This window comes from Macadamia integrifolia, chromosome 9 (genome assembly GCF_013358625.1).
Source record: "Macadamia integrifolia cultivar HAES 741 chromosome 9, SCU_Mint_v3, whole genome shotgun sequence".
NCBI classification, from domain to species: Eukaryota; Viridiplantae; Streptophyta; class Magnoliopsida; order Proteales; family Proteaceae; genus Macadamia; species Macadamia integrifolia.
Window position 1 is genome coordinate 23,308,339 of NC_056565.1, and position 122,274 is coordinate 23,430,612.

Here is a 122,274-nt window from a genome sequence, read left to right on the forward strand (position 1 = left end):
TAATTTGAGTTCTGGAAACTCAGGTGGGCCAAAACTCAAAGACAGGTGGGCCTGAAACACCCCCCAGTCTTAAAACAAAATTTTCCCATCTTCTTCCCCATCTTCTCTTCGGCTTGGGGAACTTGTTTGGGGTCGATCCGATGACTTAAATCACTCATCTAAGGTCCAATCATGTATCATCAACTTAGATCTAAGATCAAATCAAAGAAAAGAATGAGATTCTTACCTCTTTCTTAAGAACACAAATGAAACCCCAAATTTCACTTCTGTTGCTCAAGAACTTCCAAATACTCTAGATTTTCACCAACACTCCTTCCAAATCCTTCAAAATCATTGTACACACCTTCCATTCGTCCTAAGATTTGATTATCCATGTAAGATTAGCAAGATCCAAGTGGGTTCTTTCCCAAAAATCAAAAAGAGGGTGTAAGAAAGGGGATTTGCCTAAGAATCCTTGGAATGTGTACAATACCTACCTCAAATCGAAGATCCTGGCGAGCTAATCACTAATCTAGGCTCAAAATACCAAGACCCAGCTCCGGTGAAGCTCTACGGTCGATTCCCCTTCTTCTTTCTTCTTCTTTTTTCTCTTTTTCCTTTCTTCTTCTTTCTCTCTCTTCTTTACTCTCCCACCGACCAATTACCATTAATGAGGGAAAAGATAATAAATGTCTCCTCTTTTATACCTGGGCCCTCAAAAATATTTTCTAGTCATAGGTGGGTACATCTCAGGTGGGCATTCTCAGGTGGGTATTCTCAGGTGGGTATATCTTAGGTGGGTATTCTTAGGTGGGTATTCTCAGGTGGGTATATCTCAGGTGAGTATATCTCAGCTGGGTATATCTCAGGTGAGTATATTTCAGGTGGGTATATCTCAGGTGAGTGTACCATTCTAGTCAGCCCATTGCTAGTGTTCCACTCGGACTTCAATGGGGACAAACCCATACTTATAATTAAATTGCATAGGTACCCAAAATTACTAGCATGTACCCTTACTTCTTATACATGACCTCATGGTGCGTGCAAGTGCAAGGCTTGGGTGTCACACTTGGTACCCGCTCGATCTTATCGGGCCAACCCAAATTCAAGTTCACTCTTGCTACCATGTTCCATATGGTACTTACGTCAGTTTGCTCTGGTTCAGCCCCTATATGATCAACCAAGTCAATACGGGTAATTAGACCGGGTTTAGAAAGTAGGGTATCATAGGCTACTTCAGGGTTTTAGCTGAGGCGGCACTCAGACAGAGCTTTCGTTAGGGATAAGTTATAGGAGGGCTAGGCTGAGGTGGCATAAGGACAGAGCTTCCACTGGGGATATACCATGGGAGGGCTAGGAGGAAACTTTTCCTAAAAATCTCACTCAAAGAAAGCAAAGGATTGAAGAGTCCCGAAGGCCCGAAGAACACTTCAGATCTTATGAAGATCTCTCCGAAGACATAGAAAACTTCAAGGGGGGAAAGGGGAGGAGAAAGGGTAGAGCTTCACTACTATGGGATGCTAACTTGGAGGCTTGGGTTGTGTGGTTGTGTTGGTGTGTAAAATCCAAGGGAGGGGGTATTTATAGAATTTTTGAACCAATAGGAAGGAAAGAGAAAATTTCTTAACCAATGGTAGTAAAAAGTAATTTTTCTAAACCAATGGGGTGAAAGTAAGAAATTTTGGACCAATGGGGTGGAGGGTAATTTTCTATAACCATTGAGGTGACAGATAAATTTTTTAGACCAATCATGTGAAAAGATTCCTTTTTGGACCAATGGAAGGCCGCAGTATAGGGTATGTTAGCAGGACAATGTTGGGTACACAGGCTGGTGAAGAGGAAATTCCTTCTCTAAATCGATTGTTGGAAGGGGGATTTCGATCATCGACAGGAGCGGTGGAGGTTTCGATAGGGGTGCAGCAGCTTCAGCAGAGGTGTTGGAGGTCTAGCAGGGGTACTGGAACTCTAGCATGGGTGTTGGAGCTCCAGCAGGGGTGTTGGGGCTCCAGTAGGGGCGCTGGAGCTCAAGCAGTGGTGCTGGGCTCCGATAGTGGTGTTGGGGCTCCTTCATGGGTGCTGGGGTTTTGGATGGGTGCTAGGACTTTAGCATAGGTGCTAGGGCTTTGACATGGGTGCGGGAACTCAAACATGGGTGCTCGAAATCAACAGGGAATGCGTGGGGCTTCATCGGGTACATACAAGGCTTGGTCGTGTACATGCGGGTCTCGGTCGAGTGCACGCGGGGCTTGGTCGAGTGCACGTGGGGCTTGGCCGTGTGCATGCGGGGCTTAGTTGGGTGCATGCGGGGCTTGGCCATGTGCATACGGGGCTTGGCAGTGTGCATGCGGGGCTTAGTTGGGTGCATGCGGGGCTCGCATGGGAAGGGTTTGGGCACTCAAGGCAAGGCATGGATGCTCACATGGGTAGGGTTTGGGCACTCAAGGTGTGATTTTTGAGAGTGATTGCGGGAGATCTGATGGCCCGATTTTGACGTACCATATATCATTGGATCATAATTCTGAGTACTATACATCTGTACGGTCACTTTGACCGGATTCCTTCGTATATGAAATGTCATAATTGGACCCTTCTTTTCTCTCGTACGGGTTTTCTGGGGATTTTGGGTGAGTATGGAATGCTCCTGGGAATAGTTACCTCAGTCAGTTATCATCTCTATTGATCGAAGGTGAAAGGTCACGTCCAAGATCTGTAAGTCATCATAGCCAGGGGAGGGTGACAAAATTGGGTGTCTACACCATCGGCCATGTCGGGCCTATCCGCCTCCAGTTACAATCACCTTATACCGAAAACGTGGTATTCTAGAATTGAATCTTCGGACCTACCACAAGTGGGATAATCCAATACATTTCCCTTTAATGGCAAGGGGTTGTAGCACCCGGGTATGTTAGCGTAGCTCAACACAATCTAGTATATAAGTATATCATATCACAATGTAATGTGGTCATGGTTGGAATGTAAGATTATTATCACATAAGCCTAAAATCAAAACTAACTCCAAATGGGGTCTTAGTGCTATTGTAACATAGGTGGTATTGCTAGTCTAGAAATGTGCCATCGGTCACCCAACGATATAAGCTTCTTGCGAGTCAAGATCATACCGGTCCTTACATGTACACTTCGGACCCAGTAAGCCCTTGTTAATAGCCCTTATAAACTAAAATACCGTAATTAACATCAGCTACGAAGGATTTGTCTCGACACCTAAAACAACCTCGGCTACGTCAGATGGGTGATTAGCCAATACCTTTCCCCTACTGGCAAGGGGTTGTAGTACCCGGTTCTATTATACTAACCATAGGCATACTACATGGGGTGATCAATTATCAATCATCCATAATCCTTACACGAGAACACGGTATCAAAAACCACCCTCGACCACACCGTGCCCCACAACAACATTCACATACATCCTTTCTCAATGAGATAACAATGTCGAACCATTAACCCACACACACACTTGCAAAACATATAATCTAACTTAAAGAATTTATGTAAGGTAGATTTAAGCAAACAACATGATCATGCATAAATAAATTAAAACTAAACACTCTGTAAAATAAAACATAACATCCACTCACCTCTTGTCTCTACAAGCCATATAATATTGACGACCTCACGTCACGTGGCCTCAACTCTTGATGGTTTTTTTCCTTGTAAACAAAAGGTGGCTTTAGGTCAATGCTATGTATGCTTCTAATTCCCTTTTATGGTGTTGATTACACCTACACCACATGGTTTGCCCATGCTAGGTAGGTTGTACATGTTAGGGTTAGTATTCTAGGGTTAGATTTTATGCATGCAACACATGCACATATTAATTATCTTAGGAATGATGTAATTAGTCACATAGGTTACATAGACTTTAGAGTTTTGGCCATTTTCCCAATTTAGGATTTTGGGTTTACTCAATTTGAGGAAAGTTGGTTAGGGTTTGCATAAATTAGGTCTCTAAACCCAATTATAGTCACCTCATTCCGCTGATCTAGGTATCTTACATCAATTCCCTAAATTTATAGTTGAATCAGGGTGGTAGATCATAGGGGTTTTGATTAATTTCCCCAACTTAGGGTTTAGGTTACCCAATTTGGGAAATTCGGTTGAGGGTTCTATGGGCTTGGTCCCTAAACCCAACTGTGATCACCTAAATCCCTTAGTCTTGGTCTCCTTCACCAATTCCCCAACCTATAGTTGAGTTAGAGTGGTAAATCATAGAGGATTTGGTCAAATTAGCAAATCTATGGTTCAAATAGCTAAATCTAGGTTTTAAATTGGGGCTTTTCTATATTGGATCTACACACTCAAATGTGAGTGGTTCAATTAGTTATATTTGGTCTCCTACACAAAATCCCCACTTTAGTTTCTAAATCAAGTAGGTAAGAGATGGAGATTTCTATAAGGTTTCCTAATTAGCTTGGGTGGAGAAATGGGGTGAGAGAGAGAGAAAGAGAGAGAGAGAGAGAGAGAGAGAGAGAGAGAGAGAGAGAGAGATTCTTCTTCTTCTTCTCGGTTCTCACTTCTCTCCTTCACTTGTCTTAATTTTGGTAGGAAAAGAAATGAATGAGCTAATAGCTCCTTAGATAAGAACTTACGTTCACAAGGACTTGTTTGGGGAATTAAATGGGTTTTACTAATAACTTTTTATATGGTAACTTAAGTTTATTGAGGCTTGTTTGGGAATTTAATGGGTTTTGCAAATTACTCTTTATATGGTAACTTAAGTTTACATATGCTTGTTTGGGAAATAAATGAGTTTTCCCCCATTACTGGGTTAATTCCCTAATCAGCACTAGTGGGCCCACCTTTGAGCAATCTAACATATTAATCCATTCATTGGTAGGTGGTACCAACTATTGGAGGTGGTCTGAGGTGCACAAATGCGCGGGCTCAAGCCTACGGCCAAATAACCTATTTTCTTACAATACTCCTAGCGGTGTGGGTCAATTGTGCCCAAAATAGTTAGGACAACTTCACCTTGTTGCACTAGTGGTTTCTAGGGCCTGTACAAGGGTGTGGACCCGACCTCAATGTAATTCATTACTTGGATTCAAGTGAATCCCTTGATGGAAGAAGATTTACATTGACTTCCTTCGAGAATTGTAACCCTTCCTAATTGTCCTGGCATGAGTAACACTTGCAAGTAGGGTCATTCCTTCTCTCATGATAGAAAACTAATGCTAACTAGTAGTCCTAGACACTATCCTCCTCTTGTGGTTCATCTATAGTCAAGCACACAAGGTAGGTTTAGGGCTTGGGTATAACACAGAGGGTGGAGATAACACATTTGCAGACAGAGGTAAGTGGATTTTAGTGATTGTACACCACAAGTGTGTAGCATGTTTAATTTGTGCTTGGGTGAGATATTGTCATTGCCTATTTATGTTGTAACTTTATGATTGATGTTATATTTACTAATGTGTAGAGATTGAGTTGTGATTATATGTGGCATGTGTTACATAGTACATGATGAAAGTGACGTCGAGTAAATGTGGAGTTGATTTTCAAATATTCTTATAGAGATTTTATCGGTGTTTTCATATTGTGATTAGAATGTAATTCTCTGAGAACGTGAAATTGAGGAAGTGTTTGAGAGCGAGTGGACTGTTCCCAACTTGACCAGAGAGGTGTGTTTAGTTGAGCCATAGGACTTTTACCCATTGTACAAAATGATGCATCTTTAGTCATAGTGTGGTGACATTTGTGTTATTGTGTGATTGTTGGGGTTGAGTTTTCCTCTCTTATTCAGGAACAATAGCAGCTTACCCTCAGTGTCGGGTAAGTGTGACAATGAGATATTTTACAAATGATTGTGTTATATTAAAAGGATGACTTTGAAAATTAAAATGTACCTATTCTAATCTATGTATTTTATTTGGTTTTTACTGTGTCATATCCTTGTTATTTTCTGTTTTATTGGCCCATGAGCTCTCTCCATTAATTTGACATTATAGAGGACTAGAATGGTGATATAAGATGTAGCGGAGTTTGGGAGTGACCCGGAGTTTTTAGTTTACTATTGCTTTAGTAGTTGATTGTAGTAGGATGTTGCTTTAAGTAAACTTTGATAGAGTGACTTTAAATTTATATTTTGGGAACACACCTTAGATTGCCACCAGTAGGAATTATTAAGATTTCTTATTTATGATTTTAGTTATTCTTTGTTGAGAATTTTGGACGAGTTTATTTATATTTGATTTTGTGAATGTTATCGATCCTTCGATCGATGCCTGTGAGGGTTGTGCCCTTACCTATATATGGGTTTCGATCATGACAGGTGAAATATGAAGGAATCTTGTCAAATCATCTAGGAATAAGTACAGGATTTACCTCACTACATCCAAATCCATCAATGCTTTGATATTTGCTTCATCACAGAGGCTAGGTATCCTTGACACCCTTAGTCCAATAGTTTCTTCATCTAAAGAGCTGAGATAATCTTCTTGGCCTTCTTTATTTTGTCTCCCATAAAGACAATCCCATCATCATCTTGTGGTCTGAATACAATCATCTTCTCTACATACAACACACTGCTCTGTAGGCAGGCAACCAGTCCATACCCAAGATAGCATCAAAGTCAGTCATATCAAACTTAATTAGGTGTGTGTTATCATGTCTCAACCACTGATTTGTACCAGAAAAGGTTTATAAACTACATCCACCCCACAACATTCCTTGTGGGAGTACTAACGGTAAGGCTTTGTGTCAAACTCTTTGGGGAAATCCCCATCTTGTTAGAAAATATTGGCGACACAAAAGAATGAGATGCTTCAAAGTCAAATAATACATAAACAGGTAATAATGAAATATACAATGTAACTGTCACCACACCTGGAGTTACCTCTACATACTCCGCAGTCGTGGCAAAAACACGTTCCTGGGTCCTGTTGCCCTATTTTGACTGCATGGGACGGCTAACAGATTGAGACTGTTGTGGTCTAGGAGGTAAAGTATATTATGCATCGTTGGGCTTACACTGTGGGCAACTCCTGGGTATGTGCCTCAGCTGGTTGTGAATGTAGCCATGAATGGTTGGCCCAAGTGGCTAAGATGAAATGGAAGATAGGGATGACTGTGAACCCTAGCTTGCCTCTAGCCTCCTAAACTATACCGGAGTTGGTCTAAGATACGGTCCCCTGAAAACCTTGTTGGGTCCTCTAAACTCCTGTGATACTGTCAGTCTCTTCTCAGTACCTTGCTGAGATGTGTAGTTGTTTCGCTGTCTATCCTCCACTAACTTGGTCACCTATACAACCAGTACATCAGTCTATAGCCGACGAGCCACTAATACAACTCTTATCTCGGGATTTAGCCCATTCTCAAACTTCTTCGCCTTCAATTAGTCCACCTTTATGTGCTCAGGCACAAAATAATAAAGATCTTCAAACCTTTGCTGATATTCCAGCATAGACCTCTCCATCAACTCTGCCTCCTTTTAATCCCTGAAGCTTTAAGGAAACTAGTTCCCGAAGAATGCTTTTGTGAAGTTCTCCCTGGTGGGGTTGGGATGATTAATAAAGATCTTCAAACCTTTGCTGATATTCCAGCATAGACCTCTCCATAAACACTGCCTCCTTTTAATCCCTGAAGCTTTAAGGAAACTAGTTCCCGAAGAATGCTTTTGTGAAGTTCTCCCTGGTGGGGTTGGGATGATTAATAAAGATCTTCAAACCTTTGCTGATATTCCAGCATAGACCTCTCCATAACCTGCCTCCTTTTAATCCCTGAAGCTTTAAGGAAACTAGTTCCCGAAGAATGCTTTTGTGAAGTTCTCCCTGGTGGGGTTGGGATGATTAGCAATTAGGATGGTTATGTGGCTCTCCACCACACGTCTACTTCATTTTGAAGCTGATATCCCACACCAATGATTTTCTACACATCTATACTACCAAGAACTGTAAAGGCCTTATACATACCTTGGATCCACTTTAATGGCTACAACAAGTCTTGGCCAATCCCAGAGAAGTACGACATCTAAGATTCTAGAACCTTTCTATAAGCTTGGACATATTATTCCATACTGGCACCACCAACTGACCTTGTGGTGTAGGGGATCCATGAGATGTTGGGGGTGTAACTTTTGCCTAAACTACAGCTTGAAGTTGTGCATTCATATTTGTCATAAACTGCTGTTGCTGCTATTATGTACCCTGCATCAGCCCATTATAGAGGCAGCGTCCTATGCTGTGATGATAGGCCGGGTAGCAGGGGCAGTAGGGACAGCAACCGTGGGTAAGTCCACCATTTCCAAATCCGGAAGAGGTTGACTCGCACTTGCACGGGTAACTCAACGCAATATAATTAGTTCTTGAAATAGGAATTGAATAATTAACACCACAACGAAAATAATGAAATAAAAAGGTATTTAAAATAGTTGAGGTATGCATTGTATCTACGAAAGCAAGGGAAGTGGTGTACAACACAATTAAAAAACAGTAAAAACTTCTTCCAACTGTTGATCTCACTGGTAGGTCAAGCTTCACTGGTTGATCTCACCAATGGATCAATCAGTAGCCTTAAAACATCAATCTCTTCCACTATAGATCTCACGGTGGATCTCACCAATTGATTTCCAGGAGCTTCAGTAGGTTTCACTGGTTAATAAAATTGACTTGAACCGATCAATTGGTTAGGGTAATTTTGTTGTACAATGACCATCCGAAGGTATATCATCTTTATTACAAAAACCCATTTGGCTTTGAGAACCCTAGAACAACCAAAGAGTTCCTCCCAAGGTGTTTTGCCATCAATCCAGTGCTCCAGGCCTCTACTCTTCACACTGCAGTTGATCTAGGTCAATTTCTCAAAGATTTCAATAGTAGAATTCCCATTTTCCTTTTTTTTTTCTAACTCTAGGTTGTCAAATCTCAAACATAGGTTTCCAACCCCTTTTATTCTTCAAAACCCTAACTTCCTACAACCATACATCCCCATTTTAACAGCAATATTCGTTAGTCCACTAACTCGAAAGAGCTATATGATAGGGTTATGTTCTATTCCAAATAAGAGGAACAAAATTGGCCGCTCTATGTGGGCAAGAAAGTGGATAATGAGAAACATGTGGTTTGGTAAGACTTCTCATTCAAGGTCCATAAGAGATTTAATGCCCTAGGTTTGGTATCTATGATTACAAGTGCTTCCCAAAGTTGGTGAAGTACTTCTGCATTTTACGATCTAAAGACTCCGAAGGTTAGGGTTTTCGCCTCTCAATTAGGGTGGAGGGTGTGGACATCTCCAATGAAGAGAAGTGGTTCTATTGTGCTCCTAAAATTGACGTAGTCCAATTCCTCCACTTCAATGAGGTCTTGGAATTATTCCTCACATTGACGGGGTAATCAGAGAGGTGGCCAAAGTCATATGATCTGAGGCCCTCACCTTAAGCATTTTGCAGGGCCGTTCAGTTCAACATCCTGCCAACGAGAGACCACTACGATGAGGTCTCAATCCTACAGGTTTACGTAACCTACTATCTCTGCGAGAGTATCAGCTTAGCCTACCCTACATCCTTATGTGGAACATGGCATATAGGGCTCAGTATCCTAGTGAAGGGAACCTATTCTTCTGGAGGTTGCTCACTACTCTCTTCACCCACTTCAGAGTGGATTTTGTAGGTGAGAAATCAGGAAGGTAGGGGTCATAGCCATTTGACTACGTGTCCCTAAAGAAGATGAAACTAAGGCGCGAAGATGCAAATGGTGACGAGGAGTAAGATGATTAGGCTGGAAACCGAGAGAGAAGGACAGAGGAGGAGATGATCTTCCTCCACTAGTTATGTACACCACAAGAACCTCCTCATCTACAGTGCCACCTGAGCAGTATGACTGGGCTAATGTGATGGGTCATCTAGATTCCTAAGCAGAGGAAGTCGGCGAGGATTCACTAGGATGAACAAGAGGTTTGACACCTTGGATGGGCAGGTAACGTCGATTGAGAAGCAGATGAGGGAGTGGGCCTCATTCTTTTTACCACTTTTAAAGCAACCAACACCACCTCCAATGGAATGATCTAATTAGCTCTAAGTTATGTTTTAGGTTTTAATTCCTTTGTTAGTTATGCTATCTTTTATTTCAGTTGCATTTTCTTCTTTTATTTCTTTTTCGCAACTATGCAAGAAATTATGTATTCTTTGAATTATCGATGAAAGGGATTTTGGTTCTATCTAAAGTAGTTTCTTACTTTTGTTTACTATTAGACTTGTTGGTTTTTAAGAATTTTATTGTGGGCCCTAATCCACCGGTAACCCTAGAAATTCGTCTTATTGTGAGTTAAGGCAGAACATCACGCTCTGGTACCACATTGTTATACCCCACCCCTTAGGATACCGAAGGTGTAACTAGGATGCTTAGCATCGTCCTAATCGACCTTCTAGGATCTTAAATGCAATATCTTAGCCTCACAATCACTACAAGAATTACTAAAATTAGAAGCAAACAAAAATAGTAAAAGTATAACTGTGATTCTTATACTGATGAACTAATTAGTGATAATTTTGTAATAAAAAAGATTAGTAGGTCTAATCAACATCTCAAGACAAAAATAATAATTACCTCAAATACAATCATCTAAAAAAAAAAGTAAATGATAATAGAACAATGCATCCTCAGTCACTGCACGCTGTAACACAATCGTCACAAGCACAATCTACACCGTGCTCGTCGGCCTCTAGATTCCACCAGTCTCCATCGTACTCCGCCATGAAGAAGGAAGTGTCATTACTCATTGGTACCACCAAACTTGCATCATCATAAAAATATAAACATGCATGTGGTGTGTGAGCTTCACTAAGCTTAGTAGGGGATGGGGAACATGCAAGCAAGCACAAATAGTCCATTATACGGTGCATGAATTCATTTACTATCAATTTAGACAATAAAAAATTAAGTCATTGGGGGTAATAGTGCTACTGTAACATAATAGGTAGTATCCATGGTCCCGGAATCATCCATTGTTCATCTAGTATTACAAACTTTAGTTGCAAAAAGAAGCTTGCCAGTCTTGGAATGAGATGTTTGTCACCCGACAAACCCCGATAGGGGTGTCAATCCCAAGCCCGCACTGATTTGACCGATCGGTCCCGAACTGCATCAATTATTAAACTTGTTGGGCTCAGGTTGACCCGTTTATAAACAGGTAGTACACTATGCAAGGGGTAAGCCCGATGGGTGCCCGACCGACCCGGCCCGTTTATAAGCTAGACTCGGCCCGACATGTTTAGCACGACTATTTATATGTATATTTTGATTTCTTTTGATAGAATAGAGTATATATTTATATTTTTATCAATTATTCTAAAGCATTGATGATTTAATAAAATATATTAAAGTATCTTAAATCTTAGAAAATTAAAGATTGTTTAAGGTTTTATTGGTACATTACCCCACTTAAGGCCTAATTGCAGCCCGATTAGGAGAAAACCGGTTAAAGCCCATAACCCAACTAATCCCGACATGAGACCGATCGAGACCGACTCATTCTTTAAATAGGTAGGTCACAATCCAAGGGTATAGGCCCGCTAGCCCGATCGATTGACACCCCTAGACTCTGATAACCCTGTCCTGGACTGAACTCACTTCATACTACAAAAGTGGTATTTCAGAAAATCTCATCAAACATACTATTATGGGTTATCTAACACATGTCCTCCTGTAGGTAAGGGGTCATAGCACAGGGTCAATTATTCTAACCCCATATATATTCATGTCCTCGCATAATCACAAATATATATATATATATAGTTCAGTATGGTGGTTCAGTATGGTGAATATGGAACCATAATCATCCATCGGCCACACTACAACCTATATCTAAGTCTAGCTCTAATGCATACGAGCTAACTAAATGCATGTTATAGAGATCCCGATAACTAGAATCCTCCATTGGCCACACCATACCCCATTTCCCACATTCATCAGGCAGACCAAGAGAACACAATCCAAAGCCGGACATTTTATATACAAAACTTCAAATATAATTTAAAACATGTGAGCATATACAACATACAATAGTTAACATATTTGAGGCACTCCTCAAAAGAAATCACCCTCTCACCTTGTCAGCTGAGTTGGTGAATTTAACCCACAATCAACACCTGAATACACCACGATAGGCCTCATCGAGATAGTTGTCTCTGATCCATAAATATGTGTAATTTGTTTGTTAATGAAAGTACAAAAGACCACCAAAAGATTCCCTAAATAGCTCTGAGAAAAGTTCAATGTGGACCCATCGATTGATCTCATCAGAAGGTTAATGATCAGCTTCTGGTGGTGATCAATTGGAAGATCATTCACCTCACAGAAACTGAAGTCCAAAAGTATTTCAATAGTGGATGTCCCCGGTAGATCAAGTACCATATGTAGGTCTCACCAGTGGATAAATCAGTAGCTTCAGACTATGGAATCTATCCACTAGTAGATTAATAATCGAGCAGTGATAGTCCGAGAACTGTTCTTCAGCTCATATCTCAACCACCACTAATAGGGTCATTTTGGGTCCATTTAAGCCTATTGGACTTAATTTCTAATGATTGAATTAGGAGATTCGATCGAATATCCATTCAAAACCCTAAAAATTAGGTTCTCCATCAATGACATACACACAAGGGAGCTCCCAATCCAAACCCTAAGCCCCAATACTAGGTTTCAATAGAAGCCCAATCATAGCTCTAACGCTAGGTCATTTTAGACCATTGATATGAAGAAGGAGAGATGGTGAATGGACCACAAACCTTAGGTTTAGAGTGCAAACAACAGCCTTTTTGCAAGTCCCCAAGCTCAAGTCCAAACTCCAATCCTTCTTTCCCTTCTTCTTCTCCCTTTCTCCTCTTTCTCTCCTTTCTTTCTTTTCTTATCGAGTAAATAATGAGCCTTGGAGGCCCATTTCTATATATAAGACCACTGAGGTTTGTTTGCCTGATTAGCCCATTTTCACCAAAACACCTCAATCCCCATGTTTGACCATGCGGGCCCTCTACCTTGACCTCAGAAGGTGTTAATGGATCTCATGAAATGATGAGCCCCACGTAGGGAGACATATTGTGAAGTATAATCACGATGCACAAGCCCCACATACAATAACTTAATCTATTATAGTACAGATCCATCGGTTGATGTCACCAATAGATCAATGATCAACCGGTTTGATCATTTCTGTTTTGTCTTAACTAGATTTCTCTAGTACTCTTGCCTACTTGGGAGGTTCGCATAGGGACTTGTGCACAACAATGAGGCATATGTATCATGCATAAGAAGGTTAAAGCAATATTGTTAGGTTAGTTACCACCAAACCTCTGGAAGCATGCTTGGGTATCTCTTCCTACTCCTCACAAAAGGTGTAAGTACATGGAGGGTCAGTCTCTATAACCAGCCAATCTAATATTGTTGTCCACAAGTCATTGGTATTGGCGATTTCTCATGCAATATCTATTATGAAAAGTTCAAATTAAAACTGATTTTGGGCACAGGTGTCCACAAGAGATGCTCTTAGGTATGGCATGTTATTATGATAGGTTAGGATTTGCTTTTGGAGGCCTTCGGAGAAGGGTGGGGAATTTTTGTTCTATGTTTTGATATATATATATATATATATATATATAGAGAGAGAGAGAGAGAGAGTTTGGGTCTCTTCTCTTCCCAACTTCCCAATGGAAGAATTTTAGGGTTTAGGGTTCAGGGAAAGGGTAAGTAAGGTAGGTGATTTAATATACCATGATCTCTATGAATTGGAATAAAATCTCTAATTTCTTGAAAAAATTTCCCAACCACCCTATTAAGTTGGGATAAGACTGAGTTTGTTGTATTGATGGTCATTATTGGAAGAAAAAAATGGTTGTTCTTGGATGTCTAATAGCTTTATTGGTGTCCTAAGTCTCATTATTGGAGATTATTGAGGTCGGTTTGTGGTTGCAAAGTGCAAGCAATGTCTTGGGATATCAACTACTTTTATGGAGACTGAGGCTCTGACAAAGATGCTTTATTATTTGGGGTGTAGTTTAAATTTAGAGGATTTGATTGTATTTTCTTACTCTTAATCTTCATTGCTTTCTTAAACTCTTCCTCTTCTTTTCTAGATTGGGTTGCTTGGTTATAGCAAAAGGCATTTTACTTCTTAATCTTTTCCTTATTCATGTTCAATTTTTGTTTCTACTCGTTCTCTTAGTAGGGAATTGCACTTAGCTCCTTTCTTGTTTAAAGTTTGGTGTTTGATTTCACCCCCTTTCATTGTAAAACCCTACTCTCTTCAGACATGACTTCTTATACTTTCTCTCAATAATATAGATTTCATTGTTGTTTTTGCCCCTCACCACCCACAAAAAAAAAAAAAAAAAAAAAAAAAAACCTGTGTTTTTTGGATATATTAGACCGAGTTTCCTTAAGCCACAATGAAGGGAAAGATTTGCAGGAGAGGGTATTGCACCATAGGAAGAGGGCATTATTAAATTCATCCAATAGGAAGATGTTTTAGGATCCTAGATTGTGGCTTAAACCTACACTACAGATGTAGGAAAACCTTCTCAAATAAAGATAAAGATTGGGTGATTAATTTGTAAAGTGAAATTCATTTTTTTAAGTGATTTTGTAATTTTTCTTAAAAAAAATCCAATTGCTCTCCCCACCCCTGTACCTGCCTTAATATTACTCTCCCCTATATATTTTGAAAAATACTCATCTCCCCTGAGATTTAATGTCACATCCCACTCCCTGTCAGACCCAACTTACCATTAGGAATACCGGCGGTGTGAGTAAGACACGTACCTGTCTTACAAACCTACCAGGATCTCTGATAGCAGTACCTTAACATTTTCAATATCTCACATCACAAACCAGTATAAGCAGCAGAATCAAAGTAAAGTAGCGGAGTTTATAAATAAAATGGGGAAACATCTAATGGTAATATAATAGCAATAACCGAGTTATTCTGTTACATTCATCCATAACATATACTATAATCTAAAGAAAATATACAATCCACAACTATATCCAAAAGTATCACAATATGATGTACAATCTCATGGTGCGGCGTAAGCACAGTGGTCGCAAGCACAGTCCTGATCATGCTCCTCCGCTTCTGGTAGCCACCAGTCGCTCACATCGTACTCTGACCTAGAAGATATTGGATCACCCACCATCGGCACCACGACACCTGCATCATCATCTAAAAATGTGTGTATACGTGGGGTGAGCTTTCCAACTCTCTCAGTGAGGGGTGGGGTCAAGCACATCCAAGCAAGTCAATAGTAGTAATATTTATGATGCATGATTGTGAAAATTAAATACATAGTCCATTATGCTCGTGATGCAGTTCATTTATTTATTATCCACCTAACAATATAAACTAAGTCTGGTAAATGCTACTATGACGCATTAGGTTGTATCCCCTCCTGGCAGTCACGGCACTGGTAACACATCGGCCATGCCGAACAGGTTCCCGCCTCTGGCAAAAATACATCGTACCACGGGAGTGGCATTTCAGGAAGGATCATCAAACATACCACAATAGGTTATCCAACACCTCAACCCCTATTGGCAAGGGTGCATACATAGGGAGTGATACCTAACCACATATATACTACATGCCTTCATAATGATACAGTTAGTATGGATTACACGATATCGGAGAGACCTCAGCCACAAAGTGTAACCCATCTCCAAATACAATCCCGGGTACACGATACCAGAGAGACCTTGGCCACAAAGTGAAACCCCAGACCGTTTACCTAATCTAGCATGCATTAACAATTGAGTACGGATTACACAACACCGGCAAGACCTCGGCCACAAAGCGTATCCATTTCTAAATGTAGCCAGGGGTACACGATACCAACGAGACCTTGGTCATAAAGTGTAACTAGCGACTACAACTAACTCTAATGCACATAATTAATACATGAATGCAACATTCATACGGTAATCACGACACCGGCTCCACCTCGGCCACATCGAATTTCGTCTCACACACACACCCATCCAAGCACACTGAGATCACGGTACCGATACCACCTCGGCCACACCGGATCCCGTCATACATTTCCATATAATTCATATCATGATCGTAAAATGATAATTTCAATTAAACATATTATTTTAAGCATGTCAGCAATAAAAATTTTAAAAAAATAAACACAGTCCATCCCTCACCTATTTTACAATCGATCGTGTTCGGGTTCAAGTACAGCCACCAATCGATCAATTCAATTCTGGATTTGGGGTACGTGCACATCATTATCCTAGACAAAAGGGGATCATACATCAATAAGCATCGAAAACATTGAGAGGGACCCACACTGGTCACCACCCCCAAAATGTATAGACACTGTCCCTAAGTGACTGTACTGTCACTGGAAACAACCACCGGAAACAAGGCATTTCCACTAGAAATATCAAACCTATTTTCGGTGGAGGTGATAGAGAGCACATAAGCCTCCAAGTCCACTGGAAATATGCCACCAGAAACAGACCCAGTGGATCCAGTGGACTATTTTTTGATGGAGGTACAGGGCAATCCAACAATTTGGGGCTTTCTGGCTCAGGCCCGATTGCCGGGATTTGTTCCATGGAGTTTATAGGGGATGTTCCTAGCATCATTCTAAGCCAAGAAAATCCCAATTCCACCAAGCCTTTTGGGAGATATGTTGATCGAACAATCAAAACCCTAGTTGATCTTTTGGCATTACATATTTTTGGAGCTCACCGGGCTAGGTTCGAGCTCGACAACAACACCGGGAGGGTAGAACACCCATCCTACAACCTTAACATGGTGTGTACACCAAGATTCTATTTATACATAGCTTTGTCTAGGTCAAAATGAAGAGAGAGAGTGGCATGGGAGGTTGTACTTACCTCCGACAACGATTCCAGCAATAAGGTGACAGCCGCCACCACGGTAGGCCTCCAACCCTCTTCTTCTTCCTCTTCTTCTTACTTTCTCTCCTCCTTATCTCCTCTCCTATGTTGGGAATAAGAGAAATGAGGAAATGAATCCTCATGTCCCAACTTATAACTTAAGTTGGGCCTTAGGGTCCGTTTGGTTTGGACCCCTTTTGAACCAATCATGTTAAAATGAGTTTCGGGGCACGAGGACCCGCACATTTAGGTCCATAAAGGTGTTCACATCAAGAGGAAGGTGTGGAGGATGATTTGGGATAATTCAAAACCATTTACGATGCGAGTGGTGGGACCTACGGGTATCAGAACCTTGACAGCAACCTATGGACCCACTGGAAACATGCACCGGATTCATGCCCAAGCTACTTCCATTGGCTTGTTTTCGGTGGTCAAGACAGCTTGCTATCCCATGGTTGGTCTCGCACTGGTGGTTGCCCTCGGACATGCCCAAAACTTTTCAACGATTATGGTGCGAGCCAAAAATCTAGTGTGGGGAGTTGGGTCACTTACTATCTGGGATCAAAAGGTATGAATCCCCTCCAGTTAGATAGGCATGCAATACACGAACATATGTGGTCATCTCTACCCCTTCGGTAATGTGTAGCCGCAAGCCAAAACCCAATCATACTTTTGATCTCCGATCTGAGGCCTGTCACAACAGTTTCAAATTAGATCGGATTAGGGCACTAGTGTAACATTCCCCCCACCTTACAAGAATTTCGTCCTCGAAATTGAACATGGCAAATCAAAAATCCAGGATACTGCTCCAACATTTCATCTTCTCGCTTCCAGGATGCTTCCTATTCGGGGTAGTTCATCCATTTCACCTTGACGAAGGAAATGGTGCGGTTACAAAGAACATGATCCTTCCTATCAACAATCTTCTCTAGATACTCCACATAGGTAAAGTCCTCATCCAACTCACAGGGTATGTAAGTCAAGACGTGAGTCGGGTCAAAAATATACTTTCTCAACATAGATACATGGAAGACATCATGTGTACCTTCCAACTCTGGTGGCAAGGCTATCCGGTAAGCTATCAGTCCGATCCTTTCCAGTACATCATACGGTCCCATAAACCTTGGACTAAGCTTTCCCTTCTTGCCGAACCGCATCACCCCTTTTACTGGGGAGATCCATAAGAACACCTTGTCTCCAACACCGATCTCTAGATGCTTCCTCCTAACATCCACGTAGCTTTTCTAGCTGGACTGAGCTGCCTTGATCCTTTCTCTGATCACATTCACATCCTCACTAGTAGCCTATATCAAGTCCAGACCCAAAATATGCTGCTCACCAACCTCATCCCAATAGAGTGGAGTCCGGCATTTCCTGCTATAGTGTGCCTCGAATGGGGACATCCCGATGGTGGCATGATAACTGTTGTTGTAGGAGAACTCAATAAGAAAAATGTGTTCATCCCAACTACAACTCATATCCAAGGCACATGCTCGGAGTGTGCCCATAGCCTTCTGCACACATGTCCAGAACTTGGAAGTGAACCTGGGATCTCGATCAGAGATGATACTAACTAGTACACCATGCAACCTGATGATGTTATTGACATACAATTTGGCCAACTTGTCCATAAAAAATGTAACCTTGATTGGGATAAAGTGAGCTGCTTTGGTCAAGCGGTCCACAACTACCTAAATGGCATCCATACCCTTCTGTGTACGGGGTAGGCCTGTGACGAAGTCCATAGTAATATTCTCCCATTTTCACTTCGAAATAGGTATGGACTGTAATAACCCATGGGGCCTCTGCCTCTTAGCCTTCACTTGCTAGCATGTGAGGCATTTGGACACATATGTGGCCACATCATTCTTCATTCCTTTCCATCAGTAGGAGCCTTTGAGGTCCTTGCACATTTTAGTGCTGCCGGGGTGAATGGAGTATGAAGAGCTATGTGCCTCTCTCAAAACTATCTCTCAAATCACCATCACTGGGCACAGACAACCTTCCTTTGAACTTGAGAATCCCACTTTTAGTCACAGAGAAATCTGGGTCCTTTTGGATTCCTTCCTAGCATTCTGCTATCAACTTCTACAACTCTGCATTAGTTACCTAAGCTACAGTGATCCTATTCGCCAAACTAGGTTGTAACACCAATGCCGATAGTGATACGGTGACACCATCTACTAATAGCTCCAAGTCTAGTTTCTTGGCCTCCTCTAGGAGATACTCATTGGTGGTCACTGATGCAAGAGTCAGTGATTGAAATTTTTGACTAAGTGCATCAGCTACCACATTGGCCTTTCCAAGGTGATAGTGGATAGTACAACCATAATCCTTCATCAGCTCTAACCAATGCCTCTGCCTCATGTTGAACTCTTTCTGGGTGAAGAAGTACTTGAGGCTCTTACGGTCACTGAAGATCTCACCATACAGGTAGTGTCTCTAGATTTTCAGTGCAAAAATCACAGCTACAAACTCTAAATCATGGGTGGGGTAGTTCTTCTCATAATCCTTCAACTGACGGGATGGATAGGCAATAAATTTCCCGTGCTGCATCAATATGCAACCCAATCCCAGCTTGGAGGCATCACTATACACAACCATACCACCTGTACCAGTCAGAATAGTCAGAACTGGAACTGATACCAACCTTTGCCTTAGCTATTTGAAAATTTTCTCACAAGCATCAAACCACTCAAATTTTACACCCGTCTATGTGAGTCAGGTCATCGGAGTAGCAATGTGGGAGAAGTTCTCGATAAACCTCCTATAGTATCCAGCCAATCCCAGAAAACTATATATGTCTGCCACACTCTTGGGAGTCTCCCTTCACCTTTCCTGGGTCAACCTCTATACCCTTGGCTGAAACAATGTGGCCTAGGAATGCCACTTGTGACAACCGAAACTTGCACTTGCTGAATTTGACATAGAGTTGCTTCTCTCTTAGCCGTTACAATACTAGTCTCAGGTGAACAGCATGTTCCTCTGCTCTCTTGGAGTAGACCAAAATGTCATCAATGAATACTATCACAAACTTATCTAAGACATCCTGGAATACTCGGTTCATCAAATCCATAAATGCAGCCGGTGCATTGGTCAACCTGAATGACATCATCAAGAATTCATAATGTCCATACCTTGATCTAAAGGCTGTCTTACTGACATCACTATCCTTGATCCTGAGCTGGTGGTAGTTAGATCTAAGGTTGATCTTGGTGAACACCTTGGCACCCTGCAACTGATCAAATAAATTATCTATCCTTGGCAAAAGATATCGGTTCTTGATCGTTAGCTTATTAAGCTCCCGGTAATCAATGCACAATCTCATACATCTATCTTTCTTCTTGACGGACAACACCGGTACTCCCTATAGAGACACACTAGGTCTATTAAATCCCTTCTTCAGAAGGTTTTGAAGTTGCACCTGCAATTCCTTTAACACTGTGGGGGCCATGCGGTAAGGGGCCTTTGACACTGGTGCCAAACCGGGGAGTAAGTCTATAGCAAATTTTATCTCTCGGTCTAGGGGCAAACCTATCAAGTCATCTGGGAATACATCAGGAAATTCTCTCACCCCATCTAGCTCAGTTAATGGCCTAATCTCTATCTCAGTATCCATCACAGATGCTAAGTAACCTTGACATCCCTTATCTAGTAGCTTCTTCATCTGGAGTGCGGATATGATAACTTTCTAGGGTTTCTTGGGCTTATCCCCTTGGAACACAAACTCATCATCATCACGAGGTCTGAAAATGATTGCCTTCTCTACACATAGCACACTAGCTCTATATGCGGATAACCAGTCCATTCCTAAAATCACGTCAAAGTTAGTCATATCCAACTCGATCAAGTGAGCATTCAACTCATGATCACTTATGGTCACTAGACAAGGCTCATAAACATAGTTCAAACCCACTACGCTTCCTGTAGGGGTGCTCACAGCCAAACATTAAGTCACTCCCTTAGGTGGAATTCTCATCTTCTTTGCAAATTCCGGTGACACAAACGAATGCGAGGCTCCTGAGTCAAATAATACATGTGCAGGCAATAATGATATCAACAACATACCTGTCACCACACTGGGGGTAGCCTCAGCATTTTCCGCAGTCATAGAAAAGACTCTGCCCTGTGGTCTCTGGCCTTGTAGGGGCTGTGCTGGCCTAGGGGCTGAATATGTTTGCTAGGGCCTAGGTGGCATAGTGTAGGGTGCATCGCCTGGCCTTCGATGGGGGCATGTCCTCGCCATGTGGCCCGGCTGATCACAATGAAAACATCTCAGGCCCGATCCCGAAGACTGAGATACAGAACTAGATCAAGAGGACTGGGAAGTCTAACTAGCATCGGGCCTCCTAAACTGCACTGGATTTGGGTTGGCGTAGGGCACTCGAAAAGGTTTGTTGCCTCCCCTAGAATCAGTAGACCCCATTGGCCTATTTCCCGTTCCTTGCTGAGCCGTGTAGTTATCCCTATACCAGTCTTGAATAAACTTGGCCACTTAGACCACCTCAGCATAGGTTTGCAGTTTCAACCCCACAATGGTTAACCCAATACCTGGACTCAACCCTTTCTCAAACTTCTTCACCTTGGCTCTATCACCTCTAAGATGCTCAGGAGCAAAATGTAATAGCTCCTTGAAGCGACGCTGATACTCCAACATAGACTGGGACCTTGAACCAATTGAGAGAACTCACTCTCTCTCCTATCTCGGAAGCTTTCTGGAAAATAGTTCTCAAAAAAGGACCCTTTGAAGTCTGCCCAAGTAGGGTTCGGGTTACTAGCTCTTAGAATAAGTTCAGTGGCACCCCACCAATCATCTACTTTATTCTGTAACTGATAGCTCACATAAAAAATTTTTTGCTCATCGGTCCAACCCATCAGTCTAAAAACCTTTTCCATCCCACCAATCCATATTGATGGATACAACGGGGTCTTGCCCCACCTTGGAGAAACATGGGGGCCTAAGCCGTTGAAACTTCTCCATCATTTTTTTCAAGTCTGTCCAGCCGTCTACATGGGCTTGAGCTTATTTCGGCATCGGGTCTTGCACATGCCCATGCACTTATGCCTCACTAGATGTTTGAAGGGTAGCCGATCCAGTAGGTATTGAAATGGGTGTCGGTGGAGTGGGAGGTGTGGATGGTGCATTGCGGGCTTCCATTGCCGCTTGGATTCTATTATCGATCCCGGCCATAAATTGGTTTTGCCTTTCTTCCACTTCCCGCATCATGTTATTTATGATGGATGCCACATCCTGGGTCGTAAGTATAGGCATAGCCGGAGGTATATTATGGGGTCTACCCCGATTCCATGAAGGGGAGCGAAAGGCGACAGGGGTGATTGGGATCAGGATCGGGTGTTTCGGTGTGACATGATTCCTGCGAAGGAATCCGATTAGTGCACATGCATAAACAAGGTTGCATGTAATTGGAATACATGCATGCATAGTGGGTCTCATATGTATATGACAGTCAAAATTAGGGTTAGGGCATGCATAAGTGGGGTTCGCACATACTAGGATCCGATCATGCACACATCCCAAAGAGGCACACCATCAAAGGAACCAAATAAAAACTTAGGTTTGAAAAATAGCATGATTTATTTTTTCAAATGAGTCCACCAGAAATAGGGAGTCAAACCACCGGAAATATGGTTTAACCCACTGAAAATATCAGTGGTATTTCTGGTGGACAAAACAGAGGCCAAAATCTGACTTTTCTCTTCACCGGAAACAGACATCGGAAGCATGCACAGTGTTTCCGGAGGGCTATTTCCGGTGGTACTAAATCATCCATAAATAGGCTCAGGTCTTGGCTTATTCACACAAAACCCTATTTACTCTTGTGAGAAAGGTGTGAAAACAACCAAGGAGTCTTTTGCTACCCATTCCCTACCTTCCCCATGCTATTTCATGATCAATCGGCGCCGCATTCGCATCCAAGGTATGTTTTCTCTCTCTGTAACCTAGTTTTTATGATTTTCTTCACTGTGAGTTTGGCATCTAGCCATTTAAATAGGTTTTCCATTCCAAATCCTTTGGAATCATCTTGCAACAATGTTTGGACATCGTGTACGTACCCGATGTGTTCTTATACAAGAGGAGCAAGATGCCGCTGAGCAGTTCAACCCAATCCTGTTCCTCTCTGTGGTTGAGCGAGACCATTGGGAGTTATTTGAGCACTGTAACATCGACCCAGGAGTCTATGTGAGGACCAACGACTTCCGTGTGTTCCATCTTTGTCAATACTTTGAGGAGATCGGGTGGTACAGCATTCCAATAGATACTACTACCCCATATTGGTCAGGCTATTCTACTCCAATATGGAATGCATGAACCAGGGCACCGAAAAGATACGGATCACCTCCTATGTGAAGGGGGTGGAGATCCCCTTCGACATGGGACAGTTGGCCAACATTTTGATGGTTAGCAATGCCGGTGACCTAGTCTACTGCCACCTCAGACTCCTACATATGAGTTTCAGAGTCTCGATACCTTTCAGGAGATCAATGACATGCTAACTAAGGAAGCCGAGGGATGGAACCGTTCAGTCAACTATTTTGCTACTTCAAAGGTTGTCTACCATGCGATTCAGCTGAATGTCCTCCCCACTTGCGAACATTATAACTAGGTATCCACCCTTCAAGCCTATGTGACATACTGGGTGTACATGGGGGTGCAGATACGTCTGCCTTACCTCCTAATGTGGACCATGGTAATTCGGTCTAAGGGGCAAGATCGTCAAGTAGGGAACCTATGCTACGGGAGGATATCGACTGACATCTTCCGCCGCTTTAGGTGGACTTGGAGGGTGAGGCACGCTTGGGTGAAGAGGTCACAGACTTCAACCAAGACTCACTGAGGAAGATCACTATAGATCTGATGGAGGCGACACCTATCCCAGGAGAGGGTCAGCAGCCTATAGAGGTAGAGGGTGGCGGTGCCGGTGATGTTAGTGCAGGAGGCGAAGCTACTGGGGTTGGTGGGGCTCCACCACCTGATCCCCAGGCTATGGATTCTATGGCAGCTTCTACATCTCATAGCACTAAGGGTGTGAGGCCTTATGGTCTCAATGATGTTATGGCCCATCTGGACACCACTATGTCACTGATGAGGAGCATAAATGGCCGCCTCGAGAGCATGGACAGGACTTATTGTCTTATGGACAATAGAGTGGCCTCCCTAGAGGCACAGATGCAAGCGATGGTCTTCCATCTGGTTATCCCGATCTTCCATCTGGGTATCTCGGTCTTCTATCTAGGTATCCCGGTGCCTCCTCCAAGAACGCATGGTCCTAACCAGGCTCAGGGCTAAGGATAGAACCAGCTACAGCAGCAGTAAGAGTAGTGGCATGTTCGCCACTGTAGTTTTTAGGATTTCCCTTTTTATGTCTTTATTTGAGTTTGATGTTTTTAGGTTTAGTTGAACTTTTACATTATGTCATTTGCTTCAATTGTTTAATTTTCTAGACTTAGGCTAGTTAGGATTTCCTGCTTTCAGTACTTTATGTTTCTTATAAAGGTGTAAGCTGTGTATTCAAATTCTCTATTATAATGAAATGGCTTTAACACCTATACTTGTCTCCTAATTGTACAAATTTCTATTATTATTGTCTTGAGATTTTTATTTAATCCTAATTTCTCCAAAATCATGGTTTGGCTGAGATTATGAGTTAAGGTAAAGCATCGCGCTCTGATACCATAGCTGTCACACCCCACTCTCGGCAGATTGAACTTACCATTAGAAATACTGGCGGTGTAAGTAAGACACGTACCTATCTTACAAACCTACTAGGATCTCTGATAGCAGTACCTTGAAATTTTCACAATCTCACATCACAAACCAGTATAAGCAGCGGAATCAGAGTATAGTAGTGGAATTTATAAATAAAATGGAGAAACATCTAAGGGTAATATAATAGGAATAACCGAGTTATTTTGTTACATTCATCCATGACATATACTATAATCTGAAGAAAATATACAATCCACAACTATATCCAAAAGTATCATAATATGATGTATAATCGCACGGTGCGGCGTAAGCACAGTCCAGATCGTGCTCCTCCACTTCTAGTATCCATCAGTTGCTCACACCATACTCGGACCCAGAAGATACTGGATCACCCACCATCGGCACCACGGTACCTACATCATCATCTAAAAATGGGTGATATGTGGGGTGAGCTTTTCAACACGCTCAATGAGGGGTGGGGTCAAGCACATCCACGCAAGTCAATAGGAGCAATATTTATGATGCATGACTACAAAAATTAAACACATAGTCCATAATGCTCGTGATGCATTTCATTTATTTATTATCCACCTAACAATACGAACTAAGTCAGGTAAATGCTACTACGGCGCATTAGGCTGTATCCCTCATCTTGGAAACGACATCGATTGTACAGCTATACAAACCCTAGCCATGATTAGAAGCCTGTCGGTCCCCGTATGCGTCCATGGGTCACCCAGAAAACCCTTGATAACCCCCTTCTGGCAGTCACGGCACTGGTAACACATCGGCCACGCCGGACAAGTTCCCGCCTCTGGCATCAATCACATCATACCGCGGGAGTGGCACTTCAAGAAGGCTCATCAAACATACCACAATGGGTTATCCAACACCTCAGCCCTGTTGGCAAGGGTGCATAGCATAGGGAGTGATACCTAACCATATATATACTACATGCCTTCATAATGATACAGTTAGTATGGATTACACGATACCGGAAAGACCTCGGCCACAAAGCGTAACCCATCTCCAAATACAGTCTCGAGTACACGATACCAGAGAGACCTTGGCCACAAAGTGAAACCCAAGACCATTTACCTAATTTAACATGCAATAACAATTGAGTATGGACTATGCAACACCAGCAAGACCTCGACCACAAAGCATATCCATTTCCAAATGTAGTCCCAGGGTACACGATACCAACGAGACCTTGGCCACAAAGTGTAATGCACATAATCGATGCATAAATGCAACATACATATGGCAATCACAGCATCGGTACCACCTCGGCCACGCTAGATTCCATCTCACACACACCCATCCAAACACATGGAAATCACAGTACCAGTACCACCTCGGCCACACCGGATCCTATCATACATTTGTATACAATTCAGATCATGATCGTAAAATGAAAATTTCAATTAAACATATAATTCTAAGTATGAGAGCAATAAAAAAATTAATAAACATTTAAAAAAAATAAACACAGTCCTTCCTCACCTGTTTTATGATCAGACGTGTTTGGGTTCAAGTACGGCCACTGATCGATCAATTCAATTCTAGTTTGGGGCATGTGTGTGTCACTATCCTAGACACAAGAGGATCGTACATCAGTATGCATCGAAAACATCATGAGGGACCCACACAGGTCACCCCCCAAAAATGTACAAACATTGTCCCTAAGTGACAATACTGTCACTGGAAACAACCACCAAAAATATCAAACCTATTTTTGGTGGAGGTGACAAAGAGCACATAAGGTTCCAAGTCCACCGAAAATATGCCACTGAAAATAGACCCAATGGATCCGGTGGACTACTTTTGGTTGAGGCACAGGGCAGTCCAACAATTTGGGGCTTTTCGGCTTGAGCCCGATTGCTAGGATTTGTTCTGTGGAGTTTGTAGAGGATGTTCCTAGCATCATTCTAAGCCAAGAAATCCCAATTCCACCGAGCTGTTTGGGAGATACGTTGATCGAACAATCAAAACCCTAGTTGGTCTTTTGGCATTATATGTTGCCGGAGCTCACTGGGCTGGGTTCGAGCACAACAACAACAGGGGGAGGGTAGAACACCCATCCAATAACCTTAACATGGTGTGTACACCAAGATTCTATCCATACCTGGATTTGTCTAGGTGAAAATGAAGAGAGAGAGTGGCATGGGAGGTTGTACTTACCTCCGACAATGATTATGGTAACAAGGTGGCAGCCTGCACCAAGGTAGGCCTCCAACCCTCTTCTTCTTCCTTCCTCTCCTCTTTCTCTCCTCTCCTACATTGGGCACAAGGGAAATGAGGAAATGAATCCTCATTTTCCAATTTGTAACTTAAGTTGGGCCTTAGGGTCCGTTTGGTTTGGACCCCCTTTGAACCAATCGGGTTAAAATGAGTTTCGGGGCATGAGGACCTACACATTTAGGTCCATAAGGTGTTCACATGAAGAGGAAGGTGTGGAGGATGATTTGGGATCATCCGGAACCATTTACAATGCGAGTGGCAGGACCCACGAGCATCGAAACCTCGACTGCAGCCTGTGGACCCACCGGAAATAGGCATCGGATTTATGCCCAGGCTGCTTTCGGTGGCTTGTTTCTAGTGGTCAAGACCATTGTTAGTTAAAATAGGAATGGAAAAAAAATAGAGACATACGATATGGGTTTTAAACAGAAAAAAACGATGAACGGTACAGTCAAAAAAACAGGAAACGTCAAACGGACGAAAATGAACGGTACAAGTATTAAACGTGTAGTTTTCAAAAAAATGAAACCAAAAAAAGGGCAATATACTCATGTAATTTGAGAGATTATTACCTGTATACCTACATCTAATGTTCTAAACTACATCAACATCAAACATTCATGCATATATCATCCAAAATATAGCATCCAATGTAAATTCCAAATTAAAACTTAATACACCATATTAAAAAAGACATGTCCAGAATAAAAAAAATAAAAATAAAAATTCATCCTTCCATATCATCCAAGATGTCTAAATAACTCAGTATCATTATAACAGGTCCAAAGATTAATGATAAAAAAAAAAAAAGATCAATGATGAGGCATTAAACTATATGAAGTAGATCCTCCATCAGCTCCAGTGTCAAATGGTTCAGGTTCCTCGTACGTCTGCTCAAACCTCTCCATTTCAAGCTCAAAGTCTACTCTAGGTAAGTCACCAAGATTGTCTAAATCAATAGGCCTTGAATCTTTATGTAGTTGGCTTTCATAGTTCTCCCTCATTATAGAGTTCATCCTGATGTACACCAAATCTTCTAGCATCTCTGGGGCTAATCTATTTTTTTTCTTTGTTTGTGCTGCATCCCAAGCACTCCAATTATACTCACAAGGAGAGGAACTACAAGGCTGACTCAAGATTCTACAAGCAATATTTTGAAGCACAGGAAATGCACTACCAACAAATTGCCACCAAATCCCTACAAATCAACATAAGTAAACAAATATAAGAATGCTATATTTAATTAAAAAAATACAATAATAAACTAATTAACTAAGTCACTTACTTGGATGGTTAGTTTTCATCATTGCTTGCCCTGTCATATTGAACAACAATGGACTTTTCATGCGATAATCAATGACTTCTTGCATGAATTTCTCACGATCTTCTAAAGGAACCATGATGTCCATAATAAATTCTTGTGCATTCATAAATTTAGTTCCATCAATATCAAGTTGACCACCAAACATAATAGAAGGATTCAAAAGTGCACCAAAGACATGAACATGATGAATAATGTTCTTCTCTAACCTAAATTGAAACAAGTCCATTATGGCTAAATACTTCCCTCCATCCTTCTCCACAAATTTCCTCAATGTTTCTTTTGCCCTTTCTATTGCTTCATATAAGTAACCTGCAGTAGAACCATCTGAATCAACAAGGCGAAGAATACGAATAAGTGGCTCCATGAAAGCAACAACTTCCTTTGGCCCCCTCCCAAAATGTATCTGATTGAATTATCCCAACAGTTCTCACTGCCATTTCAACTCTATTGAATTGAAAGGCTCTCCACTCAGATGATGCAACAAAAAGCCTCAACTCATTCTCAATAACAATAAGAGACTGCAGCATAAAAAAATAAGTACCAAACCTTGTCTTGTAAGGTTGCTTGATATCCCTATTGTTGGTGAATTTCCTCATCAATGCTACAATACCTGTGTGTCTGTGAATATAATCCACTACAAGTTTTCCATCTTCTATAACTTCCCTCACCCATTTAACTTTTTTGTAAATATCTTTCAAAAGCAGATTAATCCCATGAGCAGCACAATTTGTTCTATATATAAGACGTCATTTTTTAGCCAACATATCACCACAAGAACAAAAGTTAGAACCATCATCTGAAATAAATTGCACAACATTGTTTGGTCCAACTTTTTCAATGACATCTTTCATTGAAAAGAAATGTTGAAGTTAATTTATTTATACCGCACTCAATACATTTCAAAAACACAGCACCCCCAGGAAAGTAAGCAATCACATTAACCCATGACCTCTTTTTTATGTCAGTCCAAGAATTGAACATAATTGTGCAACCTGTGATACCCCATGTCGCCTTTATGTTGCTAACAAATTGCATGATTTCTCTTTTTTTCCAGGAATCAAACTGGTCCAAAGATTGCTATAACTAGGTACAACATACCTTGTACCATATGCACATGCACCCCTTAGCATCTCAATAAAAGAATTTGTCTGAATAACATTGAAGGAAATGTTATTCTTGACAAAAAAAAAAAAGCAGTTACTAACATGTCCAATGACTTCTTGTCTTGCTTAGCAGCCATCTCTACTGTGGGTTGATGTGTACTCCTAACCTGAGGCATAAAAGGTGTGCTTCTTGTGGAGCCCATTCCACTTTCAAGAGAATCACTCATTTTCTTAGCAGATCTACTCAAATTAAATTCTTCCAGGGCATCAGCTTGAATGTGCTCAGGAACTTGGGTGCAAATTTGAACATCATGTCTAGATTGACAAGCTAAATGAGCCTTCACTCGTGAAACACTCCCAGAATAATTGAGTCCACAATAGTTACATGTGCAACAACCCAAACCACGTTGCTCTACATGTTCCCAAAATTTATCCTTAGGTCTCACCATTTTGCTTAAGCTCAAGTAGCTCAACTTTGAAATACCTACATAATATAATCAAACAACCTTTCCAATCTTAACAAATAGAATAATTAATGTATTATGAATGAACGATGGGTAAATTCCTTTCGGAAAAAATTAAATCATAGATTAGTAAATGAAAAGAAAAAGGGATGTAAAATGCCAACATTTCAATCTGTTGGGTTCAAAACTATAGTACCTTGAAAGTACGTCAGAAGCATAAAAAATTATACCAAAGATATACAAATAGAATAAATGTGTCGTGTTCATATCGACTGTCGATAGTCTTGAAACATTAATCAAAATCATGGTGCAAGGAATGCAGCTATTTCAATGCCCAATGTTGAGCAACAGCTAAGGCATAAGAAGCATTACAGGTATGTAAGTACCCATGATGTGGCTTATTGAGCACGAAGCTTCTTGTAAGATATGGAGAGAAGTTGTAAAGATCATTTCAGGAGAAGATGTTGGGGAATTGGGCTGAGTTTCTGTTTCAGGGTTGCGACCCTTGATCCTAATTTCAAAAAGCTTTCCATAGATTCCATTGTTTCAGCATACTCAATGGCTAAGAGCAGAGCCATACTACTAGACTATGACGGCACCGTCATGCCTCAAACTTCCATAAACAAGACTCCGAGTCACCAGGTTATCTCCATTCTAAACACACTTTGTGGGGATGATAAGAATACAGTCTTCATTGTTAGTGGAAGAGGTAGAGAGAGTTTGGGAACATGGTTTTCTCCATATGAGAAGCTTGGGATTGCTGCCGAACATGGCTACTTCTTGAGGTATGTCTTGTTATTAATTCCTTTTTGTTTCTATTATTCGAGCTCTGTTGCTTGTCTGGAAGTTGAAATCCTACTATTCTTATGATGTAATTTATCAGGTGGTCATCTGATGACGAATGGAAAATCTGTGGCCAGAGTGACGATTTTGGGTGGATGGAGATAGCTGAGCCAGTAATCAAATTTACTCATTTCTAACCCTATTTGGTTAGAAATGAGTAAATTTAAAAAAAAAAATGAGGGAATGTTCAACTAAATTTTAAGGGCAGAAGTTCCTTCTGCAACTCAGAATAGATAAAATAGAAAACCAACCACAAGGCAGTAAACATAAAAACCTACATAACATCAAGTGAGTTATACTAGCAATGATAGACAGGAAGTAAACACAAAAGCATCCTGGGTTTGTGATCCGTATCACACTATACCTATGTGAAGGAAGAAGAAGAAGAATAAGAAGAAGACTGCTCACTGTTGTCGACTGAGTAAGGACTAAGGATTGAGGAAGAGGTAGAAGAAGAGGGTATCCTTCGATCGGCTACTGTCAATGCCCGAGATCCGATGACTTGCTACTGCTACTGTCGATGACTCGATGCCTGAGTTCCGATGACCTGCTATTACTGCTATCGACGCCTGAGTTTCCTTCGATCAGCTGTTGTCGACGCCCGAGATCTGATGACGTGCTACTGCTACTGTCGACAACTCGACGGTAGAGTTCTGACGACCTGCTACTGTTGTTGTTGACGCTAACGGCCCGAGTTCTGACTTCCGACGACCTGCTACTATGGTTGTCTACTTCTCCTCTTCTTTTTCCAGAGTTTTCTTCGATTAACCAATGGAGAAGAAGGGTTCAGAGGAAACTCGAATCCGGGTGACCGTGAGATCGTGATTCGTGAGACCGTGACTCCGTGAGACCGTGAGATCGTGATTCATGAGAGCAACACAGACTCACAAAGATGTGGAATTGTGGATTTGGGGAAGAAAACTTATCGAATGGTTTTTACGTTTTCTTTAGTTTTGGGTTTTTTTTCTAATTAGTAGGACAAATTCCTATTTTACCCTTAAAAAACACATACGTGTTTTAAACGTGCGTTTAAAATGCGTTTTAAACGTTTTATTTGGCTGTTTCTGGTTTTTTCCGTATTGTATACAGGTATACGGCAAAACGCATTCTAAACGGAAAAAAAATGTAACATCGTTTTAAACGCGTTTTAACTAACAGTGGTCAAGACAGATTGTTGTCCCATGGTTGGTCTCGCATGGGTGGTTGCCCTCGGACATGCCCAAGGCTTTTCGACGATTATGATGCATGCTGGAAATCAAGTGTGGGGAGTTGGGTCACTTATCGTCTGGGATCGAAAGGTATGAATCCCCTCCAATTAGGTATGCATGTAATGCACGAACATGTGGGGTCATCTCTACCCCTTCGGCAATGTGCAACCACGAGCCAAAATCCGATCGTACTTTCGATCTCCTATCCGAGGCCTGTCACAACAGTTTCAAATTAGACCGGATTAGGGCACGGGTGTAACATTGAAAGATTTTGACAATTGTCCCAATCCGTGAGAAAGAGCTATTAAGTGATGACATCAACCTTACCTTATTTTTTATAATCCCCAAACTACCCTTATATGATGCGAGATTCATGGATTGTCCTCCTTTAAGATATTCTTAGTTCGAGCATTCTTTGGTGGCCACCTACAATTCGATAGCGATGCATCTCTGACCACTCCAACCCTTCTTCTTCTTTCTTCTTCCTTCACCATCAACCACCATAATCACTCTCATCTTCTTCTCTCCTCTTCTGTCACACCCTGCCTTAATTTTGGCTAAGGTATGTGACAATAGATTCTCAACCCAGTCAGCCTAACCCTCCAGGATCACAGATGCATTATCTTAATTTCACAAATGCCATCAAGATCACAACTAAAATCAAAGTACACTAATAAAATCATACAATTACTACTGGTGATGTGCTAAAGTGATAAATTACATTATACAAATTCTATGTTTGAAAACAACCACAGGTACAATATTACTTACTACACATCTCAGAAATACATACATCAAAATGAATATCTGAAATAATAGAAGTGAATTCCATCAGCATCCTGGTGTCACGCAGACACAACCTCACAACCACCACTGAAATCCAATCCTGCCTCAACACAGGGTCCACCATCTAAAAAGAGTAATCAATGAGGGGTGAGCTTCACAAGCCCAGTGAGGGGTGTACATGCAAGCACACGCAAACTTAAGATGCAATGCATGCTCAAACAGATTAGATAATGCTCATGATCCGGTTTTAGCACACAATACCTAACAAATAATTACTAAGTCCAAGATAAGGTCTCAATGCTACTGCAACATAGGTGGTATCCCTGGTCCGGGAAAACCCATCGATCACCTAGTGATACAAGCTAGTTGTGAGTTAGGAGCCTGTAGGTCCCAAAAAACCCCTCGGTCACCCATGCTGTGGGGCAGCAACAGTCTTGTAAAACCCATCGGTCACCCGTGTTGCATCACAAACTTACTATCCCCTAGGATTAGCCAGTACCTAACCCCTACTGGCAAGGGGTGTAGCACCAGGGTCTGTGAATCCTAACCAGATGCAATCTACATGAAGGTGTATACCATCACCATACATCACACACCATACATACGCACATCCTCTGACCTCTAGGCCCACGTACTAGAACGCACCTTGGCCACACCGTGCCTTAGACCGTCAGAACCACAGTCATAACTATACTACTGACTCGAGGCCCACGGTTCTGGATTCCCCCCTCGGCCACACCGTGCTCCAGACCGTTAATACCATAGTTACAACTGTAGATCTCATCCACAAAATCACAATCTATATTACAATAACTTACCTCACTTACCTCTGTATTCCAAAAACCATTCCACAGCCTCATCATTCCATATTCACGGATTATTAATAATAACAGAAGATCACAATCACAAAATAACAACATGCATAGCATAAATGTCACAATTCACATACATGTATGATTTATGGAAAATAAAAAAGAATTCAGAAACACTCCGTAAAATAAGGTCAAACACCCACTCACCTCAAAACCAAATCACAAGTGCGATAGGATCCCCCCACAATCAATCGTGTATCCTCTCCCAATAAGTTTAGGTTCCTAACCAATGTGAATCATTAGGTTAAATATTTATAACACCTCATATGACTATGTACAGGGTCACTGCTGAACCCAAAATGACTCTTAGCAGCCAGTGCACAAACCTAATTTAAAGTCTTGAAAATGCCCCCGAACTACCCCTGCCCATAGGGTTAATTTGGGTAAAAAGTGAGGAAACATGACCCACAAGGGGCAAGGCATAGTTCAGCCAAAACAGGGGTCATTCAGTCTTGAAAACACCCAACCAGTGTGTTAATTGGGCAGCAACCGGCTGGCCGCTTGCCCCAACCGACAAGTTGATTTCTGTAAAAATTTCTGCACTCCCAGAGGCTCTTCTGCCAGTTTCCTTGGCTTAGACTGCTCATGGTCGATGGGTATTGCCCATGGCAACATGGGGAAGGTTCTCTAATGCCTCTAGGGTCATTCTACAATCCCTAAAACCCCCAATTACCATAATAAAAATTCTGCCCTATTGGATTTCCCAAATTTTTTCTTCCCTAGGATGGCAATTTCTGCCCTAGAAGCATGTTCCCTAACTTTCTGAGCTCAAATCCAACTTGCAGGGTGGCTGTAGGGATATGCTACAGGTCTGTCCATCACTGATATTACACGTGCAGAAAAAATTATATATCAATTTAGTTTCTATAACCGTAATCAGCCAAGTTTCCTTGCATGCAGTTCGGATTTCCCAGTTCTACATGGTTGTATGCTTGGGAACCAAGCTGAATGCCCTTTCTAATGTAAGTCCAGCTACTGTACAATAAATTCAGAGATGATATCTAACCTTCATATGTGTGTACAGCAGCAGCTCGACAGTAACAGTCGAATATTTGCTTGGACAGCACCTTGCTCTTCTCTCTTCTTTGCTGCTCCAAGCTTGGATAGTAGCTGCAGCAGCAGCAGCAAGGTTAGTTGCAGCCCAAGTGCAGCAGCCCCATCTTCTTCTTCATCTTCTTCTTCTTCTTCTTCTTCTTCTTCTTCCTTTGTTGTTCACCGAATTTTGCAGCAGCAAAATGGGTGAAATAGCCACACTAAAATGTATATATATCCAGCCAAACTGTTTGGATGAACCACCTAATTTCTAAAATTGATTCTTAAAATTAATTTCTAAAATTGATTCATAAACTAATTTTTTAAATATAAAGCTATTTAAAATTTATTTCCCATAAATGGACCCCACCAAATACTGACCTATTAGATTAGATTTGGTCCACATTAAGACCTCTTCATGTTGGGCAAGTACGAGGCTTAGGGGTATAGGGATGTGGGCCCTGCAAAGAAAACCCAAATCTTCCTGCATTCTGCTAGCCCGTTGGGCTGGCCGGTTGGCAGCAGGGTAACCTACCGGCTTGCCCATTTCTAGTTCTTCAGTTGTCCTATCTCCTAGGTTCTTGAGTCTACCCAATGTAGGACTGGTCTAACCCATTTTCTGACCATTTGTACACCTTCCTGGATATGTGGGTAAGCCTAATTCTCTCTGTTGTTACTGTACATATGGATCCATAGCAAAGCAGCCCACTTTCTTTTGCCAACTAGGCTATTACACTGGGCTCAGCTCTTCCAGTTTTTAGTGTTACAATTTCCCCCCTTACAAATTTTTTTCCTCGAAATTTGTAAGGTTGTTCATCATCATGGATCAATCTCATTCACTTTAACATCATTCTTATCCACCAAGTTATAGCATCGGATTTCCACTCAATGTTTCTAACATGGCCACATATTAGGGTAGTACTGGCTTATTTCAGCAACACACATTAACACACCCATTTGCCATGCTGGTCCCTTATCTATTCATGTCATTAGTTCCTCGAGAACTGCAAAATTAACATACCACACTACTTCTCACTTTCCAATATCAGCCCTGTTATATCTTCACACACACAAATATTATTTCTATCTCGCCTATATATCTTTACCAGGGTACTCATATTTTATCTCTATAAAGATCTACAAAGTCCTTTAATTTTATACTAATTCTGTATTAATTGATCCACAGTTTCACTCTCTTCACTCTATGAGAACTATATCTGTGGATTATATTTTCATATCATTTCTCCCAAGTTAAACTATTAATCATATTGTCATATATCATTTTTCTTTTTATTTTTATTGAAAGCTTCCATCAAATACCCAAGATAATATCTCATCATTTACTTGGCTTCACAGTTTTTGGGTTTCCAACTTCATTTCACCATACATATACACATACTTAGTACAATATTTATTTCTCTTATGATATGAAACATCCTTACCTCTATTCACATTGCTGGACCTTTTCACTACATTCAAGCATACTAAGTATTTCGAATATTCCACCAATGTTCTATTATCCACAGTCTACTCTAATCTAAAATTTAAATCTTCACAATTACAGATATCATATTTTAACTTTCATATTCTTTCCTCACATATTCAGACATATATAAATTAATTTTATTTTCCTTCAATCAGCCATGTAATTTGATCTTAGGTCAACTCAATTGGATTTGTAATCATTCTCATTCTTCCATATTTTTTATGTTGACCTTGTCGTTCTGATCTAGTAGCAATGTCGGATCTATTAAGTGGTACACAACATTTTAGGTATCAGCTTCACGATACCATTCTCACTTCTTTGCAAGGAGAACATTCTTACTACTTCATCTGCCTTTTTGGTACTTACGGCTAAGGTCACCTTTTATTACCACTCTTAATCAACAGTATCTACAGATGAACTCATCCTTATCCTTTTTCACAACTCAAGGATAGTCGGTGAAGCAAAGGGTCATGTTTGAAATCATTGTATGATATTATTTATCCTAGTATTGACACCACTCTATTCTTATTTCCAAAAATTTATACGCATAGTGCAACTTTCATGTTTAGGCCATTGCAAAGTCTAGGTATGCTTCGCAACCCTTGCCTAACATCTCCTTTATCTAAGGTGTTGATATTAGCACCTTTTTAGCTTTCCTCACCTTACTTTCTTCGGTAGTAAGGCCGCACATATTACATGAGCTCTATAGGTAGGTAGCCACTCCATATCCAACACAATTATCAAACTCCTTCAGATCTAACTTGCTTAATTGAATTATCAAGTCCCGTCCAAGTATGTGGATGGACTATGGTAGCTCGTATCCCCACTAGTAGGATACCGACTATCAACTTGTGTGCCATACTCTTTAACTTATAAAGTTTAGCAGTGGGCAATAGTGATAAAACAAAATGATGCCTCAAAGTCCAATAATGCATATGAGAGTATCAATTAAATGAGATGCACTAGGTATTCAACAATGCATATGAAAATTTCATCCATATTAGTAACATACCTATGACTACCTCAAATGTAGTCTTGGTCTCTTCCACTATCATTTATGAATGCCCCTTCTTACATTCTGATACCTTGTTGCATCTGAACCAATGGACTAGTTGTTGATGTTGAGAGTTTCACATATGAGTCTGCCAACTTCCTCTGCGGACACAATCTAGCTATATGCCCAAATTGATCATATATATAACACTGGTTCGTCTGTAAACATGATCTAGCCTTATGTCTAAGTTATTTATATGCAAAGCACTGCTTCTTCTGTGGAACCACTTGCTAAGGTATTGATGTTGCTGGCCTAGGCTATTCAAATGCTTGGCCAACTTTTGGTCTACTAATTTGTGGTACAAATGAAGTAGTGTAGGGTTCTTCAACTGCTCTAGTGTAACCTCTTCCAGTAGATGGTGTGTTTGCTCTCTTTGCTACCTGAGCTTGATAATTTTCTCTTTTCTTCTCTTCTATGGACTTGGTTGTTTGAACCACCTCAGCATATGTCTGAAGGTGATATGCAATCAGCAATGCTCCACTACTAGCCCTCAAATAGTCTTCATGTGTTCTGGTGCAAATTAATATAAAGCTTCAAACTGTTGTTGATACTCGAGGATATATTTTGGCCCTTGTGTCAAAGTCATAAATTATGCCGTCTTCTTGTCTTTAACACCTTTAGGGAAATAGTTCCCAAAGAAAACTTCAACAAACCGATCCCATGTTGGGTTGGGATGAGTGGACAACAATATAGGTCTTGTGGCCTTCCACCAAGCATGTGCTTCATCCTGCAGTTGATAAATGGCACAAAGAATCTTTTGTTCATCTGTGCACCTCCAACACCGTAAAAGCTTTCTCCACACCTTCTATCCATTTAGCTAGTGCCAACGGGTCTTGGGTTACTCCACTAAAGTAAGGGGACCGATACTTCTGAAAATTTTCCATTAACTTGGAGTTATCTATCCACACTGGTGCAACTGGTAGTGTGTCTAATGTATGCTGCCTAGGTGGTGTCACTAGTACTTGCTGAGATGAGTGACCATTGGGTGATTGTACCGTAGTCAGAACTTCTAGTGCAATAGGTGGTGCAAGAGTAGGAGCAAATGGTGTAGGCTACACAACAAAGGGTTGTCCCATAGGTGTCTCTCTGGAACGGATAACTGTGACTATCTCAGTCATCATGTCCCTAAGTTGTTGTTGGACGTTTTGCATCACATTATTGACCATGGAAATCACATCCTGAGTTGTCATCACAGGTGGTGCAAGAGGTGGCACATGTGATGTATCTGTTATCTCATCTTCACCCTCATGTTAAGATTCATGCGAAGGGTAAAGATTTGCCCTCGTGGTGCGATTGTGCCTCCGCAATTGTGGGTCATCTTAGGGATAGGTATGCTTCAATATGTGGAAAAATTCCTATGAAATGAACAGACCGATTAATCTCCCAAATGATTTATACATACCATATAACCACACAATATGTTTTACGGATATAAAAGAATTGAAAGCACATTTGAGAATAGAAAGGTCATTTGCTCAATCCTCTGACAGATGGCACCAACCCAGATCGACCTAACTCTCAACCCTACTTGTAATAAGTTACACTTATTTGATTTCCAATTGTTTTTATCTAGCTGCCTTTTTATTTTTTCAGCTACATTTATGATTTATGCTCTTTGAATTATTATGAGTGATTGGCTTTTGCACCTAGGCTAGTCTCCTATGGTGTTACTAGCACTTATCTTGAAGTTATTAAATCTTAATCCTAATTATCACCAATAAATCCTAAGATCTTGTGCATTTATGATTTAAGGAGAGCATCACGCTCTAATACGATTCTAGCACACCTGCCTCAATTTAGGCCAAGGTATAGGGCATTGGATTCTTAACCCAATCAGCTCAACCCTCAAAGATCACAGATGCAATAACTTACTTTCACAAATGCCATCAAGATCACAACTTGTCACACCCCACTTCCAGTAGACACAACTTATCATGTAGGAATACCAGTGATGTGAGTAAGATGCTTACTCATCTTATAAACCTACCAGGATCACTAATAGCAGTACCTTAATGATTCGCAATCTCACAACACAATCCAACTAATAGTAGCGAAATTAAAGTATAATAGCGGAATCATAAATAAAATGGGGAAAGACATCTAGTGATACTGTAAATACCCATAATAAGTTTATCTATTACAATTATCTAAGACTTATAAATATCAAGTTCAAAAGTATACCATCCACAAATCTGTATCAAAATAACAAAAATATGCCCAACACCTCATGGTGCCACGTATGCACAGACATCACAGGCACAATCCTGGTCATGCTACCCTACTTCCTGCATCCACCAGTCGCTCACTCCATAATCAAGTCTGGAGGAAAGAGAGTCACAAGCCATAGGCACGACTGTACTTGCATCATCATCTAAAAGGGGGCATATACGTGGGGTGAGCTTGCCAACTCACTCAGTGAGGGGTGGGATTCATGCACAACCAAGCAAATGCAATCGCATATATAATTTATGATGCATGATTACAGAAATTAAACACATAGTGTATGTTGCTCGTGATGCAATTTAGTTATTTATTATCCACCTAGCAATACAACTAAGTCTGGCAAATGCTACTATGGCACATTAGGCTATATCCCTTGTCTCGGAACCGCCATCAACTATGCAGTGATACAAGCCCTAGTTGTGATTAGGAGCCTGTCCATCCTGGTATAAGGCCATTGGTCACCCAGAAAACCCTTGATAATTCCCTCCTGGCAGTCACGACACTGGTATGCCATCGGCCACGCCGAACAATTTCCCACCTCTGACAACAATCACATCATACCGCGGGTGTAGCATTCCAGAAAGGTTCATCAAACATACCACCATCAGGTTATCCAGCATCTTACCCCTATTAGCAAGGGGACGTAGCATAGGGAATGATGCCTAACCACAAATATTCTACATGCCTTCATAATGATATAGTTAGTATGAATTACACAATATCGGGAACACATCGACCACAAAGTGTATTCCATCTCCAAGTACAGTCCCAGGGTACACGATACAGTAACACATCGACCATAAAGTGTAATCCATGACTACAACTAACTCTAATGCACATAATCAATGCATGAATGTAATAAACATACGGCAATCATGGTATCGGTACCACCTCAGCCACACCGGATCCTGTCGTACATTTCAATATACATCGCATTTCATTGTTATCATTTCCAAAACAATTAAACCAACATAATTATCAAAATCATGATCGTCAACCTGGACATGTATATAACAAAATGAGAATTTAAATATACGATCGCATGTAAATAATTTTTAATATTGTAAACATTCTATAAAATAAAAAACAACCATCCCTCACCATGATTAGGATCATGCGAATTAGGGTTCAAGTATGGCCACTGGTCGTTCGATTTAATTTTGGCCTCGGGGTACATGCACATCACTGTCCTAGGCACAAAGGTAACCAAATGTCAATACATGTCGGGAATATCAGGAGGGGCTCACATGGGTCACCCCCAAAGGGTAGAGGCAAAGTCCTATAGTGACAGTACTGTCACCAAAAACACTCACTGAAAACAGGTACTGTCCTCCAGAAATATAAGATCTGTTTCCGTTGGATATAACAGAGAGCTCCTAAGGCTTGGGTGGTCACCGAAAACACTCATCGGAAACAGCCCCAATGTTTTCGATGGTATATTTCTGGTGGCAGTACAGAAACTGCCCGTGTGATTTGGGGCTTTCCAGCTCAAGCCCGATCGTCAGGATTTGTTCCGTGGAGTTTGTGGGGGATGTTCCCATCATTATAAACTATTAAAATCCCAATTCTATTGAGATGTTTGGGAGATACATCGATCGAATGATCAAAACCTTAGGTGGTCATTTGGTCAATCTTGTTGTCGGAGCTCATTGGACTCGGTTTGAGCTTGGTAATGGCACCGGGGAGATGAAATACGAATTCCCCGAGCTCTAGAAGGTATGTGGGTAAAGATTCCACCTATACCTAGCTTGACCTAGTTCAAAATGAAGAGAGAGAGATGTATAAGAGGTTGCACTTACCTTCGGTAAGGATTTTGGCAACTAGGTGGGCAGTCGGCACCAAGGTAAGCTTCCCTCCTCCTTCCTCTTCTTCTTCTTCTTCTTCTTCTTCTTCTTCTTCTTCTTCTTCTTCTTCTTCTTCTTCTTCTTCTTCTCCCATGATTCGTACAAGTGAGAAATAAGGAAATGAATCCTTATTTCCACTTATAAGGTAAGTTAGACCTTAGGGCTTGTTTGGTTTGGTCCTAGTCCAGTCCGAATGGGTTATTCTAACTTCCGGGGCATATGGACCCGACTACTTTGGTTCATAAGGTGATCATGTCATGAGGAAGGTGTGGGGGAGGATTTGGAATGACCCAGGGTTATTTACGATGCAGGTGGCAGGACCCACGGGCATCGGAACCCAACCAACAGCCTAAGTGGCCAGCGAAAATAGCCAGTGAAAATAGGCCCAGGCCGTTTTCAGTGGTCAAGACAGCAACCTGTCTTGACTGCTTGCTGTCCCCCAGCTGGTTTCGAACAGGTAGTTGCCCTAGGTTGTATTCATGGTCTTTCGATAATTTTTGTTGAGTGCCGAGATTCAGGTGTGGGGTGTCGGGTCACTTACCATCTGGGATTGGAAGGTATGAATCCCCTCCAATTGGACTAGCAAGCAATACACAAACATGTGGGGTCATCTCTATCTGTGAGCCAAAACTAGGTGGTACTTTCCACCTCCTGTCCGAGACCTATCACAATAGTTCAAATTAGTCCAGGTTAGGACACGGGTGTAACATTCCCCCCACCTTACAAGAATTTTATCCTCAAAATTGAACATACCTGGTGAATCAAAAAATCCGGAGTACTATTTCAATTCCTCTTCCTGCTCCCTTCCTGCTCTGGGTGGTTCATCCATTTCAGCTTGACAAGGATACAATGCAATTGCAGAGAATATGGTCCTTCCGCTCAACAATCTTCTCCGGATACTCCACGTAGTTAAGGTCCTCGTCCAACTCACGGGGTATGTAAGTCAAGACATAAGTGGGGTCAGGAATGTACTTCCTCAGTATGGATATATGGAAGACATCATGTGTACCCTCTAACACTGGTGGTAAGGCTATCCTGTAAGCCGCCAGTCCGATCCTTTCTAGCACATCGTACAGTCCCATAAATCTAGGACTCAGCTTTCCTCTCTTGTCGAGCCGCATTACCCCTTTAACTAGGGAGATCCACAAGAATACCTTATCTCCAACTCCAAATTCCAGATGCTTTCTCTTGACATCTGCATAGATCTTCTGTCTGGACTGAGCTGCTTTAATTCTTTCTCTGATCACATTCACCTTCTCATTGGTAGCCTGTATCAAGTCCAGACCTAGAATATGCTGCTCACCAACCTCATCCCAATGAGTGGAGTCCGGCACTTCCTACCATACTGTGCTTTAAACAGGGACACTCCAATAGTGGCCTGATAACTGCTGTTGTAGGAGAACTCAATAAGAGAGATGTGCTCATCCCAACTGTAACTCATATCCAAGGCATATGCCCGAAGTAGGTCCTCTAATGTCTGGATAGTCCTCTCTGACTGACCATCGGTCTGTGGGTGAAATGTAGTGCTAAAGTTCAATTGTGTGCCCATAGCCTTCTGCACGCATGTCCAATACTTGGAAGTGATATGGGATCTCAATCAGAAATGATGCTAACCGGTACACCATGCAACCGGATGATGTTGTCAATATACAACTTGGCCAACTTGTCCATAGAAAATGTGACCTTGATTGGGATGAAGTGAACTGCCTTAGTCAAGTGGTCCACAACTACCCAAATGGGCCTCCATATCCTTCTGAGTGCGGGGTAGGCCTGTGACGAAGTCCATGGTAATATTTTCTCATTACCACTCCGGAATAGGTAGTGACTGTAATAAACATGGGGCCTTTGTCTTTCAACCTCAACTAGCTGGCATGTGAGGCATCTAGACACATGTGTGGTCACATCATTCTTCATTCTCTTCCACCAGTAGGAGCCCTTGAGGTCCTTATACATTTTGGTGTTGCCGGGGTTAATGGAATATGGAGAGCTGTGTGCCTCTCTCAAATCACCATCACTAGGCACGCATAACCTCCCTTTGAACTTAAGAATCCCTCCGTTAATCACAAAGAAATATGGGTCTTTCTGGGTTCCTTCCTTATAGTCTTCCATTAGCTTCTGCAACCCTGCATAAGTACCCTGAGCTGCAGTGATCCTATCCACTAGACTAGGCTGTACTCCCAATGCCGATAGTGACAAGGTGACACCTTCCACTAGTAGCTCCAAATCTAGTTTCTTGGCCTCCACTATGAGATGCTCATTAGTGGTCAGCAATGCAAGAGTCAGTGACTGGGATTTCTGACTAAGTGCATTAGCTACTATATTGGCCTTTCCTGGGTGATAGTGGATAGTACAATCATAGTCCTTCATTAACTCCAACCAACGCCTCTCTCATATTGAGCTCCTTTTGGGTGGAGAAGTACTTGAGGCTCTTATGGTCACTGAAAATCTCACTCTTCTCACCATACAAATAATGTCTCCAGATTTTCAATGCAAAAATCACTACTGCCAACTCCAAATCATGGGTGGGGTAGTCCTTCTTATAATCCTTCAACTGGCGGGATGCATAAGCAATGACTTTCCCATGCTGCATCAATACATAACCCAATCCCAACTTAGATACATCACTATACAAAACCATACCACCTGTACCAGTGGAATAGTCAAAACTGGAGTTGATAACAACCTTTATCTTAGTTCCTTGAAGCTATTTTCACAAGCATCAGACCACTCAAATTTCACACCCTTTCATGTGTCGGGTCATTGGGGTAGCAATGAAGTTCTCAATAAACCTTCTATAGTATCCAGCCAATTCCAGAAAACTACGTATGTCTGTCACATTCTTGGGAGCCTCCCATTCTAGAATTGCCTTCACCTTGCCTGGGTCAACCTCTATACCCTTATCTGAGACAATATGGCCTAGCAAATGCCACTTGTGAAATCCAGAACTCACACTTGCTGAATTTGGCATAGAGTTGCTTCTCTCTCAGGCATTGCAGTACTAATCTCAGGTGAACATGTTCCTCTACACTCTTGGAGTATACTAAGATGACATCAATGAATACGATCACAAACTTGTCTAAGACATCCTGGAATACACGGTTCATCAAATCCATAAATGCAGCCGGTGCATTGGTCAACCCAAATGACATCACCATAAACTCATAGTGTCCATACCTTGATCTGAAAGTCGTCTTGCTAACATCACTATCCTTGATCCTAAGTTGGTGGTAGCCCGATCTAAGGTCTATCTTAGAAAATACATTGATACCCTATAATTGATCAAACAAATCATCTATTCTTGACAAAGGATACCGGTTCTTGATGGTTAGCTTGTTAAGCTCTTGGTAATCAATGCACAGCCTCATACGTCCGTCCTTTTTCTTAACGAACAGTACCAGTGCTCCCCATGGAGACACACTAGATCTAATGAATCCCTTCTTTAAAAGATCCTGAAGTTGCACCTGCAATTCCTTTAATTCTGTGGGGGCCATACGGTAAAGGGCTTTTGACACTGGTGCCAAGCCAGGGAGTAGATCTATAGTAAACTCTATCTCTAGGTCCGACGGCAAACCTGCCAAGTCATCCAAAAATACATCAAAAAATTCCCTCACCACATCTAGCTCGATCAATGGTCTAACCTCTATCTCAGTATCCATCACAGATGCTAGGTAGCCTTGACATCCCTTATCCAGTAGCTTCTTCATCTGGAGTGATGATATAACAACCTTCTTAGGTTTCTTGGGCTTATCCCCTTGAAAGACAAACTCACCCTCATCACGAGGTCTAAAATGATCACCTTTTTTGCACATAGCACACTGGCTCTGTATGCGGACAACCAATCCATCCCTAGAACCACATTGAAGTCGGTCATATCTAACTCGATCAAGTGAGTGTTCAACTCATGTCCACCTATGGTCATTCGACAAGGCTCATATACATAGTTCAGACCTACTACACTTCCTGTAAGGGTACTCACTGCCAAACAATGAGTCAATCCTTTGGGTGGAATCCCCATCTTCTTTGTAAATGCCGGTGATACAAACAAATGCGAGGCTCCTAAGTCAAATAACACATGTGCAGGCAATAATGATATCAATAATGTACCTGTCACTACACCAGGTGTAGCCTCTGTGTCTTCAGCAGTCATGGTGAACACCCTTCCCTGTGGTCTTTGGCCTTGTTGGGGCTGTGCTGGCTTGGAGGCTACATAGGTTTGCTGGGACCTAGTGGCAAGGTGTAGGGTGTATCACCCGGCCTCCGGTGGGGACATGTCCTAGCTAGGTGGCCCGACTAATCACAATGGAAACACCTTGGGCTTGACCCCACAGATTGAGACACGCCACTAGAGTGGGAGGACTGAGAAGTCTGGCTAGCCTCAGGTTTTTCTGAACTGCACTAGAGTTGGGCTGATATAAGGCACTTTGAAGGGTTTGCTAACTCCCTTAGAGCCAGTAGCCCCCATAGGCCTCTTTCCCATTCCCTGCTAGGCCGAGAAGTTATCCCTATGTCAGTCTTCAATAGACTTGGCCACTTGGACCACCTCGGCATATGTCTGTAGCTTCAACCCAATTATGGTTGACCCAATACCTGGCCTCAACCCTTTTTCAAACTTCTTGGACTTGGCCCTATCACCTCTGAGATGCTCAGGAGAAAAATGGAATAGCTCCTCAAAGCATTGCTGATACTCAAGCATGGACCGAGATCCTTGCACCAACTAAGAGAACTCACTCTCTCTCCTATCTCGGAAGTTTTCCAAAAAATAGTTCTCAAAGAAGGCCCCTTTGAAGTCCTACCAAGTAGGGTTTGGGTTACTCGCCCTCAAAATGGGCTCCCTAGCACTCCACTAATCATCTTGGTCAGATCTGTCCAACCCTCTACATGTACCTGGACTTGTTCTGGTGTTGGATCTTATACATGCCCATGTACATGTTGTTGGCCTTGCACATGCACTTGCCCTTGTGCCCTGCCGAACGTTTGAAGAGTGGCTGAGCCGGTGGGTACCAGAATGGGTGCTGAGGGAGTGGGGGTGCAGGCGGTGCATTACGGGCTTCCATTGCCGTTTGGATCAGATTATCGATCCCGGCTATGAATTGGTTCTGTCTTTCCTCAACTTCCCTCATCATATTATTCATAATGGAGGCAACGTCATGAGCGATGAGCATCGATGAATCTAGGGGTGCATTTCGGGGTCTACCCCGATTCTGCGTAGGGGAAGCGAGAGGTGACGCTCGTGACTGGGATTGGGGCCAAGTGTTCCGGCGTCACATGACCCCTGTGGAGGAATCTAATTAGTTCACATGCATGTACATGGTTGTATGTAATTGAAACACGCGCGTACATAATGGGTCCCACACGTATACACAAAAGCAATATAGGGTTAGAGCATGCATAAGTGGGGTCCACCAAGTATTGGATTTGATTGCACGCATATTAGGGAGGGAATCACTAATTAAGGAAGCAAATATAATAATATAAAATAAAATAAAATAAAAATTTGCTTCCAAAAATGTTCACAGGAAACAGGGGGTTTCTTCACCTAAAACAGGGCCATTCCACTAGAAATATCAGACCTGTTTCCGGTGGCACTGGTAAAGGCTGATTTGGGACTTTTTCACTCACTGGAAACACTCAGCGGAAATAGGCCTAGTGTTTCTGGTGGGTTGTTTCCAGTGGACCAAAAATCGCTATATAAGGCTCAGGTTTGGGGTTTATTTCACAAAACCCTATGCTAACTTGTGGAGAAGAAGAGGAAATGGCCAAGGGAGCTCTTCCAACTCATTCCCCACCTTTCTTTGACGATTTCGCCATCGATTAGCGCCATCTACACATCCAAGGTGAGTTCTCCTTCTCTAACCTAGGTTTTTTGGATTTTTCTCTGTGAGACTTGTTTCACTTTTCTAACTTAGGTTTTATTCTCTAAAACCTCAGGAACCTTACCGAAATCATGTCTGGTCATCGTATTCGTACTCACCGCATTGTTGCACAAAAGCAACCGGCCATTCTCGAAGAGGCACAGTGTAGCCAACTACTGTTTTGCTCTGTGGCCAAACAAGACCATTGGGAAAAATCTGAATTTCAGAATGTGGACCCAGGAAAGTATATGAGGACTAGGGATTTTGGCAATTCCGCCTTTGCCAATGCTTCAAGGCGATTGGGTGGTATCGTATCCTAAAGCCCAACCAGAGATACTACCCAAAGTTGGTGAGGTTATTCCACTCTAACCTCCAGTGTGTGAACCGCGGCACGGAAGAGATGAGGATCACTTCCTATGTGAAGGGGGTCAAAATCTCCTTCGACATGAGATAGTTGGCTAACATTTATAGTCGACAACACTGGAGAGCTAGTCTACTACCCTCCTCGAACTCCATCCTATGAGTCCAGAATCCCGAGGTCCTTCAGGAGATGAACAATATGCTCACCAAGGTTTCTTTGGGTGGGATCACAATGTCAACTACCGAGCCACCTCGAAGGTTGTTTGCAGGGCAGTTCAGTTAAATGTCCTTCCTACCTGTGGCCACTATGATGAGGTGTCCGTGTTGCATACCTATGTGACATACTGTGCGTACATGGGGGTGTCGGTTCGCCTTCTCTACCTAATGATGTGGACCATAGTGACCAAGTTTGAGGGAGGGACACACAAGGCCGAAAATCTACGTTATGGGAGGATTTTTAACTGATGTGGTCCTCCGCTTTGGGGTGGACTTGCAAGGTGAGGAGTACTTGGGAGCCGATGTCATAGACTTCAACCAAGATTCCCTGAAGAAGATGACCCTAGATATGAGTGAGGTCCCACCCGATAATGCTAAGGAAGAACAGCCAATGGAGGTGGAAGGTCAACTAGGGGTGATGCCAGGGTTATTGGTGGAGGTGCTGAGGGAGATGGTGGGGATGTTGATGGGGCTGGTGGTGGTGGTGCTGGAAGAGGTACTGGTGGGGTTGGTGGTGGTGATGGTCGTGTTCCACCACTTGACCCACATACTATGGGCTCCATAGTTGCCTCCTCTTTCCATAGCACTAGAGGCGCGAGACCTTATAGTCTCAATGATGTGATGGCCCACCTGGACACCACCACAAACCTATTGAGGAGGATGGATAATCTGCTTGAGAGTATGGGCAGGAATTACCGTCTCATGGACAATAGGGTGGCGTCCCTTAAGGCACAGATGCAGGCGATGATCTTCCACCTCGCTATTCTGGTGCCACCTTCAGGAGTACATTGTCAGAATCAGAACTAGGCTCAAGGGCAAGGACAGCATCAACAGCAGCAGGATCAGCAGGAGTAGTGGCTTATGTTGCCACTGTAGTTTTAGGATTTCCTATTCCATGTTTTCTTTAAAATTTCATATTCTAGATGTTAGTTGAAATTAACTTTTTGTCATTTGCTTCTATTATTGAATTCTTAGATTTAGGCTAGTTAGGATTTCTAGCTTTCAGTCTTTCATTTTTTGAGAAAATTGGTATAAGCTTATGCACTCAGTTCTTGATTATAATGAAATGGCTTTAACACCTATACTTGTCTCCTAATTGTGTAAATTTTATTATTGTTGTCTTTAAGATTTTATTTAAATCCTAATTTTCCCAAGTCATAGTTTGGTTGAGATTGTGAGTTAAGGCAGAGCATCACGCTCTGATACCAAGCCGTCATACCCCACTTCCAGTAGACAAAACTTACCTTGTAGGAATACCAGTGGTGTGAGTAAGATGCTTACCCGTCTTACGAACCTATCAGGATCTCTGATAGCAGTACCTTAACTATTCACAATCTCATACGACAAGCCACTAATAGCAGCGGAATCAGAGTATACTAGCAGAATTATAAGTAAAATGAGGAAAGACATCTAGTGATACTGTAAATATCCATAACTAATTTATTTGTTACAATTATCCAAGACTTATAAATATTAAGTTCAAAAGTATACCATCCACAAATCTGTATCAAAATAACAAAAATACGCCCAACACTTCATGGTGCCGATATGCACAGACATCACAGGCACAATCCTGGTCATGCTCCCTTGCTTCCAACATCCACCAGTCACTCACTCCGTACTTGGGTCCGAAGGAAAGAGAGTCACAAGCCATAGGCACGATCATACCTACATCATTATCTAAAAGGGGCATATACATGGGGCGAGCTTTCCAAATTGCTCAGTGAGGGGTGGGGTTCACACACAATCAAACAAAGGCAATCACATATATAATTCATGATGCATGATTACAGAAATTAAACATATAGTCCATGATTCTCATGATATAATTCATTTATTTATTATCCACCTAGTAATACAACTAAGTCTGGTAAATGCTACTATAGCACATTAGGCTGTATCCCTCATCTCGAAACCGCCATCGACTACACAGTGACACAAGCCCTAGCCATGATTAGGAGCCTGTCGATCCCGATATGTGGCCATAGGTCACACAACAAACCCCTGATAACCCCCTCTTGGCAATCACAGCACCAGTATATCCATCGGCCACGTCGGACAAGTTCTCGCCTCCGACAACAATCACATCGTACCGCAGGTGTGGCATTCTAGGAAGGTTCATCGAATATACTACCATTGGGTTATCCAACATCTTACCCCCTGTTGACAAGGGGACGTAGCATAAGGAATGATACCTAGCCATAAATATTCTACATACCTTCATAATGATACAGTTAGTATGAATTACATAAGATTGGGAACACACTGGCCACAAAGTGTAACCCATGACTGTTTACCTAATCTAGCATGTATAATAACAGTTAAGTATGGACTATGCAACACCAGGATTTCCATCAGCTATGAAGCATATCTATTTCCAAATGCAGTCTCGGAGTACACGATATCGGTAACACATCGGCCACAAAGTGTAATCCACGATTACAACTAACTCTAATGCACATAATCAATACATGAATGCAACAAACATATGGCAATCATGGTATTGATACCACCTCGGCCACACCGAATTCCATTTCATACATATAACAATCACGCGGCGATCATGGTACTAGTACCACCACGGCCACACTAGATCCAACCATACATTTCAATATATATCTCATATCATTGTTATCATTTCCAAAACAATTGAACCAACATAATTATCAAAATCATGATTGTCAACCTAAATATGTATATAACAAAATTAGAATTTAAATTTACGATCGCATGTGAACAGTTGTTAATATTGTAAACATTCCATAAAAGAAAAAGCAACCATCCCTCACCTTGATTAGGCTTGTGCAGATTAGGGTTCAAGTATGGCCACTGGTCGTTCAATTCAATTCAAGCCTCGGGGTACATGCATGTCACTGTCCTAGGCATAAAGGTAACCAAACGTCAATACATGTCGGGAACATCGGGAGCAGCCCACATGGGTCACCCCAAAGGGTACACGTAAAGTCCCACAGTGACACTACTATCACCAAAAACACTCACAGGAAATAGGTATTGTCCACTAAAAATATCAGACCTGTGGACATAATAGAGAGCTCCTAAGGCTCGGGTGGTCACCGGAAACACTTAGGCCCCATTTGTTTAGATGGGAGTTTGGGGTGGGAGTATCTGACACATAGGTCCTATGTGTTAATGGGGTGAGCAACCGGAGTGGGAAATGAGGGAGGGTTACTGTAGCATCCCACCCCAGCTAGTTTGGTTGGGTGGGAGGAAAGAGAAGCGATCAAATCAACAATAGGCTCTAAGGTTTTCCCAACCCTTGAAGAGCCGGAGGTGGTCTTCGCTTTCATCGATGGAGGAGGTTGTGAAAGATCGATGTTGTGTAATAACACCCTTTTTCATAAATCCCATTTCAGATGTTTCAAAACTAAGGATTTTTTTTGGAAATCTCAGCTCTGATATATAAAAATAACTAGAAAAACAAGGTCCTCCATGGATTCTCTTTCACATTTTGCTTGTTTTCCATTTTCTGGTAAAATCTCACCTTAAGAGTGACGAAGATGCAAGTACCAAAATCGGGTCTTTGCTTGAAGAATAATTTCAAGTTTACCGTTGCTGCTGATTAGCACTCAAGTTTCAGATTTTCTTATGATCGGGCAACGGCAACAGAAATTTGAAAGAAAGAGACTGAGGAAGGGGAGTTGGAAGGGAAGCAAGAAAGAAATAGGAGCAACTTAGCTCTTTCTTGGCTCTCCGAAAGCTCTGTTGAGGTTACCGTTGCCGTTGATCAGCGCTCATGTTTCAGATTTGTTTATTATCGGGCAACGGTGACATAAATCAGAGAGAGAGGAAGGGGAGTTGGAAGGGAAGTTAGAGAGAAATAATGTTATTGTTGCATCTTCCGTCGAAAATTCTGCAAAGTCCCAACAAAGTCCTACCGATTTGGTGAGACTTTGTGAGTGATAGGGTGGGGGTATTACTATGCCATGTGGGCCGACAATAAAGTTATGCTTGTCAGCTTATTTTCCCACCCCTTGCAACCAAATAACTTAAAATACCATAATTTTAGGAAACGTTAAGAACTTTCCCACCCCAACAATCCCACCCCATCAAAACCCTTCTAAACAAACGGGCCCTCATCAGAAACAACCCCAGTGTTTCTGGTGGCATATTTTTTATGGCAGTTCAGAAACTGCCCATGTGATTTAGGGCTTTCTGGCTCGAGCCCTATCATCGAGATTTGTTCCATGGAGTTTGTGGGGGATGTTCCCAACATCATTATGAACTATTTAAATCTCGATTTGACTAAGCCATTTGGGAGATACGTCGATCGAACGATCAAAACCTTTGGTGGTCATTTGGCCAATCTTGTTGCCGGAGCTCATCGGACTCAGTTTGAGCTTGGCAATGGTACCGAGGAGATGAAATACGAAATCCCCGAGCTCTAGAAGGTATATAGGTCAAGATTCTACCTATACCTAGCTTGACCTAGTTCAAAATGAAGAGAGAGAGATGTATGAGAGGTTACACTTAACTTCGGTAAGGATTCTGGCAACTAAGCGGGTAGCCGGCACCAAGGTAAGCTTCCCTCCTCCTCTCATTTCCTCTCCCACAATTTGTACAAGTGAGAATTGAGGAAATGAATCCTCATTTCCACTTATATGGTAAGTTAGGCCTTAGGGCCTATTTGGTTTGGTCCTAGTCCAGTCCGAATGGGTTAATCCAACTTCCGGGGCACTTAGACCCGACTACTTTGGTTTGTAAGGTGCTCATGTCATAAGGAAGGTGTGGGGGAGGATTTGGAATCATTCGGGGTTGTCTAAGATGCAGGTGGGAGACCCACAGGCATCAAAACCCAACCAACAACCTAAGTGGCCAGCGAAAACAGGCCCAGGCTATTTCGGGTGGGTTGTTTTCGGTGGTCAAGACAACAACCTGTCTTAACTGCTTACTGTCCACCAGCAGGTCTAGCACAGGTAGTTTCCCTAGGATATGTTCATGGTCTTTTGGCAATTTTTTATGCATGCTGGGATTCAGGTGTGGGGTTTCGGGTCACTTACCTTCTGGGATCGAAATGTATGAATACCCTCCAGTTGGATTGGCAAGCAATACACGAACATGTGGGGTCATCTCTCCCCCTTTGGCGGGCAGCTGTGAGCCAAAATCCAGTGGTACTTCCCACCTCCAGTCCAAGACCTAACACAACAGTTCAAATTAGACCGGGTCAAGACACGGGTGTAACACAACTAAAATCAGAGTACACTAATAAAATCATACAATTACTACTGGTGATGTGCTAAAGTGATAAATTTTCATTATACAAATTCCATGTCAGAAAACAATCACAGGTACAATATTACTTACTACACATCTCATAAATATATACATCAAAAGGAATATTTGAAATAATAGAAATGAAGTCCATCAGCATCCCATTGTCATGCAGACACAACCTCACAACCGCTGCTGAAATCCAATCCTGCCTCAGCACTAGTTCCACCATCTAAAAAGAGTAATCAATGAGGGGTGAGCTTCACAAGCTTGGTGAGGGGTTCACATGCAAGCCCACCCAAACAAATAATGCAATGCATGCTCAAACAGATTAAATGATGCTCATGATCTAGTTTTAGCACACAATACCTAGCAAACAATTACTAACTCCAAGATAAGGTCTCAATGCTACTGCAACATAGGTGGTATCCCTGGTCCCAGAAAACCCATCGGTCACCCAGCGGTACAAGCTAGTTACGAGTTAGGAGCTTGTAGGTCCCAAAAAACCCATCAGTCACCCAAGCTGTAGAACAGTCATGATCCTGGAAAACCCCTCGGTCACTCATGCTATGGGGCAGCCATAGTCCTAGAAAACTCATCAGTCACCCATGCTGCTTCACAAACATACCATCCCCTGGGATTAGCCAGTACCTAACCCCTACTGGAAAGGGGTGTAGCACTAGGGTCTGTGAATCCTAACCAGATGCAATCTACATAAATGTATATACCAACACCATACATCACACACCATACATACACACATCCACTGACATCTAGGCCCACGGTATCGGAACACACCTCGGCCACACTGGGCCTACAGTACCGGATTCCCTCCCTCTGCCACAATGTGCCCCAGACCGTCAATACCACAGTTACAATTGTAGACCTCATCCACAAAATCACAGTCCATATTACAATAACTTACCTCACTTACCTCTATATTCCAAAAACCATTCCACAACCTCATCATTCCATATTCACGGGTTAGTAATAGTAACAGAAGATCACAATCACAAAATAAGAACATGTATAGCATAAATGTCACAATTCACACACATGTATGATTCATGCAAAATAAAAAAAGAATTCAGAAACACTTCGTAAAATAAGGTCAAACACCCACTCACCTCAAAACCAAATCACAAGGGCGATAGGATCCCCATGTAATCAATCGTGTGTCCTCGCCCGATAAGCTTAGGTTCCTAACCAATGTGTATCATTAGGTTAAATATTTATAAGACCTAATATGACTATGTATAGGGTCACTGCTGAACCCAAAATAACTCTCAGCAGCCCGTGCACAAACCTAATTTAAAGTCTCGAAAATGCCCCCGAACTACCCTTGCCCACAAGGTTAATTTGGGTAAAAAGGGAGGAAACATGACCCACAAGGGGCAAGGCATAGTTCAGCCAAAACAGGTATTATTCAGCCTTGAAAACACCCAATCGACGGGTTAATTGGGCAGCAACCGGCTGGCCGCTTGCCCCAACCGGGGAGTCGATTTTTGTAAAAATTTCTGCACTCCCAGAGGCTCTTCTGCCAGTTTCCCTGGCTTGGGCTGCTCATGGTTGATGCGTATTGCCCATGGCAACATGGGGAAGGTTCCCTAATGCCTCTAGGTCATTCTATAGTCTCTAAAATCCCCAATTACAATAACAAAAATTCTGCCTTATTGTATTTCCCAAAATTTTCTTCCCTGGCATGGCAATTTCAGCCCTGGAAGCATGTTCCCTAACTTTCTGAACTTAAACCCAACTTGTGGGTGGCTGTAGGGATATGGTACAGGCTTGTCCATCACCGATATTACATGTACAAAAAAAAATTATATATTAATTTAGTCTCTACAATAGTAATCAACCAAGTTTCCTTGTATGTAGTCCAAATTTCCCAGTTCTGGGTGGTTGTATGCTTGGGAACCAAGCTGAATACCCTTTCTAATGTAAGTCCAGCTACTGTACAATAAATTCAGAGATGATATCTGGCCTTTAGATGTATGTACAACAGCAACTCTCCAGTAACAGTCGAATCTTTACTTAGACAGCACCTTGCTCTTCTCTCGTTTTTGCTGCTCCAAGCTTGGATAGCAGCTGCAGCAATAGGAACAGGGGCTACAGCAGCAACAACAACAAGGTTAGTTGCAGCCCAAGTGTGATAGACCCTCTCCTTCTCCTTCCTCTTTTACCTTTCCTGTTCACTAAATTTTGCAGCAGAAAAATGGGGTGAAATAGCCGCCCTAAAATGTATATATATCCATCCTTAGGGTATGTTTGGCTGAAGCACCTAATTTCTAAAATTGATTCTTAAAATGATTCCTAAAACTAATTTTTGAAATATAAAACTATTTAAAAATTATTTCCCATAAATGAACCCCACCAAATACTGACCTATTAGGTTAGATTTGGTCATCATTAAGACCTCTTCATGATTGATAAGTATGAGGCTTAGGGGTATAGGGATGTGGGCCCACAAAGAAAACCCAAACTTTCCTTAATTCGGCTAGCCAACCCAAACTTTTCTCAATTCGGCTAGCCCAACCGGCTGGCCGGTTGGTAGCTGGGTAACCTATCGATTTGCCCATTTATGGTTCTTCAGCTGTCCTATGTCATGGGTTCTTGAGTCCACCCAGTGTAGGATTGGTCTCACCCATTTTTTGACCATTTTGTACACCTTCCTGAATCTGTGGGTCAACCTAATTCTCTCTTTTGTTACTGTACATATGGATCCATAACATAGCAGCCCACTTTCTTATGCCAACTGGGCTATAACACTGGGTTCAGCTGCTTCTAGTTTAGGGTGTTACATCTTCCTCCAACCCTTCTTCTCCATTAGCACAAAGCTCAGCCGCCAACTAACCATCCTTTCTTCTTCCATTCTCCACAGTTGGAACCCACTTTCTCCCTTGGCCAAAAACCCTCTTCTCCCTCCAATCAATAAGCAATGCCAATTGGTTTACATGGGAAGCAACTTGAGCAGTCCTGATCTGACTTCATTGCGTTTGGAGGGACTTTAGATCCACGTATTGTAGTCGGGAAGATTGTGATTTGTGAACTTAGCCCAAGAGTGTTGAAAGGTTAGATGGTGAAAAATGCAGGTGGAGTGGGCATGATCTTAGCAAACACTGCTATTAATGGGGAGGAATTAGTTTTCGACATCCACCTTCTTCCAATAGTTGCAGTTGGAGAAAGGGCTGGGAAATTCATTAAACACTACACAGTCAGTGATCCACACCCCACTGCCACACTAGCTTTTCTTAGAACCAAGGTAGGAATTAGGCCTTCCCCTGTGATTGCGGCTTTCTCATCAAGGGGACCAAATTTTCTCACACCAGAAATTCTTAAACCAGACCTGGTGGCTCCGAGAGTGAACATTCCTGCAGCATAGATTGGGGATGAAGGGCCTTCGGGTTTGCCGACAGATCGACGAAGAGTGAAGTTTAACATATTATATGGAACTTCTATGTCTTGTGTGCCCACATGTTAGTGGAGTCGCAACTCTGCTCAAAGCCAGACACCCAGACTGGAGTCCAACTGCAATTAGATCAGCTCTCATGACCACTGTGTATATTCATGATAACACACACAACCCCATCATAGATGATTTCACTGATGCACCTTTGAACACCTTCGACCATAGAGCTAGCCACACCCTCAAGAGCTCTGGACCTTGGCTTGGTTTACAACTTGGGTGTCCAGGATTACATTGAATTCCTCTGCACACAGAAGCTAATGCCTATACGGAGCGGGAAAGAGAGATTTCAAAGATGGGTCGACATTAAAGGTCCACATAGTGAAATGGTGGAGACCATTGTAAACGGGTTGAGCAGCAATCTTCTTCTTTGAAACAGGCTACTGCTGCAACCCCATTAGAGCCACCGCTTGTGCTTCCTCGAAACCCACCTAGGGTTTCCCAATACAATGGGAAGCCGTGGATTTGGAAGGCTGAGATTGTATTAGTTTAAAGCATTAAAATCATAAGAATGAAATAGATTTAGTTTTTTTTTTTTTTTTTTGTTGAAGATTAAAAAATAATATTGTCTTTTTGATTGTCTCTTTAATACCATCAACCACATAATACGATTGATAGAATCTTTAAAACTCACGTAAAAGGAGTGGTATATTTTAAAATACGTGGCGAGGGAAGGAGGAAGGAAGTGATATTTCCCCAAAAGATTTTAATAGCTATACCCCAACTTGTTCATGGCCCACGGCCCACGGCCCACGGCCACTGCCCCGGGTCACGAAAAGGTGCCAGAACGCGGCAAACGAGATCTCGCCCACGTAACCTTTCTCCCAAATTAAAAAGGATATCTTTCGCCGAGAAGGAAACTACTAATCAGAGAGATTCAGAGAAGTGCGAAGCCACACGATAGTCACAAGCTGTGTATTTTAAGACTCAAGAAACACCCCACCCCCAAAAAAGAAATCTTTCGGTAAGATATCTGCCTTTAATTGCTTCCCCTCGGTCTAAAAACGCTTGAATCAGAATTTTGCGGAAAGTCTGAAGAATTCTCAAACGAAATCGTGGTTGGGCAGCCATGAAGGTCGTCCGTAGAAATCTTGTTCCCGATGGCCCAGGTAGTGTCAAGGTAAGGGGGGAGAGAGAGAGAGAGTCCATTTTATTCATTTTTCTCCAGTTTGATTTATGTTTTGAATTGTGGGCAGATGATTCCTGAGGAGTCTGATGACCTCTGGCTTGCTTATAATCTGGTGTGTGAGGGTGACACCGTCATGGCCGTTACTGTTAGGTACTCTTCTTTTCTCTCTCTCCCAACAAGCCCCTTTCGTTTTCCGGGTTAAATTTTAATTATAATTAAAGCAGTGAGTTATAAGAACTAGAACTGCATTCTTTTTACTGTAAATATAAATCTCATGATTTGTTTTCTCAGTACACTTATCTTTTGAGATGGGAATTGGGTGTTCTTGTGGTATTCTTCTGTTATGTGATGGTATATTGTAGGTAGGCAGACAATTTAGAGGTTTAATTGGTTACATATATAGTAGAGAGGGCTAATCTTTCTTCCAACTTTCATTCTCTACAAATCCTTTGTAGAGTAGAGTAGCGTAGAGTGTTGGATGTTGTGTTCATCAAATCCAAATTAAATTGTTTTAACTTCAGCTAATTTGCATTTATATTTTATATGGGTGATAGTGCGTCCAGAAGTACGACGTTGAAGTGTTCGCAATTGGGGATGGAGTCAGGCTCTTTGTTGACATGATTGCCACATTGTGTTTTTGAGAATAGAGATTCTAGACACAAATGCGGGTATATATTTGTATGTGTGACAGACTTGATCATTCGAGAACCTTGCATGGTTTATAGTTGGATATTTTATGTGACAAGGTTCTCGTGATAGTTGCATGGTCCCCAAGCCTTAGAGGTCTTTATTGTTTTAGATCGTCACTCTTCAGTGTATATATGGTTGATGCGTAGATTTGACTGGCTATACATCACTACTAGGTCCACTGTGTTTGCTTGTAAATGAAAGTGACGCTTAGTAAGGAATCCACTTCCTATTCAGGGAGAATATCTTAAGAATCCTGAATTCGATTGAATAAAATTTCGAGCTTGATGGTTTAATTGTAAAGTGTTTGCAAAGTATTTATAAACTTATTATTTGTAATAATTATATTTTATAAATGTTTTATTGCATTCTTTTTGTTGTCCAATCAATGGTTAGGATACTTTATGCTAGCTGTTTAGTGGGCTAGGGTGGTGACCAAGGTTTGAAATCTGTTTCGGCATTCAGGCTGAAACCTGGCTTTTTTTCTAGGCTATAGGGAAACCTTGGTTTCGAGGTCCTAAAAGTGTTTATTTGGTCTGATTTTTTCTAAAACTTATTTTTTTGACCTTTTAAACCTAATCCATGAACTAAAAAAAAAAAAAGAAAAAAAAAAAAAAAAAAAAAAAGGAGAACTCTAATTGAAAATTGTAATTCATTTTTTTTTTCCAGGTTTGTCACTGTTTCTATCCTTGAGGGGAAGCTTTGATCCATCATCAGTTGCACATAAGAAATATGGAAGTTTTATTAGCAGGCATATATTGTTGAGATGTTGGGAGTTGTAGAGCTATAGTTCGACATCGGTTTGTGAACAAGAAATTTCAATAAGAACCTTCATGTTAAGATGGAAAACAAATTCAAAAAGAAAAGAGGAAATTACTCTGTCCGTGGCAAGCTTGGACACTTCAAGCGAGATTGCCAACATTAAGAAGAAAGGTAGCAACAAAACCAAAGTCAATCTCACGGAGGGGGATACTTGAGGATCTCTCTCCACCTAATTGCTTAAGGTTTTGGGTTGGACCCTCCAACAAATAATTTATTTGGTATTTTTTTTTTTTTAGACATGGAAAAAAAAAAAAAAAAACTGTGAAGTAATAGATCGGGCCATTCTAACTAAAATATAAAAATTTGAAAGTATTCTACTATGTTTACTACTATATTGTACAAAAAAATGCATTTGGGGAAAAATGGGTATACCTTAAAGTAGTTTTTTATAGCTTGATCTTTCTTGATAATGCAAAATATGGGAGAAGAATGCAAGATTTTAAGGAAAAAATGATGTTTTTCGGGCCAAATATGTGTTCCCCAGTCGAAACAATCAAAACCTTCGAAATTTCAACTGAAACTGGTTTATACCAATTACCTTTTAGTTTTGGACTCTAGTTTCGTCTTGGTGCCCAAGGATTAAAGTATCAGTGTCGATCGCGGTATCGGTCGGCTAAATCAAAGATATGTATCAAAGGATATCGTATCATATCGTATCAGAGATACACTAAAGATGCACACATAAATGGACAAAATATACATTTTTATACACTTTTGCAGTAAAAAACAGTTAAAAAAAGCAATATATAACATGTATCATGCATAAAAGTTAAAATGGAAAACACCGTACTGAGAGACTAGTATATTCAATTGAAATTTTTTAATAGGATGAAGTTTTTTACATGTAGTAATAGTCTATTCTCGACTTCCTAAGAAATTTTAAAATCTATGAACAAATTGATGCAATAATTCATGTTTGATCCAATGTTTTAGTTTGTTTTACTTAAATCTACTCAAACATAGCAAAAAAAGAAGTAAAACAAACTTAATTTTCTGATCTTGCCATCCAACTTCTTATAAAATATACTACTAGAATATTGCAAAAGGGATGGCAGTGACTGGATCAATTCCTGATCATTTATACTGATGTTGTGGATGTAGACCACTTGTAAAATTGTGCTACATGCTCACAGGGCCAGGATCACATCAAACTTAATTGTTTGATCTTGCCATCTAGCTGAAGTCAAGTGTTTCCTAGGAAGGGGGCACCATATGCTCAGAGAGAGAGAGAGAGAGAGAGAGAGAGAGAGAGAGAGAGAGAGAGATCATACCATTAAAGGTTGCATCTTGGAATATCTTTCGTTAAGAAGGACACACAATAGTAAGGTAAAGTTAATGGCAGGAATCCTAGGAAAGACAATAGTGAAAGACATAATAGATATGCTGAAAAATATATTGTCGGTCAAGTAATATAGATACATCCTACAGTTGCTCCTAATCCCTGACTAGACAATTCCTGTATCTGCTTTATGCATTTTCTTGTGCATACACAACAAACTCAGCAACTTAAGCAATCACGACATGAGATACGACATTCAATTTTGCGGAAGGATCAACCCACTTGGCTTCTTATAAGGACAAACAATATTAAATGGAAATGATGACACTAGTTGTCGTGGTGATTCTTATAAAAATCAAGAATTAAATGGAATGGAGAAATCAAATGGAAGACACTTATTTGGCTGCGAGGACTTTGCAAATGTATACTATAGGAGATGATCAGTATGAGGATGCCATAATTCATGATAAGGAGGATATGATTGAATGGTAAATCAAGATTGTGAAATTTGTTGAGTAAGTGTAATCATGCTTCAAATTTTGGAAACTTGAGTATTTTCCAGCGATAAGAACAAGCTCTGTTTCGAAAGTGCAATGGGTTATGTAGATTTGTATCTTAAGTATCTGTGAGTATTGATGATTATACACATGTAATGCAATTGTTGGGGGCTCAATTGTACATATTGAGAGTATCGATATGTAACAATGAGTATCAGAGAGTGTGTATCATATGATATTGTTATGTTTGTCTCAAATTCTTGACTTGTTTCGAAGATTGATCCTCTATGACATATTTTGGTGGTGACGCGAATGGGATTTAGGTATGGTACGACTTGACTGACCGCGGCCCATTGGATGGACCCGATTTGAGGAGTGTATACATATGTACTATTGTCTTATTATGTATGCAAGTGAGATTTGGGGATTTTCATGTTACGGTTTCTAAGCAAGAGTTTTTTGTTGAGATTTCCATTGTAACCTTTCTTCCAACATAGTGAATCATCTTCTTCTTTGCCGAGGACGTAGCACACCCTATCGGTGTGTGAACCTCATTAAATCTCAATGTCTTGAGTGAATCTGTTTTGCTTTTCTTCTTTTTTCTTTAGCATTTGCTCTAACAGATTCGCTTCGATATGAAAATTTTTTAAAATAGATGTATCGTATTGGTGGGTATAGTATCGATGCCGACCAATACCGATACGTATCAGCTGATATGGTACGATTAGCACCGACACCGGTACATTAAACCATGTTGGTGCCTATTGAAACCATGAAATTTCATTTTGGCCAAGATTTAGAACCATGGTGGTGATAGTAATTGATTCTGTGCCCTGAGGTCCATTGTGAGATATTGTAAAGTGGATACATCTACATGTAATGTTTTCTATTAATATGGGTTTTATGGTTATTACTATACTAAGGTGTCATTATGAAAAATCACGTTAAATTGGCTTACGAGTATGACTCAGATTAAGCTACCCTGGTGTAGGACCTAATAGGATAGCACCACTTGGCACAAAAAAGGAAAGGAATCTTAATAGCATTAAGAGGAGAGGAAAAGTGCACTACTCATAATAGCTTATGAGATTTGGGAGAACCAGAGCTCTCCCATAATTGTAGACTCTCTCTCTCTTTCCAAGTGTTTTGTGTTGTCATCGTTCGAGGGAGGATTCTGTTGTGTTTTTCTCCATAAAGTGTTGAGATTGATTCCTACTTCTACGGGTTCTCTGATCAAGTGTTATGAACTGTTGAAGGTGCTTCACTTGCGGCATGAAAGAGGTAAGCCTAAATCCTATTGAGATGTTTGATTCGAATACCCCATACTATGTGAGGTTCAATCTGTTGTTCGAACGGAAAATTTTGATTTGGAGCCGTGGCCACCAACGTAGAGTATGGTAGTATAAGGGTTTGAAAACCTGATATCAACTGAAAAACCCTAGACTTGGCCTGTAGGTGTTAGGGACTACCGATCCAATTGGTCCAATCCAGATCAGCCAGAATCAGGATGGCCTCAGCCGATCCTGATCCGGATTCGGGCCGATCCGATCCAATTTTTAAATCACCGGTTAATATGCTGGAAGAGCTGCAATGACTACCTTGTAGGGATCCTTATTACTTCTAATACAGTGGGTCTTTCCTCTGTGAGCAACAAAAGTCGACAAGCTGGATTGTATGATGGTTTGGCTGTTATTAGATGTTTCCTCTTATCACTACATCCACATGTGAGATCTGCTGATGTGGTAGATGTGGTTTCAATGTTGAAAGGACGGACAGTTTTATCAGCTCGATTTAGGATCATGTTCTTGCCTAGCTGTCTGCGAGTGTGATTTATAGATTAAGAATACTACTATCATTGGAAGAGAAATTTCTCACGGGTCATTATTTCCAAGTACTTTGCATGAGATGTTTGTAATTAGAAAGTGCGCAGTCACATTCTTAGAATTTTTCTGGAGGATGTTGAGGTTGAAAGTATCTCTTGTACATTTTCTGTTTATTCCCGTCAAATTCTTGGACATATATCTGGTGATCCAATTGGCATGCATGGTTTTTCTTTGTCCAATAGGTGGCAAGTCATTGTCATTTATAATAACAATGTACTGAAATTTACATGGTCCTTATGAATTGCTGCTAGGTTTGCTATTACAGGTCCAGTGAAAAACTAGTCTTAATGAATCTATACTCTGTTGTAGGAAAGTTCTAAGAGAGATGGCATCTGGAGGAAGAGATGCTGAACGTGTAAAGCTGAAGTTGGAAATTAAAGTTGGGGTAAGCCTCTTAAAAACAAATTTTACAACCTCAAGGCTGATGGAATGGATTATTATTCCAATTTGATAAATACATATTGCATATAATCCAATTTGATAAATACGTATTGCATATATACCAACAGTATTGCTTTTGCCCCCTTGTCTAATTTAAAGCTAGAGAGAGTGGATAGTGGCTTTACAAGGATAGCATTTGCTCATTCTACGTTAACTTACGAACTCAGAAATAACTCATTATTTTTAGGCAGATCTTTGGTTTGCTTTGCATTATTATTTGTAATTTCTTCTTAGGCTGTGGATTATGACAAGGAAGGGTCAGTCTTGCGTATACGTGGCAAGAATATCTTAGAGAATGAGTATGTAAAGGCAAGTCTCGCACTAACATAAACTCCTTGTCTTTTTTTTTACTAAATGAGGTGGCTGTATTTTTAATGCTTCAGCTAATTCATTCCTGTCCATTTGCAGATTGGGGCTTTCCATACCCTAGAAATTGAACTACATCGTCCTTTTGTCTTAAGAAAGGTCTGTTACAGAAGCTGCTTCGCATCTTTTTACCTTTTACTTCCATGTGGATTTTTCATGATATGATTGCTCTGTTTGTGATTTATCCCATTTATATATGGATAATAGTTCATTTAGTAGCCTCTCTGAACTTTTTCCCCCCTGCAACTCTTCTAACTTAATCAATTGAGTTTTATTTTGTTGATTATTCAGTTGAGTGGTGTGGCTCTTAACCACTGTAATGGTACATTTTTGTTAGAATAGGAGTAAGTGTGCTGCAGGGGCACATTGGGGCTTCCCCCCCTCCACCGGCCCTATTTAAAGTGGGGCAGCTGGATGGGGGGTGTTCTTGTAATTTCATTATGTTTCTTGATTTGTACTCCTATCATGACTATATCATGATTCTATATCATAAATAGAGGACTTGTGTGATCGGTTAAAGACACACAAGCATTCTCCCTATTCATATTGTTAATATGGTATCAAAGCCTAATTTCTGATTTAAGTTTCCAGTTTCCAGTTTCAGTTTCAGTTTCCAGCCCCTTCTTCTTCCTCATTCAAGAATCGCAGGCCTCCATCCCCTTTGCTTCCATCACCTTTGTTCCTCCATCTTCTTCACCTCATCTCACGAATAAGGTGATTCTTACGAATCCAGTGCTGTCCTATACCTTACCTCATGACCTAAAACCCAAAACCCTTGCAAGAAACTTAGGGTTCTTCACCCTCGGCAATTTTTTATTCTTCTACTTTAGGGAGTGTGATTTTCTTCCTCTTTAAAGAACACACCTCTACCTTTTGAAGATCAAATTCAGCTTCGTAGAAGGACAAATCACCACTTGCAAGATTAAAGATCTACACTAATTGATTTTTTTCAAAACAGGGGATTCCTCCAAAACACTGATTGAATCGATTTTTCGGAATCTCTCCTCAGAACTAGATGATTTTTTGAGATCATCATCACCATTGATAGCAGAGGAGATCGACCAGACTTGTGGCCCCTTCTGCCAACTCTTTATATCAAATATCCCCTCTTATTTGATAAGGAGAAAACCCTAATTTTCCTATATCGACAGTTCTTCATCAGAATCAAATATAATTTGGAGTGCCTCACTACCCTTATTGGGAAATTTGATCCAAGTATACACACATTTTGATTGATGGTTTTGAAGATCTGGTATTTCTATCTCTCATTGTCTTTTTTCACTAGTGCAATCATGTCTGAAGTAACTATTGTGGCCTCTGGATTCGATGGACAAAGTCGTAATGACTACATGCCTTTTGGGACTAGCTCTGTGAAATTGGAGGGAACTAATTGCCTCATCTGGTCCAGATCTACCTATCTTACCATTGCTGGTAGAGGTCTCACTTGACACATTACAAGGAAATTGAAGAAACCCTTTGATGAGGGTATATCTTAGGATAAATGGGTCACTAATGACTCTTTGGTAATGGCTTACTTGATTGGTTCTATTCATCAATCTATTTTCTAGAGGATTTTTGCTGTTAGATACTGCTTCTTAGATTTGGGCTGCTGCCAAGCAAACCTATGGGCAACTAAGGAATGATGCTCAAGTATTTGATCTTCGCAAGAAGGTTTGTACCACTACCCAACAGGAACTTTCTGTGTCCAAATATTATGTTAAACTTCGAACCCACCTGTGCTATGAACTGGATCACTTTGCAAATTATCATCCCACTACTATTGATGACTGTACTGCTTACACTAAACATGTGGATAAAATTAGGGTGTATGATTTCTTGGCTGGTTTGAATATGTCGAATATGATCAGATTCGTGTTCAGGTGCTTAGCAATTCTCCCTTTCCTACTTTGGAACAATCATTTTCCTTGGTTTATACGGAGTAATGTCATTGTAACTCTATGCTACATACTCCCACTACTGAAAAATCAGCCCTACATAAGGGTCGACTACTACATCTGAGGGAGCAAATCGAACTGGTGATACCACCAAGGAGATTTTTAAATGTGAACATTGCCACAAGTCATACCATAACAAGACAAATTGTTGGAAGCTCTATGGAAAACCTGCTGATTTTGAGGCGAAGCGTGCTCGTGTTTGATCCAAAACTAGAGCCCATTAGGCTGAGACTGTGGACACTCCACTTGCAACTGATATAAGACTTTCCCAGGAGGAACTTCAAGCTTTCAGACGCATGCTCAAGGCTTCTAATTCCTTAATTCCTACCAATTCAGTCCCCTCAGGTTCCAATTTTGCTCACTCATGTATTTTATTTGGTGCTCATTGTGCATCAATCGTCTCCACTCCTTGGATCATTGACTTCGGTGCCACTGGTCACATGACCGGTTCCTCCAGTTTATTTCACCAGTATTCACCCACCTAAGGCATAGATAAAGTTAGGGTAGCAGATGGTACCCTATCATCTATCTTCGAAAAGGGTTCTATTAAGTGTTCTTATATACCTCTGTCTTCAGTTTTGCATATCCCTAATTTTACTACTAATTTGCTATCCATTAGTAGTCATACTAAGGACCTAAACTGTAAAGTAATATGTTTTCCCTTCCCATTACATTTTTCCAAATCTGGTAACGTGGAAGATGATTGGATGTGGCAAGGTGCAGGGTGATCTTTTTTGCTTGATGATGGTTGTCTCCCTACAGTTGCAGCATCAACTACTCCTCATCAGGTTGTCTCCCTACAGCTGCAGAATCAACTACTCCTCATCAACTACACTCTGATTCTTCTGAATTGAATCAATGGCATTGTCGTTTGGGACACCCACCAATTGGGACCTTATCTTTTTTATTTCCGGATTTGGTTAAACCATGTAATAGGGATGAATTCTTTTGTGAAGCCTGTACTCTGGCTAAACAGACTCTTTCCAGTTATTTACCTTTAAATAAAGCTCTTCTATTTTTCATTTAGTTTACTCTGATATATGGGGTCCGACTCGTCGGACATCTATTTCTGGAAAAAGATGGTTTGCGTCCTTTTTTTTAAGTGTCACTCTAGAATTACTTGGGTTTACAACTTTACATGATGCAACACAAAAGTGAAGTGTTCAGTCCGATTCCATAAAATAATTCAGGCTCAGTTCAATGCCACTCTGAAAATTCTCTATAGTGATAATGGAAAAGAGTACATGGAGGGCTAGTTTCAAAAATACCTAGCTGATCATGGGATTCTTCATTAGACAAGCTGTGTTGATACTCCTGCTCAGAATTAAGGTGGCTGAACGCAAGAATAGGCACTTGCTAGTTATTGTTAGAGCCATCATGTTTGCTAGACAGGTTCCATCTCAAATTGGAGTGATGCTGTCCTCACAGCAGCCTATCTAATCAATCACACGCCAACTCATGTCCTTAACTCTCGAACTCTTATTGAGGTTCTTCATGGGGCTACATCCTTCTTGGTTCCTCCAAAGACTTTTGAGTGTGTCTTCTATGCTAGGGATCATCATTCACCAGGAAAATTGAAACCTAGAAGTACTAAGTGTATCTTTCTAGGTTACTCTCCTACACAGAAAGGATACAAGTGTTACTATGCTCCTACCTGGTGTATTGTCTCTTTCTAGGATACTCATCGTCACGCCTTCAGGGGGAGTTCGGTATTACTAATGAAGAAGGATGACTCCGAATCTGCTTGCTCCACTAGTGTACCCATCATCTTCACCTCAGGATCCTCATGCTCCACAAGACAGTGAGGGAACAGAGCTTATGATAGAGACTCTTGTCCCTCTTGTTCCAACTCAGGGGGAGATTACTTCAGTTCAGAGAACCATTGGTGAATTCCAGAGACAAATTGATGACTCTACTCTTCAAACAATCACCACTACTATAGCACCTTTACACATCCTTGGATCCAGTGGATCGAGCTCCTCTACGGCCTCATTTCTTGGCGGAGGCTGGCTGTGATGCCGACACGTGGCCAATGCCACATGTATGGTGGATTGGCACCTGTGCCAGTCTAAAAGCTTAGTTTTGAAATCGGACCGGGTCGACCAAAACCCCAAAACGTAGAGATTTTCAATCCTTGTTGGAATTTTCACATCTTCTTCTCCCTCCTTACTCTCTTTAGTTCGGGCGAAGCAAAACCCCCATGAATATACTTTTGAGATGAAGGCATGTGTAGAAGATCTAAACTCAAAAATTTTCAGCCCGATTGAGCCTCAATACTTCAGGTACAATTTCTCCTTCTGACCAATCTATTGCCCTCAGAAAAGGCACTAGGACCTATACTTAACACCCTATATCTCATCTTGTTTCATATGATTCCCATTCTCTCTCCTATCGTGCTTTTCTATCTTCTCTTTCATCTACTTGTGTTCTCAAGAATTGATAGGAAGCTCTATTAGAAAAAAAAAAAAAATGAAAGGCCGCAATGGAGGAAGAAATGGATACCTTAAAAGGGAATGCTACATGGGAACTTGTGACTCATCCACCTAGGAAGAGACCTGTTGGCTGTAAGTGGGTGTTTGTGGTAAAACAGAAGATTGACGGTTTCGTTGATAGATACAAGGAAAAGCTTGTGGTAAAGGGTTCACTCAGACATATAGAATTGACTGCCAGGAGATGTTTGCACCAGTTACCAAGTTGACCTCTATGCGAGTGTTACTTTTATGTGCTGTAAACCTAGGGTGGGAACTCCAACAACTTGATGTAAGGAATGCTTTCCTCCATGGAAGAGCTCGGTGTGGAAGTTTATATGGTATTCCACTAGGTTTTTCTAGCATAAGAACTCAAGGTAAGGTCTGTAAGTTGAAGCGATGTTCTCTATGATTTGAAGCAGTCACCTAGAGCGTGGCTTGGAAGATTTCACAAGGCTATGTCATCTGTGGGTAATAAGCAGAGTAATACTAACCACACATTGTTCATAAAGAGGTTTGGTGAAAAAGTTACTATGCTTATTGTTTATGTGGATGACATCGTGGTAACAAGAAAATGATAATACTGAGATTGATCATCTCAAGGGTTTTCTGGGCAGAGAATTTGAGATAAAGGATCTTGGAAAGTTAAGGTACTTTCTTGGGATTGAAGTTGACAGGCCTTTAAAATGCATCTTTCTCTCTCAAAGGAAGTACATCCTTGATTTGCTGTCCGAGACAGGTATGTTGGGTTATCATCCTTCTGATACTCCTATGAAAGCTAGTACCTGTCTCAAGGAATAGGAGGGTGAACCAGTTGATAAAGGCCGCTACCAACAGTTGGTAAGGAAACCGATATATCTCTCTCATACACGACCTGATATTATTGTGGCTGTGGTCTCTGAGTTTGGTTAGTTAGTTTATGCATGATCCTATTCTTCTAATATGGAAGCAGTTATGGGTATCTTGCGATACTTGAAGTCAGCTTCAAGGAAAGGGATCCTCTTATCTCCTCATGATCACCTCCGAGTTGAAACTTATATAGATGTTGTTTTGGTTGGTTCACCTGACAGAAAGTCCATCTCTGGTTATTATACCTTTGTAGGAGGGGATCTTGTCACTTGGCGCAGCAAGAAGCATAATGTGGTGCTAAATCTAGTGTTGAAGCAGAATTTCTTGCCATGGCGCAGGGGATCTGTGAGTTATTATGGTTGCGTTTACTTTTGGGATATTAGTGTACCTGTTCGTCTTCGTATGATGCTTTACTGTGATAACAAGGCTGCTATCAGTATTGCTCATTATCCAATACAGCATGGCCGAACCAAACATGTGGAGATTGACAGACACTTCATTAAAGAAAAGTTGGATGCTGGTTTGATTTCTATTCCTTTTGTGAAGTCTGGTGATCAACTGGCTGATTTGTTCACTAAAGAGCTGGCTGGAAAGTTGTTTCATCCTATTTTAGTCAAGTTGGGCATGGGTGACATCTATGCACCAACTTGAGGGGGAGTGTTAGAATAGGAGTAAGTGTGCCGCAAGGGCACATTGGGGCTTTCCCCCTCCACCTATCCTATTTAGAGTGGGGCGGCTTGATGGGGTGTTCTTGTATTTTATTTATGTTTCTTGATTTGTACTCCTATCATGACTCTATCATGATTCTGTATTATAAATAGAGGACTTGTGTGATCAGTTAAAGACACAGAAGCATTCTCCATATTCGTACTGTTAACAGTTTTAAAGGTGGAAGGTGTGAGGCAAGCCATTTGGTTTATTGGAGCAATGAGGTGTAAGCCTATAGACATGAGACTCAAGCCTCATTGTCCCTAAGTTTTTGAAACGAGAATGAATCAAAATGTGGATTGATTGATGAAAGTTCTGACAGTAACTTCTTATTTAGGAAAATTATTTAGCTGATTAAGGTTCTTCCTCATAGAATAAAAATGCACTGTCCAGGTCAGGGGTTCAACAGTTTCTAATTGTCTATGAGAAAAATTTTTAACTGTCAAACAGAACCTTAAAAGGATGAAGAACCTTGATATGCTGCACATAATAAATGAAGTATTAGTTTAATCAAAATAAGAAATGTTAGAACACCACCCCTTGTTTATGTGTAAGGATATATCCTTAATATAAGTGTGTAGGTTACTAGGTTGTGCTTTTAGGGATTTTCTTTGACCTGAATCTACAATTGATGTGTAATGTCACATGTCTTCTAAGACATAAAGACATAAACATAAATTCATCTACTGTGTCATCAAATATGTTATTTATTTTATGCACATTTTGTTTCCTTTTAATAAATAAAAATTGAGTCTTCTATATTGAATGTTTGAAATAACACCAATGTTGATCTTCTGCCAATAAGAGATGTTCAGTGGTGTTTTGAGTTCTCTAGTTTGGTCACTGAAAATGGGTGAATGTTTCTCTTGGTTTTGTTGAATATTAAACCTTTTACGGGTTGTTCTCAATTTTCCAAGAAGATACAATATTTTAAGCATTCTGTTCTACATCAATAGCTATAGGTTGACAATATAATCGCCTTCTGTGCTTCTTTCATTGTTGCTGGCAGGAAAAACATTATTTTGGTTAGAAGTTTGCTTTCAAGGTGATTTGGTACTTTCACTTTGGTTTAGCTGGGAAATGCATTTCTGGAATTGGTGTTTTAGGTGGTGGCAAGATAACTCCTCTCTTTCTGGTCAAATATATCAGAAAGGAGAGGAGGGATAATTAGTGGGCTGGGACATGTTTGATTCAGTATCGCTTCTGTGGACAGGGCCAAACCCGTTTGAAAGTCTAAACCAATAACCGGGTCCAAATTTGGGTTTTAGATCTAGTTGGATATCTACGATTTAATTTGGGAATCATATTTGGGGAGATAGCTATGTTGTTGTCTCAAGTTTCCTATTTTATTTTAGTTTCATAGATTAAGCTAGTTTCCATTTTCTGTTGGAGTCTTTCTTAGTTATATGGATGTAAACTACAACGAAGACAGTTGATGGAATATGGAAAATTGAGTTTTGGTTTTGAGTGTGCCTGCGTTGTCTGGGCAGCTTGGCTGCTGTTCCCTCCCTGGTACAGTTCTTCTCTTCTTCCTCCTTTGCCCTTCTTATTTCTTCTTCCTTCCTCTTTATTTCCCCCTGTTTTTCTCCCTTACCCATTGTTGTATTCTGTGTATCTATTTTCCTGCACCTGCATTACTGCTTGGACTGGGAAGAAATTGTTAGATCTCCCTGAATACCAGTCCATTCAACCTCAGATTTTGTGGGTTAGTTCAACTCTCAAGGCGATCTGAATTCTGGATCATGTATTCCTGAAATCCCCTCTGCTGTGAGATATGCGTCTGAGACCAAGTCTGAAACTATCACTACAGCCTAGGCTAGTTTCAGTATTATTTTTATTAATTTCCAGAGTTCTGTTTTGAAGGATCCTTGTATTGGTGTCAGAGATCGCTGGGTTAGGAACTTAAATCTAAAATTTCAGATTTATTGGTGTTCCCATGAGTGAGATTACTTAGTTGGAGTCAAACCAGATCTCCGCTGGTTCCTGTTGTCGAAATCTTCAACCTTCCGGTTGTTATCTTTAATCCTCCTTTATGTCTTGTTTTCCAAAGTTTCTTTTTGCTACCGTTTCACCTAAAAGCTTGAACTGTTAGGGAAGAGCAGTGGCTGCAGTGTTAATGTATACATCAACAGTCAGTCCCCCACATGTGCAGGCCAAGATCCCATGGTCCTTACACGTGGAGCTCATGTGGCATTGAGGGAGAAGAAATTTCGGGAAACTCTTCCGATGCATTTGCCAGGAGTCAACACTTGATCTCCCTGCTCTAATACCATGTTCTCTACCGTTTCACCTAAAAGCTTGAACTGTTAGGGAAGGACAGCATCAATGTATACATCAACAAGGAAGGTTTTTCCCTTACATCTTTTATAACCAGCTATAAAACTGGACTACGATTAGAAAAGGAAACAAACAAATTAATAAAACCCAACCCAAAACGAAAGCTAACTTCTCTTGCTGTAGGTTAAGAATGGAGTGTCCTAATGCATTAATAAATAACAACATTAAATAAAGAAGGAAACTGCTATACAATTAGAGTAATAAAATGAAGAGAATATCCTCCTCAAAATTAACCCACGATTGGGATGAAGATAAGCTTCTGAAATCCTGGAATTCTGGATTCCGTAAGCCATTTGAAGACCTCCAATTGGATCCACAAGCTTTATGTTGATAAGATTCCTGATTTTCAGGAACTCCAGACTCGTATTCTTTAAGATCATCAAATGGGTCCTACAAATCCTGGTGTGTAGGTTGAACAACATGTTGATCCTAGGCCAACAACTGAACCAAAAAAAAAAAAAAAAACTGGTTTACAAGTGAACCAACCCAATCCAAACCAATCCAGCCCTGCATTACACAGTGAATGAGTTAGCTAAGCAGGGCTAGTGGGAGATGGTGTAGTTTGCCCACCGAATATAATGATAATAACTGTATCTTTATTTATTATCTTTTTGGGGCTGGAGAAGGTTCTTGATGGCCCCTAGACAAATGAGAATATTTGGATCTTATGCTATATTGGGCAACTCTTTGTATCATATTCACAGGAGCATGATTATCTACTACTTAGTATTGTATTGTTCCAACTAAGTAGCATGGTAGCACGTAAGTGGAATCTGAGGCGGTTGCATGTGTGCATGGTGCATTTATTTCATCCTTTCTGGTGCTTATGTTTGTTGGATTACTAACATAAATTATGTTTTGTGTTGAATATATAGGATTTTTGGGATTCATTGGCATTAGATGTACTCCATCAGGCATCTGGTATGCTGTCTCTTACGTGTAGTAACATCCTTTGATTCCAGTATTTATTTATTTTTTGATAAGCTACAATGAGAGATTTTATTAGAGAAGTTCTATGAGAAAGTTTGATTATCAATACATATAAGTGTAGGTATTTTACGCTCTTAGTAAATTGTGCTTAGTGGCCTCGAAGATGTCTTCATAATGGATGTGGGGCTCAACTATAAGGTTCACCTATTTATCATTTTATTTATCTTCAGAACTCTAGCTGTAGCCTGGTAGATAGGCCATCAAGATTCAGGCCAAACTTGTCCTATGACGGGCTGGGTCTTAACTCTTTTGGAATTACCTGAAATGTTGACAATCTTATTCTCACAGTTATTTGGGCTGCTTTTTCAAAATTTCTATCGTTGAATGAGTACTTCACACTGTTTACCCTTAGGGTTGAAAATGTCTCTAGTTTCTCTGCTTTTATGTTTAAATGGCGACGCTTGTTTGTCTAAATTTTAGATCCGGCTGCAAGTGCTGATCTAGCTGTGGTTTTGATGCAAGAAGGATTAGCACATTTGTTTCTCATAGGCAAAAGGTAAAACTAATTCGATGTTCACATAATATAGGATTAAATTTCCTGATAAGATGCTTAGAAGAACACTTCCATTTCTTGGGTTTTGGTGTTAATCATTCCTGTGTTATCTTTTACATGTGAGTGCTTTGGTCTGTTTTCGTTGTTTCTTAAGTTTGGCTCTTACTACTACTTACTATGTGTATTTTTTGGTTTTGCACTTGTATCTTCAGATACTTACAGACAACCTCTTTTCAATGTTCTACATAATAGATATGTAGTCTACAGAGACATTACACACTCCTTGGGAACAATACAATTCAATTCAACTAAGCCTTTGCTTACTAAATGGGATCAGAAAACACTTCAGGAACAATCAGCAGTGTTATTTATAGACCATTTAGTTTAATAAATGGAAGAAAAGGGAATATATTATAATAACATTTGGCATTTATAGTTTCTTATTGTGGTATAATAATTAATTTGGTGGATGTGTACTAAATATTGGTTGGTTTTAACTGCCTAGCGAAAAATAGCTTGAGGGTAAAGGGACTATATGAGTTCATACTTCATATTTGCTTTTATCGTGGAGAAGATGAGTGAAACAAATGCATTTCACCTCAAAATTATGGATATAACTGTGTTCTTCCTATATTATGGTTCTAATATTTGTTACATGGTCTTTGTAAACATCCTCTGTAGATTCTAAGCTTTTGTGCAAATCCCTTTTCAGTACATAAAGTGAGGGTTTTTTGGTCTTTTTTTTCTGTTGTTTTTTACTATTTCTGACCTTAGATCCATGATAGTTTTTGTTAAGTGTTCCTTACAGTGGAAGCTAATTTTCAAACAGTGTTACAATAACTCGTTCTCGGATAGAAACTTCAATACCTCGCAAGCATGGGCCTGCTATTGCTGGTTATGAGTCGGTATGTTCCAGGTTTCTTCTGAAATGTTTCTTCTATATCATAAAAGGATGATTACAAATGTTTTCTTCTGAAATGTTTCTTCTATATCATAGAAGGATGATTACAAATGTTGCACTCCACAGAATCTGATGATTTTAGCCTAAGAAAAATAATCTTGTTTCTTTTGCAGGCTTTAAATAAGTTCTTTGAGAATGTCTTACAGGTAATCTGTTTTATACATTATAATGTCTTATCCCACCTTGAAAATTGGGTCACCTGTCATATTAGGTCAAGCCGATCGTAGATGCTTCACTGACACCTGATAAATTTTGCACATCTCTAAGGCTTTCTTGAAGCATGTGGATTTCAATGTTGTTCGCTGTGCTGTAATTGCAAGTTCAGGCTTCACAAAGGTTTGTTTCAAGTGACAGTGTTCTGTTAGATTTTCTTACCTGTGAGGGGAAACTATTTGATGTTATGTAAATGTTGATGAATAAAATTTCTTGGATTTTAACTGAATTTAATCTGGTTCCTGTACTCATAGCTGAGTCTGGAGAAAAAAAGGGTCCAAACTATATTATAATTATTATTATTATTTATGGAGATTTGTTTCCTCTCATGCTGTTCTTTCATGATACCAGGCTGAAACTACTAGTGGATTATAAAATCGAGTTTGATATGGTAAAATATGACATTAGAGGTTTTTTTTTTTTTTTTTTTTTTGTGAATAAATAATTCATAACCAAGAGGAAAGAAAAGAGGGGGAATATACAAAGCGCTAAGGAAAAGGAGCCACAAGAAGGGCGGAAAAATCCTGAGGGGGGGGGCAAGAACCAATAGTGAGCTTGTTTCCTGGGGAGTCAGCTACCGGACGGTGGAGGAGCGACCGAAGCTTGGAACCAACCTTAAAGAAGATGGCTTTCCAAATCTTTTCAAAAGAGTGGGAGTTGGAAAAGTCCATCTTCTAAGGTTTCTTTCCATCCAAAAGTGCTTAATGGTGGCACAAAAGGCGAGCTTCCCTGCAAAATAATAGATAGAAGAGCCGGCAAAGGTCATATCGATCCAGATCTATTCTCTATAAAGAGGTTGCGGACATCTCCTACCAAGCCAGCAAAGACTTAGAATTTTTTTTCCAAACAGAGTGAGAGAAAGGGTAGTTGAAGAAGAGATGATTTGGGTCTTCAATACCATCTAGCAAAGGCAACAAGCGAGGGAGACAGATATGGTGGAAACGAAGGAAAGATTGGGTGGAGAGAGTTGGAGAGAGCTCTCTAGGTAGTGAAGCTGTGATAGGGAATGTGACCTTTGAACCAAACAACTTTGTGCCAAAGCACATGGGGGAGAGGGAACGAGAGAAATTCCAGGCAGTGGAGGAGGAGCCGGAAGGGGAGGGGGCCCAGATAATTTTTTTCACTTTGGGCATGAGGGATGGGGGGGAAGGGGAGGGAGGGGGTGACTAACAGGCAACTAGGGAATCTCTAGCAAGGATGGCTAAAGTCGTAAGTGGATCGGGTTCCCACAACAGAGAAGGGCACCCGAAGGGCTCCAGTTATCAAGCCAAAGGGAGGTGGAGAGACCATCCGAGATGGAGGAATGGATGGATGGCATTGAGGGCAAGGGGGTGCACATAGAAATGATGCTGCGTGAGACATTGGAAGCGTCGGAACGGAGGGAGACAAACCAAAGAGAGTCATTTCGGAGGAGGTAAAATTATAACCAAGAGACCCAAATACTATTATGCTTGGAGACTAGCTTCCAAATAAACTTGAGGGTGCCAACAAAATTGATGTCTTGGATTCTGCATAGACGAAGGCCGCCTTCCTTTTTAGGGCAGCAGATGGAAGACCAACTGAGAGAGTGGAGAAATCTGGAGGAGTCAACTCATTTCCAGAGGAAGGTACACGTAAGGGATTCAACTGCCTTGATGGTGGCCAGGGGGCATCTTGAACACACCAGACCAATAGATGCAATAGGATTTGGAGGACAAATTTGATGAGCTCAAGATGACTCGTATAAGAGAGGAGCTTGCGTTTCTAGAGCTGCAGCCTCTTAAGGAGGAAATCTAGTATAGTAGTCCAAAGGTGAGGGGAGAGTTGGACAAAATGAGGGGGAGGCCCAGATATTTGACTGGGAGGGAACCTAGAGAAAAGCCCGAAGATCGGAGGAGGGAGGCTTTGAGGGTATCAGAAACTCCCGAGAGAAAGAGATGGGACTTGAGGAGATTAATGCGTTGACCTGATAGGGATTCGAAAAGGCGAAGGGAGGATAGGGATATCAGATGGAGAGGGGGTCAACCTTTGAGAAGATCATCAAATCATCAGCAAAAGCAAGATGGGTGAGACCAAAGGATTTGCATTTGGGTATGGGGAAAATGAGATGAAGATCAGCGGAGGATTGGATGGAGTTGGATATGACTTCAAAGGAAAGGGAAAAGAGGAAAGGGGAGAGAGGGCAGCCTGAACGAATACCAACAGAGGAGGGAAAGAATCCATTTGGGGTTCCATTGAGAAGGACAGAGAAAAATGAGGGGTGTAAATACAAGAGCTGACCCAATGGATGAAGTTTGGAGGGAAGGACATGGCATGGAGGACACTGGAGATGAAATCCAATGAACAGTTGAAAGCTTTGTGGATGTCGATTTTAAGTAGGGCAGCAGGGGAGTGGGATTTCCTTTCAAAATCTCCAACAATTTCTTGGCAAAGAATAATATTGCCAGCAATATTTCTACCGGCAATGAAGGTAGATTGGTTTGGACTGACAAGAAAGTCGACTACTTGCTGGATCCTATTGGTTAGGATCTTAACAATGAATTTATAAAGAAGGTTGTAGAGGGAGATGGGTCTAAAAGGAAGGTGTGATTGTTCCCATGAATCTGAGAGGGATTGAAGAAGTTATAGATTGCAGGATGATGTTAGGCTTAATAATGTATTGATGTCCCAACAGTGGGAGAAGAATCCCATATTGAAACCATTGGGGATAGGGCTTTGTTGGCTTTGTGGGACAAGATGGCAGCTGAGATTTCATCATTAGAGGGAATAGCTTGTAGAAGGGGAATAAGATGGGGGGAGGGGGAACAAATTTGGTAATGAGATTTGAAGGGATGGGATGGCCCGCTACGAAGGAGGTGGAAGAGTTTAGAGAAGTAGCTGGAAGCTTTAGATTTGATGCTATCCGGGGAGAGAAGAGTGGTACCATCACTGGAAAGAAGACGAAGGAGAGAGTTGTTGCTGGTTCTAGCTTTGAGAGAATGGTGGAAATAGGCGGTGTTGGAGTCACCACCAAGCTCAAACCACTTAATCCTAGATTTCTGCTCAAGAAAACTTTCCTCTTGAGCAAGGAGAGAGGAAAGCTCAAGGGTGGCAGCTTGCTCTTCAAAAGCAAGGGAGGGGTTATGAAGGTCAATCTGGAGATTCGCTTGGATGGAGGAAAGGTTATCTCTATAGATCAAAATGCGGGAGGAGATATTTCCAAAGGAGGAGGAGTTCCAACGTTTGAGAATCATCTTTACATTCTTAAGCTTTCAGGAGAGCAATGAGGGGGGGGGGGAGCTAAGGATTGGGCAGGAGAAGCCCAAGCTTCACTGACTAGATGAATCTTGTTGGTGAGTGCACATGTCAAAGAATTTGAAAGACATGGGACCGAAGGATATGTAGGGCTGAATGAGGAGAGAGATGGGGCTATGATGAAACATGCCAGGGAGCCCAAAAGTAGTATGAGAGAAGGGCAAGGATGAGAGCCAGAATTCGTTGTCCAAAATTTGATCAAGTTTACTAGCAATTCTATTGGAGCCGCTATGCTTATTATGCCAGGAAAATTTGGTTCCAGACCATCTGAGGTCGTGCATGTTGATAGCTTCAATACAATCATTAAAGGCTTCAACAACATTTGGATCAATAGGGGATCCTCCCAACTTTTCGTGGGCGGCTCTGACAACATTGGAGTCACCACCCATGCCTCAGGGAGAAGAGCTAACTTGGGGGGGGGCAATAGAGAGCAGGTGAGCCCAAAGGAGGGATCTATCCAATGCTCATTTAAGGGCATAAATGACAGAGAAAGCGAGGGAAAAGGAGTTGGAAGAATAAAAAACATTGAGAATTTGAGATGGATACATTGGGAGGAGGAGGAAAGGACATGGAATTTTGAGGGGTTCCAAAGAATCCATATATGGCCGAGGGGGGAGGAGTAATTTGAGATTATAGACCAGGATGGGGCATTGCAGGCAGCTATACGGGAGGCTGTATCTTCAGGAAATCTGGTTCAAGGAGACAAATATGATCAAGCCAAGAGGATTTGATGAAAGAACGGTAATGCAGATTACAAGTAAACTACCCCAGCAGTTTATAAACCCCAAACAAGACAAATAGGATAAGGAAACAAGGGAATAAGACCATCAAATAAACCCCCAAGGATACAATAGTAATTCAGGAGAAAAACCAACCCGATAGGAGAGAGACAGACCGGCAATATGGCTGGATAGAGAGTAGCGGCCAGGTCTGTAGGGCTCCAATTGAGCTGCAAATTTGGTCTATTATAGGGCCCAGGGAGGGTACAAAAACCTCCAAGTTTGAAGAACTTCTGACCGCTGGTTGTAAAGTTATGAACTTTCTTGATTTTCTCACCTAGGAGAGAGAAATTGACAGAATTCTGCAAAACAGCAACTAGACAATCTGGACAGCTTCATGAGGAGGACTGAGTAGTCCTACAACGACTTCTAAACTTTTAACCATAGCTCCTTGATCAGATTCATAATAGAGGAGAAGAGAGAGATCGCAGACTTCAAGAATGGGGAATTCTTGGTGATCGATTCTGGCTTTGAAGACTTAGACAGATCTGAATTCTTCTTACACTAAATAATTAATAACAGTAAATAATTTGCAGAAAAATAAAGGAATGAGAAGGGGAGTGTGGGAGAGGAGTGGCTATCTCGGCCCTGGCTTCTCACCCACAGATATCCCGGTTGTTTAAGCAATTGACTGTAATCATTCATTATTCAAATCTGCGAATTGAGAGTACATATGCTGCTCTTTATATAGAGGGCTGAATAGCAATCATAATCTAACTAGGAGCTAGTCTTCAAGTAGGACTAGACAATACCTAATAGGAGTTGGACTCCAAATAGAACTAGGACTAGAACTCCAACATGGAGTAGGTAACTAACTAGTCATTCACTAATAGGGAAACTTAAACTGACTCAAACTGAAATAACAAAAGAAATAAACTCAAAACAAGACTCTAACTAAACTACTGAATTAAATCTCGTTTTTCTACTTTCTACCATAGCTATTAAGGCGTTGGTAAGGCAACGCCTAGGCCCTAATGCGGTGCAGAGAGGATAAGGTAGTAAGCCGCTTTATGTTGGGTATGAAAGGCAACCGCCTTATGCTATAAGGCGGCTAAGGCGATGCCTTATGGCAAAGGCGGCCACCTTATGGACCTTTTTAGAAAAAAATGTTTTTATAGCTGATTTATGAATATTCCAAAATAGACTTCATGATTGGTAGGTGCATAATGTTTGATGCACATGAGATACACTGGATTAAACTCTAATAACTTAAAACTCTACCCAAAAAACACGATATTCCCTCAAAACCCCAAAACGCAAAACCCCAAATCACTCCACAGCCGACAGTGAAGCACTCAAGCGGTCCTTCCTCCTTCGATTCTTCTCAGGCCGCCTCCGGCGAAGGTTCTTTCCCCTCTCTCCAGGTATGTTGTTTTTTATTTTTTTATTTTTCTGCTTTTTCTCATCTTCTTTGTGAGATTTTTTTTTCTCTCTTCTTTCTTCTCCCATCTTCTTCCTTCTTTCTTCTTCTTTCATCTTCATCTATTCATCATAGTCTTACGACTCTCAACTCTCAAGTCTTAACAGCTTTTTTTTTCTTCTTACCTACGGTGAGACCGTGGGAGTCGTAAGACTCTTGCTGAGTATTAACACTGTGTGTTTCTCATACCTAGAAGTTGAACATTATTGGGATTGATCAAAGTAGGGCCCTTACATATTAGTAACAAACGAACACTACGACAATAATGGTTATCGTTTCCCTTTATGGCAGGAGAAAAGGCTTTTGTAGTTCTATTAATGAGAACTGAGATCCTTTCCTTATGTCTCATTTCCTAATAATTGATTCAAATTATTAACTCTTAATTTCTCCATTCTTATGCAAGTTCAGAGGGCTTTTCAGATTCCCGTTTGGGTAAAAAAACCTTCTTTCTACCGTCGCTGGAGCTATGAAAGATTCTAGGTCTGAGATTTTATTCCAGAAGCCCTAGTGAGGGTCTTGTTGCTATGGCTTTGCTTTACAATCGAAGTTATTCATCTTGAGGCCAGATTGGGTAGGCATTCCATTCTTCTACTGGTTATTGTTGAGACTTTTACAAATATTCTGTCAAATTTCCATAGGCAATACTTGTGGCATTAAAAGCTTGAGTAGGACAAGTTTTAAGTCTGGTGCTTTGGTATGAAGTATGAACCTTTAATACTTATTTAGCATATGAGTAATAGGATTCAACTAGGATTTGAGTCGAATAGAATGGTTTTATAAAAAATCACACAGGAATGCTTTAGTTAATAAGGTGACGTTTTATGCCCGCCTTATCGCTCAGGTGCTCTGAAAGACCGTCAAACGCCTCCGTCGCCTTACCGCCTTAATAACTATGCTTTCTACCCATATTTTAGGCCCATTACAAAGAAAACCCATGGGATCAAAGGCCCAACACATACATAACCCAACCTAAGGCTTATTTGCAATAAAATAAGCTCATTAAGTGACTTATCTGCATCAAATGGAGATCACCTTGCTTGGCCAAGGAGTTGAGGCCAATGGGCACGAAAGATCCCAAGTTCAGAAAATGGTCTCTGAAAGGCCCATTCATTTGGAAGTTGAGAAGAGTAAGTTTTGAGACCAATGAGAAAGGAAGAACAGAGGTAGAGAGGAGAGGGAGAAACGATGAGAGGAGAAAGAGAGAACTAAGAGCTTAACGTGTGTGAGCTCTATTGCTCACCTCACATATATTAGTTTCTAATAATGATTTAGGGAATTACACATTCCTCCCCAGGGAGGTGAAATGAAAATAAAAGGAAATACAAAATAGGACAACATAAACACAATTCCTAAAGTACCGCTATTACATATATTCCAACACTCCCCCTTAAGCTAGAGAATAATGTCATACATTCCCAGCTTGCATAAGAGGGAACTGAATTGGTGAAGAATAAGTCCTTTGGTGAAGATGTTTGTCAACTGATCACCTGTCTTCACAAAGGGCATGCAAATGTTGCCAATGTCAATTTTCTTTGATGAAGTGTCGGTCCACTTCAGTGTGCTTGGTTCTATCATGCTGTACTGGATTATGGGCAATGTTTCTGGAGGCTTTATTATCACAATAGAGACGCATACGTCCGTCAGTATTATATCCCAACTCAAGAACTAGTCTCAGTCAAATGAGTTCACAAACTCCATGAGCCATTGCCCTGTACTCTGCCTCTGCACTCGATCTAGCTACAACAGGCTGTTTCTTGCTCCGCTATGTAACCAAATTACCATCTACAAATGTGTAATAGCCATAAGTAGATCGTCTGTCAGAGATGGATCCAACCCAATCAACATCAGAATAACCTTCTATCTTCAAGTGATTGTTCTGAGCGTATAAGAGTCCTTTTCCCTGAGATGACTTTAAGTATCTAAGGATGTGATACATAGCATCCAAGTGCCCACTCTTGCGAGCATGCATAAATTGGTTCACTACTCCCACTGCATAAGTGATATCCGGGCGAGTCAGAGACAGATATATTAGCTTCCCCACTAGCCCTCTGGTATTTTCTTGCATCAACAAGAGAGGAACTACAATATTCTCCTAACTTGTGATTCTGCTCAATAGGAGAACTCACCGGTTTACACCTAAGATCCTTGTTTCCTTCAACAGGTCTAACACAAATTTTCTTTGGCAAATATTGATTCCCTTTTTAGACCTTAATACTTCAATCCCCAAGAAATATTTCTATTGTCCCAAGTCTATTTTTTGGCTAACTAAGCTCTCAGCCTAGTTATCTCATCGTTGTCATCTCTAGTCACCATTATATCATCAATATAGACACAATTAACGTTGTGATAGTACCATTACCTCTCCTAGTAAATAATGTGTGATCTGCTTGACTTTGAGAATACCCATTCTTCAAGATGGCTTGCCTGAACCTCTCGAACCAAGCTTTTGGTGATTGCTTGAGACCATATAGAGCCTTCTTTGGGAGGCACACCTTACTATCAGTTGCTGGGAATTTGAAGCCAGGAGGGGGCTACATATACACTTCCTCCTTTAAGTCACCATAGAGGAAGGAATTCTTCACATCTAACTGATATAGGGGTCAATCTTTGTTTGCTGCCATAGACAAAAGAACTCTTATAGAGTTGTGTTTGGCCACAGGAGCAAAGGTCTCCTGATAATCAATTCCATAGACCTGACTGTACCCTTTGGCCACCAATCTTGCCTTGTACCTCTCAACAACACCATTTGATCGGTACTTGATCGTATAGACCCACTACATCCAACTGGAACTCTTCCCTTGGGAAGATCAACCAGTTTCCGAGTGCCATTCTTCTCAAGGGCCATCATTTCCTCAGACATAGCTTGCTTCCATTTGGGGTCTGCCATAACCTTAATAATCGTTTTAGGGATGGAAGCAGAAGAAAGAGTAGTAGTAAAGGCAGCACCTGTAGGAGAGAGAGCATCATAGGAAACAAACTGGGCTATAGGATTAGTACAAGCTCTCTTACCCTTTCGAGCAACAATAGGGAGGTCTAACTCAGAAGGAGAAGAAATGTTACCTGACTGAGGAGGATGGAACTTAGGATATGGATTCAAAGAGGACTCTTCGCAGGTATTCTGTCCTTCTTGTGTATACAATAACCGGTGCCTTCTTTGTACAAGGCACATTAGTTTCCACAGTGTCTACATCATCCACCACTTTATGTTTCCCAATATTAAAAGAGAAAGGAGTAAGAGGAAAAGGAGGAAGAAATGGAATAGCATCAGCATCCTTTTCACTTGCATTCCCATTCTCCTCCTGTGATTCCCATTCTCCTCCTGAAGAGGATGTTGAGGAGGAGCAAAGAAAGACACAGACTCAAGGAAGGTGACATCTTTGGAAAGAAATCGCCTACGAGAGGAAGGGTGATAACACTTGTAGCCTTTGGTAGTAGAAGAATACCCAAGGAAGAGGCATTTGAGAGCCTTGGGATCAAGTTTTGTGCAGGAGGATTTGCTAACATGCATATAACAAATACAACCGAACACTCGGGGAGGAAGGGAAAAAGCAGATTACTGAGGGGACAAGAGTGCAATGGGGTTTTGGGACCCAAGAATCTTGGTAGGCATGCTATTGATGAGAAATGAAATAGTAAGGATAACTCTAGACCAAAAAGTTTTAGGACCATGCAGACCAAATCGAAGGCTTCTACCAACTTCTAACAAATGGCAATTTTTCCTCTCAGCCACCCCATTCTGTTGGGGAGTGTCAACACACGCAAGCTGATGGATAATACCATTGTCAGTGAAAAAATCCTGTAGGCTGCTATACATGTACTCCCCCCCTTTATCAGATCGGACAATTTTGATCCTAGTTTCAAATTGGTGTGGACCATTTTATAAAAGTTTTTGAAGGCATCATAAACCTCACTTTTCTGTTTTATCAGTCCAAGTGCAACGAGAGAAATCATCAACAAATGAAACAAAGTAACGATGGCCAAATAGAGAGGTAGTAGGACAAGGTCCTCAAACATTAGTATGCACAATGTGAAAGGGAACAACAGATTTGCTACCATGATATGGATAAGGGGAACGACAATGTTTAGCAAAAGTACATAGTTCACAATGAAATATATGAGAAGAAAAAGACGTAAATAAATGAGGTAACTATTTCCTCATAACAAAAGATGGATGTTTCAAACGTTGATGCCAAAGCATCACAGAATCCATAGAGCTACTATCACTACGACCACATGCATAGGACTGTGGTGTAGTAAAAAAAGATGATTGGGGCTCAAGGCGATAGAGTTTGCTCTCCTCACGTCCACTGCCAATAATCCTCTTTGTCACCAAATCCTAAAAAGACAGTGGGAAGGGAAAAAGGTGATACAATAATTCAAAGACTTAGTCAAAGTACTCATAGACAAAATGTTCAAGGTAAGGTTAGGGACATGGAGAACTGACTTAAGTGGAATAGAAGAAGTAATAGGAATACTGCCTTTACCAGAAATCGAAGAAATGGTACCATTAGCCACCCAAATCTTATCCTTACCCGAACAAATGGAGTAAGAATCATAATAGTGAGACGTACCAGTTATGTGGTTAGTGGCCCTAGAGTTAATAACCCATGACGGAGCTGTGGAAGGTGCAGATGAGGTGACATGCATAGTAGAAACTGAGGCATCCTGCGAGGTAGATTGACTATCAAGCTGAGACATGAACCGGCGGAGCATTGCAATATCATCATTAGAAAAGGAGTTGGTATTTTCCTGTGAGGGTCCTCAAGGATCAATCTCTGTCATAGTAGCATGGGCTGTAGGCCCACCTCAGCGACCACCACATGTACTAGGGCAGCCATGGAGCACCCAACACCTATCCTGAGTGTGCGCAGGTTTCCCACAATGATCACACATTCAGGTCTCTCCCTGTCATCACCAATGGAAGATTCTTGGCCTCGGCCGCCTCCACGTTAGTCTCTGTGAGTGGTGGAAGAAAGAGTAGATCGCTCAAGTGGAGGAGTAGACTCAATAGTATTTCTTCTGGTCTCCTCACTCAATAAGTAGCTACACATCTCATCAAGGGATGGAAGGGGTGACTGTCCCAAAATCTATATCCAGATTTGCTCATAATCCGAGTGCAACCCTCCTAGTAAGATCAGAACTCTCTCCTTTTCAAGGGACTTGTAGACCTTGGCTTCATCATTGGGATTAGACGACTTAAGGTCCCAATAATGATCATACTCTTCCCAGAGTCCCACAACAGTGTTGTAATAATCAGAGATAGTCCTGTTTCCCTGCTTCAGAGAGAGAGCCTTCTGAAGGAGTTGATAGACCTTAACAAATTCACCCACCCTATCATAGGTCTTAGAGACACTAACCCAGATATCCTTAGCAGTTTCCTTCCGGATAAATCTTCTGCCAATCTCAAGTTTTAATGGAAAAAAGGAGCCAAGTCATAACAGTGGAATTCGCAGTTTTCCATTTATGATATTCGGGATTAGAGACAACGGGAGCTTTGATAGTCCAGTTAATATATCCAATTTTCCCTCGACTTCTCAGGGATAGCTTCACAGAGTGTGACCAGTCCAAGTAATTGGTGCTATCCAACTTGACAAGGGAAATCTGAGTGTTGGGGTCGTCGAAGACAATCTGGGTGGGATTGGTACTACGCGACCCAGTTAATGTGGGTTCAAAGGTTCAATGAGGTCAAACATGGTGAGTGGATACTCCTAAAACAACCACGGTTGGAGATCCAAAGCAAAGGGTAACACAATACCCAAAAACTGTCTTCTTGGAACTAAACAAAAAAAAAATCCAGCCAGTAAAAACAAACTTGAAGCTTGAACAAGACCAAATTTAATCACTAGTAACTGTAGTACTTCATTCCAAAATCACACACATGCATCATAGGATAGGGTGCATTCATAAAAAACAAACCAAGAACACCATATAGGTCATTTCAGACCATAAAAGCATAAAACAGAGTGGCAGCAATACCTGGTAGCAAGCATGAATATGAGTTGTGCTCTAACAACACCACAACTCTTGAACCGCAGCTTAGGATGGCCAAACAAGGGGCCTTGGGCGACACCTACAAGCCTAGCCCCATCCCCAACATCCCCAACAGCCACTTGAGGAGGGAGAAAGAGAAACTCCAAGGAGGAGCTGGCGGTAATACTAGACAAGGGCCAAAAACGTGTTTTAGGCTCCAATAGGTCCTTGTAATGCTTCAATCTGCCTCCAAGAGTCTTCAAGATGCTTCTAAAGCTTCATTAGGTCACCTTGTTGAATTTCTTTACATAGTATAGCCTCTATTGGACCCCTTTTGTTTTCTAGGGTTCCAAAAGAGACTCAAAGAATGAGAGGAAGAACCTTAGTTGACTCTCAAACTCCTTGCAGCTCTGATACCAAGTTGGAAGTTGAGAAGAGTAAGATTTGGGACCAAGGAGAAAGGAAGAAGAGAGGAAGAGAAGAGAGGGAGAGACGATGAAAGGAGAAAGAGAGAAATGAGAGCTTAACGTGTGTGAGCTCTATTGCTCACCTCACATATATTAGTTTCTAATAATGATTTAGGGAATTACACATTCCTCCCTAAGGAGGTGAAACGAAAATAAAAGGAAATACAAAATAAGACAACATAACATAAGCACATTCCTAAAGTACCCCTATTACATATATTCCAACACATTCATGGCTGCTGAATTGATGCCTGAGGATGCTTTTCTCCTATTAGTCGTGGGCTCCTAGGCTTTGAGCTTGATTGATGATTCATTTGTTTGGTTACTTTCTCCACGCGACCATATCTTAACGAACTCTGATTCTGATTACTTTCTGAATGTAAATTATATTTTTAATTTAGGTTATTTCATTTAAGAGTTTATTTTATTGTGCTTCAGGATCAGTTCCATCGTCACCTGCTACTAGAGGCAGAAAGAAGACAGTTGCGATCTATTATTGAGAACAAGTCACGCATACTTCTAGTGCATACTACGTCTGGATACAAGTATGGTGATAATGAATTCTTATATTCTGGTTCTTATGGTTTCTAATTAAATGGTTCCATTTTCCCTTTCTGCTATGACTTCACCATACATTTAAAATAATTATTGTATCTGTAATTGTACAACTCAACCTTATCCCAACTAAATGGGGTATGCTTTATGGATCCTTTTTCTCCATCCAGCTCCATTTAAAAGCCGTACTTGTTGCTAGTCATAAGTTATGCATGTCTTTCCTCACTTCTCCTAGAGTCATTTTAGGCCTACCATCTACGGTTTAAAGTATTGATATCGGGGATCGTGTTGGAAGGGTGATTTTAAGAGATGTATCGTATTGTACCTGAGAAACACAAGATAACTAATAATACACATGGCAATGGTAAAAAAAAAAAAAAAAAAAAATGGAAATGCTTAGGGTACATGCAAAATACAGTTTTGAAGCATGAAACACTATAAACAAGTAATATGAAAAATATATTATATATAAAAAGGAGAACAAAGTATGACGAGACGTGTGCATTCAATTGTTTACGTATAACGGATGAGGTTTCTTATATGTGTTTATACCAAAAAAGATGTCATTTTCAGTTTGGGGAAGATTTAGGATTTAGATGCGTACATCATCCCAAAAAAGACCTAGTTTGATGCAATCATTTAGGTTACATTTCACTAATCTAGTCATCCATTGCAAAAACAACTATAAAAATCAAAATTTGAGCAAAGAAATCAAAGTTTTGAAAGATATTTGTTCTTGCACAAATCTGGTTTTGATTGTTGATTGCAGGTTGTTTAATCCCTACATGATGATGAAATCAACACTACTAGAGTCACTTTTTCTTGTAGAAGCATCGAAAAATTGATTTTTCTTGAAAAAAAAAAAAAAAAAAAAAGATTGATTAAATGTATCAAGTGTATCGATAGATATTGACCATATATCAACCATATCGGGTCATGTATCGATCCGATATAGTCGATACAAATTTTATAGGTATCGTATTGGTACCTTTAAGATACGTACGTATTGGCGAATACGATAGGATACGTAAAACTATGGGCTTACCCTTGGCTCTTTTAGCTCCTTTGATCTGAATCAAATCACTCTCTTGTACTGGAGCTTTCAAAGGCCTCCGTTGCACATGTCCATACCACCTCAAATGAATTTATCGCAACTTATTATGTATCGGGGCCACCCTAAATTAGCTCTAATTTTTTCTTTTCTTATTTTATCTTCTCTAGAATCCATCTCAACATCCTCATTTCATCTACACTAAGTTTGTTTATATTGTTTATTGACTACCCAACACTCAGCTTCATACATCATTGCTGGTCGTATAACTGTTCGATAAAATTTTCCTTTGGAGTTTTTAAGAAATACATCGATCGCATAACCTCTAGACACACTCTTCCACTTCATCAATCGTATTCTAATTTTTAGTGCAACATCATCCTCAATTTCTCCTTCTTTCTTTATGATTGAACCTAGGTACCTAAAATTTTTGGTGTGCAGTATTGATAGTATCTCCCTATCATCCTCAATTTCTCCTTCTTTCTTTATGATTGAACCTAGGTACCTAAAATTTTCAGTGTGCAATATTGATAGTATCTCCCTATCATCAATTTTCACCACCTTACTTTTTGTACTGTTGTTACTTGTTACTAAAGTTACGCATCATATACTATGTTTATGTTCTACTTATTGTAAAACCTTTTGATTCCAAAGTTGATCTTCATCATTCCAACTTTGTATTTTTCCCTGCTTTTGTTTCATCCACCAAAACAATAGCATCATAAAATATCATATTCTAAGGGATTTGATCTTGGATGTCTCTAGTCAGCTCGCCTAGGATATGTGCAAACAAATATGGGCATAAAGTTGATGCTTGATGTAATCTAATTGTAATTGGGAATTCACTACTCTGCCCTCATATAGTTCTTACACTATATATACATATCTTTAACTATATAGTTCTTACACTCTATATACATATCTTTAACTATCTCGTATATTTACTCAAAACACTTCTCTTCCCTAACACTTTCCAAATTAACTCTTTTGGGACTCTATCATTAGTTTTTTCCTAGTCAATAAGCACTGTATGCAGATCTTTCTTACATTCTCTAAATCTTTCCATTACTCTCCTAAGCAAATAAATAGCTATGGTGGTTGATCTTCTTGGCATAAAACTGAATTAGTTGTCCGAAATATTAGTTTCTTGTCTCTGGCGGGTTTCAATTACTTTCCCATAGTTTCATAGTATAACTCGTAAGTTTTATTCATCTATACTTATCATAGCTTTGAATTTCACCTTTACTTTTATAAATCGGAACCATAATACTTCTCCTTCATTCATCTGGCATTTTTCTTCTGCTCATAATCTTATTAAGCATCTTAGCTAGCCAAAATATTCCACTAATTTTTAAGCTCTTCCACACCTCTATTGGAATTCCTTTAGGACCTATTGTTTTACCTATTTTCATCTTTTTATAAAGCTTCCTTAATTCTGGACTCCCTAATTTTCCGAATATATCTAAGACATATTTTATTTTTTATTATTATTATTTTTTTTTTATAGTTATTACTTGATACAACCGGTATTATTTGTATTGCTTTCATTTAGTAAGTTGTAGAAATAATTTTTCTGGCTCTCTTTAATATCCTTATGACTTACTAATATGTTATTATCTCCACTTTTAATGCATCTAATATGGTTGAAATCTCTACTCTTCCTTTTCCTCATCTTAGCTAGTTTATATATATATTTTCCCTTTCCTCTGTGCTTAAATTTTTATAGGGATTCTCATATTTCTAAGTCCTTGCTTTCCATACTATCTTCTTAGTCATTTCTAGAGAACTTATTCATTTTTAAATCCTCCTCATCCTTGATCCTTTGTCAAGTTTAAAAACTAGATTTCTTGGCCTTAATGGTTGCTTGAACATCATCATCTCACCACCAAGAGATGTAGATTGACCAAGTATGAAGAGAAGAAAGGTCCAGCCAGGCAGCCAGCCCATCAAGCCCAGCCCAATCAGCCAGCACAGCCTGCCAGACCTTTAGGCCCACCTTTTGGCCCAATATTTGGGTCAGGTTTAAGGCTTTAAGCCCGTTATTACAATAGTTCATGCTTGCATGGATACTTATTATAAAATTTTCTTTCTTCATGTTTGTGTTTATTCTAATTACTATATGTTAGTAGTAGGTTCTTGCAACATATTAGTTTCTATTTTGTGATAGATTGTATTCTTTTGTAATTAAGTAGGACTCTCTTACAAAGTTCACTTACTACTTTTAGGTAGTTTCTAATTTTTAGCTTCTAAATGGAGTTGTATCTCAAAGTTATAAGTTAGATATTAGGATAAGATTAGGAGGAGGTCACTGCTGCTGCTCTTTGAAGTTGTTAAGTTGGAACCCATTTCTATGCTGCAACCATGCCTGTGGATCTTGTCATGGTAAACTCTAGCAAACAAATTTCAGGTATAAATCAGCATCTAACAATCCGAATAAATTTGAAGGTTTGAAGAACTATAGCTATGCTGCCATCAACCTTAGAGTTTGAACTGAGCTGTGGTTAGAAAGTTCCTGATAGTTACTAAATCTGCTACATAGCTGCAATTTATGTGTTGCTGCTGTATGGAAGAATCCAGCCGTCAGATTGTGGTGAGCTTTTGAAGTTCTCAACTGCTGGTACTAGCCTCCCTTCGACTGGTATTTTTGCCTTGTATTAGCCTCCCTTGACTGATATTTTTCCTTGTAGATTGTGGAATATTGTTGAATTCTAAATCTGGCTTTGACTTTCTATCTTTTGTATTTCTGATCTGAAACATCTTGCCATTGGAATGAATTGATGTTTACATATATATATTAACTCATGGAGTAATGTTTCTGTCCATGGAAACCCTATTGCTTGATAAAGCTCATCCCATTGTCTCCCAGCCTTCCCCCCTTAAGGAATACCAGCGTCATCTCAGGCAGAAACCCTCCTCCTCTTCCAAGCCCCCCCCAGCTCCTCGGAGCTCTTAAAGCCATCCCCATCCATTCTAGATGATTCCTTGGAGCATTTGGAATGTCAGAGGGCTCAACTCCTCTGCCAAGCATGCTATTATCCGATCCCGTATCAAGTCTTCCAAAGCTGTTGTCTACTTGAAACCAGAGTCGTTGAGACTAATGCCCCTTGTATCGTTGCCTCTCTTGCCCCTTCCTGTCCTTCCTCTATAATTATAGTCATTCCGCCAATGGTCGTATCTGGTTTCTTTGGAATCCTTCTCTGATCCAAATCTACCCTATTGCTTCTTCTTCACAATCCATCCACCTCTCTCTCTCTCCTTCCTCTCCAATCTACCCCTTGTTTCTTCTTTGTCATATATGCCCTCAACATGGCTCTTGATAGGCTCTTCCTTTGGACTGATCTTCGATCCTTTGCCCCCTCCACTAATGATCTCACTTAGGGTATCAGAGGTGACTTCAATGTGGTTAGATCTTCCCACAACAAGCATGGTGGATTCCTCATTGACCCTGTCTTTGTTGATGCCTTCAAGGAATGCATTGGTTACATTGGTATGAATGACCTCAATGGTCGGGATCTAAATTTACTTGGCACAACAGAAGAAGTGGGGATGCTTGGGTTGCGTGCAAGATGGATAGAGTCTTGTTAATGAGTCCTGGCTTCAGTCCTTTCCCTCCACGTTTCTTTTGACCTTCCTAGCACCTTTGATCATTCTCCTATCTCTCTCTCTCTTCGTTCACCCCACTATCTCCTTTGGCCCTAAGCCATTCAGATTCTTTGACAGTGGATCACCAAGATTTCTTCCCTGTGGTCTGAGAGGCTTGGAGCATTCCTATCCACTCTCCCTTCTCCCCTCTTATTGCTTCCGTTAGGAAGCTTAGGAATGTCAAATCTACCCTCAAAATATGGAACTCCACTACATTTGGGAACGTCAATGACCAGGTTCTCTCCTGTCAAAGCCAAGTTGAACCATCCAATCCATCTCATGTCTGACCTCCTCAATCCCTTTCTTGCAAATGAGGAAAAGCATGTCGCATCATAGCTTTCCTCTTCTCCTTGGCCAAAAGGAAAGCTTCTTTTGCCAAAAATCCAAAATCAAATGGCTCGATCTTGGTGACTCCAACTCCACTTACTTTCATAGTTCCCTCAAGGCCAGGACAAATGCCAACTCGATCCCCAAGCTCTTCTCCATCTCTAGGATTGAGCTGCTCTCGCTTGAGGATATCAAAACTGAGGTTGTTTCCTACTTCTCGAACCTCTTCAATCCCCTTGCCTACAGATCTCCTCAACAAATTCATCCCTCCCCATCTTTGGCCCTCCCTCCAAGCCATCCCGTCTGATCACGAAATCCTCTGTGCCATCCTCTCCCACAAATCCAATAATGCCCCTAGCCCTAATGGGTTTAGCATGGGATTCTTTTCTGCTTGCTGGCACATCATCAGAGATGAGCTCATTCTTGCCATCAGAAGTTTCTTTCTCAACCCCTCCCAGATTCAAAGAGTTAATCACACCTTCCTCTGCCTCATTCCTAAAAAGGAGGGAGCGCAATCCATGCTTGACTTCAGATCTATTTCCCTTTGCAACCTCTTGTATACATTTATTGCCAAAATTCTGTCCAACAGAATCCATGGTGGCCATTAACTCCCTTGTTAGCCCCAATCAATTGGCTTTCATAGCCGGTAGGAGCATTGCTGACAACACTATTCTCTGTCACGAAGTTTTTAGAGGTTGTGACCGCAAATAAGATTTGATATCAATGAGGCTTTTCACTCTATCAGTTGGGATTACATCTCAAATGTCCTTTTGGGTATTAGTTCCTTATGAGGAAAAAGCTCCAACTCTAGAAAGGCAAACTTCTCTTCTATGCTATCTGCTTGGTTCTTATCAAATTTGTCCTTCAATCCATATATCTCTATTGGTCTGGGATCTTCATTCTTCCCTCTGCCACTTCAAAAGCCATTGACTCCCTTCTTTGTCCCTTCCTCTGGAAAGGAGTAGAATCTTCCAAATTCCTCCACCCTATGCCTTGGGCTAAGGTCTGCTCGACCTCAGTATGAGACAAATTTAAGATGTCAATTTTTTTTTATATCTTAAAGCTCATCTGGAAAATTGCCTTAAAGCATAACAATATCTTGGTCTCTTGGGTCTACTCCTATCTTCTCAAGAGGGACTCTCTCTGAACTGTGGCCCCTCCTTTTGATGCCTCCTAGATTTGGCGCAAAATCCTTAGTGCTAGGCCTTTAGCCCTTGTTTGATTTCCTATTCTACTGGAGATGGCTCCATCACCTCCCTTTGATTACACCTTTGGCACCCCTCTGGCATCTTGCTCTCCCTGATCCCCCCTAGATTGATATATACTTCTGGCTTGAGTAGATATGTCAAGGTTGATGCTATTATGTCTACCTTTGGGCTGTCTCCTCCTCCCCCCTGGCTGATCTCTAGTCCTCCCTCCCTCCTATCCTTCCAGGACATCGTGGAAGGGACAAGGTCCCCAAACTCCCTTCCCCACATGGATTGTTTACTTCTGCCTTTGCATAGGATTTTATCCGTTCTAAAGGCCCCATCGTGCCGTGGTGGAACACTATTTGGTTCAAAGGTCACATCCCTCGGCATAGCTTCATAGTCTAGCGAGCCATCATCAACTGCCTTCCTACCAAATCTTTCCTTATTTACCAGTACATCCAAGTCCCCTCCTGCTGTCTTTGCTGGAATGGCTTTGAAGATGTTGACCATCTATTTTTCTCTTGCCCCTTTGCTTCCTCTGTCCGGAAGAAGGTCCTCAGCTCTTGCTGGCCTTCCGCCAGCCCATCCTTCCCTTTTCTTGGGATTGGATTTGGATAGGCATGAGGTTTGGAGGGGCTTCTATTTGCGACACAGTTGAGAAGCTCACTTTCGGTGCCTCGATTAGCCACATCTGGATGCAGTGCAATCTGCGTAGATGGACTTCCAACTCCCGATTACGATAAGATTTGGAAAGCCATCTACTATGATGTGTCCTCTAAGCTTAGTTGCCTCCGCCACCGCCTGGCTAGTGACACCCCAAGGAATAGGCTCATTGTTGCTTCCTAGGATCTTCCCTCCACCATATTCCACCCCCCCCCCATGATGTATTCTTTTAGTTGGGCTTCTGGCCTCTTGTTGTTGTCCCCTCCTTAGAGGGCTTGATCCTTTTGGCTCCCCCCACTACTTCTCCTTTGTATATTCTTCCTCCTTGTTAATGAATTTATTTGCTCACCCAAAAAAAAAAAAAAATTTGTTTCTGTCCATTTTCTGATGTTATCATATGAGAAGATTTCATTATGTTTCTAAATCTGGAAGTTAGCTTGTGATTTCATCCTGTGGCTATAACTTGGAATCCATTCGTTGGATACTCATCAACTTGGGATCCAATTATTGGATTTTCATCATCTTTTGAAGGATTGGGGAATTGTTAGTGTTAGCTGTGTACATTTGGGGTTGATCTGAACCCTAGATTAGGGACTATTTTTTGTGTTAAATCTGCTGGTTTTGCAAGCCCTCTGATTTTGTTGGGTAGGATTCTGAATTTTACTGTGATGTTAAATTGAATCCACCACCATGTTTCCCTAAATGAATGTCGTTTTCCTATCGGTTCGCCTAGAATTTTTTTTACTACATTCTTGCTATAGGTTGACATCTCATTCCACATCAAATAATGTCTCCATCGAAGTCCCGCCTTCCTTTTTTCATTAATTTATCAGTAAATGTCTTCAAGTTTTCTCCTTTTTAAGTTCCACTGTCTTATCATCGGGAAAATAATCTTACATTTCCTTTCAATTCAGCATTCTATGATCATTAATCTATGTTATGTGGTTAAGCTCTCTCCTGATAGAAAAAAAGAAGTCGCCTATGACTAAGTATGCCCATAGAGATGGCTGCTGACCTGAGCTCCCGCCTTCCCTGAACTCTTGCCTTCATGTCTGCCCCCCCTTGTTGGGGGGGGGGTCTTCCCCTGTTACTACCTCTCTTTCTTCAAGCCCTGAGCTTCCACCCATCAACCACCACCCTTCCCTTCATACAAACTACTCCCCATCGCAAATGCATGGAATTCTCAACATTCTTTGACCATCTCCGCCCCTGTGGATGGCCTACCCCTCTATTTTGTGCCTCCCTGTACGCTGGGCGAATCCCTGTTTGCCAAGTGCTCGGCGGGCCTCCTCAACGATGAAGCTTCTAGGTGGTCAGGCTCTCTTATTGGCCACTTCCTTGGCAATCGGCCTCCCTTTCACCTGGTTAAACACTCCTTACTGAAGCAATGGAGGCCTTCTGGCACGGTTGATACTTTCTTAATGGACCACAGCTTCTTTCTGTTTAAGTTCTCTGAGGGAAGCGATAAAATTCGCTACTTGGAGGGAGGACCGTGGCTCGTGGGACATAAGCCTATTTTCCTCAGATCTTGGAATAGACAACTTCTCTTGAACCGGGTGGATTACTCCACTATCCCCCTATGGATTTCGCTTCCAGGGCTCCCTTTGCATTTCTGGTGCACAGATGGCCTGAGTACCATTGGCCCTGTGATCAGCACCCTTATCTGTTTCGATGCTAGGATAAACAAGAAAGATAGGCTTGCATACACTAGAATTTGTGTTGTAGTTCCTGCATTTGCTGCCCTCCCCTCCTCTATCATTGTCCAAGAGGGTGATGCACTCTGCTTCCAATAGCCCATTCATTATGACTAGCGACCTCCTCAATGCTTATGTTGCAAGGTGTTCACCCATGATACTGCGACTTGTCTTCCCAAAGACCCTTTGGCTATTACTATATGCTCTTGTCTCCCACAAAGACCATTCGCTCATGTCGGTTTCGGAAGATTGTCCCTTCATTTCGCCACCGGTGAGGGGTAGACGGAAAAACCAGACGTCGCCGACCACATCACTCCTCCGTCGCCCTTTCTGGGCAGGGACCGAAGGACACTGAGGATGCTTTGACTGTTGGACAAAATAGATTCTCGATTTTGCAGCCTGACGAAGAGATGGAACAGCAGCCTTCTGCCAGTGATCTTCTCGTCGATTCCAAAGGAAGCACCTCTTCTGGTGATAGCTCTTAGGCCTCATCGTCCTCTGCATCTACGTCCTCTGACGAACACTCTTCTTTTGAAGACTGCTCAGATAGTGACACCTCGATGGCCGATTCCTCGACGAAGGCGACCATGCCTCTGATGATTGCTGCGACATGCCCCTTGAGAATGCTTCTTATGGAAAGTCCTCTTCTGACCTAGCTAAAATACCTCTTGTCCCATTCACTTCGGTCCAACCCCCTCCTGGTCCACCTACTGAACCGATTGCTCTATCGGTTCACCCAGATGTTCCTTCTTTGGATAACCAAGTTCCTTTTACCTCCTCAAGCCCATCTGCCCAGGCCCAACTTTCGGACGACGACCCAACATACATCCACAATTGTCCATAGCCCCCACTTCCTTAACCCTGTCCGGCCCATTTCTGCCAACTTGAACCCATGCTCCTCTACCTGTCGGACCCCTCATGACCCTCCTCCGCACGCCTCTTCTGATACTGTGCTCAGGCCTCCTAAGAAACTCACCCGGAAACCCCACCAAGGTCGCAAACCTGCTTCTTTGAACCCTGGCCCCTCTGCTCCTGATAGCACCCCCTTGCAGTGATCCTACCAGAGAGGAAGTAAGTCTCAGCCCCCTAGTGTTCCCGCCTTCCCCATCCTTGCAAAGCATGAGTTGCTTCCCTCTCCAAGTGCCTGATGTTGCAAGCCTTGGTTTGGAATCTCCGGGGTCTAAACACCCCCAATAAACAACCTGCCACCCGTTTGCTTATTAAAGACCTTCGTCTTGGTTTTTGCTGCTTGCTTGAAATTCATATTAAAGAGAATTCCTTCGCCCGCATTGCCTCTTCCCTTGCCCCAGGTTGGTCTTTTCTTACCAATCATTCTAACCACCCGAATGGGAGAATCTGCTTCCTCTGGGACCCAAAAATCCTAACCAGCTCTCTCATCTCTGTCTCTTCTCAGCTCCTTCATCTGCCATCTCTGACCTTGCTTGTAGCTTCTTTTTATTCTCTGCTGTCTATGCCTCCAACAGTATGGTAGATAGAGAAATTCTCTGGAATGACCTTCGTTCTATTGTTGGGCAAGTTGCCTCCCACCCTTGGGGGATTTATGGAGACTTTAATGTTATCGGATACTCTCATGAAAAACGAGGAGGGTTCTATAATATGGCAAACATTGAGTCTTTCAATGATTGCATTGAGGACATTGCAGTTGATGACCTCTGCTGGTCTGGTATCAAGTTCTTCTGGAACAATAAAAGATCAGGCTCTTCATGCATTGCCTGCAAGTTAGACAGGATGCTTGTCAATGAGGCTTGGTTATCTGCTTTCCCTTCTTCCCATTCTACTTTTGAACCCCCATCCATCTCTGATCATAGCCCCATCACCCTATCAATCCATCCCTACACCTCCTTCGGCCCTAAACCCTTTAAGTTCTTTGATATGTGGACCTCTCACCCTGACTTTTTCAAGATTGTTGAGGAAGCTTGGCTCAAATCTATCCAAGCTTTTTAACCCCTCTCATTGCCTTCTCCAGGAAGCTCAGAAATGTCAAAAAGGCCTTAAAGCTTTGGAATACTAACACTTTTGGGAACATCTCTTCTCTTGTTTTTGATTGCAGGAACCGGTTAACCTCCACCCAGATCTGTCTTCAGACTGACCATCTGAACCCCCCTCTTGCTGAGGAGGAGAAATCTGAATCTGCAAATCTTTCAGCTCTTTTGGCTCAGGAGGAAAGTTTTGTAAAGTAGAAATCTGTAATCAATTGGCTGGAATTAGGAGGCTCCAACTCCTCCTATTTCCACCGTTCCTTGAAGGGCAGAAACAACTTCAACTCCATCACCATGTTATCAAATCCTGATGGATCCTACGTTACTAAAGTGGATGAGATAAAAGAGGCAGCGGTCAATCATTTCAAGCTTCTATTCAATCTGGATGCCCCTATAGCTTTGCCCATCCCTGAGGGGCTCTTAAACAAATTTGTCCCGGTCAATGATACTCCTACTCTCTGGGCCATCCCCTCTGATGATGAGATCACTGCTGCCATCCTCTCCCACAAAGCCAACAAGGCTCCTGGTCCCAATGGTTTCAATATAGGCTTCTTCACTCCTGCTTGGGAATGGGATATCATTAAAGTGGATCTTATCCTAGCGGTTAAGAGTTTCTTCTTCAACCTTAGTCAGATCAAGGCAATCAGCCATACCTTCCTTTGCCTTATCCTAAAGAAGGAGGGTGCAGACACTATGTATGACTTTAGACCGATCTCTCTATGCAATCTCCTTTATAAGTTTATTGCTAAGATTCTTGCCAATCGGATCAAAAACCTCATTGACTCCCTTGTTAGTGACAACCAGTCTGCCTTCATCCCAGGAAGGTCCATTGGGGATAATATTCTTCTTTGTCACGAGATCATTAGAGGCTTCGACAGAAAATCTCATCCTCCAACAGCTCTCATGAAAATTGACATCCACAAGGCTTTTGACTCCTTAAGATGGGATTTCATCATTTCAGTGCTCAGCATGATGGGCTTTCCCCCTACCTTCACCAACTGGATCTTTCACTACATTGTCTTTCCCAAACTTTCCATGTTGGTCAATGGCAGCTCGGCAGGTTACTTCACCTCATCTTCTGGCATTCGACAGGGATGTCCCCTGTCCCCTTATATATTTTGCCTTACCATGGAGGTTCTCTCCCGCAGTCTTTAAGGTGCTTCGGATCAAGGTTCCATCACCCCCCATCTCCAAATGCAAGGCCATCAGGTTCACTCACTTTGCATTTGCTGATGACTTGATGATCTTTTCTCGGGCTGACGAGCTCTCCCTTGACACTATTATACAGTGCCTGAGTCTTTTTTCTTCAATGTCTGGTCTTCGCATCAATCCTGGGAAATCTCTCATCTTTTTTACTGGGATTTCGGATGGATCCAAGCTCTCCATCTAGAAAACAGGTTTTGCTCTGGGCTCTCTTCCAGTCAAGTACTTGGGCCTTCTACTCATCCCTGCAAGGCTTTCAAGTCATCACTGCTCCCCTATGCTAGATATCATCAGAAAGCGCCTCCAATTATGGAAAGGAAAGCTATTATCCTTTGCGGGCCGTCTAGAGCTCATCAGATCAGTCCTTCAAGCTTCCTACATTTACTGGTCTGGCATATATGGTTTGCCTAAGGTGATCATGGCAAAGTTGGAATGTGTTTTTGCTTCCTTCCTTTGGAAAGGATGTGAGACCTCTAGATTTCTCCGCCCCCTAAGTTGGGTTGTTGTTTGCCTCCCCAAGAAGGAAGGAGGTCTGGGTTTGAGAGGCATCAAAGATGTCAACATGGCAGGCATCATCAAGCTTATTTGGAAGGTTGCTTCTAAGAAGAAAAGCATTTGGGTGGATTGGGTGTATTTGCATCCTCTCAAGCAAGATTCTTTTTAGTCAGTCCGTTCTCCTACCGATGCTTCTTGGGTGTGGCGCAAGCTAATCTCTTTAAGACCTAAGGCTTCCAGAGCTATCTCCACCTGTATTGGGGATGGCACCTCCACCTATCTTTGGCTGGATCCTTGGCACCCTAAAGGGATTCTCTCCCAGGTCCTCAGTGCTAGAAATATCTACAACTCTAGGCTCCCAAGACATGCTATGGTTGCTAATATCATCTCTGCTGGTTCTTGGCTCCCCCCAAATCCTGTCTCCATCCAGTTGGCTGAAATCTGGTCCTCTCTTCCAAGCATCCCTCATCTGGGTCTTAGGAGAACCGATTCGATCATCCGGAACCATGCCTCGAATGGTAAATTCAATACAAAGTCTGCCTGGGACTTCTTCAAACATTATGGTCCTCCCTCCCCTTGGTACAAGCTCATCTGGTTCAAGCACCACATCCCTCGACACAGCTTCACAGCCTGGCAAGTCTTTATGAATTGCCTCCCCACGCATGCCTTTCTCATTCAAAGAAGGATTTAGGTCTCTCCTTCTTGCTACCTTTGTGGCTCCGAGCTGGAAGATAGGGATCATCTCTTTTTTGCCTGCCCTATCTCCTCCTCCATATGGAAGTATGTGCTCTCCAAATGCTGGCCAGTTAATAGAAGAATTCTCCCCTTCCAAAGAGAGTGGGTTTGGATGGATATGACCTTCCAAGGGAAGACCATTTGTGATTTAGTGGGAAAACTTGCCTTTTGTGCTACTTTAAATCAAATCTGGATGGCGAGAAATCATAGGAAATGGACCTCCAACTCTCGGCCGCTTGAAAAGATTTGGAACTCCATCTTTGATGTCAAAGCAAAGATCTCCAAAGTTTCTTCCTCTTGTTCCCCCTCCCCTAGAAATTGGCACATTGTTGCTTCCTGGGAGCTCCCAAGCTCTGTAATCAGGAATTCTGTTTCCCCTCGAGGGTTTTGCTTTCTTTTTTTCCCTCCCCCTTTTTGGGGCTGTATATTTTTCCCATCTCTTTGGTAATGAATTATTTATTCACCCAAATAAAAAAGCTCTCTCCTGATATAAACTTGCATCCTTTACATAATAACCGATCGGTCTTTCTAGATAGAAAGAAATTTATTTGACTATTATTTTGCCCATTTTTTTTTAAAGTTATTAAATTTTTTTTCTCTTCTCAAAGTATTAATTAACTGTTGATTAATCATAAACTACAACAAATTCTAAAATCGGAGTCCCCGCTTCATTCTTACTTCAAAATCCTTCATGAATTCTTTCATAACCTCTACTATCTCTTCCATCATGTCCATCTCCCCCTATAATCCTTTCTCCTTGTCTAATTCCTTCAACTAATCTATTCACGTATTCCCAAAAAAATTTCTTATTAGTTTCATCCAATCCTATTTGGGTGCATGAGCACTAGTTATATTGATTATCTTTCTTCCTTGTTAAGTTATTATATTGGTTCTATAGGGTGTCATGTTTATTCCTATTGGACCCATTGGGTCTCTTCATATGTTTAGTGGTGTGCATGTGCTGGAATTGTATTGCCTTACTCATGATAGGGGGAGTGTCCTTATCGTGAGATAGGATTTGTTAGTAAGTTAGGAGGTTAGTTCTGTTAGAAAGTGTGCTATTCTGTTTAGATTTCCTTTTCAGATTATGATTGTACTTATTAATTTTATTTATAAGAAAAGCATGTCCAACAATGGAGCTCATTCACTGAAGTCTATCATTGGCTTAGTTCTCTCCTCTCTTCTTCTTCTCTTCCTCCTCTCTGTCCTCTTACTCTCTTCTGGTTCTGGTTTATTGGTTTTGATTCTCTCAAGTTACATTCCTAACACAAGTGTGATGAATATTATCCTATCTCCAATTCTTTTGTCATTTACCACATCTTTTTTTAAATCTTTATCTACTACTATTATTACCCAACTTCTACAATTTTTATCGCCAATACACCAAAGTTTATAGTCATCTAATTTCTTAGTTTTTGTTACCCTTTTATCTAGTTATGTTAATTCTTCTTCTCGTTATATCTATGAATTCACTCTTTCCCGTTAAAGTTCCTATGTTCCAGGATGCTAATCTAATCATACTTTTTTGGACTAGCTTCTTTACTTGCACTCGTCCATGGTGTGAGAACCTTTACCCACTTGTCACCATGACTAGGCGTTGAAGTGGTGTGTCATCTACAGTGGATGCCCTAGCCGAGACCCTTGCTCACTGTTGTCTGCACACGGGTTATAGTGTAGTGCATCTTTCATGGGGGGGTGCCTAAGTCATAGTGCAGCATGACCTAGGTAACCCCCTGCTCACTATTCAATACACTGGTAATAGTGCAAATGCAAATTAATTTCAATCACACATGTAATGAAGGGTATTAGTACCTTTTACAACAATGTGCCAAACCTCTATGGAATCACATTGTGTTCAATACTCTGTGTATGAAAATGTCATGCATTGCCCTAGAGCCAACTGGAGAGGATAGAAGAAAAATTAACGGAGCATAGTGTTAAGAAAATAAACATTTTGGTATGATTGGATTAGCAATTTCTCTTCAAGTTTTATTTTTGAGCTCTATTTATGAGAATCAGGTAAGGTAAAAAATTTCATATATGGCTCGTCCACCATTTGGGAGGGTGGACTGGCAGTTCCAGATGTTGAATATCAAGGGAACAGTCTGGATTGGCCATAAATTCAATCTTATATCCTCTCATGTATTGGCATGCACCCTTCTGGTAGTCCAAGCAATGGCCATTGGCAGGCACCCTCTCGGTGGTCCTGGATTTTCAATTGTTTTACTTGGCCCTCTTTGGTGTCTCCTTTTGAGCTGAAATTTGAAATGTGAGCTGGGAACTTTGAGTTACCTGTCCACCAAATTTCAGCCACATCTGACTTGCCACATCTTACAATTAAGCATCCAATTCGTAGATTGGCTCCATTGTGGGTGTGCCCTCTAGGAAACTCCTCTCCTCAGTTAAATATTAGTAAGTTAAAAAACACTAGCTTTGCAATTCTCTCTCCCTCAATCCTACAATTGAGAATTTTACTTGTACTGCTTGACATTATTCTCCCCCCCACCCCCCCCCCCCACCCCCAAAAAAAAATCTGTATCGTTGATTATATATTTTTGTTATGAATTATTGCATGGAAATTCCTTATTTATCTAAACCTTGAAATCTTTTTTATTTCTGAACATCAATAACTGGTGTGTAGGCATAGTTTGAGGGAGGTTTTGGATGCACCAAATGTCATGACTTTGATAAAAGATACAAAAGCGGCACAAGAGGTTAGAGACTTCCAAAATTTCTTCTTTTTAACTGATCTTTATAAGTCTCCCATTCCTTGCAGCATTTCATTTATTTGCAGTGAGATTTTTGTGATTCGTCATTTCAGGTCCGAGCTCTCAAGGATTTCTTCGACATGCTTTCAAATGTCAGGTTCTACCCTTGAGCTGTCTGTTTTGCTTTGCATTTGTTGTGTCTATGTGTTGTAAGTACATATTGTGAGGGTAGAATGGTAGATAGAATGAGAATAAACACGTGTGTATGTTATGTTAGTAGAGGGGCATTCACATAATTGTTCTCCTTATCTAATGTTATTGAATATAAGGGAGAGGTATCGAACTACAAGTCCCAACTCTTTATCGCGACTTCTTCTTCTTACTTTCTCTCTTCTTCATCTCTACTATCAAACATGGTATCAGAGCACCTAGGTTTGATAGTTGATCAGTGACTTTGCATCCCGGGCTCTCTAGCTTTGGAACCCAACAACAAAAGAATTCTAGAGCATGGAATATCATATGTAAACCATAGTGGTGACTCAAAGCTTTCAATAGAAGTTGCTGCTGGTCAACCTGGGAGCTGTTATCACACAATTGCTGGAGATTCAGACTGCACAGCACTACCGCCAGGTCTGGAAACTCCTACTTGTTTCTCTTTCCTCTGAAACCTATTGGATGTTATTCCTGGTCCCATGGTGTCACCCTGGGGTGGTCCTTCAAGCCTATATAGGCTCAACTTGTAATACCTAGCTCTCATTCTCTGCAACTCCAAACTTTTCTGCTCTGTTTTACCGCCAAATTTGGACTCTTGGATACTATTCCTGCTGTGAGTGCTGTTCTGTGTTTAGTTTAGTAAGTGGTTGTTTGTTGCTGGTTATGGTACTTGAAACTTGCAAGTTGAAGTACAGTGGATTCCCATTTTTGAAATACCCACGGTTGGAGGGTTTTTTTTTTTTTTTTTGTGTGGGGGGGTGGGGAGGGTGAGATATTTGGTGTCTTCTTGTTGTTGAGATTTATTTTTTATTTTTTTGTTGGCTGGAGTCACTGTATGTATTGGGGAGTAACTTCCAGGTAGAGTGTTAACTCCCGATTTGGTGTGGAACCTGTGGGTATCTATATAGCTTTGTATTTTTGTCTTCACATCAAGTCTGAAGTTAGTGGATTATGAAAACCTCAACTAGGGGAACAAGTGGTGTTCCTCCCTGCCCAGTCATTATGGAAAACACAAATAACTAGATATCCATTGTCAAGTTGGATAATACAAAATGGTTGGACTAGGCTCACTCTGTTGAGACGGAAAACTCAATGGTTATGACTTAATTGATTTTCTCCATGAAACCTGAATTTGGGGGGAGATTTAGGCGAAAGTATACTGACAAAGATATTTGCGACAACGTAGCTTAGACTTTTCACCATGTTGGCAATCCCGCCAAGGTTTATCAACTCCTCCAGCAGATTCTCACCATGAAGCAGGGGGATATGTCTATCTCTGGATACTATGGTACTGTTATTAATCTTTGGGAAGAGTATTGCCACTGTTGAGATCTCCATCTGTTCAACCCTAAAGATGAGGAGCGTGTCTTGATCCTCCTTGGTGAAGCCAGAATATGAACCAATTTGGGTGCAGATTTTGGGTAAAGTGGTGGGGGGCTGGTTAGGAGGGGAAATTTGGGAAAATATCAGAGTAGCAAGGGGAGGGAAGAGAGGCACACAATCACACTCAAAGCAAAGCCCAATTCAATTTCTTATTCAAAATCACCTTGTCCAACGTTGGGTACATGCAAGTATTTAAAGAGAAAACAAAATACTCCTACTTAGACTCTAAAACTGAAACAACTTGTAACAAAGCTCTATCTTCTATGCTCCTACATATTCTACTTTGGAAATAAAAGACATAAAATAAACTACTTCCAACCCTTGTTGGACCAAAATCCCGTGTTGGACCGGTTCTTTTTGGCTCTGAGTTGCCAAATCTGGTCATCTTTGTCCAAGCAGTCAAGTGCTATTGCATCAATTCTACTCTGAAAATTACTCAACTTTGTCGAGTTTGGAGAAAGGACCAAGGAGGCCGTCTGAGCAACTCATTGGAGGAGGAACGATCCCCATAATGTCATTAAGGCCATGACTAGTCCCAAGTGGAAGGAAGCTATAATTAAGTAGATGAGGGCTCTTGAGAAGAACTATACTTGGGATCTTGTCAACCTTCCAAAAGGAAGAGTTCTCATTGCTGTTCGGAAAGTAACAAGAGCTTGTACTAACACTATATCCAGGTTTGTTTCTTATATTGTAATCTCTCCAATGGGCCTTGCTTATACGGATGTCCTTTTGTCAATTCCTATTCCCAAGAATGTCAATGAAGCCATGACTAGTCCCAAGTCGAAGGGAACTACAAAGAAGGAGATGAGGGCTCTTGAGAGGAATTGTACTTGGGATCTTGTCGACCTTCTAGAAGAAAGAGTTCCAACAAGTTGAAGATGGATCTACTCAATCAAATACTGGTTAGATGGCACCATTGAAAGATATAAGGGTTGGTTGGTAGCCAAGGGATATGGTCAAGTGTATGGAATTAAATATCAGAGACATTTACTCTAATGGCTAACACAACTTGGTAAGGGTCCCTTTTTTCAATGGCTTCCAACTAGGAATGGCCACTGTATAGTTTGATGTGAAGAATGCATTTCTTCATGGTGACTTGGTAGAGGAAGTGTATACGCAAGTTCCCCATGGTCTCAAGTTCCCTACAACTGAAGGTAAAGTGTGCTGCCTTACGAAAGCTCTCTATGGTCTTAAATTGTCACCAAAGGCTTGCTTTGAGAGGCTTAGACAGGCTATTCTGAAGAATACACACACATAGACTCAGGATGATCATAAGTTGCTTATTCGTTAAGGTAGCGGTAATTTCACAGCCTTAATTGTCTGTGTGTATGATATTGTAGTCATTGGGAATGACCAAGAGGAAATTAAGAGACTCGAATCCTACTTAAAAATTTGAGATTAAAGACCTTGGTCCCTTGAAATTCTTCTTGGGAATCGAAGTGTCAAGATAGAAAAAGGGTATAAATATCTGTCAAATAAAGTTTATGTTGGATCTTCTGACAGAGACAGGGATGTTGGGTTGGAAACCTGCCGACTCACCTTATTGATCAAAATCATAGACTAGGTGATGACCGTGACACCCTCTAATTGATGCAAGGAAGTATCGGAGACTGGTGGGGAAGCTGATCTATCTCTCCTTTACTCATTTGGATATTGCTTATGTTGTTGGAGCCTTGAGGGTAGTGACTCAGTTCATGCATATGCCTAAGAGTGAGCATTTAGATGTTGTATATCTTATTCTCAAGGACTTGAAATCCAGTCTAGGAAAAAGGGCGGTTGTTCACCAGACATGACCTGAGAATTGAGGGGTACATTGATGCTGATCGGGCAAGCTTTATTGCCGATAGAAGGTCTGCATCAGGATATTACACCTTTATAGGTGGAAACTTGGTTATCTAGAGAAGTAAAAAGTAATTTGTGAGAAAACAAGTAGAAAAAAAGAAGGCAGAAAACCAACATTCCCAAAACCGTAGCTACCGAAGCAAAGGTAAGGAACTGTCACCGCTTAGAGCAGCCTACTTACGGCCAGGCTGCTCTACCCTATCTCTCTTCGCTTTCTCTCCCTTCTTCCTCCTCCACTCCTCCCTTCTTCTCCCGCTGTTGCTAGCGTCGGCCTCCCCTTTTCCTCTCCTCTCTTCTCTTTCCTTCTTCTCTCTCCCTCTCCTTACTTACTGCACTCTCCTTCCCTTCTTCTCTCGTTGTTGCTAGTGTCGGTCACCTCGATCGTTGTTGAGGCTGCTGCAACCGCTCGGCTCGTCTTCCCGCTGGCAGCCTGTCGTGCTTGGCCAGTAGATGAGTTGATGCTGGCCCTTCTAGGCTAGCTGCTTTCCGGTCACCATCCCTCTAGGCCTGCTACCCTTATGGACACCTCTCCCGTCAGGTTTGTTGTTGTCCTGCCTTCTAGTTGCCATTAGGCTCGTTTGGCCTGTCTGTTGGCTCGTCTGATCCTTCAGTTCTGCTTTTTGATTAGCTGCTCATCATGCCTGCAGATCTCTTGGACGCCACTTTCGCCAGGCCTGCTATCCCGCTGGCTGTCACCCATTCGTGGCTACCCTTTCAGATTGTCGGGCTCGCTTGGTTGTCCACCTGCTCACTATATTGGCCTCCACCTTCATTGTCTGCCTACTCCGCTGAGCCTGTTGGCCGCCGGCAGCCTGCCTTTCGGCCTCTGGTTTGGAATTCTGTTCCAATTGGCAGCAACCTCTTTGACACCAACTTGCCGCTCTTGATCGGCAACCACTTCGTCGTTGCCCTTGGAAAGGCCCCCGCCCTTAGTGACCCCATCTGCTAGGCCAGCTGCCTGCTTGGCCTTGTCCCTCCAAGGCCATCGCTCCTCCACTGTGGCTGCCTCTTCTCCAGCGTGCTCCTTCGTGCCGGCGGCTAGGAACTGTTGTGTTGCGATGTTAGGGTTAGGGTCTGTGGTTCTCTTCGTGGTGCGGACCTCTATTTGGGCAACTGGGCTGGGCTGTAGAAGTTCTCTGAGGCCATGTGGGCCCTAATTGGTGCCCTTTATGGGCTTTCTTTGTCCCTTAACAGGTTTGAAACTTACCCTTTGGGGCTATATCTTCCCTCCCCCTTCTTTTAATGCATTAACTATTCACCTTAAAAAAAATACAGAAAGTAATTTGTGGTGGCTAGATAAGTTCAGAGGCAAGGTTTAGAGCTTTGTTACATGGAGTATATGAACTTTTATGGTTGAAGAGACTTGTTCATGAATTGGGGTTTGATACTGAGGGCCCCATGCGGTTGTACCATGATAACAAGGTTGCCATTTGCATAGCCCATAATCCTATATGACATGATCATACAAAACATTTTGAAGTTGATCGGCACTTCATCAAGGAAAAAAATGACTCCCGTTACATTTGCACTCCCTTTGTGAAGATTCACCAAAGGAATCAACTCGCTATAGTTCCATACCCTATTGAGCAAGCTGGGCATGTATGATATTTATTCTCCAACATGAGGGGGAGTGTTATAAATACATATTGTCAGGGTAGAATTATAAAATGAATGGGAATAAACACATATGTGTATATTCATAGTTGTTAAGGCGGTGGAGGAGCTAAAAAACCAAGGGGACACCACCTAGGCGCCCTTCCAGCAAAGGGAGCGTTGACAACTATGTGTATGTTATGTTAGTAGAGGGGAATTCATCTAATTTCTCTTTTTTATCTAATGTTAGTGAATATAGGGGAGAGTTATTGAACTACAACTCCAAACTCTTTACAGCAAGTTCTTCTCCTTCCTCTTGACTTCTTCTTTTTCTTCCTACTTTCTCTCTTCTCTTCTTCATCTCTATTATCAAACTCTATTCTGGCTGAAAAATTTAGCCTCTACAGAACTTGGAAAGTAAATGAATAAGAGTATGAAGAGTAATTCGTTTATCAGAGCCTGCTGTTCTTTAGTAGTTCCTTTATCAAACTTTGAACGTTAGTATCATATGCATTGTGGATGGATTCCCAGAGGCATGATTCAATGGGCCAATAAACACCAGATTCAACATTTTGTCCTCAACAACTGCAGACATAGGATATTGACCAAATAGATCTAATTATGGGTTGTAGTTTCACTAAGTTGATTAAAAAGATAGGAACTGGCTCATTGTTGCCTCCTGGAATCTCCCACCCTTCCTCCTCCCCCCCCCCCCCCCCAAATGGGCTTGCGGTCCTTCCCTTGTTTATTGTATTTAGTTCTTTTTGTAGCTTTTCCCCTAGGGGCTGCACATTACCTCCCCACTTTTCTCCTTAATAATGAATTTATTATTCACCAAAAAAAAAAAAATTTGATTAAAAAGATTGTTACCCTATCTTTGTATGTCAGAATCCTTTCAATATTTGGGAAATTGCCCATTTCCTTAGCCGTCAATGGCCAATTCAATTTCTTCTCTGCCTTATGGTAACTATGCCAGTGTGTGGTCATAGTCAACTGAAGTTGCTGTACATAACTACTTACCTCATCATTCTGTCTTGCTATATCAGACTGTTCTCCAGTCATGTTCCCAATTATGAGAATGGTTCGCCATTATTTCTTTGATTTCTGTAGCAATGTGTCCGTATGTTCGTTTATAAAATGTATTAGGTAAGCCTTTACTTCTGGCTGCCAAACCTGTTTCACCGTGTCATTTTCCTAGTCAAATATATAACTGCTATTATCTTGACTGGGGCTTTTTGTTGCTTTGCTCCTAATGCCTTCTCTCCCTCTTGGGCCTCTTTCCTAACTTATGATATATGTAAAGATATTGGCTATTTCAGATTTTGAAAGCCAAATTCCTCTCTCTCCCTCACATTTCTTTCTTAAAGAAAAATCCTGGTGATTGGTCGGTCTTTACCCTACTAGTTCACATAAATTTTGAGTTGAGTTTTTTTTTTTTTTTTTTTTTTTTTTTAAGTTTGCAAATCTGTGCTTCTATATTTGCACATTTAAGCTCCAATCACAAAATGACCATGCATTCCCATGTTATCAACTTCTAACTTCAATAAATTGACAAATGGTTACTAAATTACTACCTCCACATATTCATTGCTTGATTTTGAGTGGTAAATTGTGGGGAGTGTTCTCTTATTAACTCTGATGAAATTTTACCTGTACGATTGCTTTGTGTGCTTTTTTTCTGTTGGCGTCAGGGTAAGACTTTGTTTCGTGCCCTTCATGCCACACCTTGGGTATTATGTGTCTTATGTCTTTCGATATATATTTTTAAATGCACAAAGATTGTATTGTTTTAAGGAGAAAGTTTTCCTACACCCGTGGTGTAGGGGTTCAGCCACCATCTTAGGGTCCTAAAACACCCCCTATTGGACGAAATTGATAATACTCTCCCACTGTTGCATGATACCCTCTCCTGTGCATCCAAAAGCTGCGGTCAAGGGATTCCTCTTCACCGTGGCTTAAGGAAAACTTGGTCCTTCTTTTAGACTAGTGTTGAGACACATGCTGTATCAATATAAGAAATTTTAATTCAAGGTTGCTACAATATGTATGTCAAAATGAAAATTTTTGGCTTCAATATGGTGTTTACATGAAAGCATGAAATCTTTTTAGGTTGATTACCATTTCTCACGTCTTCCCTTGGAATAATTTGGCAAATTTGAGAAATTAGTGATCCGTGATGGCCACCGCAACGGGTGAAACCACTCCTTTATTTGTTTGAAAAATCAAGTTTGGTTGGTAATTTAACAATAAATTAAAATCTTATGCTCTCCTGTAGGAGCCAGCTCGTGCTTGTTATGGGCCAAAGCATGTTGAGGTTGCGCATGAGAGAATGGCTGTCCAAACACTTCTAATCACAGATGACCTCTTTAGGTAAGTTTGTTGTAGTTCTAGTTAGTGGAACTTATCACATGTACTGCTAATTTCAGTGTTTAATCCACTTCTTCAACATTTGAATTCCTATGCAAATCTCGAGTAAATTTTCTTTGATACCTCTTTCATTTCCCTTCCTTACTGGAGAATTCATGTAGCAGTATTAGTTAATCATATGGATGTATAGGGATGTTAAGGATTTAAGGTTTCCCCAATGTTTTTTGCAGATTTTATTACTACATCACTAGTCATAAATTATAGTTTGCAGGTTTTTAAGATTCATTATTGAAGCATGGACTAGAGCTTGATTGGAGAAAAAGGATCCATGTAGCAACCCCATTTAGTTGGGATAAGGCCGAGTTGAGTTGAATAGAGCATTGAAGCATGGACTAGAAATTGAAATCTGCAACTGCTATGTTGCATGGAAGAAAAACAATCAAAGTGAATAGGAAAAAGACTTTTTTTAAGCAAAATCTTTCTGCATATTTCCATCAAGTTCCATTGTGGAAGAGTGAACATCTTGGGGTTCTGAGTACTAATCCCAAGAATGGGATGAATCTTGGATGGCTGAGATATAAAGTAGCTAGGAGTATAAGCATTTAAAGTTAAACATGTGAAGTAAATACTAGCAGGTCACTTGTTTTGCTGTGATGCCAAAACTGATGTTGAACAAGCAGTATTGCTAAGAAATACTCAAAAATTGCTTGCTGGGTTTTCACATAAGCAGAACAATGAACCTTTTGACATTCTCTCAGAGGGATCAAATGATTGGATAAATTGAAATTTTGACCTAAAAAATTAGACTTAGCTGAATTCCAATGGCTGGGAACCAAGTTGTCCCAATCTAGATTTTGTAGGTTGCACCCCCAGCCCTGCTACTGCCCACAATTGTAGGGTTGAGGCTGTTCACATTGGAAATAATTTGTGATTTTATTTTTGAAGATCATGGTCATTTGGCTAAGGGGTGTAGGGTTTGAGAAAATTGCACTGAGAAATGTAGCAAAAGTTCAATGTGTGGTTGATTCGTATTTGGATGATAGAGATGAAATTTTAGAAATGGTGTTGAGAATAGGAAAAGTTGCGGGAAACTTGCTGCTTAATGTACTCTTATATAGTAAGAGGAACTAAGGATAGTAGGGTGGACAATTCTTGCCTCAGTTTTCCTCCTATTTTTGTCACTTGTGGATTTAGTACTCCTTGAATTGATCTGAGGCTTTGTTTGTTTCCATTTAAAAAGGTAGAAAATGAAAAAATTCCTGTAAAATAGAATTTTCCACTATTTCTTTTAACCTAAAACATGAAAAAAAAAAAATGAAGGCTTTGAAAAAATACGAACTTCAATTTCCTATACCCAGTTTCTTCCCCCCACCAACCAACCTATCATCCTTTCCTACTGCAGACACCAACAATTTAGTTATATATCAATTCTCTCTCTTTCTCCCTCCAAACATATGAAAGGTCACATGAAGTTGGGAGCAATAAGATCTGGCATCCTTGCATAAACCCTCAGACTTTTTTTTTTATGAATAAATAAATTCATTACCAAGCAGGAGAAGAATATAGGGGGGCGAAATGGGGGAGAAAAGAACCAAGGCTACAGCCTACAACAAGAGGAAGCAAAACACAAGGGGCAGCCCCATTAACCTGGGGCAAAGAGAGGGGTGGGGGACATCAAAGGGGGCCATCAGGGTGGGGGGGGGTAAGATGATAAAAAGAGGGAGACCCAAGGAAACTACAATGAGCTTATTCCTTGGGATGTCCTACATTTTGCAGTGACAAAGACAACCAAGCTTGGAGCTCACATCAAAATGGATGGCATTCCAAATCTTGTCGAAAGAACGAGAATTGGAAGTCTATCTATGGAGATTTTGCTCCATCCAAAGGTGGTTGATGGTTGCACAAAAGGCAAGTTTATCAACGATATCACAAATGGAGGATCCACAAAACGTCATATCAATTCAGATCCATTCTCTACTCAAGGGAAGAATTCTTTTGCGAGAGGGCCAGTAGGATTTAAGAACCCTTTTCCAGACAGAGGAGGAAAAGGGGCAGGAGAAAAGGATGTGATCAGTGTCTTCGATACCGTCTTAGCAAAGGCAGCAAGAGGGAGAATTGGAATGTACATCAAGATGAGTAACGATTGCATAGGGAGGCAGTTGGATAAAACTCGCCAAACAATGAAGCTGTGACGAGGGATGTGACCTTTGAACTAGATGTTGCACTAGGGAGCAAGAGGACATGAAGAACGAATATGACTCCAAGCAAAGGCAGGTGAAAGGACCCATGGGGGAGGGGAGCCAGATGATCTTGTCTTCTCTTCCTCAGTACCCCGGAGTGAAGGGAGGAAGAGAAGACTAAAGATCCACAAGGGGGTAGGGGAGGAGTGGGGGGGGGGTGACCAATCTCCAAAGGAGATGATGGAAGCCACAAAAGCAAATTTGGAAAATCCAAAATATTGATAACTCTAGGAGTGATCAAAGGGTGGAGGATGCCAAGGGTCCAACCAAAGGGAGGTGGAGGAGCCATTGCGAATGGTGTAGGAGATAGCACTAAGAGCAATAGATATGTTGTTGAGAATGTTGCACCAGATCCAAGAGGTGTCAGAGGAGGGGGAGGCAGTCCACAGGGAATCTTGCTTGAAGGGAGAGGAGTAGGCCCAGTAGACCCAAAAATTGTTCTGCTCAAAGACAATCTTCTAGATGACCTTAAGAATGCCAGTAGAATTAACATCTTTTATATTTCTCAGACTCAGGCCACCCTCAGATTTGGGGAGAGACTTTATCCCATCTCATAGGTTTAATGTTTTTGGAGGAGTCTACTCCTTTCCAAAGGAAAGAACATAGAAGGCTGTCAATATTATTGGAGGTGGCAGTAGGGAGGGAAAAAACACTAGACCAGTAAAGATACATGGGTTGCAGCACTGATCTAATGAGAACTAGAGGAGCTTCCCTTTCGGCAGCTGAAGTCTCTTCCTCATAAGGTCTAGCATAGGTAGGGGTGTCAATTGGTCAGTTCGATTTTTCGGTCGGTTTCGGTTTCGATCCTGTTTGGTTTTGGTTTAGTTTGGTTTTTCAATATCGGGTTAATACCGGTTTTGACCGGTTTATTATTAGGCTTGAACCATAATAAAATCATACATTCATAGCTTATAGTGATAATATTTGACGAAAAAACACTTTAAATTTACGATTAAATCATGGTTTATCATTATAAGGGAAAGATAACTAATATTGAAACCAATGGATAACAAATTACTAAGATAACTAATATTGAAATCATAAAATGAACCCTATTATCCAATCATTCATTTAACTATCCAACTAGTTTTGTATAGTGAACAATGAAATCAATGGAAGCATTACAATTTACAAATCAATTTCTCTATTCATATCCTAATATTCAATGATTTTTAACAATTCCCCTTGCAATAAAAAATTTTCTCACTAATATTGTAAAAAATGGATGGTCAATTCACCAATTTATATTCTCATAATCATTTTTTTTATCAGCTTCATTCGGTTTGGTTATTGGTTGGTTCGGTTTGGACCGGTTCAGCTAGACCCAACATACCTCAGTCCAAAACCAATTCTTATCGGTTCGGGTTTTATCTGTTGGTTTCGATCTGTTTTATTTGTTCGGGTTAGGTTTTGACACCCTTAAGCATAGGCATGCAGTGGTGGGTGGAGAGTCTAGAGGAGATGAGGGGCATACCAAGATATTTGACAAGAAAGGGAGCCAAGGTGAAGCCAGTAAGCTCAAGGAGCCTAGCTTGGCAAGAGGCAGAAACGCTAGAGAGGAAAATACTAGATTTGAGAAGGTTAATGCGGAGGCCAAAGAGGGAGTCAAAGAGATGGAGGTAGGACATAATAGAGTAGGTGGAAGAGTGGTCAGCCTTGGAGAAGATCATGAGATCATCCGCAAAAGCAAGATGGGTGAGCATGAGGTATTTACATTTGGGGATTGGGGAGATGAGGTGCTGATCAGTAGAAGATAGGATGGAGTGGGAGAGAACACCTAGAGCGAGAAAGAAGAGGAAGGGAGAGAGGGGGTAGCCTTCCCTGATACTCACAGAGGAAGGGAAGATTTGAGAGATAAAATCCCAACGAATGGAGTCAAACACTTTGTGGATGTTGATTTTGAGAAGAGTAGCAGAGGAGTGAGACTTACGATCAAATCCTTTAACAATCTCATGATAGAGAATGGTATTGTTAGCAATGCTGCTACTAGCAATGAATGCCGATTGGTTTGCACTACCCAAGGAATCAATGACCAGTCTGATCCGATTAGCTTAAGCTATGAATTTGTCTAGGAGATTGCGGAGGGATGGGCCTAAAGTCAAGTATGGAAAGTGCACCTTCTTTCTTCGGCATGAGGCAGATGAAGGTGTGATTTACAACTTAATTTGGCTGTGGGAGAAGAAGAAAATTCTGATGGCATGGATTAGATCAGATCTAATGATATGTCAACAAGAAGAGAAGAATCCCATATTGAAACAATCAGGACTTGGGGCCTTGTTGGATTTATGGGAGAGGACAGCCGCAAGGATCTCATCATCAGACGGCTTGAAGGGAGGGAAGAAGATGGTCAGGGATGAATTTTTTTATAAGATTATGGGGAAAGGGGTGGGGGAGAAAGAAGAGGGATGAAAGAGGTTTAAGAAAATGGAGGCAGCTTCAGATTTGATGTCCTCAGGGTTGAGAAGAATGGATCCGTCACTGGAGATCAGCTTTGAGACAGAATTGGCATTCCTTCTAGCATTGAGGGCTCGGTGGAAGAAGGCGGTGTTGGAATCACCAAACTTAAGCCACTTAATTCTAGATTTCTAGCGAAGGAAGCTTTCTTCCTAAGCTAGGAGGGAGGAAAGCTCGGTGGAGACAGTCTTCTCATCCTCCACAAGGAAATGGTTGAGAGGATTGAGCTGAAGTCTTGCTTGGATGAGATCCAACTTATCCTTACAGGAAGAGACATTTGAAGAGATGTCGCCGAAGGAGAGAGTTCCATCTCTTCATAGCAGATTTGACATTCCTAAGCTTTCTCGAAAAAGCAATGAGGGGGAACATAAGGCATGAACAGGGATGTTCCAAGCCTTTTGAACAATTGGGAGGAAATCTTGGTGGAGGGACCACATGTCAAAGAATTTGAAAGGCTTGGGCCCAAAGGAAATATGGGGCTGGACATGGAGAGAGATAGGGGTGTAGTCAGAGATACCTGGGAGATCAAAACAAGCATGGGAAGTGTGTAAGTTTCAAGCCAAGCTTTGTTAACAAGAACCGTGTCCAATATGCAAGCAATATGTGCAGAACCACTCCTGCGGTTGCTTCAAGTGAATTTGGAACAGGACACCTAAGGTCATTAATGCCAATATCATCAATACAATCATTGAGGGAATCAACAGAGAGGAGGTTCATGTGGTTTCCACCAATCTTCTCATGTGAATGTCTGATGACATTAAAATCCCCCGCCAGCCCCAAGGAAGGGAGTCAGTAAAGGGTGCAAAAGACCAAAGATTAGACCCGAGGAGATACTGTCATGGGCTGAGTTAAGAGCATAGATGGAAGATAGAAGCAAGTGGGAGAACCAACAGGGGAGGAGATGGAGAGGTGGATGGACTGAGAGGAGGAGATGATCGTGACATGGAGGAGGAGAGGGTTCCAAGGGACCCAAATACGACCATTTGGGCAATGGATGTTGTTAGAGAGGAAAGACCAGGAAGAGGCAATGGAACCAGCAACGTGAGAAGTATTGGGCTCAAGGACATGGGTTTGAAGGAGACAACATAGGACACAGTGGGAGTCTTATATGCGCGAGCGAATGACTGCATGCTTTGACGAGGAATTTAATCCTCGAACATTCCATATGTAGCAGGGGTCATTTGGAAGGGAGGAGGGGCAGTGATTGCTCTAGGGAGCCAGGAGAGGCCTTGGAGAGGCTCGAACCAGACTTGGATTTCTGCTTGGGTGGTATTCCTTGAGGGGGGAGGGAATCGGAGCAGAAGATTTTTTAGTGATGCTATCAGAACTCTTGGAAGAGAAGAGGGTTGGATCTAGATGACTTGGTCTTCTTGTGGATGGTGGCAGCAGCTTCAGAGGTAGAGGCAAGGTCGATTCGTGTGCCTGAGCAAGCAATAAGAGACTGAGCAGGCTGAAGAGTTGCACCTTCCAAGGTGGCAGGACTAGGAGGGAGATACACCTCCAGGAGAGCAGGGGGGATCTGCACAGTCCTGAGAGAGCAGGCGACTTCATCAGAGCTAGCGGGGTGTGGCTGAGGGCCAGAGGCAAGCTGGGCAGCAGGGGCATCAATAGAATGATCATGCTGAAAGCCTGAGACAACAACAGAGTGCACAGGAGGGACCTGTGTTGACCGGAGAGATGTTGGAGCACCTTCTACGGTGTGAGGACCTGGCAGGAGGCCATCGACAGACTGATCAGTGGCGGAGCCCATGGAGGCGTCAGGAGGAAGCAGAGCAATAGGGTTGGAGGCAGACGGGAGCTCTGCAGAAGCATCTACAGGGGGCAAACGTTGGGATGATGCTCCGATGTGGCCTACAAAGGGAGTGCAGACAGGAGGCCTGCGATGCCGAAGGAGAGGCAGACAGGGTTAATGGCAACGTCAACAGAAGGATGATGAAGGTTCAAGTGAGTAGAAGAGGGAGGATGGAGGATGAGGGAGGCAGGCATGGGGTTGGAGGGGGGACGAAGGGGAGAGAAGTGAGAGGGAAGGAGGTCAACGAAGGTTGAAAGTTCGAGCGAGGAAGAAGATCCTTGTGGAGCCCGAAAGAAGAAGGAGATGGGTTAAAAAGAGCACACGAAGAAGCTGGGTAAAGAGAGGACTGTCGGATTTAGATATTGATGGGTTGATGGAATGGTGGGTCGGGTTAGTGGATAAAGAACAAAGAAGGGGACATGGAGAAAAGGAGGTGTTTTGGTATAGGGGTAAGGGAGGACGGCCAGGGCAAGAGGGGAGAGTAGGCCCAGAAGAGTTGGAATAAGTTAGGCCAGAGGAGGGATTTCTGGTTAGGTTTAGAAGGAAGAGGAGATGCTCGAAGCAAAGGTGGGACCCACAGAGGGGGGGATTTAAGAGGGATAAAGGAGGAGGAAAGGGGGGATACGCAATGAGGGAGGCATGACTAGGAGGAAGCCAAGGTTGTCGGGAATACTTGAGGAACCTACAAGGCGATGGATCAGGAGGTAGGGGCTTTCGGCGGAACCGTCGGCAAGATCAGCATCAGCCAGAACTGCAAAGACTGCGACAGGTTCTCCTCTTCACCATCAGATTCTGATTGGGACAGGAGGGTGAAACTATTGTGACCAGCGGACAAAACTTGGTGGTCCCTTGGGTCAGCAGATGTGGGCCTGGTAGAGGGGGAGAAACACTCGTGAGGTAGGGGATCCGCTATGCGACTCTTCTCCGGCACCGGCGATGATTTCTTCTACCCCTAAGGACAGGGGAAAGAGACTTAGCTTGAAGGTCGACGTCAGAGAGTGTGTAAAGTAGAATCTTCAGGAGGAACCACAAAGGAGTCTTAAGGAGCTTGAACATTGTGAGGGAATCCATTTGTACTCCACCGGTTGGTCAAAGGAGAAACCCTCACCATCCATGATGGTTACAGATGTAGGGAGGATGTGATCTGGGGATGCTTGAAGCAATGCATACTCTGGCAATGCAAGCTTATCCATGAGCTTGGTTCTCTGGTCAGAGAAGAGAGGATTTCTGATAGGAGAGCCAACTATGCTCAGCCCTTGAGCACACCAAAAGTGAAGGAGTAGGTTTGGGAGAGCTATCCTGATTTTTTGAGATCCACTTTGGCAAGGGTAGTGTATTGGTCCCAATGGCGCAGGAATATAGGCTTTTCCCCAACCTGCCAAGGACCCCCTTCAAGATCAGTGAGTTTATCAGCTTCTTCTGAGAGAGTACCATGGAGTCCCCATTGCTTGGAGTGGGAGGACTTCACAATATAAAAGGGAGGCGAGCTCCAAGGACGTGCCGAATGATGCAGTTTTTCCATTTGCAGATTTCAACCTCAAGCAAACCCGACGGACAGAGGCCAACCTTCTTGTCATGGAAGGTAGAAGGAGGGACAAAGTAAATGGGACGGCCAGCTTTTCTTTTGGGGGGGGGGGGGGGGAAGGGGAGGAAGAGGAGGATTGGATAACAGAAGTCCACGGTTTCGGAGAGGGAGGAGGGGTGGGAAGGAGGGGAAGGAGTGGTAAGGCTAAGAGTTGGAGGGGCTCCTATGGTGGAAACCGCCGGAGGGATGTCAGGCATGGGAGGGGGAGTTAGGACTTGTATTGTTGCCTTTCTTCAATTGGGTATGTACCCTCGCAACATTTTAATCCATATTCTAACCCTTTATTTTTCCTCCCTAAATTGAATTAACAATTACATTTAAGGTGTAATGTGAGTGTACAAATAATTAGAAAAATTGACAGCAGAGAATTAAACAGGAAATGACAGATAAACTAGAGAAATGGAGGAATGATCCTAAAGGAACGGGTTCTGCGCCCTTTTTTTTTTTTTTTTTTGGGGGGGGGGGGAGGCATGTTGTTACTTTGCATTAATCAAATTAAGGTAAGAATTTTTCGTCCAAAAAATAAATTAAGGTAAGAAAGAGTTCAAGGACCCCACAGCAGATCTTGCAGCTCATTCTTGAACAGTTGAACCTTTTTCTCTCTTTGCATAAATGAAATTAAGGTAGGAAAGAGTTCAAAAGACCTCAGCAGGCCTTGCTGGTAATCCTTGTAATATCTTGAGGCCTACTACATGCTTCTTATGGTTTAAGAATTGCAGCCGATTATATCTCTCCTCTTAACAATGGATACCTTTGCTGCAGTTGTTGTTTGTCATCAAATGGGTCAGCAATTAGCACGAAACTTTATTCTTTTCTCAAATAAACCCTGCTACTGATATTGTTCTGGAAAAAGCATCACTGTAACTCAAAATGGTAGTTGAGTTCTAATTGCACACAGCTTACCACCACTCGGCTGTGATTTAAACTAAATCACAGTTTATGATGAAGGGGCATAGCTCTGGATGCTAGCCTGAAGGGGGTTCTTCTAGTCTGATGGCTGTCACTTCATGTGAATGATGCTGCAGTTTAGGGCTTACTCTACTCCACCCCCTCCTATGGTTCCAGGTTATGGCCTCATTTTACGATTTATCAGGATCATTTCTGGAAGCTATGGAGCTTCTCCATGAGTGGGATTGGGAAGAGTTGCAAATTAATATTTCAGCACTAGTTCATGGTTTTGGCATTAAGCCATCAAAATCATCAGTAAACCATAAACTTGCTGGTTAGAGGATGGAATGAGAAATCAAAATGAAGAATATACCTCGTCTTATTGTTCCTTTTTTATCTGAAGAAAATGTTGTGTAATGTGCTAGCCCTGTCTATCCATTGCATTCTGAGGTTGTGTAAGCTAGGAAAAGATTTCTTCGAGCTATGTGGTATTTAGACAACTTTTACCAATTGAAAAGAACAAAGCCAGGTTCTTTAGTATAATGACTGCTTTCAAAAGTGATCATTGATAGAAGAATATCTAATAGCTACAGATGCAGGGCTTTTACCACTCCTAGTTTTCATTTGAAATTATCAAATCAACACTATTTAATTAAACACCAGAACCCTTAGTTATACTTTTGGAAGTACCATATTAAAGCATAATAATAGAAACCAGTATCCCCATTAATTCACCTTTATTCCCTCCCCCCCCCCCCCCCCCCCAAAAAAAAAAAAAAAAAACAAACACACACCTTTTCTTTTTGGTGGGGGTGGGCAGACTTGCTGGATAAAACTCCAAAAAATTAAAACAAAGTAATCCCATTTAATATCAAATAACCAACTCACTGCCTAAACAAAGATTCTTTGTTTTATGATGCATGGTAGATTTTCTGTATATCACATCTCTCTCTCTCTCTCTCATATCTATGTTTTATGTTTCATTTTCAACAGTAGCTAGTCCCTCCCTCTCATACTATCATCTTAACAGATTATGGATGGTTAATGTCTGAGGTTTGCTTTTCCCTTTCAGAAATGCTAATGTAGAAACGAGGAAACAATATGTAAATTTGGTCAGCTCAGTCAAGGACTCTGGGGGAACTGTCCACATATTCTCTTCTATGCATGTATCTGGAGAACGTACGTGTGGATTTATCTTTCTTGTGTTGGCATTGCTCTGTTGTTTCTTGAACTCTTGCACAAACTGCAGAGACCACAGTTAATTCTTTATTGGTTATAAAAATTTAGATTAACAGAAAGAGCTATTGTTTGTAGAGAGCCACCCTGTGTAAAAAATATAGAAAACAGAAATGAGTCAGAGAGAGTGGGTTGTTGTGCCCAACACTTATATCCATATCAACACACAACACTAGTACTGTCGTCGGTAGTATCAGTGTCTTTTTCTTTTTCTTTTTTTTTTTTTAACAAAAGGAAAAGCAATGAAAGGCTAAGCTGAAGCACAATCAGAGTGAGCATTAAAAGGTTATCCCTTTTCAAGCCCTTGAGAAAAAAAAATAAGAGTATTTTTAAGGAGAGATGACCCAGGTGCCAACAGCGCCATCCAGGTATGTGGACATGCCAAAGTTTGGGCAGCAAGACTGCCACATGGAGAAAATTGTGTGCTTCCATGAAAAGCTTAGGTTTTTTTAGTGATTCCTATAAAAAGAGGATGAATAGATCAAAGATTTTCAATGGTAATACTTTCAAAATCAATAGTTTGCTTAACATTTTTCGTTATGCTTATTCGGGTTAATCCCCTCCCTTTGTCGCTTATTGAAGGTGAGTTGCATTTTTTCCTCCTTAAATTGAATATCCAACTCTTCCTTGTCTTTCTTATGTGAAACAGAACTAGCTCAACTGACAGGGATTGCAGCAATTCTTCGCTTTCCACTTCCAGACCTGGAAGACATTGAGATGTGAACGAAGGTTTCAAAAATGAGTTTAGTGTTGGAAGAGTTTATTGAGTTTGTGAAGATGACTCCAAATTTTGATTCATTGATTGTGTTTATGTCCAGAAGTATGTGATAATTATCTCTCCTAATTTATGAATTTGTATAAAATAACTGATAACAAGGAATGCCTTTCTTTTTTTTTCCCCTCTTATCTCGGCAAGTTATTTTAATGGTACATTTGATTGCTTCCTTGGGAAAATTGGGAAGGGAAAGCTGAGTAAGAAAATAAATAGTATATATGTTTGTGTTCTCAATGAAAGAAAAAACATCATCTGGGATAAGGTTTCTAGAAAAAAAAAATGGGAAAAAGAATGTTACCTGGCTGTGTGCCCCTAGGCCCCCTACACCCAGACACATGGGGTGGTGAAAAGTTCACCTTGGCTCCCTAGATGGAAGCCTGTGTGTCTCTTGGTTGGTTTCCATGTTGGCATAGTGGCCACACGACTAGGAAATCGTCTTCGCTTTTCTTGCCCTTGCATTTTTCTTCCCACGTATCTGCCCTTTAAAACAAGAAACCATAGATTGATATGTGGTTGCCAGGGTTATCTGGAATGATTGAACAGGATGAGGTCAGAGAGGCTAGCCAGGTTCGGATGGCTTGAGCATGGTTGTGATTATGTGACCGAGTCTGAAAGGCTGTATAACTGAAAACGCATCTAATGATAGCTTTGACTAGTTTTTTTTTTTTTTTTTTTTTATTATTTTTTTTTTATGAAAAGAAAAAATCCATTCAATAACAAAGATAAACTAAATCATCAATGTCTAAGTTAGAGTTGTTAATAAAGGATTGGTTGTTCATACCCATTGTGGCTATATTGCGCATGACGATTGATTCATTGTCAGGCCTTTATAAAAAAAAAAGTTATGGACATCCAAAAAAGAGGTATTGAGTTCCAAGACCACGATTTGGTGCTCCCATAAGAAAGTAACACTTTAGAATCATTTCAGATTTCTCTTATTCTCCATCCTCAATCCTCCATCTAGATTTTGCTTCATCTCATAGAGTATGCTTCGGGTGTTGACTTCTAAAGTTTTTCATGTCATGACTTAATTGGCATGTAATGAGACACACTTTCCTTTGTGCATCATACAAGTAAGTCATCCAACAATATTTTTTTTTTTTTTTTGAGAAAATTACACTCCCCTCCCCTGAACTATGGCTTAATATCAAGTTCCTCTCATATGTTTTCATATATACTAATAAGGGTGCAACAGGGCCGGGTTGGGTTGGGTTGGGTTAGGCTTCTTAAAACCCTAGCCCAACTCTGAGTCCTCTTAAATAGGCCCAAACTTGCCCTAACATTGACTTAGTGCCGCAAAACTTCAACCCAGGACCTACCCTTCAGGGTTCAGCCTAACCCTTACCCGCCTTGATTGGCCCTGATTTTTCAGGGTCGGGCCGGGTTGACCCTGATTGGTCTTGACCTTAACCCTGGTTTGCCATCAAGAGCCAATTATGTCTTGATTTTTTTTTTTTTTCTTTTGTAAAAATTGTTTTTTCGTATA

General features: G+C 41.4%; 3 protein-coding genes across 6 annotated transcripts; 2 read left to right on the forward strand and 1 right to left on the reverse strand.

Annotated features, from left to right (window-relative positions):
* Positions 1-27,492: 27,492 nt before the first annotated feature.
* Positions 27,493-29,684, reverse strand: LOC122089633. The gene is made up of 5 exons (XM_042659349.1): positions 29,403-29,684; positions 29,231-29,307; positions 28,509-28,864; positions 28,094-28,441; positions 27,493-28,006 (listed from the first exon to the last, which is right to left on the reverse strand). Exons 1-5 carry the CDS (start codon positions 29,682-29,684, stop codon positions 27,621-27,623), a joined length of 1,449 nt encoding a protein of 482 aa, XP_042515283.1. The 3' UTR covers positions 27,493-27,620.
* A 104-nt stretch (positions 29,685-29,788) lies between these two features.
* On the forward strand, positions 29,789-31,390 carry LOC122089634 (probable alpha,alpha-trehalose-phosphate synthase [UDP-forming] 7). The gene is made up of 5 exons (XM_042659350.1): positions 29,789-29,792; positions 30,022-30,073; positions 30,194-30,484; positions 30,583-30,655; positions 31,295-31,390. The coding sequence occupies exons 1-5, from the start codon at positions 29,789-29,791 to the stop codon at positions 31,388-31,390; spliced, it is 516 nt and encodes a 171-aa protein (XP_042515284.1).
* Positions 31,391-56,986: 25,596 nt separating this feature from the next.
* LOC122089055 (protein PELOTA 1) lies at positions 56,987-120,912 on the forward strand. 4 transcript variants are annotated; one of them, XR_006143199.1, is made up of 16 exons: positions 56,987-57,290; positions 57,367-57,449; positions 62,777-62,852; positions 63,143-63,217; positions 63,317-63,373; positions 72,467-72,512; positions 73,002-73,077; positions 73,904-73,979; positions 74,149-74,181; positions 74,303-74,371; positions 86,596-86,702; positions 102,354-102,426; positions 102,534-102,577; positions 109,727-109,821; positions 119,850-119,956; positions 120,663-120,689. XR_006143199.1 is itself a non-coding variant. In XM_042658477.1 (16 exons), exons 2-16 carry the CDS (start codon positions 57,386-57,388, stop codon positions 120,734-120,736), a joined length of 1,062 nt encoding a protein of 353 aa, XP_042514411.1. In that variant the 5' UTR covers positions 56,990-57,290; positions 57,367-57,385; the 3' UTR covers positions 120,737-120,912. The 4 variants fall into 4 exon arrangements, 3 of the variants coding, with proteins under 3 accessions (XP_042514411.1, XP_042514409.1, XP_042514410.1); XM_042658477.1 differs by having other exon boundaries at positions 56,990-57,290; positions 62,782-62,852; positions 102,534-102,572; positions 120,663-120,912; XM_042658475.1 differs by having other exon boundaries at positions 56,992-57,290; positions 102,534-102,572; positions 120,663-120,912.
* Positions 120,913-122,274: the final 1,362 nt, after the last annotated feature.

Excerpts from the sequence above, each read along its gene's own strand:
- LOC122089634 (XM_042659350.1), top strand. Across the intron at positions 30,074-30,193 it reads AGGCATAAGAAGCATTACAG|GGTTGCGACCCTTGATCCTA; the intron begins GTATGTAAGTAC and ends TTTCTGTTTCAG. Across the intron at positions 30,485-30,582 it reads GAACATGGCTACTTCTTGAG|GTGGTCATCTGATGACGAAT; the intron begins GTATGTCTTGTT and ends GTAATTTATCAG.
- LOC122089633 (XM_042659349.1), bottom strand. The coding sequence starts at position 29,684 with ATGGTGAGACCTAAGGATAAATTTTGGGAACATGTAGAGCAACGTGGT. Across the intron at positions 29,308-29,402 it reads GCACACCTTTTATGCCTCAG|AATAACATTTCCTTCAATGT; the intron begins GTTAGGAGTACA and ends TTTTTTGTCAAG. Across the intron at positions 28,007-28,093 it reads GATGAAAACTAACCATCCAA|GGATTTGGTGGCAATTTGTT; the intron begins GTAAGTGACTTA and ends GTTGATTTGTAG.
- LOC122089055 (XM_042658475.1), top strand. The coding sequence starts at position 57,240 with ATGAAGGTCGTCCGTAGAAATCTTGTTCCCGATGGCCCAGGTAGTGTC. Across the intron at positions 63,374-72,466 it reads GTCCTTTTGTCTTAAGAAAG|GATTTTTGGGATTCATTGGC; the intron begins GTCTGTTACAGA and ends TTGAATATATAG. Across the intron at positions 74,182-74,302 it reads TCTTTGAGAATGTCTTACAG|GCTTTCTTGAAGCATGTGGA; the intron begins GTAATCTGTTTT and ends CACATCTCTAAG.